This window comes from Cololabis saira, chromosome 6 (genome assembly GCF_033807715.1).
Source record: "Cololabis saira isolate AMF1-May2022 chromosome 6, fColSai1.1, whole genome shotgun sequence".
NCBI classification, from domain to species: domain Eukaryota; kingdom Metazoa; phylum Chordata; class Actinopteri; order Beloniformes; family Belonidae; genus Cololabis; species Cololabis saira.
The window spans coordinates 40,230,943-40,374,625 of record NC_084592.1 but is presented as its reverse complement, the minus strand read 5'-3'; the positions used below and the strand labels follow the sequence as shown (position 1 = coordinate 40,374,625).

Genomic DNA, 143,683 nt, shown 5'->3' with positions numbered 1-143,683 from the left:
ACTCCCGGTGTTTTAAACGTGACTACTGGCGAAACGGCACCACCAAATGAACAAATAACCGTAATATGCACACAGTAATTTCATTAAACATAAATTCAGGTCTACACCAGTGACTGATCGCCCAGACCGCAGCTCACGCGTCCTCGGGAGTCCGGACCTGAAGCTGCAGGCTCCGTCGCCTGCGGGCGGAGTCCTGCCGGGGGGTTCCTGGCGGGGGTCCTCAGTTTCTGCGGCCGCTCGGTCTCTCTCCTCTCCTAACTCCACAGAAAAAGTGAACAGTGTCTGGAGAAACCTCACACCGGCTCTCTGGTCCTGACCGCGTCCTCAGAACACCGCCTCGCTGCGCACGGGGGGCCGGTTCCTCCCTTCAGAACGTCGGCTCGTCCCGTGTTGTGTCGCCGGGCTGCGCGAGGGCCTCGCGGTCCAAAGGCTGGAGCTCCGGGCGGGTTTTGGCTCCCGGAGCGGTCGTCCTGAATGGAAGACAGGGCTTGGAGAAAAAGAAAGGAGTTAAGGCAGGGAGACAGAGTCCAGAGCGCAGCGCTCTGGGATCGGACCTTGCGCCCGGTCAGTGCGGGCCTCGACGGCTCCTTGAAACCCCTCCCCCCACATCTCTTAAAAGCTGCTGGACAGCAACGCGCGTCCAGGATCGTTGGCTGAAGAGAAGAGAAGAGAGAAGTCTCGTGCAGCACGGAGTTTTGTATTTCCGCGCGCTGCGATGACGTCATCAGTGCCTCGCTCGGGATTGGGTGCGCGTCGCTCTCAGGCGCCGCCCCATCCCGCAAGGCATGCTGGGATTGTAGTTCATGGCACGGCGGCCATTTTTGGAGGCACATTACAGCCGATTTTCAGCTGAGCAGTTTCAAAGTTGAATACACACATTCACAAAATGTTCATATATATTTATAAGTTCAGAGTTCACATGGGCATATGGGCGACCCCAACACAGTCAAAGTGTGTAAACTTTCTTTTTTACCAGCCAAACTGAATTTAACCAGCATTTGGCCGTGTTAATTGGTTGGCTAGTGTTCATTTAGAGCCCTGGTAGTACTGTTCGTGGCCATCTGGTTTTGCCTTATCTGCTACATCGTTTTTACTCTGACCTGGTGAGGAATGACTTGCACTAGTAGACTGGTACTGGAGTTGTTATTGACCGTCGTCCTGTGGCGCTGGTGCCTGCCAACTTGTGCTGCTACAGTATCTCCCTGACTTTCAGGCTTTCTTTTGATAAGAAACTGAGCAATTCCCTGCGTCTTTCTTTTCATCCTCTCTGTCTCAATACCCGACAAACACGACAGTTTACGATTAACACAGAATATGAATCTCTTAATCTTTGAACAATCAGGTCAAAGTGCTACCCTAACAACCAAATTGCGTAATTGTTATGGATTTCTTTCTTTGAACCCGAGCGCACGACACCAGACAGAGTTAAAGGGGACCTATTATGAAAAACATGTTTTTTATTGCTTTAACATATATGAAGTGGTCTCCCCTCACCCTGCCAACACAGAATCGGAGGAAATCAACTAAATTCTGTAGGGTCTGTTCACCCCGCCCGGCTGAGCCTGTAGAATATAAAAATAATTGATAATCCAATAAACCTACGTCCAAGTTTTTCTAAGTGTTTTAATCCCTTGGTCCAAGGTTCAAAGAAAAAACACAAGTCCAAGTTTTGGCTGGTATCCGTCCACAAAAATACTGTGAAGGTTCTTTATTGTAAAAAAGTACAATCCAAAAACAATTTTCACAGGAGAGTGGTCTGCTCACGGTCCCAAAACACTCTGAAATTTTATCTCCGAAACTACGGCTTTTATAGGGAGATAAGAGACATATGACAATAAATGCATTATTTTCACCATACCCATCTGTTCCTACTACTTTGAAGTTCTTGTTTATGTTCCCTTTATCATCGCTTAGATAACTGCCACATATGAACCTGAAGCTTTGGTGCTCATTTACAATCATCTTCATTATTTCGCCTCTTACTTGCTTCGCTTGCAGTTCACTCAAGGTCATACCCTCCTTTGTCTCTCCTTTGAGGCACAGAGCATTTTCCCAGCACCCTTTTCCTCCTTATTTTTTACTAGTCTAAATGATTAAATGAATATATATAAAAATGATTATATATATAAAAATGGTTATATAAAAATGGTTATATAAAAATGATTATATAAAAATATCCACTACAATCCCCCCTATGAACCTAAAAGGATCATAACTATCCCACCTATTTGACCTTACACAGTCCTCCCACTAGGGGTCCCCTAACACAACACAACAACATTATAAGGTAAAAGTGTTTTCAACATTAATATACCAATAAGTACATCTCACAGTGATGGTCACCATACAAAACACTTCCCTGGCTGCCAAAGTGGCGGCGAGACCATAACTCTGAACCATCCCAGGACTAAACCATCCCAATGGTACGATGACCAGTCACTGTGGGCCTCTTCATCAGCCGACCCTTGCAGACATGGCCAGGGAAACTTGCCCTCAACACCACAGTGTTGAGTGGTAAACCCTTGCCAGGTGGCAACGTCAGCATAACTTATTACAACAGTTTATGAGTAACACACAATTCATAACAACATAGTGAGCATGCAATTCAAACCTTTAGTGAATAATTGATTATATCGGCACACACCAAACCATGTCTATTCTGTGTTCACAGCTAGTTACTATTGGTTTGTTCTAGGGAAAAGTCCCTGGTATTCTAACGAAGAGTATTCTTCCCACTTCATTATTTTCGCCCTTCTCCTTTTTTTTTTGTGTGTGTTTTTTCTTTGTTATTCCAGCTGCCTTGCCCGTCAGGCAAGGCCAGCCTCTAAAAAAATTAATAATCTGCCCTTACAGGCATCCTTATCACGCCCATATTTCTAATAGGCCATCTACCGCACTCTGGGGTTAACTCCCCTATTACTCCAACAGTCATATTGTTATATAACAATACACTAATTCACAGTTCTTATGAACGAGTGAATACATCATATGACCAGACACCTAGTCTGGTTTTTTTCATAACCTTTTAATCATTATTTATAGGTAATTATCAGTTAGGTCTTTTTCATAAACTTTTAATCATTATTTATAGGTAATTATCAGTTATTCTTTAATCACTTATCCCACTCTCCACCTGACATCAATCATCACCATCCATGTTCCATTATACATTTCATTAGTTCATATCCAAATCCCGCCCCCCTTTGTCCTTATCTTTGTCCAACTGGGGTGGGTCGGTATCCCCCTCCTTCTCCGTATCATTCTCCTTACTTGTCCCAGCCGGAGGCAGCTGTTGCCCCCTGACCTGACAGGTCGCGAGATGGGAGTTGTGGAACATCCGCAGTTGAGCCAAGTCCTGTCGATAGAGTTGGAGGTCGATTCGCAGTTGATCAGTCTCTCTCTGCTTGACCTGTCGTTCCAGCTCATGTACAGCATTCAGCCTGTCGAATTCTCTCTGCGTATTATGCCGCTCCATATCTTGAGCCGCCAACATCTCTATCTTCTCGTTTTGCATAAACCGTTTTTCTTGTCTGCACTCCTCATGTACCCCTCTCAGTATGTCTTCATGTTCCCGATCGACCCGACGGTGCTCAGCCTGTACCTGATAATGAAGAGTCTGTAGTTTATCATGAGCAGCCTGCAACTTGTCTTTGTCTTCTTTCATCACGTTGGCCCTATATCGATTCTGATCTAACTCCCGAGCCATCTTTTCACGTTCTTTTTGGTTGACAGTGGCACGTTGCTTGCGTTTCAGGCCGTAAGCATGGGTCCTGATCTTCTGGACCTGCATACGGGTCGCAGGCGTCAAACCCGCTATCAGAATCGAATAAGATTCTGTGCTCAGTTTGCATATATCATCGCGGAAGTCTATAGGGTCCACATAATGTTCAAGACGATAGGGCAGATACTTTCCAAGACGATCCCTGTCCCCCAAGTTGGTAGGGAGGTGAGCTGGAAGGATCTCTGACTGGTCTGCTGCAGCTGGCATGGCGTGGATTTCCGGTAGTAGTCCTCGATCCGCTGGGTCCTCTGGACTCACTGGGCTGGGCCTCGGGATGGAAGCTGGTCTCGGGACAGCGGGTGGGTCAGCCAACAGCCCCAGCAGCTCCCTCGTCGGTGATGGTGGTACACCGTACCACTCCGGTCCCCATGCCGATCTCCACTCCGATCCCCACTCCTGCTGCTCCAAGCTTCTCCCGTCCAACAGCTGCATGCTCGTACCCACGTCTGGCTCCGACTCGCCTTGGTACCTATATGGGACGAGAGGGCTTGCATCCACAGACAGGTGTGTTCCTACGGGTGCATGCTTGTTGTCCCTTCTGCTAGACTGTTGTCTCCTCCTATCCTCCTCGGAGGTAAAGTACTCTTCAGCCATTCCCAAAGTCTGTGATGGAGACATGGTGGTTTTAGTGTGATTATTACTTCTTATTTTTACACATGCATATATATATACATCTATATACTTATTACTTATCTTAATTTGGTGTTATCTATTACTCCCTACTTATTTACAACCCTAACTTCGTGAGGAGCAGACAGCAATCTTTCTACTTAGCCCATCTTCCCCCCCCAGCCTGTGTGGCTAAAATACTTCTGACCCGGACTGAAATTGTACCTGTAGTACCGGGAATTGCCCTGTCATACTTATAAAAACACGGGATATCAGGAAGCGGAGCAGAGGTATTACGCAGCAAATTACCAGCAACACCACCAGTACAATTCCTCCTATTATCATTCCTGCCATTTTCAGATATCTCAGCCATCCTAACTTTCCGAACCAGTCCCAAATGCCTGTAATTTGTGTGTTCCAATTGGAATTTTTTACATGTTCATCTCTTAACCGTTTCATTTCTTTTAGGACTCCTGTCAGGCTACCATTGGAGTCGGTGTGCATCGGGATTAGGGTGCAACATTCTTCCCCAATTATATCACAGACCCCCTGATCCCCTGCCATACGTGTTTCTATCACGAACCGGTTTTGCAGAGTCATCATTGATGTTGCTTGTAACTGTTCCTGTACTAACGACATCGCTTTTATAGTGAAATTCATAAACCTTTGCTGATTATACCAGAGGAGATTAATCCATCGACTATTTCGAGCTATATATTGGGCATTTGTGATTGTTCCTATTATTAGAACCGATCCCATTACCCTTCCAGTCGATATCCAAGAGGATGCTATTGCTGTTTGGTCCTCTGGTACTCCTAACGGGACCTGGTCCCATGAGATATAGACCTCCCCTGACTTTTTCCAATCCCATCCTCCTCCTTGATCGGAGTTCTGAGTGTCCCGTTTAGTTATGCGGCGATTTGGACTGGCAACTGATTGTGGTGTAATTAGGGATAACTGTCCTGTTAACATTACTGGAGCACATATACCTGTCCAGTTTGCCGGTAATTGTGCCATCACTGTGTCATTATTCTCGCAAGTCCAAAAAATATCCCCTAAGGGTGTTGTTCCGTTATCATAACTTGACAGTGTATATCGACCTACTGTTGTTTCATCTAATCGATGTATTACTTCCCCGTTGTGTGGTACTACTTGTTTACATTGAAGTCGGGCTTTAGGGCTAGTGGAGCAGACTTTGAATGCGTACGCCCCCCACCCTATTGTTGCTAGACTGCAATTTATCAACCCTTCTGCATCCGTCATTATTGGCGACTCTCGAACAACGTTTTCCAATTCTTTTCCCCGTACTATGCAGAAGGGAAACACTAGAGCCTTAGGTTTATGTACTACTGGAGGAAGCATCTGAATCATTTCATGATCCTCTTGGGAGAGTTTTCTAGGACAAATTTCCCTATCTTCTGACCATTTTCTCCGTCCTGCTGCCATGGACATCACACATTTAGTAAAACATTTATTTACGTCACCACACTCCCCTATCCTACTTCCTGGTAATATCTGGAGTTGGGGTAATTTCTTTGCATTATAGCAGGCAATGCAATCTCGTTTCTTCTGTTTTTTAGCCGTATACATAGTTTTTATCGAATAGTTTACCCATTGATGAAACAAATTGGTGTTCCATTGTGAAGTTTTTAATGTATTCAAATCCCTCTTCTGTCTTTTGTTCATTAAATCTATTTTACTTCTAGCTTCCCCATTGGTCATTTTTTGTCCTGTTTGGATGTTTTTGCATATTGTTTTAGTACATTTCACGCGTATGATTGCTGACCCCTCCTCACGACACTCCATGCTTTGGGGATACCCCAGCCAATGCTTTCCTACTGATTCGGCCTTTGTTACTATTTCTTCTGCTAATACATAGTCATAAATATCTGCTTTAACGTACATTACATGCTTAATTTCCCCATTGTCTTTTTCTATTATTCCTTCATGCATAGCTAACGTAGTCATTGCTAGTGCACATGTGTCCAGAGTGTATTGTGAGTTACGTGTGTTATGGTTAGTATTGTCCATTATCATAATTTCCCCCCTTGTTAATCCACACAGGGTTAACATCAACATGCAATTAGTCCAAAACTGGGGGAAACCAATCCCGCCTTGGACAGGGCGGACAAAGAGACGCTTGCGGCCCCAACGAGCCCGGGGCCGCTTCCCAAGGCGCACAAGATGAGGGTTATGCACGGGGCAGGCCCTCTGCTGGACCTGCCACAGTGTTAATGCGTAGCGGACCGTGTTCTTCAGCTGCCAATAGGCCCTCTTCAGGTGACCCCCGAGTCGCAGGATCCCCTGCATCACTATCAGGGTCGCCCAACCCAACAGGCGTAACGGCAGCAGCAGAACCCGCCAACCCCCCGGTCTGCAGGTCCTGCTGTCGGCGGGCCGACAGCCGGGCGGACTTTCTCCGTTCATGCGAAGATTTGGTGCTCGAGGCGGCGGAAGAGGCGCTGGAGCCGGTGGCCAAAGGGCGGTTCTGCGCCGCCCTTTCAACATGCTCAGACTCCGACGGTCCTGGGAGGCGTCCAGGTGTGTCAGGAGGTCTATGTCGGGTGCAGTGGTTTTTATGGAACCAGAAGGGCCTACCTTCTACTTTCAACGCTGTGGGGGTAGTAAGCACAACTTTAAAGGGTCCTTCCCTGCGTGGTTCGTTCCACTGTCGTCTAAACACGCGTATAAACACGTGGTCACCAACGTCGACGTCCCGAATGTCAACCGGAATCTGCGTCTCGTCCGTGCCGAGGGCCTCTTTCACCTGTTGAAACACAAGTCTGTGGATTTGAGTCAAAGCACGTAAATAGTCACCCATTTCCCGTTCCAGTTGTGCAATCGCAGGCCCTTCCATGGGTCCCCGGGTCTGTGGGAGGGGCATGGGACGACCTGTGAGCATCTCATGAGGCGTGAGGTGGGTTAGTCGGTTGGTCTGAGACCGCATTGCCATCAAAGCCAAGGGTAGAGCATCTACCCAAGTCAATCTCTCTTGACAACCAGCCATTATTTTGGCGATTTTGTTCTTCAATACACCATTGGCCCTTTCCACAGACCCCTGCGACTGCGGGTGATAAACACACCCAAACTTCTGCTTGATGCCCAAAACCTTGAACATCTCCCGTATCACCTTCGACACAAAATGAGGGCCGTTATCTGATGATATTGTATCAGGCATACCAAACCTAGGAAATACCTCCCTACACAAAAACCCAGCCGCCTCCCGATGGCCGGCATTGGAAGTGGGACAAGCCTCAATCCACCTGCTAAATCTGCAGACAACAACGAGCATATACCTTTTTCGTTGCACCCGGTCAATCATGTCCACATAATCTATAACAAGGTGTCGAAACGGACCCTCCGGCACAGGAATGTGAGCTAGCGGTCGAGTGAAGCTCTTACGGACATTGTACTTTGAACAGTGAGGGCACCTAGCGAGTTCCCTGTCAACCATAGCTGTCATATATGGTGACCACCACACATCACGCAGTTTCCTGATAACCTGACTCTTTGAACAGTGATCGGGCTCATGCATGATTTTAATGGCTACAGGCAGTAACGACTGTGGAAGCACAAAACGACCTTGACAATCCCGCCACAATCCCGGATACTGGTGTGTGGTCTGGACCGCCCCCCTCTGCACCCATAAGCGCTTCTCCGCCTCTGAGACCTTGTCTTGTGCCTCCATTAATGATGTCAGGTTAGTTATTGGCGCACAATCTTCCTCAACCACCATCAGTCCCTGTACTACCTGGCCCGTTGCTTCCTTTGCGGCTTCATCAGCTAAGTTGTTACCTCTTGTAATCAATGATGTGTCACCCTGATGAGCTGCACACTTGACTATGGCTAACGCGGTCGGAAGCTGCATAGCCTCTATTAATTCAACCAATGCTCGTCCATGGACAACCGGGGTGCCATCTGTCCGTACAAACCCTCTCTGTTTCCAAATGCTTGCATTTACATGACAGACTCCATAGCCATAACTGCTATCCGTATAGATTGTGGCCTTTTTGTTAGCCGCCAACTTACACGCTGCTATCAGTGCCTTTAGTTCTGCTAGTTGGGCGGAACATGGTTGGTCCACACTTACCGATAGCACCTTTGTAAAAGTGCCATCAGGATTTAGTTGGACCACACCATATCCAGCCTGGTTCCCCGCCACACCCCTGATGCATGACCCATCAACGAATAGGGTCATATCTGACGGAATTGGGTGATTATACAAATCGTCTCTTACTTTCATGAAGGTGTCCGTCTCCCTGAGACAATCATGTGGCTCACCTTCCGTTGGCAACACCATTCTGGTAGCTGGATTAATTGTAGTACATCTTAGCACAGTCAGGTCTGGTCCTGAAAGCAGGATCTCATAACCTGTACGACGGGCTTGGGTTAGCACAAAGCGTGGGCTCGTGAGCATAGCATGCAGCTGATGAGACGTGTACAAAAACACAGGATGACCCATTGTAATCACAGAAGCCTTTTTATATGCAAAAGCGGCAGCAGCCAACCCTTGATAACAGGGAGGCAGCCCCTCCTCCACACCATCTAGCTTAGTGCTATAATAGGAAATTGGTTGTTTACCGATTGGAGTCTCCTGCATTAAAACTGCACATGCATACCCTTGTTTTTCTGCCACATACAAATGGAATGGTTTGCCATAGTCTGGATTGGCTAGAGCCGGGGCAGCTTGGAGATCTTGTTTTAGCATAAAAAATGCTCCCTCTGCCTCGTCAGTCCACTGCAACCGAGCCGACTGCTGTCCCTGACCCGCTGCTCGGATCAAAGCTCTTAATGGGGCAGCCTTAATCGCGTAATCACACACCCAAGGTCTACTGTATCCTGTCATCCCCAGGAAAGACAACATGTGACCAACAGTTTGAGGTTTTGGTATTTCACTTATGGCTTCTAGCTGGGACGGTGCAATTTGCCTCTTGTCCCCGGTTAGCTGTCTGCCTAAATATTCTACTGTTGTCTGACAAAATTGTAACTTTTTCTTGCTCACTTTGTGACCTCCCTCTGCCAAGGCTGTTAATACAATGAGAGAATCTTTCTCACATTGCTCTTTGGAGTCTGAACAAATCAGGATGTCGTCCACGTACATTAAAGTGGTCGACTGCACATCCAGATGGCTAAGATCAGCCGCAAGTACTCGATTGAAAATGGACGGAGAGTGCACAAACCCTTGTGGTAGGCGGGTATATGTGTATTGTTGGCCTTTATAAGTGAAAGCAAATAAGTGCTGAGACTCTGGATGAACCGGAACGCTGAAAAATGCTGAGCACAGATCTATTACCGTAAACCACTTTGTTCCTGGTGGTATATTAGATAACAACGTGTGTGGGTCCGGTACTATTGGCATTTCTTCAGCCACAACATTATTGATTAGCCTTAAATCATGCACTAGCCTATATTCGTTCCCACCCGGTTTCTTAATGGGGAAGATTGGGGTATTGCATGCACTTTTTGTTCTTACCAGAACTCCTGCATCCACTAATCCTGTTATAATGGGGTCTATGCCGTCTATTGCATCTGCTCTTAGGGGATACTGTTTTTGGTATGGTAATCTAACCCCGGGTTTTAAATGGAACTTTTGTGGTTCCGCTGATTTTACCAACCCCACATCTGTTTTATGCTGGGACCACACTTGCAATGGGACCTGTTCTAATAACGCCCCGTGGCCCTCGGCCTGTACCATATGGGTGCTGTCCTGTCTAGCCACCATAACCCTTTCCGCCAGTACTTCGTCTGCTAATGCAAATGTAATTTTGAAATATAGTCCATCTGGGGATATACTAATCTGGGGGCAATCAGTGGGTGTCCAATCCTTAATCTGTTTTGCGGCTGTAATCATGGTGCCTAAATCGTGTGATTCAAATGAGTCAGCGATCAGCAAAGTCACATGGGGCGTGGAGTTGGGGACTTGGAACCATTCCGTAAGGTTTGCTTGTTCAAAGTTCACAACAGCAGCTGCCCCCTGGGGTCCGATTATAATGTCTTCATATCGGATTATTGTTGCTTTATTGTTCACGCACTCATCCCAACTGTTCTCAAACTCCTCATGTACAAGGTACCGGTCGTAGAGCATGGTACAGTGAAGTGGTAGAGTTGGTTCTCTAGACGCGTCGTAGTGATTCATTACCAGTGGTCTCCACGCTTCCCATTGTTGATGAAGAAATGACGTTGGCGTTGTTAGTTTCATCCAGAACACCTGGGCCTTCTGGTCATCAGTTGTTTCCTGTGGACATTCTGCAGAAGCTATTAGTGGCATCATGGGAACAGACATATTTTCAGGTTGATCTTCTGCCACTTCGAAAAATATTCCATCTGGTGTACATTTGATTTTTGCGTTGAGATGGCACAGCACATCACGTCCCAACAGGTTAATGGGCGTATCTGCCGAGTATAATAGAGAAGTGTGAATTGTTTTTTCTCCTATTTTCAATGGAACCGGTTTAGTTATGGGTATTATTTGTGTTTTCCCAGAGAAACCTACGGTCCTAACTTTCGAGGCCGAGAGGGGAAGGTCGGCTCCATCACGCCCAATACACGTAAACGTCGCCCCTGTATCTATCATGAACAGGTGCTTTTGGTTATATATAGTCACATTTATGGTGGGTTCGTTTTGCGGACGTTGTGTTAACATGGGTAACATTTCCTCCCCTCTGGGTTTCTCTGGGCCTCCCTATTGCCAGTAAGTCGCCGGGCCCATCCATGGTCCAGTCATCTGGGGATTAGGGCCCGGCTCTGGAATGGGAGATCTGACTTCAACATTTTGGGTTCCCATCCATGGGTTGGTAGGGCAATTTCTCTGCATATGTCCCTGTTGTCCACATCCCCAACATTGGAGTCTTGGGTGGAATTGAGGTGCAGACGAGGCCGCTTGTGGTGGTGGTATTTGTCGCCCTGTTGGAGGTCCTCTAGGCTGTCCTGCAGGCAGGCTCCATCTGTTGTCCCGTCCTCTTCCGCCTGCAGGTGGTCGGTATCCGCCCCCTTGATTAAAGTACACTTGGAGTGGAGGTACCATCTGGGTCTGGACCTGACCAGTAGAGGATACTGCAGGTGTAGTGTTGGACCCTGCTGGTGTTTGTCGAGTGGGAGGCACCACCATAGTGGGCGTGATCATGGGTGCTTGCGTAATGCTTCCACCAGTAGGTCCTCCTCCTGCTTCCGGGGCCGCTATACTGACGGCCGCCTGAGGCTTAGGCTTCTCTCGTTCCTTCTTGTTTCTTGCCAACTCACCAATCTGTAGGTGTGTCAGCTTATTCGCCAGCATCCTTCCTTCTTCCTCAACAGCCTGTTTTTCAGCCCGGTACAAGTTTATGAAATGAATAACATGCTCTGCAAACATCTGCCATTCCATCTTCATTAACCCCACCACTCCATTTAATTTGTTCTGCACATCTTTTGGCATAGCATTCTTCACATACAGCATAAACAAAGCTTTTGATGATTTATTGTTATCCCATTCACTCCCAGTCTCATCTTTCCATTTCCTCTGGAAAGAGTGTAAGAACTGGGCCGGACTGTCATCATCTTTCAGCTGCATCTTCTCCAGGTTAGCTGGATCCATGGTTGAAGGGAACTTAATTCTAAGAGCACGCCATACATTGGTCCGTATTCGGTCGAACGACACTCTGTCATGAGCGTGGGTGTTCATCATGCCGTCATAACCAGCCATCCTGAATACGTCCGTTGTTGCAGCATGGCCTGCAGTCTTGACCAGCAGCGCTTTGATGTCTCCGCCTGCCAGTTTGATGCCTCCTGTCAGTTCTTCCAACCGTTCGATCCATTTGCCTGCACCATCTGTCAATGGGGTTAATTTACCTGCAAGCGTAATTAGATCCATAAAATTCCAAGGTTCGTAACGAAAGTCATTGTTGGGTCCTTTTGCCAACAGGGGAAAGGCTCCGCTAATTGATGATGTCGTCTGATGTGGATCTGATCTCGTTCGCAGAGTCATAGGGTGCTCCGTCTGCTCTCCATCCACATGTACTTCTACATCATATGTGCAGCTTGACGTCACCTTTGGATAAACTTCATCCTTGTTCCTGTTCTGGCGCCGAGTCTGACGTCTCTGGCTGTCACACCCGCTCTCATGCTCTGAGTCATCTGAGCCTCTTCCTCTCGTGATTGGACCCGTCTTCCGTCTGCCGCTCTCATGCTGTGAGTCATCTGAGCCTCTTCTTCTCGTGATTGGACCCGTCTTCCGTCTGTCTGGATGTTTGATTAACTTTTTTTCCTTTGAATCGCTGCACTCTTGGTCTGATTCATCAGTAGTACTGTCATTCGGTTGTTCTGACTCCTCCTCTTCATCTTTCTGTCTGCCTGTGGTTTCTGCCTGCAACAAGGGTTTGCCTTTCCTGCTGTCCTTCTTCAATCTTTCAACCTGCAGCAACTCTTCCTTGTCCAGAGCTGTCATTTCTCTCCACCTTTCTCCCTGGTTGGTGTGTGTTGGTTTATATGGCTCCGCTTTTACTTTATTAACACGCCTGGGCACCGCAGCCCGTACTTCTCCCAGCTCCTCATCCAACTCATCCACCCCGTTATTCGTTGTGATTTTTAATTTCCCAGTAATTAATCCTCCTGTTTTTTTCTATGCCGTCTAAATCACTTAGTACGAACTGTCCTGATTCATCTCGATTGTACGGTGGGGGTCGATAGTCTGTGTTATTGATGGGTTTCTTATTCGCTTCGATCTTGAAGTATTGTAACACGTCATATTGATCAGCGTCCTTCAGCTTTCGGTTAATATGAGTCAGTTCGTGTTTTTTCCTTTTATTACGCAACTCCACGTCCACCTCATCACAGCATTTTGCGCTGAAACTGCCTTCTAGTGGCCAGCGATTCTGCCCGGCGGTCATCTTATGCCATTTTTTCATGCATTGTGAAATCGTTCGTTTGTTAGATGGGTGCGTTATCATTACTATATCCTTTGGAGAGGGCTTGTCACCGTGTTTAGTCGCAGTTGTCCCCATGACTGCACAGTTCACAGTATCCTTTTTAGGTCTGTACCCACCCTGTCAAAAACCCAAACTTCCCTTCTTTTTATTTTATTTTTTTTCTATTATCCCCTTTATTTTCACCGACAATAATATATATGTATATTGTCCACTCTGCCTTGCTCTTAATCAATGCAGACCTTCTTATTTTATCAGCGATTCTATACTTAATGTTTGGCGTCAAGAATTTATTTCGCTTCTATCCTTTAATTAATTTATTTTGCTTTGTATTGCATCCCTAATTGTTCCATTAATATTCGTCTATGTTCTACCCTCTCAATTCATTCCATTATATATATATATAATTCCATGTATTCACACAGATCCTCTGTGCTAATATTTATATTTCTATTATTTAGTTATCTAATCACACTATCTATAGCAGGATTCCACAGTCTTTCCGTCCAATCCTAGTTATGTTCTTTCAAACGTATTATACATTATTATATGCCATCAGCGGTTTTCACAGATTTCTCCGGCCGGTGAGAAACATGTGAAACTATATATAAAAAAAAAAATCTTCAAACGCTCCTCAACTCTCCGCACCCCGGAGAGAGAAGGAAAAAATAAAACCACTTTTCAAACACTAAATAGCAACTCTTTTAAATCATAATCTTCTTCACAACTTTAAATACCAAAAGCTTTTCCCAACACTAAAACAAAAACTCATCTCTTCACAACTTCAAATACAAAAACTTTGTCCAACACTAAAACAAAAACTCTTTTAAATCATAATTTTATAACTTCCAATCCCAAAAACTTTGTATTCCGAATCCCAAAAACTTAAATCATAATTTTATAACTTCCAATCCCAAAAACTTTGTAGTCCGAATCCCAAAAACTTAAATCATAATTTTATAACTTCCAATCCCAAAAACTTTGTAGTCCGAATCCCAAAAACTTAAATCATAATTTTATAACTTCCAATCCCAAAAACTTTGTATTCCGAATCCCAAAAACTTAAATCATAATTTTATAGCTTCAAATGCCAAAAACTTTGTATTCCGAATCCCAAAAACTTTTTCAAACACTTAAACAGCAACTTCCGTATAAACACGTTAAATCAACCACTATTGTTTAAATCATAATCTGTTGTATACATTCCCAGTGGTACTTTTTTCCACAGACCCAAACCTCAGAGCAGGTACTCGGAACTGATTCTGGGCAGGTACTTCTTTCCCGTTCTGTTAGAATTATACACACAGCCGATAACTAAAATTAAAAATCCGTGCCACACCAAAAAAGAAAAAAAACAAATAAACTCGAAAACTTTTTTATAACTTCAAATCCCGAAAACTTTGAACATCAAATCCCAAAAACTTAAATCATAATTTTTATAACTTCCAATCCCAAAAACTTTGTATTCCGAATCCCAAAAACTTAAATCATAATTTTATAACTTCCAATCCCAAAAACTTTGTAGTCCGAATCCCAAAAACTTAAATCATAATTTTATAACTTCCAATCCCAAAAACTTTGTATTCCGAATCCCAAAAACTTAAATCATAATTTTATAACTTCCAATCCCAAAAACTTTGTAGTCCGAATCCCAAAAACTTAAATCATAATTTTATAACTTCCAATCCCAAAAACTTTGTAGTCCGAATCCCAAAAACTTAAATCATAATTTTATAACTTCCAATCCCAAAAACTTTGTAGTCCGAATCCCAAAAACTTAAATCATAATTTTATAACTTCCAATCCCAAAAACTTTGTAGTCCGAATCCCAAAAACTTAAATCATAATTTTATAACTTCCAATCCCAAAAACTTTGTAGTCCGAATCCCAAAAACTTAAATCATAATTTTATAACTTCCAATCCCAAAAACTTTGTAGTCCGAATCCCAAAAACTTAAATCATAATTTTATAACTTCCAATCCCAAAAACTTTGTAGTCCGAATCCCAAAAACTTAAATCATAATTTTATAACTTCCAATCCCAAAAACTTTGTAGTCCGAATCCCAAAAACTTAAATCATAATTTTATAACTTCCAATCCCAAAAACTTTGCATTCCGAATCCCAAAAACTTAAATCATAATTTTATAACTTCCAATCCCAAAAACTTTGTAGTCCGAATCCCAAAAACTTAAATCATAATTTTATAACTTCCAATCCCAAAAACTTTGTAGTCCGAATCCCAAAAACTTAAATCATAATTTTATAACTTCCAATCCCAAAAACTTTGTAGTCCGAATCCCAAAAACTTAAATCATAATTTTATAACTTCCAATCCCAAAAACTTTGTAGTCCGAATCCCAAAAACTTTTTCCAACATTAAAACAAAAACTCATCTCTTTAATATCCACAATTAAAATCTCCGTACCATGGAGAAAAGAGAAAAAATAAGACCGAAAACTTTTTTAAACACTCTAACAGCTGCTTCCGTAAATAACATTAAATCAACTACTAATATCTATTGGCCATATTCATTCATCCATATATTCTAATTTTGTGGAAAAACACCAGCCAACACTGTCTATTAAAATTTATTAATTTCTTATAGGTTCTTTGGGAGGGGAAAAAAGCCGACCGTTTCTGACCGTTCTCTCATCCCCCAGACTCACGGGGCGAGGAGACTTTCAGTGAGCGCACGCCGCGGCTTTACTGAATAATTCTTCAGCCCGGTTTCTTAGCCCGACCCGGCGCGGAACCCGCTCCCCCGCAGAGGCGCGCTTTCTCCGCGGAGGACAGCCCCCGCCTCGGGTCAACGCCACTATATATATATTTTTCCAAGGAAAAAGTTCCCTTTTTTTTTTTTTTTTTTTTTCCAAATTCCCTTTATTTGTTTTTTAACACCGCGGGGCGTGTGATCGCTTCGCCGCGGAGCGGGGCGGAAGATATCCTGCCCTTTTTTCTTTTTCTTTAATTATTATTTTTTCTAAACCCCGTCTCTGTGTCTAAAAAAGGCGGGGCGCTGCGCTCCCTCCTCCAGCTCGCCTCCCCGAGAGAATGAGAGAGAAAGAAAAAGAAAAAAGAAGGAAGAAAACTTGATATTAATATTTTTTTCCTACCTTTCTCTGCGTATCAGACCGTAAAACCGGCCGACAATTATCCTCCTCCTCCTGTATGTGGCTCGCCAAAATGTAGAATATAAAAATAATTGATAATCCAATAAACCTACGTCCAAGTTTTTCTAAGTGTTTTAATCCCTTGGTCCAAGGTTCAAAGAAAAAACACAAGTCCAAGTTTTGGCTGGTATCCGTCCACAAAAATACTGTGAAGGTTCTTTATTGTAAAAAAGTACAATCCAAAAACAATTTTCACAGGAGAGTGGTCTGCTCACGGTCCCAAAACACTCTGAAATTTTATCTCCGAAACTACGGCTTTTATAGGGAGATAAGAGACATATGACAATAAATGCATTATTTTCACCATACCCATCTGTTCCTACTACTTTGAAGTTCTTGTTTATGTTCCCTTTATCATCGCTTAGATAACTGCCACATATGAACCTGAAGCTTTGGTGCTCATTTACAATCATCTTCATTATTTCGCCTCTTACTTGCTTCGCTTGCAGTTCACTCAAGGTCATACCCTCCTTTGTCTCTCCTTTGAGGCACAGAGCATTTTCCCAGCACCCTTTTCCTCCTTATTTTTTACTAGTCTAAATGATTAAATGAATATATATAAAAATGATTATATATATAAAAATGGTTATATAAAAATGGTTATATAAAAATGATTATATAAAAATATCCACTACAAGCCGTCCAGATCTGTGCATTTTCGTTACGTAAGCAAAATGCAAACCACGCCTCGGTCTCCTCCGCTGTTGAAACCACGCCCACAACTAACTCCGCTGGCCGGAGCGTCCACCATTGTTCAGAAGCGGCGACTGTTTCTAGAGACAGTAGAAATTAGGTTTTGCATCGACATTTACCCTCATAAAAGGATCAGTACGGACCCGGCAACTGCACACGAGTCAGCGGTAAGTGGTGTTTATTTTTTATGTTATTTATTTTTGTTTACAAGTATGATCTTTGCATGGGCTAAGTATTTAGCTTAGCTCCGGTGTTACTCTGTGTTACGGAGCTTTATTAGTACTGTAATAATTTTTTTTTTCTGTTTATGGTTTCAGATCTTCCAAGCAATGCACCTGAAGTTGTTCACCGACACATTCAGAAGATGCACGTCCTTCCTTGAGCCAGCAATAGTGCGTACATGTTATTTATAGCCATACAACTTTTTTTTTTTTAGTTTTATTTTTCAACAATAAAGTTGCCATTTATTAACATTCAGTGTTGTGATTTATTTACAGTTAACATGATTCATTTGTCTTGTAACATAAATGAAATGATGAGGAATCGCAGTAAATAACTGGTGTACCTGTTTAGAATTCAATTAAAACTTCCTGTGTGAATTAGTGTGAAGACGAGGTGACCCGTTCCCTCTTCAGGGAACTAAAGTCTGATTTATGGTTCCGCGTTACACCAACGCAGAGCCTACGGCGTAGGGTACGCGTCGATTTAACGCAGAACCATAAATCAGGCTTTAAGATCCGTTCACACCCTGTCATAAATGCATTCGAGCGTCCGACTATCACGTCGAGCTGCGTGACATTGGACGCTCTCTGTCCGCACTGAAACCGTTACACTCGCGGCCAGTTAGGACAGTCCAATACAAAAAAAATAAATCAAATGGAATTGATTTTGTCACTGAAGTTCGATCGCATCGCATGGGACACGCTTTGTGTACGCAGCCGCTGCTCTTCAGCCCGGAGCGAGGCTTTGTTCCCTCCCCTGCTACACGTAATTCAGGCAGCCAATCAGCGCAGAGCCTCATTTTCATAACCTCCCCTCCCCTCAGGATCACTCACAGAAAAGGAGGCTAGAAGCGGTAAAACTAAAGACATGGCTCACAGGCTGAATTTCTGATTCATCTAGAAAAAACAAGCTTTCGATTGTTTTTAAGACATTCAAGGCCTGTTTAAAATATACATTAGATGCCATAATAGGTCTCCTTTAAGCCAAAAACACAGCGTAGTTTAATTGTAAACCAAAAAAACTCCCACAGGGAATCCACAGAGAGATGTACAAAAAAAAACTCTCTGTCAGTGCTTCCTCTTTGAGCAAGGTCGGTTGCATGAGCAGTCTGTGCATTGGCATACAGTCATACTGTGGCAAGGTGCGTGCCACGGGGGCCCGACCGAAGGACGGAGAGGACACAGAGTTTCGTTCAGACCCTTTTATTTCTCACCCAAAACGTGCAGAAACACACACAGCTCCTCAGCAGCAGCCTCCTCCTGAGTCTCTCAGTCCTCTTTATCAAGGCTGGCAGGTTGGAGAGGCTGATGGGACACACCTGTGTGATTGCTGAGTGGTTGCAGCCACTCCAACCTGCCACACACCCCCAACGCCAACCTCGAGCCGGGGTCTGTCCGGCCGAGCATACTCCCCCCCCCCGCCCCCTCGGAGCGGGAGAGGAAGCCCAGAACCCCCCGGGCCTTCCTGGTCGGGGGGTCGTCCTCGGCGTCGGCCTGACCTGCGGTCCCGTCGTGGGGGTCGTCCCCGGCGTCGGCTCTCCCGCCGTGGAAAATGCGCTCGGGGCCGGGCCCATGGTGGCCTCGGGCCACACGGCGCGCGCACGACCGCCTCCTTCCCCTCCGCGACGCAGCCCTGCGCGGGCTGCTGGTCCGGCCCCGTCTCCGCCGTCGCTTGCGGCTGCGCCTCCACAGCCGCCTTCCCAGCCAACGCCGCCTCCGCCTCCATCTCCGCCTCCGCCCCCGGAGCCGTCGCCTGGCGGCCCGCAGCTTCTGCCTCACGGCCTCCCAGCTGCGGCGCCACCAGCGCTGCCGCGGCAAACCTCAGACGGGGTGCAGGGATGGGCCGCTCCGCGGGTCCCGCCGCCTCGGGAGCCGTCGCTTGGCGGCCCGCAGCTTCTGCCTCCCGGCCTCTCAGCTGCGGCGCCGCCAGCTCCTCCCGCGTTGCTGCGGCGGCCCTCAGACGGGGTGCAGGGATGGGTCGCCCCGCGGCCACCAGGGCTTCTATCGCGGCCAGCTGCCGCTCGCCCTGGTCCCGGAAGGCGGCCGCCATGCCCGCCATGGCCCGGGCGAGCGCGTCCAGGGCCCGCTCCATGCCCCCCCCTCGTCCGTCCTTCGAAGCCCCACGTTGGGCGCCAGTGTGGCAAGGTGCGTGCCACGGGGGCCCGACCGAAGGACGGAGAGGACACAGAGTTTCGTTCAGACCCTTTTATTTCTCACCCAAAACGTGCAGAAACACACACAGCTCCTCAGCAGCAGCCTCCTCCTGAGTCTCTCAGTCCTCTTTATCAAGGCTGGCAGGTTGGAGAGGCTGATGGGACACACCTGTGTGATTGCTGAGTGGTTGCAGCCACTCCAACCTGCCACACATACAGTACAGTCTATGATTAGGGCTCAGGGGCCTCTCTGGCGTTATGAGCTGTAATAAAAACCAATGCACACAAACATACGTGTCATCTTAAATGTTATAAATGCTTTGGTGAGTTGGTTCGGTTGATTTCCATGTTGTTAAGAGTATGGAAGTGTAGACTACAATATCTTCAGATCCTACTTAAGAAATAGGGGCATCTTGTGTTCTGTCTGTGTTACTACAACGCCTGCAAATAACCCGGCAGGGTTTTGTATACAATAAATTAGTGTAAAATCCATCTTCCCAGGGTTTTTCTTCATACCAGAGAACATAATAGAAAGTTTAATCCGTAGTTCAGAATCATCAGAGTGGTGTGCACCCGTTTATGAAGATCCCACTCTTTTTTCCATCCATCCATCCATCCATCCATCCATCCATCCATCCATCCATCCATCCATCCATCCATCACCTGGGGGATGCAGGAGTGTGAGAAAAAAAAAAGCCTTTTTGGTAGGAAGTTTTCACCCTAATTTACTCCAACCCCTTGCCAGACAGGAGTATTTCAAGCAGTTTGTCATACCTGTAAAGGGACTTCAGGAATCTGTCTTGCCTTCCTCAAGGTCTTTGAGGAGTACAGGTCTTGGAGGGGAAAAAGGGACTGAGGCATTCACCCTCTCTGCAGAAATAATGATATTCTGCAGCCTGCATTTGTCTTTGCAGTTGCAGCACAGTAGTTCACCAAACAAGGATGTTGGTGGTGAGGATGGACTCAGCGGTGGCAGCGTAGAAATGAACCAACATTATCTTTGGCGGTTTAACTTTCCTCAATTTCCCCAGGTTGTAGGTTACACCCTCTTTTGTTCCTTCTTTATGAGGGAGCTGATGTTCAGCTGTCACCTCAAGTCCTGGGTGATGATGGAGTCCAGGAAGCAGAAGGTCTCTACATTGTCTATTTGAGAATCATACGGGGTGATTTGAAAGTGTGGGCACACTCTTCCTGCAGTCCTCACCAATCTCACCGCTGTCTTTAAAGCACTAAGCTTCAGGTTGTTCCCATGTGCCCTCAGATGGTTAGTCTCCCACTGGAAGCTCACTAATTTACTACATTAATAAATACATCTGTTAATCTAAATCAGATTCTGATAAAAAAAGGATGGGAGGAAGATGTGGTTTCTTTGAAAACAAGTACATTTCACTGTGGATATATTTACCATATCTTAATTTCCACAAGATTCCCTATTATTTTAAAAGCTTTCTGACATTTTTATAAAGGGAAAATAATCAGGGTTTCACATTTAATGCATTTAAAACTCATTGTAAATCTACAATTGACAGTTTACAGCATACAATCATAATGTCATTTTATACCAAATATTTAAGTTGTATGACACGTCAGTAAAATGAATTACAGTAGTTATGTGTTAATCCAACAGAAGTTTCAAGGTTCGTTTTGCTTCTGTATCCAGATTATCAAACATTGTATCTGTAGTAATGACTTTGTTCCAAGTGTAAACAAGCCTCACAGTCCAAATCTTCTATTAAAAAGATCTGCATTAAATTATACTGTATTTTAATATTAGTGGATGTGTTACTGTTCAGACTGTTTTATTGTAAATTTACTTTCACACTGTAAAAACATTGTATTATTATTGTATCGTTTACCTAAAGCAGACACAAGACGATACATTTTTGTAACTAAGAGTTGTTTTATTTTTTTAAATGTAGTTAATTCATCTCTAAAACAAACATGTATCAGACATTTTTATTTTTTATTTATTTTTATTTATTTATTTGCACATAAAAAAAATATACAACCGCCAAAAATTCAGACAAACAGTCTGAATTTTTGGAAACAACAAAAAAAAAAAAGGAAATACAATGTAACAGAAAAAATGTGCAGGAGGAACCAAAAAAACCCATAAGGGCATGTCGAGTGGTCCTCCTATAATGAAACAAACAATATCTACAGAGATATGTAAAACATCGGACAACTAAGGAGAATAAGCTAAATTACTAGAAAAACAGGAATCTGATGAGGATGTGCAGAGAAGTTCTGGAAATGAGTTGATATATCATTACTAAGCATTGTAGTTGTCGGAGTTTGTTGGTGGAAACAATGGGGTGACCTTAGGTGGTGGACCTGCAGTAACCTGATCAACTGAAAACAGCGGCACAGCTGGTTTACTTTGTACTGGCTTCAGCTTGGACTGTGAACGATAGTCTAACGTGAGAGGGTGGATAACCGCAGTCGTAGGATCCAATAGAGAAGCAGCCTTTTCCAACACCCTTGTGTCCGGTGTCAGAGGCCCACTTGACACATGTCGTTCTTTTCCATGTGTAGAAGGACAGACATTGCCATCCTTTCTTTTCTGAAGCTGTTTTGGCTGATCCTTGGAGCTGGTTAGTGGATTTGCTGAAACCACTGTGCACTCACTTCCCTGCTTATTTAATGTTGGATGAGGCCTCAGTGGTCCAGTGATTTTTTTTGGTTTATCTTTTAAGATGTCGTTATCCACAATCTCATATTCAGTTAAGATGAAATGTCGGGGTAAGGAAGAAGGATCCAGCTTTAGTATAGATTCCCAGTTCCTATGGGGATGTGTAGTCTTGTGTTTATTAGTAGAACATTTATTATTTTTACCCTCTACCTCCATGTTCTTTTTATCATTTGAGCAGAACAGGGATGGCATTGATTGGCCTTGGACTTTCTTGGGAGCTGAATTCACATACTGATCTTTCTTTCTGGTAGCTTTTAGTTGGGCTTTGATAGGACTAAGAACATTGCAGAGTGTCTCACCCACATTTCTCTTGGGAATCTGGGGACTTCTGGGATCTTCTTTGTCAGAAGACTTCAGCGTAGACTTTTTTAGGGAAACAACATTGTGTTTCTTTTTAACACTTGCATCTGTTTGCACTGGAACCTGGCCAGGATTCACCTCCTGAGAGAAATGTATATAGAGATATTGATAAATTGCACCTATTAATAGAAATAAGAAAATAACATTTGGAGAGGAGAATACCTGCAGGGAAATTTGTTCAGGTTGATGCGGTGCATAAACCACAGGCACACATCCTTGAGCCCAGGAATCTGGAGTTGCTGGCATAGGCTCTGAGTCTTCTGTTTTAGCTAATTCTCCCTCTTCATCTCCTCTATCCAGAAACAACATCTGCTGCTCTACCGTCTGTGTGAGGTAGCTCTTGATCCGGAACAGTGTGAAGGGAATAATCTTAATAGAGAAAATGGAAAGTGGAACTAACAATATTAGTATAGAATTATGTAAGGATAAAATGCGGGAAGAAATATTTTATTATTATACATTCGTTCATGAGTTTCAGTCAATAATATATACAAAATTAGCTTAAATTTAAAAGAAAAACCTTATACAACATTTCAGTTTTACCTGTCTTTCAATGTCCACTTCATAACAGCGGTCCATGACTGTAGTTAGCAGTTCATCCATTATCTCTGCCGCTGTTTCATCTGCATCCTCCTGGATCAACATATTAGTCCACTGGAAAATGGAAAGAATGGAATAACATGTTCCTCTTTCTGTTTTTTTTTTTTTATAATTTTTTTTATATTTTTCTCCCCCATTTTTCTCCCCATTTCATCACCCGGTGCTCTACCTAAGTAAACGTCCTGGGCATTGCTCCCTCTACCAACCCCGGGAGGGCCCTGCACTGAGCTCAGGTCTCCTCCTTAGCCTGAGGAGTGAGCAAGCCGCTTCTTTTCACCAGACAGGGTGGGGTTTCTCTGGCCGGATGTAGCTCGTGGAAGGATCACGTTATTCCGGCCGGATCCTCCCCACCCCGTCTGGCAACCCGGCTGGCCAGAGGGGGCATGTGTAGCCCAGGACTTTTTGTGAATGTTTTGTTTGCCAAGGGAACACAGGGAGAACATGCAAACTCCACACAGAAAGGCCAACCCCACCCATGGTGTGGTCACTGAAGTCATGGGGAAACTTAACACCACTCAGCAGCACCCACTGAATCGAACCCAGGACCTTCTTGCTGTGAGACGGCTGCACTACCAGCTGCACCGCCGTACCCCCATTATATTAAAAAGTAAAACCTTATACAACATTTCAGTTTTACCTGTCCTTCAAAGTCCATTTCATTACAGCGGTCCATCACTGGAGTTAGCGGTTCATCCATTATCTCTGCCACTGTTTCATCTGCTTCCTCCTGGATGTGGTTACTGGATGGAGTAACATTTTTTTTCTTTTTCTTTTTTTTCTGGTCATGCTCTAGACGTTTGGACTTGTGTGAAGACATCTCGGCTCAAGAGGCTTCTTAAAAACAAAAACAGAGACATTCTAAGACCAATGTTTGTGATGAAAAGCTTCATGTAATAAATGTTTAATCAATTCCAATGCAGTGAACAAGGAACATTATGGTGTATTGACCAGGTTTCATGCAGCTGTGGACTTATCTTATATTAAACATCAGAGACAACGGTTGACATTTGAAACTGTGGAACGAATATTATACTATAATCACAAAACCCAATAGTACAACGAGACATAGGCCTACAACAAAACATATGACTCACCTATCGTGTATTTGTTTCAATGGTTGATCATATATGTAGCTTAATAAAACGATTTAGGAAACTATCCGTGGACTTTGATTCTTTGAAACAAATACTGTTTGTTACTGATCTCCCGTTGCTAAAGGCAGATTTATGGTTCCGCTTACATCGACGCAGAACCTACGCCGTAGGCTCTGCGTCGATTGAACGTTTAGCTTTGGATTTAGCGTCGATTTAACGCAGAACGATAATTCAAGGTTAGTTGTATCTCAGTTAGTCGTATCTATTTACTGGAGAATCAACACTGTGTCCATTGCATAAGGACTTATGGGACGGTAGTGATTGTTCCAGGTATTAGTCAAACCCTCAGGTGTTACCATGGAAACTGAGTTATGGCTTGTTAAAAAACTTTGTAACTTACCAGGTTCCAACGGCTGCAAACGAGAGATTAAATAGTCCGCTCAGCCACGGCTTGTTATAAAACTAATGATTTCAACTGAAAACATTAAAGCATGAATAACTGATTTAATATTTATGTTTTTTGGCAAGTGACCGTGGTATAAGCGGGATAATGCCCTTGTTCTGTCAAATTATCCTACCCGGCGAATGTCCTACTTTGCGTCACTGCGTATGCGCACGAGTCAACAGCGTCGACTTGACTAAAACAACACGGAATCATCCTACCGATCATCAGCTGTTTAAGAAGAAAACTGTGAAAACGGTAAGAATTTAGTGTTTCCTGCAACCAAATTGTAGTTTTTTTTGTAGTTTTTCATGTTTGCGTGCGTGTCGGCTAGCCTTTGCATGACTTTTGTTAATTGAATATAAACTACCGTGTTGCAACGCCCTATAAGAGATGTAAATATGAGTAAATAGTAGGGTGGGGTGTAGTGCAAAAATAATAATAGTAATAACAATGGTAATACTACTACTACTACTACTACTAATAATAATAATAATAATAATAATAATGCATGTATTGCTGTCATATGTTATATATAATATGTGCATGATATATAATATGCTATAATATAATAAATAATATAATAAGTCTGTCTGTCTGTCTGTCTTTGTCAGAAACCTCTTCTCTTCTAGCTCCTGAACCATCGTCAACCAGGTAGTTCCTCGACCTATTATTATTTATTAATCTTATTTTTGCATATCCTAAATATTATAGGTTTACTGTTATTTTTTGGGATGATTTCTTATTTTGGTTTATATATTCTATGAAGCGCTCTATTTACCAGTGCTGAGAAGAGTGCTTTACAAATGATTAGTTACGTTACCTGAATATCTGACTATATATATGACTAGATAGATTATTACCAAATGAATGTCCTCTTCTTCCAACTTGGTGACTATGTGAATGTGGATAATAACACTGCGTTTCAGTTTGCAGAAAACTTCATCACTGAGGAATCCACAGAGGTCGTCACCACAGCTGAGGCTGATTACAGGAAGCAGATTGCCTGTAGCTGCTACAAAATCCGGGTCAGTGTAAAAATGCTTGGATAATCAGTTGCCACAATGTGGTAATTACAATGACTAATACAATGACATAATAAAGTGTACTTTTGAATACACATTTCATAATAGATGCTTGGTAGGTGCTTGGTAGGTGCGCATGCTACAAAATGTAGAAATGTAAGAACAACAGAGATGCCTACACTGCTGATTGACGGCTGAATGATTGGAATGGTAAACATTTTTATAAAAGAATTATAAATGTTTTATGTGAAATGACTTTATGAATGTTACATTTTTTAAATTGTATTGTTTCTGTTATGTTGTTTCACTAGGTGCAGTGTGGGACATGTCATCGGTGGGCCCATTTGGAATGCGCCAAGTACACCGACGAAGAAAATTACACCTGTCCAAAATGCTTGTGATTGAATAAATGCAGAATAAAAAAGGAATGTTTAATGGCCAGCAGTGTCTTTGTGGGTCTGCCCCAATCACAATTCCAGCTTCCTTTACCAAGGTTGCTGGTTTTCTACTGCATCTTCATTTTACCCCCAACTACTACCCCACCCCTCATATCCACTGATATCCAGTTTTTATGCACAGGTTGATTTGTCACATGGAGACTGCTGCATTCAGATGAATCTGAAAATCTGATGAATATGAAACTTTGTATAAACCTTTTCTTTATGATACTTCCTGGGAATGTGCATTTACTTCTTTTCAAAAAGAAATTAGTGATAAAAAATAGATATATGTAGTTTGAAAATGTATTGAAACACAACAAGGTGAGATACAGGCAGTTCTATTCGCATGCGTGTATGTGACAGCATGATCTGACGGGGTATTTTCATCTGCCATATCGTGCTACATGATATCTATGTGCTGCTACATAGATAAATGCAGGTAGGATGATTTGACAGATGAAAATACCCTGTGAGATCACGCTTCTACATAGATAAATACAGGTAGGATGATTTGACAGATGAAAATACCCTGTGAGATCAGGCTTCTACATAGATAAATGTTGATGTCTATGTAGAAGCGTGATCTGACGGGGTATTTTCATCTGTCAAATCATCCTACCTGCCAATATCTATGTGGAAGCGTGATTTGACGGGTTTTTTAAAATAAATAATTTTTTTAAAAATCGTCTATTTGCATGAAAAAGGTTTAAAAAAAAGAAGAAACCGAGATAAAAGAAACGGGGATCGTATGGTAGTATTTTCTGCCGAGGTAGGACACCTCGGCAGAGAAGTCTGTCATTTCATCCTACGGGTAGGACGATTCGGCAGAACACCCTTCGAGGTGAACATTAACATAAATATATGGATTATCCCTTATTCCAAAGAAGAAAAAAAAAATGTTTGAACAGCCTCTTCCAGAAATTGAGAATCTGCTTGTGGAAATTTGAAGCCCACTACTAATAACTGAAAAAGTAATATTATGTATTATTGTTATTACACAGGTGGCTCTCTCCACTAACGACCCAATATAATGACTGTTCACATTTGTAAGTGCTACTCATGCCACGATTGGAAAAGAAAATAACGTAGCTCGTATTATTATATACTGCCTATAATAATCACTGCCATGTTCCCTGGAGTTATTTAGTATTTTAGTTAGTTAGTTAAAGAAGTCAAATGTTTAAGACTTACTTTGTGCGTTTCCTCTCCCTCGTAACGTCTCCGGTTGCCTAGCAACCAGGTACGCGAGGATGACGTAACACGTAGAGGTGCGTCGTCTCTCTGGCAGCGGAGGACGCTGCTTTACTAAAGCCTAAATTATGGTTCCGCGTTAAATCGACGCAGAGCCTACGACGTAAGCTACGCGGCGACGCGCAACGTATGGTGTGCGCCGCCGCGTACCCTACACCATAGGCTCAGTTATGGTTCTGCGTCACACCAACGCAGAGCACACGCCGCAGCCGTGACGCCGTGCGGAACCATAAATCATCTTTAAGGAACAAAAGGAACAAATCACTCTTTTTACAAAATTGGATCGACAAAAATATAATTTATATAAAAGACTTATTTAACTACTTAGTTACGAAGATTTTCTCTCGCAAAAAGCATTCCCTATCAAATTTAGAGAATTTAACTTAGTAATAAACTCCATTCCCAGCGGAATAGTAGAATTAAGGAAAAGCTATAAAAAAATAGAAACAACATACAACTATTAACACTCTTTATATCCATGGTATTGATATTTTGTGTAAAAAAAGTGTACTAATAAACATATTGTGGCGGACACAATAACGGACCTCGCACCCATCAGGACTGTATGGAAGGGGGCGTGGTCACAAGCATTTATTTGGTTGCTTAGCAACGTGTGTTAGTTTACAGTTGTCAACTGACAGTTCTTTTGGTCAGTTGGATTCCGCTGTCACGGAATAAAGACGTGTTTTACCAACCTCTGGAGTCGAGCCTCATCCTGCCACAATATCAGAGAATGTTTTTACACCACGAGGGAAATTCTTTTTGAATGCTATTTTCGTGGATATTAATTGGCACAAGGCGTGGCTTGTTCCTTTCAAATTCTGTTACAAACAAAATCAGAGAACTACATTTAAAAATACTACATAACATATACTGTACCCATCTAACACATATATCTCAAAATTCCTTGACATGGATAACAAATGTAGTCTACCTTCTGCAAAACTGAACCTGAAACTGTAACTCACTTGTTTTATGGTTGCTCATATAGCAGCATATTTTGGAAATAACTTGAAAGCTATATACTATGTAAAACAACACATAATATTGAAGGGAAGAAAATTATCACTTATTTTGATTTCAAAGAAAAGAAGTTATGCACTATTGTCAATCTTTATATTAGGAAAATAAATTTCACATCCACAAATGTAAATTCCAAAACTCTTCTCCATTATTTAAATAGTTTTTGATTGAAGTCGATTATTATCTCAAGTCTCTTAAATTAATTACAAATGAGAAATGTATATCAATGATGGATATCCATTCTGAGATTTTCAATCATTAAGCTGTCACAAATATAATTTTCATTTTATGCAAAATATTATAGTCTGTCACACCAAGATTTTGTTTCTTTTATGCATGTATTTATTTTTTCTTTTTATTTATTTTTTTTCTAATTTTCTTATTGTTGTTGATGATGCATGACTGTGCTCTGTGCTGCTGATGTTGCATGTTGATGGTGAACGTTTGTAACAGGAACTCTCGTTTCAGATGTCGTTATGGTGGCGAAGTGAGAAACATCCTCTGCGTTTAGTTCTTACTTGGACTCTGACGGACCACTGTTGGTCTTTATGCACAGCTTTGAATTAAAAACTGGGCTAATTAGCAAAAGTGAGGCTTGCTGCCAATCAAAAGGCCATGTATCACCCCCGCACAGTTGCCACGGAGACTGCTCTTTGAACCAGGACGTTTATGTCTATTGCTGCTTCACAGATGGACATTTGAACAAGAAAGTCAGTGGAGACCAACTTGCTTTAAAGCCCCTAGTGGTCAGTCAAAGTACTGCCACTTTTCCAACTTCTGTGGTGGCGTTTGGAGACGACTCATCTTTATGATCAAACTCAGATAAAACTATCAAAGAGTTACAGGAGCTAATCTCTTTAGCCCCCTTGAATAGATTATTTGAATTAGCATTTCAGGTTTTATCGAAGTATTTTCGGAGAAGTTTGTAAATAGGTTTGTTACCTTTGGATATGTCGTCTCGCGGGTCCAGTATATACTAATACCCATTTACGTGTGTAAACACTGTTTCAGATGTGCGGCGACCAAGATCCCCCCACGACATCCAGAGGTTTGAGGAAGTCGGGGCCACTTCATTCACCCCTGGAGCTTCAACTTCCCCTATGACCTCAGCTCCAGTAATTAGTCAGGCCCGTCCTAGAGTCCACAGACACAACCTGCTGGCGGAGTTGAGAATAGGGTGGCCACCTTTCAGAAATAGAAATAAGGGACGCCCCGATTTCAGCAGCGCAGGAGCCAAAAAAAAAAGCCCCAAAAACTTCTAAACTGCATAAAAATGTGTTTATTTTATATGAAAAAACAAAATGCTTTGATTTAAAGTTTAAAGTGCTTTAATAGCATTGAACTTGCATGACTGTACAGGCAGACAACCATACTAGTAACTGAAATAGCCTCCTATGCTATGTATGTCCACATCAGCCCAGATGTAGAATATAGCCTACAGGTGAAGAATATGGTGTAAAAGTTAATTTATTTCAATAATTCAACTAGAATATGGTGTAAAAGTTAATTTATTTCAATAATTCAACTAGAATATGGTGTAAAAGTTAACTTATTTCAATAATTCAACTAGAATATGGTGTAAAAGTTAACTTATTTCAATAATTCAACTAGAATATGGTGTAAAAGTTAATTTATTTCAATAATTCAACTAGAATATGGTGTAAAAGTTAATTTATTTCAATAATTCAACTAGAATATGGTGTAAAAGTTAACTTATTTCAATAATTCAACTAGAATATGGTGTAAAAGTTAACTTATTTCAATAAATCAACTAGAATATGGTGTAAAAGTTAATTTATTTCAATAATTCAACTAGAATATGGTGTAAAAGTTAATTTATTTCAATAATTCAACTAGAATATGGTGTAAAAGTTAACTTATTTCAATAATTCAACTAGAATATGGTGTAAAAGTTAACTTATTTCAATAATTCAACTAGAATATGGTGTAAAGGTTAATTTATTTCAATAATTCAACTAGAATATGGTGTAAAAGTTAACTTATTTCAATAATTCAACTAGAATATGGTGTAAAAGTTAATTTATTTCAATAATTCAACTAGAATATGGTGTAAAAGTTAATTTATTTCAATAATTCAACTAGAATATGGTGTAAAAGTTAACTTATTTCAATAATTCAACTAGAATATGGTGTAAAAGTTAACTTATTTCAATAATTCAACTAGAATATGGTGTAAAAGTTAACTTATTTCAATAATTCAACTAGAATATGGTGTAAAAGTTAATTTATTTCAATAATTCAACTAGAATATGGTGTAAAAGTTAATGAAAATACGGTACAAATCGTGTCCCGTATTAGTTCAATACGGGACGCAACATTTTTTTCTCAAATAAAGGACAATTCCGTATTTTACGGGACGGGTGGCAACCCTAGTTGAGAAGCTCCTCCGAGTCTTCCCTCCACCACCTGAAGACGCCCTGGCCGACTCCAGCACGCCACCATCAGTGCCTGCCGGGAAGCGTTGCCTTGTCCACCTGAACCAGCTGACCCTTCAGGTGGGGGTTTTTGTGTCAGTGACCACAGAGGTTACAGTTAAGAAAGACAACAACTTTACACCATTTCATCAATTTTTTTTTTTACTCATTTATTTTAAATGCAACAGCAGTTTTGAAACCGGTAACAGCCATTCGTGCTGCCGCATGTGTCCCGGAGCAAGACGCTGATCAGTTTCAGACCGTACGACGTTCTTGAGTGTCTCTGAGACACACCATGACGTGGGCAGTGGGCATCTCTCGGGTGAATCCTCCCCCTCGAAACATCATCACAGAACAGAGTTCGTGTAAGAGACCATATCCTAAACACCGAAAAATAAACGTTGCTACTTCATAAACAAACAGTTGCACATTGAAAAAATCAGAAGTGGGGCAGTAGATTTACATGTCTGGTGTCTGTGCTGCACGGGTGGTGACGTGGGGATGAAACGGGGGGGTGGGAAGAGCTGCACGAGTGATGGACCGATGTCTGACCCAGACACGGGGGTTCATGTTTGTGTAGGTCTGGGAGGATGTTGGGATGGAGCAGCCGGCTGATCTCATGTGGATTACAGGTCTGCTGGACTCGGCTCAGCGTCTTCTTCTTGGGGTTTTAACTGTTCGTTGACACCAGGTTGTGGTTTTAAAGCGCCTCTGTTAGCTCCAGCCGTCAACAAAAGGCCCAGATGGTTATAAACGTCCATCAGGGGTCCTCAGATGCTGCAGAGAAGCGTGTTAAACAGGACTGATGGTGCTTTCACCCACATTTGGGTGGAGTGAGGCTTGAATTTTTGTTTTTCCCCACAACCGTGAAGTCCCAACGGACTTGTTGGATACTGTGACCTGTAAACATCTGGTCTCCAGTCCCTCAGGGAAATAAAGCAGAGAAGACTAAAGCTCCATCAGTTGTCATAAATGATTACGGCACGTCGGCGGTGCGTTAAATGTTAACTAATGGCCAGCAGGGGGCGCCGCTGCCATCACATCTGTGGAGACGATAAAAGAACTTCTGATTTAAGCTGAACTCGTCTGTCATGACGCTCATTCTGTAGATTGTGTTTATATTCAGAGTAGGGCTGTTCGATTAATCGATTTTAAATCGTAATCGCGATTATGTAATTAGAACGATGTTAAAACGTGAAACTCGTAAAATCTATTTTTCACTTTTTTTAATTTTTTTTTTTACCTTGTCTGCACACATATTAATGATTGATGGAAATACCTCTCAATACCTGCGACAAGTGCCCCATGGGAGAGGCTCTTTAGTGTAGGAGGGGCCGTTGTAACATGCCACCGGTAGACCGGCTCGTGTTCCTTGCAAAAAACTTGCAAATGTGAATATCAAATGTAATGACTGACATTACACACCTCTACCTCCTTCATGGGTTGCATTATTATTTAGCATGCAAACACCCAGTTTAGTTTAATTAGAAAATGTCTTGTTTTATTTAATTGGAAATATAACTTACTGTATGTTTGCAAGTGCTGATTTGCTGATTTTTTTTTTTCAGAGATAAAACTTTATATTTTATTATATTTTTTAAAACTTTTTTTCAACTTATTTTACAGAGCTTTGCACTTTATTCATTCATTTTTGGTTTAATAAGAGCAAAGTTTGCACTTAAAGCCCAATGGGGCAAATGTTCAATAAAAAAACAGCATATTTGAAATAATTTCTTTGCCTTTTGTCAATTCACAAAATAATCGTAATCGAAAATCGAATTTTGAGAGAAAAAAATCGAGATTTTATTTTTGGGCAAAATCGAACAGCCCTAATTCAGAGTAAAATAAACTTTAATGCAATGTTTGAGCCACGGCTGGGTTGGTACTTCATATTAGTTGGATCCGCTCGGAACCTCCTGTTAAAACAACCAGGACTCTTTATCATCTTTGGGTCTGCGTACTGAACGAGTCCGTACCGACTGCTGCTGCGTACGCCAGCGTTTTCAGACCATGTGACTTTCAGAGCTGGACAGTCTTTGGGCTGTTCAGACAACAAGACTCGCCCTGGTGACGACGCGCGATCCGTCGCTGACAGAATGGGGCGTGACTTAAGTAAATGCGAAGGTAAATGAGACGTGAACACCTCCAGAACAGGCCCGAGGGAGGACGAAGGGTGCAAGTTGTCTGAGCGATGCACAAATGACAAAAGGTGAAGAACACGTGTAAAGGACTGGATGAGCACAGACTTTAAAAACGATTGTGGTCTGGCTGTGGCGGGCGTCGGTCCTGGTTCGGCGTCCTGACCTCACCTGCCATATTCCAGCCACGCCCTCTTGACATTTGGCTTATTCAACATCCGTCTGCAGTCTGCAGCGGCCCAGCCACATTTTCAGGCGTCTCTGACCCCAACTGCCTGCTGATTAGCCGCTGGGCCCGTATCCCACAATGCAACGCAGAACTGCAGCGGTTGCAGACAACAGTAAAAGTCCAGACTTTTCTCCCAGCGGGAGGGATCTGGAGCCGGCGTACCGGGCCAGGAGCCCCAACCCAGCTGCTCCGTCGCCACATCCAGACCCAGAGCTCACGTCGTCCGCCGCTTCCGCGTTTCTTTGAGCTGTCCGAGCTCGGTATGTGACACGGATGGAGATGGATCCTGAGCTCAGGCTTTGAGTAATGGGCGTGGGAAGTTTCCGCTCATCTCTGAGCAGCCTGGGATGCTGGCGTGTTGGGTGGAGCGGAGCGGTCTCGTGTTTCAGGCACTTATTCCCAGAGCAACCCCTCGGGCTCCTCTGATCACCACAGATACTAAGTTCACAAACACCTTTAATAACTGAGGAGTAAAGTCTTTGACGGCTGACGCAACGACAAACACGTGATGGGTTTATCAACAAGCAAACCGACAGCGGAGCTCCCGTCCACCGCCCGCCGGACCGACCCAGAGCACCGGTGCGGATTCAACAGACCTCCGCCTCCGTAATCCACGGAAACGTGAGCGGCCTGCTCACCAGTAAGGCTGACGTCCGGTTAAAGGAGGCTCCAGTCAAGTCTGCGTCAGGTCCACGTCTGGGACGCAGCGGGGAAGGAAATGCACGGTGGCACGTTGGCAGAGCGACTAACACTGGTTCAAGAACTCGGTTCTTCTCTACGTGGAACATGCGCGACCCCGGCTGTACCTGCAGAGGTGGACAGAGTACTCGACCCCAGTTGTAACCCAGGTCATATAAATATTTACCTTTGAGATACAAATGTTCTTGAGCATGTGGAAAAAAATTCATGTAATGTGAGTTTTATTAAAAAGGAAACATGCATCTTATTTTGAAATTCCCGGAAGTGGAAGAAAAAAACTCCGCCGTCTCCGAAAAAGACGATTTGGAAAGAAAGACGTGAGAAACACGGAGGTGATATTTTTCTTTGTTCAGAAACTTCCAAATCGTCTTTTTCGGAGACGGCGGAGTTTTTTTCTTCCACTTCCGGGAATTTCAAAATAAGATGCATGTTTCCTTTTTAATAAAACTCACATTACATGAATTTTTTCCACATGCTCAAGAACATTTGTATCTCAAAGGTAAATATTTATATGACCTGGGTTACACCGTACTTGAGTAAGAGTACAAATACTACTGGTCAAAATTTACTCCGTTACAAGTAAAAGTAGCTCAGTCAAAATATTACTCGAGTAAGAGTAGAAAAGTACTTCCTTTTAAAGGTACTTAAGTATCCAAAAGTAAATGCTTTTAAATTTACTTTAAGTAAGAGTAAGAGTAAAAGTAAATTTCTTATTTTCCACATCTGTAAATTACTATATTTTTTCTAAATTAATTTAAGGATCTTTTAACTCTTGTTTCTGAGAATTAACTCTTTGAAACCAGCTGCACTGATGTGCTGCTTTTAGAACCACAATGTTATATAAAACCTGCTGTCTTGACTTGTTGCGGCTCTGTCTTGACAAACGCAGGCTACTTTGGCGGTATCGTTTTGAGGAGGCTTGACGTATTTCCGCTTTACGTACATCCCAGTGGAGAGCGTGCACTGTGATAGGTCTCCTCCTTTGACAAAAACAGCTTGTGTCCAATAGGATTTTAGGGAAGTTGACAAAAACAGCTTGTGTCCAATAGGATTTTAGGGAAGAAGAAAAAAAGAGCAGACCTGAAAGTAACAAGTACATTTCAGCCTTCCTAGAAATTTACTCGAGTAAAAGTAAAATATTTGTCTTGGAAATGTATTCAAGTAAGAGTAATAAGTACCAAAGAAAACTAATACTCAAGTAAAGTACAAATCCTCTGGATATGTACTTAAGTACAGTACTCAAGTAAATTTACTCCGTTACTGTCCACCACTGTGTACCTGCTCAGGTTTCCTCTCAGATCTGAAAACATGCGCGTTTGGTTCATTGGTCATTTGTCTGCAGGTGCCGGTCCTGGCAGCCGGCTTTGAGCGGGCCAGAACTGACAGCTGGATGTCCACACGGAGAGGGAAGGGAAGACATGAAAACTGGCTCCCTCTCTGTCGATCCTACGTGCTGCAGTTGAGCCGTAAAAACTGGTTCAGAGCGGAGCGTGTACTCGATCCGAGCACAGCTTCACTGCATCTGCTCCATCGCTTAAAACGTTTATGCATCATCACCTGTTCAGTCATTAACCGATCAGCTGCGATGCCCTAAAGTCAAACAAAAGATGCTCAGGTGAGGCGATCCAAACATAAACTGCTAATTTGGCATACCAATATTCTTTACAAATAAAAAAAAAAAAAACAGACCCACGTCCAGTCAAACTCTCATCGGAAGCTTCTTAAAATTTAAAATAATTATAACAATTTCTTTCCAGTATTAAATAATCTTATAAAAAACACACAACCTCACACACACGCCACACACACACACACAGAGAAGACTGAAATAATGGCATTGCTCCCTCTAGGATTGCCCCGCCCCCCTCCAACCGTCAGTTCATAATATACACGTCTGTACACGTCTCCTCCTGCTCACTCCATCATCTCCATCACCGGTGATCAGCGGCGCTCCTTCATTGGCCGCAGCTCCATGCAGTACCTGTGATTTTTGCAGCAAAACGTCTCTGTTGCCATTCAAGTCTCTTGTTTCAATGCAAAGCTGCACAGACGTGAAAAAAAAGCTCACAAGGGCTTTTTCCTGCTTGCTTGCTATATACATATATATATTATTATATATATATATATATTTGATTCATGTTGGATTAAACATGTACTGATAACGATGGTCATAATGAATATTATTAACAATCATACTCTGTGATAAAGAATAGGAAACACAGCTCGCTACTTGCTTGGAATCCGAGGTTGGAAGTTCGAAAGTGAGAAGAGACGGACAAAATCGAGACAGACGTCGCTTTTCTGCTTCGTCTGCAGGAAGACGGGGACCTGAATCGGTCAGTTCTGTTCTCTTGAGCGGCGGCCTAGCGTCCGCGCTCTCTCTACCAGTCACTGGTCAGTTTGGTGCTTTGGTCCCGTTTGGGGGGCGCGGGAGGCGGCCTCGCCGCAACGTTGCATAGCCTGAGATGTTGGCGTGTTTGGTGGAGTGGATGTGCGTGTGGTGGCGGGACAGAGTCTGGGAGTGTCCCCTGGTGGCCCTGCTGCTGCTGCTGCTGCAGCAGGAGCTCGGGGGGCGGCGGCGGCAGCAGCGCCATGTCGTCCATGGTGCCCACGTGGGGCTCCATCTTGGTGGAGATCAGGTGGGAGGAGGAGGTGAGCGAGCTGTGCCGCGACACCGACTTCCTCTTGAGCGTGCGGTTCAGTCCTCCAGGAAGTGAGGCTTGAACGCCAGGGAGCCCGGGGCCGCGGCAGATTTGGGGGAGGTGGGGGGGACGGGGGGAGGAGGAGGAGAGGAGTAGGAGGACAGGGGAGGGAGGCGGGTCTGGGAGAGAGGCGGGGGGGAGAGGGGCAGAGACATGGTGGTGTCGTACTGGGCCGTGTTGCTGCCCGCCGGTTCAGTGTCGGCAGAGGCCCCGCCCCCTTTTTGAGCGAGCCTTGTTTCCATGACGACGAGGACGAGGAGGAGGAGGAGGTGGCCGACGCGGAGACGGCTGCATCTGGGCTGGGGTTCACCACCGCCACCTTCGGGGGCTGGTGGAAGTCCGACGGCGGAGGGGGAGGGGGAACAGCTCCGAGTCGCTGGGGGGAGGCGGGAAGTAGTCGGGGGACGAGTCAGGTGGGCAGTGGGCTGAGTGCGGGGAGGCGGCGGCGGGGGGCGAGGGAAGTCCGGGGGCTGGGGGTGCGGGCCGCTCTGCAGCCCCTGCAGCGCCAGCGGCAGGTTGGACAGGTTGAGCTTCCCCGGCTTGGGGAGGGGGGCGGGGAGCGCCGACTCTTTCGCCGGAGAGCCCGTCGCCGACGAGGAGCTCGACGACGTCCCCGTCTGAGCGCCCTGCTGGCCGAACTTGCTCACCAGGCTCTCCACCTTCTTGGGCTTCTCCTCCTGGCCGTCCCGGATGGAGGACGCCCGCTGGGGGGCGGGCGGCCGCGCTTGCCGGATCCGTGGAGGAGGTGGAAGGCGACTTCTTGATGGGGGAGCCCGTCTTGGAGGAGGAGGATCGACGAAGAGGGCGGAGGTGGGAAGTCTCCCAGGGAGCCGTGTCGGGGGGCGGCGGGGGGAACTCGGGGGACTGCGGGGCCACGACCCCCCCCGGCTGCCACCTGGGTTTGGCCTTCACCCGCGGAGGAGACTGAGGAGCGGAGGAGCCGGAGGCCGAGGAGAGGCGGGCGTTTCCCGGGAACTGATTGACAATCTGTTTGACCAAAGAGGAGGTAGCAGCTGCGATGGAGACAGAAGAGGAGGATGCAGACGAGAGAGATGGCCAGGTTCTTGGAGGAGAGGCTGTGCTGCTTCGGCAGAGTGGGGGGGGGCTGGTTCGGGGAGTGTTCCGTGGAGAATGCTCTGCTGCTTTTTTGAACGGGCCGTGTCCGGTCTGGGGCAGCGTCGGAGACACGGGCGAGAGGGCGATGGGGGGAGGAGGGACCCGAGCGCTTGGGAGCGGTCTGTGGAGGAATACCCGCCGCTGTCTTGGGAGGTGGCGGGGGGCGCGCGCGGGGGACAGGGGCCGGAAGAACCTGCAGCGAGCCCGGGGGAGAGAGAGCTCAGCAGGGGGGGGGAGGAGGCGGAGAGGTGCCGTCGGCGGACTGGCTGAAGTCGTACACCATGTTGGGAAACTTCTGCGACAGGAACTGCTGCAGGCCCGAGTTGGAGAGCTGAGGGTCCGGAGGCAGGGGGCGGCGGCATCCCGTTGGCTTCCAGACTCTCCGGTAGAGGAGGGGGAGGTAGGGCGGCTCCGGGGCTTCCTCCTCCAGCGGGGGGCGGCGGGGAGGAGGATGCAGGCTCGGCAGCTGAACTTCAACGCGGCCATGGCCGAGCCGGGAGCCGGCGCGCTGCGGTGGGAGGGAGGCGGGTGGGGACGGAGGGGAGGAGCTGCTAGGCGCGGGGAGGGTGTTGTAGTTGGGCTTGCTGGACTGGGGGGGGATGGTAGCGGAGCTGGCTCCGGGCCTGGAGTCTGGTTCTGGTTCTGTGAGGCGGTCCAGCGTTCTTGACGTAGGAGCGGAGGTCGGGCCGCTGTGGCAGGAGGCCTGGGCGTGCGGGGCGGGTGGGAGGCAGCCGACGGGGACGAGTCGTCCGACGGGCGCCAGGGCCGTCCGTGTATCTGCTCCGGGAGGGGGGAGTCTGGGGCTGGGAGAGCGGAGAGACTGGGGGGACAGGTCGGGATCTCATGTGATTGGTTTTACTGATCGTAGTCGATCTTCATCACTGCAGATAGAGGATAGTGAGGGAGAATGACAGACGCTTATGTTAAACGTGACGAGAAACAAAAAACGGGAGCGAGACACTACAACAGCAATCGAGTCAGTCAGAGAACGGTCAAGCAGCTTCAGTGTAGGGCTGGGCGATATGGACCAAAAGTCATATCTAAATTTTCTAGCTGAATGCGATACTCGATATATATCGATATTTTTTTCTGTGCCATAAATTGGGGTTCCCCCAAAGCATTATAGCATAGCATCTCTGTTAGCTTCATTTTTTCTGATGGCATAACCCTTAATTAAAACAGTCATTAGTTAATACAAAGCCTCGTGCCAAATGTCACACAGGAACCTTTATTAACAGAGGTCTGCACAATATCAACATGTATAAAAACAATTAAAATAAAAATAAACTACCTGCATATATAGAATAAAAATGCTTCTTGAATAAAATAACAAACAAATAACCCTATTCCTGCATAACAATTAAATTAAATACACTGTGCAATTAATACAATGTGAGACAGTAACAGGCAAACTTTCCACTGAGGTTGACAGTTGTGCAAATAACAAAACATTTGTGCAAATCTCAAATAAAACATTTAAGTAAATTTGTCACAAAATAAGCTATATCAAAAATCATAAAAAAAAAAAAATATTTAAAATAAACAAATATATATTTTTTAAAAATGATATAAACGATATTGTCCCGTACCATATCGCGTTTGAAAATATATCGATATATATTAAAATCACGATATATCGCCCAGCCCTACTTCAATGACAAACAGGTTTTATCTTCGAGGTCACTTCACCAAACTTCAGGCAAAAAACAAAAAAAAGGATTTACGGTCTGAACAAAGTTTTAGTCTGCTGGTCACAGCAGTGTAGGAACCAGGGAGGCTCAAATGGATCAAATCTGTGTTTAATTCAGATTATTTCAATGGTTTATTTGTTTCTATTTGCGCCTCAATGAGGCAGATTCAATTATTTCTCGCCCCTCTCTCTTGCCAGCAGCAGAAACGTGAGGAAAAGTACTTCTGGGGGGGAATTTACTCCTCCAGGAACTCCAGAACCGTGTATTTGGACCACTCTGCTGCGTCCGAATGGACCGTTGTTCTGCAGCATCTCATCAGACTCAGACCTCCTGGCGTGCAGCAGGGAGCTAGCAGCAGGTGCTCCCATCACGCGGCCCTAACACAGTCCCACCGGGTTCTAAACCCATCCGGAGCATTTCCACCAGTGTCAACGAGAACTGGTCGGGACCGGTCCGACCCGCCAGCGTTGCGTGGTCGTCTGTGCAAACGTTTGCCGGTGAGAACATTCCATCACACCACGGAGTTAGGGAGAAACTCAGCGGTACGGCTGCAGCCATTTAAAACCGGGACGGATCAGATCAGTCCTGCCGGTCGGGAATCAATGAAAACAGGGTTTTCTATGGAGTAAGATAACTTCCAAAAAGATGTGTCCATGTTATAACTATTCGTATTCGTAATGATAAACATTTGTATGTAAATAAAAAAGTTGTACCCAAAATTCTGCTGTCACACACGAGTCTGACAAATTATTAGGGTTAGGATTGTTTTTATGCGTTTGTTTTTATTATTTATGCTGAGCCAACTGCCACATCCAATATGGCGTCAACGTCGCCGCCATATTGGATGTGGCAAGACTGCGCTGTAAACTAATACAAGTAAATGGACTTATTTTCATAAAGCGCCTTTCTACAAAGAAATTTACGTTTTACGTCTCATTTATTCATTCACACATGCAGTAATATATTTGGGAAACAGTTAGGCACCAAATATAATATATTTAATTTCTCAAGATGGCAAAAATAAGAACTTTATTGATCCCACATAGGAGTAATTCATGTTATATCAGCTATAGAGAACAAGGTAGTGCCGAAAAACAATAAATAACCCCCCTCAAAAAAAAATAAGAAAAATAGAGAAACATATTTTCTCATCAACAAAACATGTTATTTATTGTCTGAAAAATGGCAAAAATAAGAACTTCACAAGACTTTGCACTCACAGCTTTTAGATTCATACTCACATAAAAACAATCCTAACCCTAATAATTTATCAGACTCATGTGCGTGACAGCAGAATTTTGGGTAAAACTTTTTTATTTACATACAAATGTTTATCATTACGAATACGAATAGTTATAACATGGACACATCTTTTTGGAAGTTATCTTACTCCATAGTTTTCATTCATTTAAAGTTAAAGTTCTGGTTCTTAATCCACTCAGATTCATGTATTTCAGGGAAAAAAACATGAAGCAGAAGTTAGAAAATGAAACTCAAATAATAAATGTTTTCGATCAACAGATTTAAAAATGTATATAATTGGTCCTAAAACACGAGTAATAGCGTTTGCTCAGTAACGTGATGACAGGTTTAAACGGCTGCAGCCAAACCCTCAACGTGCTTGTTACATCACTTCCTGTCTAACCTCCACTCCCCCCTCCTCCTGCACACAGAGGAACCGCCATACGTCCCTTCACCCTGACCGCTGTAGGGAAGCAGAGGGGAATCATGGGAAATGCAGTCTACAGGTGAACAAAGCAGTCACTCTGGATGTGTGTGTGTGTGTGTTGTGTGTGTGTGTGTGTGTGTGTGTGTGTGTCCGCACCGTCTCCTTGCGTTCCTCTCCTCCAGGCATCAGAGAAGATGGAGCTGACCACGCTCTGGGAGCGGGTGTGGCCTGACGACGTCATCTCCGATACGCCGCTGTCCTCTGGCTGGAGTGGTTGGACTGGGACTCTGAGAGCATCAGCGTACAGGTTACAAGCGCTCGTGTCTACAGAGACGCTACAGACAACGTGCTTACTGATGGTTTTTAATAACCGGGCCTTAAATCTGGGACCGACCTGGAAGGCTGGACGAGCTGGATCCAGACTTGATGGAGGACGAGGGAGAGAGAGGACCAATCGTAAGCCGCCTCCGATCTCCTCATCGCTTCCTGGAAGTTGACGTACAGCTGCTTCCCATACTGACAGACGGACGGACAGGGAGGTTATTTTCATCAAAAGGCCGGACATTGTTTTGCATCTGTGAGCTGATTTTTTTTTATTTTGCAGACTTGGGTTTTGTATATTTGTGTATTCAGTCAGTTTTATAAACACATCCGTGCACTCTAGGCCTGTGTTAAAAAGATCGATTCTCATATTGATTCCTAAAAATCGTCTAAAGAGCGATAAAAAAAAAAAAAAAAATGTTTTCATCATTACAACTTTTGGTACTTTTTTGTTTATCCCCAAAAAAGGAATATTTTGTTGCACACAAGAATTACTGCTGCAATGTTTTTGCCTTTAAATAGTTTAAAGGTATGAAAACATTAAAGTTTTCAGTTATAATTGCATGAATTGTCTATATTTCTTTGCTTTATATACTGTCTTGGGGTTACATTTGTCTTGGTTTTTACATTTACAATGTTAAAAACCAAATTCTCATAAATGGGGAAAAAATAAAAGCAAATTCTTTCGCACGATGTTTCTGAAAGCAGTTCTATCAGCATTCTGGGAGCTGATTGGTCCTTACAGCATCATTAGCTGCCAATACTTGCTATTGAATCTCAATATAATACTTAATATGTTGCATAACTAGACAGTCATATAATTCATGCAACAGCTGAAAAAATAGTTTTATTAACAGTAACCCAAATCAATATCGGATCGAATTGGATCGAATCAAAACATGATAATCGATTCTGAATCTTAAGAATCGGAATCGAATCGATTCTTGATATTTGAATCGATCCCCAGCCCTGGTGCACCTCTGACAGATGTCTTGATGCGTAATGTTTCGCAGACATGCGGGGGGGTGTGCAGATCTATTCAGCTGCTTTGCAGGCGACGACTAAAGCTGCTCTGATCTCCAAACACACCCATCAATGAGTGCAGCAGCAGATTATCGCAGCGTCACAAACGATCAGAGCAGATAATTATCAGGACTCCATGATTCACTAACAAACCAGGCTCATGACACGATTACCTGGATTACGTGGGCCCTCCTGCTCAGTTACAATGATTAATCGGGTCTCACGCCAGGTAATCTGCACCCAACGATGGCTGACACCTAAAGTCTGGTTGGGTCTGTTCTGTGTTTTCAAGCAGAGGACGATTCCTGGTTGGAAGGAAGAGGGAATGTGCTCAACGTCTGCCGACCAGAAAACCTTAAAGAAAGCTCCAGGTCAGGGGTGTTTCCCCACCGATGCTAAACGCAACAGCGAGATGACATATGTACAAGCAGCAGGTGTCGCACTGCAGCTGTTTGACTAAACGAAGGTTTGTGAATTTGATGACACCGCACAGCAGCTTATTTTACGTTTCTGTGCAGTCAGGAACAACAAAACAAATGAAGAAGAAAACAGTCCTTCGGTCACTTTTAACGTGGCATTAATACTTTCTGATAGCGGCGCTGAATAAATTCACAAGTGGAGGATCATCTTCCTTCAGAAACAACTGCCCCATCCTCAGCAACTATCACAGCCTCGGCAAGAGCAACATTTAAGAGTTTGTGCAGCAAATTATGCAATAAGCAGGCAAGTGTGAGTCAAACTTAAGTAAAATCTGTCTACGCGACTCATTTAAGTCATTTCTGTAAGTAAATGTTGTACTTTGAAAGGAATCTCCCATAAACCCTGCAACAGAGCCAGGTGTACATGTCACGTGTGCATATCTGTGAGGCACGAATCACTGCATCTGATTTGTGACACTTAACTTCAGATGATGTTCATGTGCATGAGACAGCATAATCACCATGTTTCAGAAACATTGAAATCTTGCAGTCAGTACTCGAGTTGTAAAAAAGAATCAGGGGGGATGGTGGATTTTATCATATGGGGACAGATAATTTGTGCTGATTACAAATAATATAATATATTACAAATAATAGCAGTGACCAAAACACCTGCAGAAATACTGCAGGAATGACATAGCAGCAGTTAAATGCAGCCTTCTGTAAGCTTTAAATATCCACTGGGCTTACATCAAATACATCAAAACACAACAATAAAAAACACTTTTCTGAACTTATCAATATGACTCTGTCCTTCACAAGATAAGTAAAATGGATCACTGCAAAAACTCAAAATCTTAAGAATATTTGTCTTATTTCTAGTTAAAATGTCTCATTTTAATAAAAAAATCTCATTACACTTAAAACAAGACTCATCACTGGAAAAAACAACAATTTTCACCTGTTTCAAGTAGATTTCACTTGAAATAAGTAGAAAAATCTGCCAGTGGAACAAGATTTTTTTTGCTTGTAATGAGAAGATAAAAAAGATTTTTCTACTTATTTAAAGTGAAAAGGTACTTGAAACAGGTGAAAATTGTCAAATAAGTTATTTTTCTGGTGATGACTCTAAATGTTGAAATAGCAGTAAAACCACATTCATTGATGAAATGACATAAGGGATGGAAAGGGGGGGTGGCAGTTTTACAGGGGGGATGATTTGGACCGTTTTTATTTCAGGCGGGATGCCATCCCCCTCATCCCCCCTCAACTCCAGTATTGATTGCAAGCATGTGTATGAGCTCTCTAAACTACACCAGCTACTGGGTAAGTTCAAACGTGAGCCGACGTCTAGACATTCAGTTTGTGCAGACAGTTCTTACCTTTGCGATGCGAATGCTGTTGATCCATTGTTGGAGGGTTCTGATGTCATCACAGCACAAGTACTTGATGTACTGGGACTTCTTCTGGATCTGAGGGTGCTACACACACACAGAGGAGCCATTATTTAACCCACAGGTGTCGTTACCACCCGCGACCACTAGATGGCGGCAGCAGCCCCTCACCTTCAGCACCATGCAGTAGTCTGTCGGGGCCTTGTACTTGCTCTTGTAGTCCTGCCCGAGGTAGACGTTAACGTGATCCAGCTGCAGGAAACACACCAGGTCTCTGGACGCCTGTGAGCACACACACAAGCTTCACGTTAGTCTTCTAGACTGCAACCGTCTCTGCGGCCGTCGGCTCTCTCGTGTCACACCTTGGGTTTGCCCTTCGGGACGTAGTAGATGCCGGATGCCCTCAGCAGGAAGTAGCGCTTCTTCCACGACTTCTTGCCGTCCTCTTTCAGCCACAAGACTCCCTCCATCTCAGGGACAGAAACCGAGGTGCCCCCAAAACACTCCTGACACACAAACACATTGTTTCACTTCCAGGACGACTGATAAAAAAACCCTCAGATTGATCTAATGCTTGTTTCTCGTTCATGTTCATCAGCTCTGGTTTTAGTGTAAAGACTGAGATGAAATGATGCACGTGAGGGGGTGTCGCACAAACTCACCTCCAACAGAGCTTCCTTGTTCCTCTCGGCCATCTCACACGTCTCCTTACGCCCCAACAAATAGTTCTGCAGCAGACAGGGGGAGGAGGACGCAGGTCAGTCATGTCCGTGGATTTTAACTCCAGCACCTGTGTGTGTGTGTGTGTGTGTGTGTGTGTGTGTGTGTGTGTGTGTGTGTGTGTGTGTGTGTGTGTGTGTGTGTGTGTGTGTGTGTGTGTGTGTGTGTGTGTGTGTGTGTGTGTGTGTGTGTGTGTACGCTAGGAATGAATGATATTTTACCGTTCATGATATACCGTCAAAAAAATTCCCCACTAGGTAAGAATTTGTCATCTCGCGGTAAAAACGATAAATTCCCGTTGATGATGTTTTTGTTTAAAACTGATTTATGGTTCTGTGTTAAATCCACGCACAACGTACGTGATGGATGGATGGATGGAAGGAAGGAAGGAAGGAAGGAAGGAAGGAAGGAAGGAAGGAAGGAAGGAAGGAAGGAAGGAAGGAAGGAAGGAAGGAAGGAAGGAAGGAAGGAAGGAAGGAAGGAAGGAAGGAAGGAAGGAAGGAAGGAGGAAATGAGCCAGAAATAAAGAAAGAAAGATAGATAGATAGATAGATAGATATGAGCCACAAGGAAAGAAAGAAAGAAAGAAAGAAATGAGCCTGAAAGAAAGAAAGAAAGAAAGAATGAAAGAAAAAAGAAATGAGCCAGAAAGAAAGAAAGAAAGAAAGAAAGAAAAAAGAAATGAGCCTGAAAGAAAGAAAGAAAGAAAGAAGGAAAAAAGAAATGAGCCAGAAAGAAAGAAAGAAAGAAAGAAAGAAAGAAAGAAAAAAGAAATGAGCCAGAAAGAAAGAAAGAAAGAAAGAAAGAATGAAAGAAAGAAATGAGCCAGAAAGAAAGAAAGAAAGAAAGAAATGAGCCAGAAAGAAAGAAAGAAAGAAAGAAAGAAAGAAAGAAAGAAAGAAAGAAAGAAAGAAAGAAAGAAAGAAAGAAAGAAAGAAAGAAAGAAAGAAAGCAGTGTTTGTGTAACAAACATGGCGGATCTGAGAGTGAGATAGATTTATAGTTACAAAGATGGAGTTGAATTGGTATTTTTTTATCGTCATTTTTATCGTTATCGGGATAAATGCCAGAAATTATCGTGATAAATTGTTTAGTCCATACCGCCCATCCCTAGCGCACGCACGTGCGCATCTCACCTGGGGGTTTTTGAACAGGGCGTACTTCTCGATGCGCTCGGTGAACATGAGCTGGTTCTGGCTGTCTCTGGTCCAGTTGAGCAGGTTCTCCACCAGGTTCTCGTGATCCTCGAAGATCCGCTCTGCAGAACGAGACGTTTGACTTCAGTCAGATCAGAACACAGAAATAAAACAATGCCTCTCTCTCAAGACGCTCTTAAAAGGTGAATCCTGTGAGGGATAACCTGAATGACCTCCAGCCTTTCAACAGTTTGCCTTTAAACAATGTAAAGGATGCTTCTGCTGCTGGAACAACTTACTCGGAAATCATAAACGGGTGATTTTTGGCGGGGGAGTGATTGTTAAATAATGACCAAAAGTTCTGATGAGCATCCTACACAGTCTGTACATCAGTCGAGATAGTTTCAGTTTTATTTTCAACTGTACGTCGTCAAACATATGAGAGACAGAAACAGAGTCACGGAAAGTTACCATGGTAACAGTCATTAAACTAATTTCAAGACTAAAGGAAGTATGTGAGAGTGGTGTAGGTGTGACAGAGGAGTTAAAGGTGGAGGTGGGACTGCAACAGGGGCCGGCTCCTTGTTTGCTACGGTGATGGACAGACTGACAGACGAGGTTACACACAAGTCTCCATAGACCAGGGGTCGGCAACCTGCGGCTCTAGAGCCGCATGCGGCTCTTTAGCGCCGCCCTAGTGGCTCCTGGAGCTTTTTCAAAAATGTTTGACCTTTTTTTTCCCTTTTTTTCCTCTTTTTTTCCTTTTTTTCTCTTTTTCTTCTTATTTTTCTTTTCTTTTTTTTCTTTTTTTTTCTTTTTTTCTTCCCTTTTCCTTTCCTTTTTAATCTCGACATTTCAACTTTTTTCTCGACATTTTGACTTTTTCATGAAATTTTGACTATTTCCTCGACATTTCGACTTTTTTCACGAAATTTTTACTATTTCCTCGACATTTCGACTTTTTTCACGAAATTTTTACTATTTCCTCGACATTTTGACTTTTTTCTAGACATTTTGACTTTTTTCTCGAAATTGTACTTCAACATTATTCTCGAAATTTCGACTTTTTTCTCGACATTTCGACTTTTTCATGAAATTTTGACTATTTCCTCGACATTTTGACTTTTTTCACGAAATTTTGACTATTTCCTCAACATTTTGACTTTTTTCTAGACATTTTGACTTTTTTCTCGAAATTGTACTTCAACATTATTCTCGAAATTTCGACTTTTTTCTCAACATTTCGACTTTTGTGCATAATGCAGTGCATAATGAAAACAAAATCTGCCCCCAGTTATAACTAATATAGAAACATGCAGCATGTGTTGCCTTCATTCTAAGGCTTATACAAGACTTTGAATTTTTTGCGGCTCCAGATATATTTGTTTTTTGTGTTTTTGGTCCAATATGGCTCTTACAACATTATGGGTTGCCGACCCCTGCCATAGACTGATGTTTGCAAGCGACGTTGTGACCTGTGGTGAGGGCAGGTGGAGGAAAATCTACAGGTGGAGGTCTGCACTGGAAAAAAGAGGGATGAAGGTGAGCTGAAGCAAGACGTGTGTAGATGAGAGAACCCAAGAGGAACCCAAGTGGAACGGTGAGGCTGCAGGAGGCAGAGATGAAGAAGGATGCAGATTTTAATGACTTTGGGTGGAGAGTCCAGAGCAACGGAGAGGGTGCAAAAGAGGTGAAGAAGCATGAGTGATCAGGTTGGGGCAGATGAAGTGAAGCGTCAGGGGTGATGAGTGGTAAAGTATCAGCAAAGCCTGAGAGGGAAGGATTCAACCTTTTCATGATAACTCATCAAAGAAAAACAGTAAAACTCTCTGAAATGTTAAAAAGAGAAAGAAGTGTTTCCATGGAAACAGCATGAACAGAATTTGAGGTATTGGGGCTAAAAGATCTTAAAATAGCTCTTCAGTGAATAGTAGGGGGAAAGGCTTCAGTTTGCTAGTGAGCATGGGGACTGGACTGTGGAGCAGCAGAACCAGGTCATGGTCCAGGTTCACCCTGGTCCAGAGCGGTGGGTGCACGGTGGTGAGGAAGCAGCAGGGGTGTCATTGGTCCATCACGCCCAGTACTCGAGTTGAGGGGGGATGAGGGGGGATGGCATCCCCCCCTGAAATAAAGACGGTCAAAATCATCCCCCCTGTAAAACTGCCATCCCCCCTTTCCATCCCTTATGTCATTTCATCAATGAATGTGGTTTTACTGCTATTTCAACATTTAGAGTCAGCACCAGAAAAATAACACCAGAAAAATAACTTATTTGACAATTTTCACCTGTTTCAAGTAAATTTTCACTTGAAATAATTAGAAAAATCTGCCAGTGGGACAAGATTTATCTTCTTATTACAAGTAAAAAATCTTGTTCCACTGGCAGATTTTTCTACTTATTTCAAGTGAAAATCTACTTGAAACAGGTGAAAACATTTTTGTTTTTTCCAGTGATGAGTCTTGTTTTAAGTGTAATGAGATTTTTTTTTTTACTAAAATGAGACATTTTAACTAGAAATAAGACAAATATTCTTGTTAAGATTTTGAGTTTTTACAGTGATCCATGTTACTTATCCTGTGAAGGACAGAGTCATATTGATAAGTTCAGAAAACAGTTTTTTATTGTTGTGTTTTGATGTATTTGATGTAAGCCCAGTGGATATTTAAAGCTTACAGAAGGCTGCATTTAACTGCTGCTATGTCATTCCTGCAGGTGTTTTGGTCAGTGCTATTATTTGTAATATATTATATTATTTGTAATCAGCACAAAATATCTGTCCCCATATGATAAAATCCACCATCCCCCCTGATTTTTTTTTAAAACTCTCATTTGGTCCAAAAGCGTGACCTTAAGATCCTGAGCCAGTAGGTTTGTCCATCAACAGATCTATTCTCCCCGATGTCATGGACCTGTTCCAAGATGACAGTGCCAGGATCGATCGGCTGACCTCCATCCCATCATGTTCCAAACAGCCGGAGCTGTTCAACACGTGTTGTGACTGAAGAGACCAGAAGTAGCATGTAATGTGTGCAATGATTCTTCAGACGTTAACTGTGACGTCTGAAGTCTCCTCCGATGAGCGGCAGTGACGTGTTGAAGGTTACGGTGCAACAGGAAGTCCGAGGACTGGTGCTGCTGGCGTGTGTGTGTGACAATCCAGGGCAGACTGAAATCCTGCTGACCTGCAGCTCTGCCTGCAGAAATGTGAGGAAGATTGAGCGAGCTTCTCTCTCTCTTTCAGAAAGCTGCTGTTCGCCAGAAGCCCTGAAGATGTAGGTTAGATCACATGCATGACTGCACTGGACCCACACACACACTATGTGTGTGTGAGCGTGTAGTACAGTGTGTGCTGCACACATCTTACCCCCGGAGGAAAGAGTTTGTGTTCATGTTTGGCCTCGTATCTGCGTCCTGAGTCACTGCTGGACATGATTTCACCGAACACGAGGAGGAATTCAGCCGGCAGCGTCCTCGCCAACACGGAGGCACCAACACACCTGGATGCCTCAAACACGCTGCGTCACCGGGTTTTAGTCATAATGGACTCATCAAGTTAGGTTGTGAAGGAGATTCTGTTGCTATGTCACATCTGGATCAGCATTACAACAGCGATAAATACTCCCTGCACCTATGAGTTATTGATGCAGCGCCCTGACCCACTGATCATCTGACAGGCATCAATAATTGATTTAATCTGCAGAATCATGTAATGCCCTCCAGCTCAGACTGAAGACAGCAGACGCACGACATCGGCAGCGACAGTTTTCAAGGGAATTAAGGGGCAGCACCACTGATGGCCACTAGATCAACCTCCAAAACCTCTCTGGCTCAAGGGCTCTGTTCAGACCTGGCATTGACCTGCACCCTGAGGAGCCCCATCTCAAGCACATGGTGCATTTCCACCCGCGGGAGTGATGGGCTCCGACCTTCCCTCTATACATGTAAACAAACTTATTATTTTTTTACTTTTATTGTGGTCGTTTACAGGACTGTCTCAGCAAATTAGAATATTGTGATAAAGTCCTTTATTTTCTGTAATGCAAAAATGTCATACATTCTGGATTGATTACAAATCAACTGAAATATTGCAAGCCTTTTATTATTTTAATATTGCTGATCATGGCTTACAGCTTAAGAAAACTCAAATATCCTATCTCAAAAAATTTGAATATTCTGGGAATCTTAATCTTAAACTGTAAGCCATAATCAGCAATATTAAAATAATAAAAGGCTTGCAATATTTCAGTTGATTTGTAATGAATCCAGAATGTATAACATTTTTGTTTTTTTAATTGCATTACAGAAAATAAAGAACTTTATCACAATATTCTAATTTTCTGAGACAGTCCTGTATGCACAAAACCAACCGAGTTGACATTCGACTTAATGATGCTGATTTATTGGGTGGCCCCTGAATCCGTCCCAGGAAGCTTTTTTGTCCAGAGTACGAAGAAAATATTAATTTCAATCTCTTAATCGCATTTCAAAGGACGCATTTTAATGCCAAGTCTGAACCGGATCAAGGAGACCCCCATTCCCAAATTCTACATAAATCTGTTCTCCCAGTGAATCACACAGGACGGGGACAGGCTCATCAGTATTTCAGGCTTTTGGTCCTGTTTTGGTTTAAAACTCTTTCTGAGGGTCTCGGTCTTACTAGATTCACACCGACTAGAGCAGGGGTCGGCAACCCAAAATGTTTAAACAGCTATATTGCACCAAAAACACAAAAAACAAATATGTCTGGAGCCGCAAAAAATGAAAAGTCTTGTATCAGCCTTAAAATGAAGGCAACACATGCTGCATGTATTAGTTATGATTGGGGGAAGATTTTTTTTTCATAATGCGCTTCGAGAAAAAAGTCGAAATGTTGAGGAAAAAAGTCTAAATGTCGAGGAAATAGTCAAAATTTCATGAAAAAAGTCGAAATGTCGAGAAAAAAGTCGAAATGTCGAGAAAAAAGTCAAAATTTCAAGAAAAAAGTTGAAATGTTGAGAAAAAAGTCAAAATGTTGAGAAAAAAAGTCAAAATTTTGAGAAAAAAGTCGAAATGTCAAGATTAATGTTGAAGTACAATCTTGAGAAAGAAGTCGAAATGTTGAGAAAAAAGTCAAAATTTTGAGAAAAAGTCGAAATGTCAAGATTAATGTTGAACTACAATCTTGAGAAAAAAGTCGAAATGTCGAGAAAAAAGTCAAAATTTCGAGAAAAAAGTCGAAATGTCGAGATTAAAAAGGAAAGGAAAAAGGAAGAAAAAAAGAGAATAAAAGGAAAAAGAGAAGAAAAAAGAAAAAAGAAAGAAAAGAAGAAAAGAAGAAATAAAAAGAGAAAAAAAGAAAAAAGAAAAAAAAGAAGGGAAAAAAGGAAAAAAAGAAAAAAAAAAAAGAAAAAAAGTAAAACATTTTTGAAAAAGCTCCAGGAGCCACTAGGGCGGCGCTAAGGAGCCGCATGCAGCTCTGGAGCCGCGGGTTGCCGACCCCTGGACTAGAGTGACACAAAGCAAGCAGGAAGACTGGTCCAGTTTGTTTTAAACCAACAAAAGGTTGTAGGCGTCAAAGATGGTCCATTAACCTGTTTTGTACAAGTTGATAACTTGTTTAATCCGACTCTGCTTGAATACATTTGCTCTTGAGGAACTTTACTCACCCATCTGCAGCTCAGAGATGGTTTCCACCAGCGACCAGTCTGGACTATAACCACAGTGAGACTTGTCCAGCAAGCTGTCCAGAACCTGAGGACAGGAGACGCCAACATGACTACTGCAGCTACCAGTTATAGTTTAACGAGGGCCGTCCTTGATTATATTAGCTGGTGGGGGCCCCCACCAAACAAGGCATGTGTTGAACATCCCAGTCGTAGATCAACTGTTTTGACTGTGTCCTCCTATGGAGCCAAATCAAGGCCAAAAGTTTTGCTAATTTGAAAATAAAATTTGAACCTGAAAATTGTTTTTTACAGTTTCAGTTTTTTGAAACTGTAAAAAACAATTTTCAGGTTCAAATTTTATTTTCAAATTAGCAAAACTTTTGGCCTTGATTTGGCTCCATAGCCTCCCAGCCTGTGCGGTTTGTCACCAACACAGGCTGGGAGGTTCAATGCTGGCGAAGAGCGCTGAAGTCGGCGATGCTCACGGCTCAACATCTACAAAACTGTTTCTGACCAAACACAACTGTTCTTCCAACTTACAGGACTGTCTCAGAAAATTAGAATATTGTGATTTTCTGTAATGCAATTACAAAAACAAAAATGTCATACATTCTGGATTCATTACTAATCAACTGAAATATTCTAAGCATTTTATTATTTTAATATTGCTGATCATGGCTTACAGCTTAAGAAAACTCAAATATCCTATCTCAAAAAATTTGAATATTCTGGGAATCTTAATCTTAAACTGTAAACCATAATCAGCAATATTAAAATAATAAAAGGCTTGCAATATTTCAGTTGATTTGTAATGAATCCAGAATGTATGACATTTTTGTTTTTTTAATTGCATTACAGAAAATAAAGAACTTCATCACAATATTCTAATTTTCTGAGACAGTCCTGTAAACATGCAGCTCAGGATGGTTATCAATGATAAAGCAACACCAACGGCAGGGATGCAGAGGTCGTACCTGTCTGACCGTCTGTCTCTCGTCCACCATCATGGTCTTTGAGCTCTCGTCTGACAGATGGACACGAATCACCAGCTGAAGACGAGGAGAGCGACAGTTTAGAGTCACATCACTGCAGAGAGACAACTGTTGGGTTTGTTTTGGATCACAGAGACCAGGAAACACCAAACATCCTTACGGAGAGAAACTAAATCTCTACATTGGCGGTACTCCACCACGGGATCCAGAGTAAAGGAACCAGATTCGCTCCACTTGATTTTCTGGACGCAGCAATCCTGCGCTGCAATAACAGAGGTTTTATTTGGTCCAGATTTACACTCTGGCGTAGTTTATTCCTCAATTCTGAAGCTCCATATTGGATGAAACTAAATCAAGTTTGGTCATTCAAAAACTATACTGTTGAGAAATGGAGCCGCATTAAAAAGTTTTCTCTCTAGAGTTGATGCTTTCTTGTTGGTGGGGGTGGTTTATTTTTTTATTTTAGCTTATTTGCTGGACATTGATACAGCTTCTCCTGTCACCTTCTGTTGTTCTGCTTAAGACCCCCCCCGCCCAAAAAAAAGGCCAGGTCCGCTTTGATTAGCTCTTTTTTCACTCATTTAGATGCTTTTGTGTTCCATTTCGTGCTATGAACAAAGTTTGGTTGAAGCAGAACGAAAAAAATTATGTTTAAGGTTATATGTTTATCATTTAGAGATCACAATAAACTGTTATTGCATGAAAACATCTTAAAACTAAAATCCGTTGCATGACAAAAGATTTATAACTATATTTTTTCCTCCTCTCCCATCTCTAGTCCCCACAACTCTCCAGTGGACGTATCAACAACTTGATGAAGTCTCGATGCAGACTTTGAAAAAGAAAGTGTGGAAGATGTTCGGCTGCTTCCCAACTACAACCCCAGGAGTTGGACGCTGTGTTGGACGCTGTGTAAAGAAAAACAGAACCCAACGACCTGCAACGCTCTTCAACTTTTCATTTTTATTGCTAACAGAACATAAAACGACATCAAATGTTGAAACTGAGACATTTTACCATATGATTAAAGCAATATTAGCTCATTAACGATGTGATGCAGCAACACAGCTCAACGTTTACTGGTGTGTTCCCGTCTGATGCAGGACTCTCACCGTGTTCTTCACTTCATGATGCACCAAACTTTCTCTGTTGGTGAAAGTTCTGGACTGGTTTCAGGCCGGCGCGGCACCCGGGCTCGCTGCTGTGATGGATGCAGAGCGTGGTTGAAGTTTGCAAGGATTGGAGCTGGTAAACCTCGATGCACTTTTCAGCAGTGATGGAGCCGGTCCAGATGTGTAAGCCGTCCACGCCGTGGACGCTAATGCCCCGTACCATCAGACACGCCGGCTTATGAACTAAGCCCTGATAACAAGCTGGATGTTTGCTGTGCCCTGCGGTGTCCGTGCTTTCCAAAAGGATTTCAAACTGATTCATCAGACCACCGAACAGTTTTGCATTTTAAGTGAGCTTTGATGCTGAGAAGACGGTGGCGTTCCTGGCTCGCGTTGACGTTTTGACCCGTGTTCACAGACAGGAACCTCTGCCAGTGTTCCTCAGGCCGTGCAGTGATTTCCAGCATCCTGCTTTGGCCCTTGAGCACAAGCACTCCTCATGATTCTCTGAATCTTTGGATGCTCGTAGACGCTGTAGATGCTGGGATCTTCAAAGTTGTCGCAATTTCACATTGAGGCGTCTTTTTCTTGGAATTCTTCCACAAGTTTTTGACTCTGCTGCCTCTAATAAATGCCCCAGTTATGTTACTGACCTGTTTACAGTTGACCTCACTGTTTGGGAAATGCTCCTCCGGTTGTCGTCGACTGCTCCAGCTACTTTTTCAGCCTCTTGTTGTTCCTGTTCCAACAGTTCTTAAATGTGTTTCTTCCATCAAATTCCAAAAGGAGCTAATATTTTCCATGAAAATGGCAAAATGTCTCAGTCTCAACATCTGATACGTGTTATTTTCTACTTTGTTTGGTTTGCAAATCGTTGCATTCTGTTTTTATTGATATTTTACAGACTTTTTTCCAGCTTTTTTGGGGGGAATCGGAGTCGAACGCAAGAACACATGCTGACAAACGGCGAGTCTTTTCATGTGGTGAAGATGTTTTTAAAGTTCTCAGATCACTGAGGAGGAGGGAACAGCTAACAGCACAGTCAAATGTGATGTGAGGCAGCTTATTGGCTTGTGATCATTTGTTTTGATGAGCTTTTCTTAAAAACCTGCTGAGGGTTCTTTGAAAAAAAACAACTGTCCATTGAAATCTTTTATTTTTCTGAAGAATTTAGAAATATTTGAACAAGATAAACTTTTCATTTGTTTATTTATGAAAAATGATTGTCTTTGCGCTTAACTTTATCAATATCTAAGAAAAGGAATGACAGTGTTGCATCAGGTTTGGAGACAATGGCACACAATGCCATCTTTTCTGTGTTTGAGGGACGGCCGACTCCAACTCTGACAGATACAAGCAAACATGTTATATTTGTTTGGGCTTTTTTGATCTGAAAACATCTTTATTCTGTCATATCATGCTGCATTTAGCTGTAGCCTCAAAGTGGGTAGCGCAAAGCTGCATGACTGATTTCTAAAGAGGCACACCCCAAAAAGGGGGTGGAGCTTCGGGCCTCTCTAACCAGAGCTGTGAAGTCATGGTTGAAAACGGCTGCTGTACTGTATCTGGTATTGCTGCTGAAACACGTCACGGATATTTAATTAAAGCATAAGGAAATTATTTATTTGTGAATGTGTCAGTCTTAAAGGAGCTGTATGTAAGAGCAATAATAAAACGAATCATAAAATGACCCCGATATGTCAACAGACATTTAAAAATCATGTTCATTTCAAATACTTATGTCACTGACAACAGCACTCAAGCCAGGATATTTCAGTTTAAAAAGAGGAGTTGCAGCCCTCAACTGATGTTTATGTTGTTATTTTTTGTTTTGGCCTGAAGCTCCACCCTCCACCTATCTCCCAATCACCAAGTCAGTATTGTTTCTGAAGCTCCACCTATCTCCCAATCACCAAGTCAGTATTGTTTCTGAAGCTCCACCCTCCACCTATCTCCCAATCACCAAGTCAGTATTGTTTCTGAAGCTCCACCCTCCACCTATCTCCCAATCACCAAGTCAGTATTGTTTCTGAAGCTCCACCCTCCACCTATCTCCCAATCACCAAGTCAGTATTGTTTCGGCATCCGTGTTGCCAGCTCGGCTCTAATTATGGCAGCCATGGCAGCCTACGTTCCTGCTGCATTCTGCAGCCTACCTGGCAACCTCTGGTCGGTGGGAGGAGGGGGAGGGTACACGCCGCTCAACAATATTTTGAAAGTGACTGCAGTACCAGTTTTGGCCATTTCTTACAGACGGCTCCTTTAAATAGTTCTTACTTGTGGGGCCTAAAAATGAATGAACTGATACAGTGGGCGGCTCTTAATATGGTTAATTTTACATAATGTTTGAAGATTAAAGAGTTGTTGGAAGCTTTGAGAATCAGAATCATCTTTATTGGCCAGGTTCCAACATTGTGCAACAAGGAATTTGACTCCGGTTATTTCACTCTTTAGGCAGTAAATAAACAAATGTGGTACTTGTTGACATGAGCAGGATCATTATCATCACGCACGCACGCACGCACGCACGCACGCACGCACGCACGGTAGGCAGGTAGTCCCATGTGTTCAGTAAATCCAGGTTGTTAATCTCATCTCTGGGATTGAGACTTAACTTGCAGTGGTCATTATGCTGAGTGCTGTGTGCGGTTGGTTGTGTGTTGTTTGTGTGTGTGTTGTTTGTGTGTGTGTGTTTAGACCCCAGCTGTTATTGACCAGAGCTTTCAGTGTGGCGTAACACTGACCTGACCCAGAAAACCGAGTCCTCCGGACACGTGGCCCCATGCACCGCCAGCGGTCCGCCACCACACACACTCACACACACACACACACACACACACACACACACACACACACACACACACACACACGTCTCCTGAGTGCGTGCAGCAGACTCACCTTCTTCACCTGGGCCTCCTTGATCTTCTCCAGGGCCACTCGGATGTTGTCTGCCTTCAGCTTGGCAGCCTGCTCCTCCTGCACACAGAGCCAGAAGAAAACACCCATGATGCAGCAGCAAGTTTAGCCTCTCAGAGCTGCAGCCCGGCCGCCTACCTGACTCCTCCAGCAGGAACTCATGGCGTATTTCCAGTTGATTTGTCTCAAACAACACTTGTGTGTCTGCTTCACATCAAATTTAAACTGAAGTGACGAAAAACAAATCCCCGAACTCGCCGCTTCAGAACAGCAACCAGTGCATTTTGGGTCGGATTTTTAATCAGGCTTTGTCCTGCTGGGTTCTGGTCATGCTTACAGTTCCCTGACTACAGGAGCCGCTGGAGTGCGGCCGGCGGTGCGAAACGTGCATCTCCTCCCGCTCCTCTTCTCGAGCATCGTCATCCTCTCCGAATTATTACGACTGCAGGAGAACGAGATTAAAGCTCGGACGTCACACGTTGGCTGTTGTCTCGCTGAAGGAGGATTATCCCAAGTGACGACGCTTCAGCTGGACGCCCGAGTTTCTGCCAGCGCAGCAGCCGCAGCTTCTCCCGGCGTCACCCTGCACAAGTGAGCGGTGTGCCCACCCCCAACGGAAAGAGGTAATAAAGTGTGACGAGGCAGCGGGGGGGGGCTGGATGGATGGATGGATGGAGGCAAAAACATCAAGTCTTCCAGCGGATAGAAGAGCGCGGATGGGAACAGTCCTCGTCTGAGCGGTGACGGAGCTCACAGCGAAGGATGCTTCCACATCCCGTCACGTCCTCCCGGCCCGGCGAGACGGAGGGAGTGAGAGGAAGAGGAGGGGAGGGGAGGGGAGGAAGGATGGACAGTGCGGGGGAGGGGTGTTGTTGCAGTGCCAACTTGCACCCACTGATCTCTTTATCTCAAGCTGCCGTGCCCCTTCCTCACAGCTGTCTCCTCCTTTCTTCCCAGTTTCATTCTCGCCTCTTCGCCGTCAACCTGTCTGCATTCGGATTAAAGAAGTCTTAACGCGACCGCCGGTGTGGCTGAGTGCACGCACACACACACACACGCACACACACACACACACACACACACACAGAGGGATCTGTGTAACAAACGAGCGAAAGGGCAGAATGAAATGAATATGACCAAGAGATTAGCAGCCAATCTCCTTATCAACGTCCCCCCCAAATAAACCCACAGAAGTACACACACACGCACGCACGCACGCACGCACGCACGCACGCACGCACGCACGCACGCACGCACACACGCACACACACACACACACACACACACACTATTAAGCCCATAAACAGCTCAGTGAGATTGTTTTTTTTAAATATCTTAACCAGTGAAAGAATTTGATCGGCCTAAACTAATATTTGAGAACAAAATTAGTTCATGATTATTTTTTTTTAATGAAAAGGGAAACGGACGAGGGGATTTGCTAAACGATGCTGTGAATCCTGTCCGCACGTCTGATGCTACAGGTGGCTTCAAGCACAAACCTGGAGCACCAGCGAGTCGCTTTTGAACCTTCAAAACCGTTAACGCAAAATATTCCCTGGGAAAAAACTGCGTTCTTTTTTTTAATATTCTGCATAATAATCTTTAACTAATCATATAAAGTCCTACCTGGTTATTAACTCCAGGTAGCGAAGGTTACCCGTGCGTCAGCCCCGGTTCCCTCTCGCTAACCCAGCAATAGCTGAAGTGGCCCGTTACAGAACCAGAAACCAGATTATTTCTAAGTACGAAGGATTTTGATTCTGCTTTGGCAGACAAAGGTAATGAATTTAATATAATTTATAATTATTTATTTATTTATTTATTATAATTTAATAAATAATTAATTAATTTATAATTTATAATATATTTATAATTTAATTAAATATTAAATATTAAATATTTATATATTTTATAATTTATAATTATAATTTATTATTATTTATAATTATAATTTATTATAATTTAATTTTCACAATGAGTTTAATATCATTTTGACTGATAAGAGACAGAAACCAACCTGAAAGTGTGTTTATTTCTCCTGTAAAGTTTGACATTCAGCATTGAGGGTTTCAGTGGAAAAGACTCACTTTTTTAGCCTGCCTCTAGTGGTCCTTTGAGGAACTGCATGTTAGGACGCCGACGGCGTCAGTTTATGAGCCCTTCGTGTACTCTGCTATGTGTTTCTTCACCCCCGCTTCGTTGCCATGGCTCCTGGAGCTCCTCCTCCTCTTTGATGTTTCAAGAAGCACCGTCGTATCGTTGAGGACGAGGAACCATTGACTGCGTTTCCATGCATCAATAACCCTTTTAAAACCCGAATATTGGCAATAACCCGAATTTGCACGGCCATGTAAACACCAATAACCCCTTTGAATAACCCGAATTTGCTCATATTCCGGTTTTTAAAAACCTGGGTTACTCCTTTTAAAACCCGAATATTGGGTCATGTAAACGCCAAACGGAATATCCCCATCAAACGGAACATGAATTTGTTTTCTGCATGTTCTGTTCGCAAGTAATCCTGGTCTTTTGAGTCCAGGAAGTTCTTATTAACACGGAGAAACAAGACCAGGAGGAGACTAATCACTTCATAAATGTAATGAAGGATATGAACATTTCTGCATTTGTAGACGGTAGAAAGTACCGGGATAGAGAGATTTACAAGAAGGTGAGCGAAAAGTTGCGCGAAGCAGAATTTGTTTTGAATTTGGATACAGGAAGAGGAAGCGGAAATGACGCTAATTGCGTCATGACGTTCTCCGCGCGTCGCTGGTTTGATCCAGATATCCCGAATGATTAAGTACATGTATACAGGGATAACCCTGTTTGCTCACGCATGGAAACGGAATATTCCAAATGTTTCAGTAACCGGAATATTTGTAATAACCCGAATTTTGACTGCATGTAAACGTAGTCACTGAGGCCATCTTCAAAACTGCATATCACACCATTGATACATACTGATTTTGCAAAACTTTCTTGTAAAATGTGGAAAAATGCAAAAAATTTGAAAAAGTATGCAGCTGACCAGTCTACTTCAGATACCGTATCCCATAATGGACTGTGAAGCCACAACCGCCAGGATAATTCAGCTCAGAATAATTTATTAGTCCCCGAAGGGAAATTAATGGTTACAGTTGTCATGATACAAGGCTCTTCAAAGAGGCTTAAATCATGAGGCTGTAACTGTTAAAAGCATCACTCCGCGCTGCCGTCTGCGTCACCAGCTGGTTTAACTTTTACATAAACTCTGATGCTTTGTTGTAATGATTCAAACACTCACAGAAACATTTATCGCCACACGGCTCCATGACTGAGCAGCAGCAGAGTTAGAACCAGACTGGGGACTTGGAGGGATCCACGCCAACACCCCCCCAAAGAGCAGCCGCTTTACACCATCAGAGACTCAAAAGGCTCGTTTCCACTAGCGGGAGTTCCGGGTAAACCCTCCAGACAGGAACCCTAACAGGGCCCAACGTCTCCTTGGCTCCTTCAGCTGCTGCGTTTCCACTACACCAGGGGTCGGCAACTCGCGGCTCCAGAGCTGCATGCGGCTCTTTAGCGCCGCTCTAGTGGCTCCCTGGAGCTTTTTTAAAATTGTTTGACCTTTTTTTTGCTTTTTTTTTTTGCTTTTTTTCTCTCTTTTTCTTCTTTTTCTTTTTTCTTCTTCTTTTTTTCCTTTTTTCTCTTTTTTTCTTCCTTATTCCTTTCCTTTTTAATCTCGACATTTCGACTTTTTTTTTTCGACATTTCGACTTTTTTCTCGAAATTGTACATTGATCTCAACATTTTGACTTTTTTCTCAACATTTTGACTTTTTTCTCGACATTTCGACTTTTTTCTCAACATTTCGACTTTTTTCTCGAGATTGTACTTCAACATTAATCTCGACATTTCAACTTTTTTCTCGACATTTCGACTTTTTTCTCAACATTTCGACTTTTTTCTCAACATTTCGCCATTTGCCTTCATTCTAAGGCTTATACAAGACTTTTCATTTTTTGCGGGCTCCAGACATATTTGTTTTTTGTGTTTTTGGTCCAATATGGCTCTTTCAACATTTTGGGTTGCCGACCCCTGCACTACACTGTAGCGCCACACAACAACCTTTGACTGAAAAAATAGCGGCGACCACCAGGTGGCGGTAATGCTCATTTGTTGCAGTTTTCAAAACGGCCAGCAGAAAAATGAATAGAAGAAGAAACAGATAAACAACGGATGCTACTTGCTTTTCTTTTAAAACGTACACCGCAGTCGTAGTGATTCAGATTAAAAGAATCCCCCCCGTTGGACCTCTATATTGCTGTAATATGACATCAAGACCTGAACTGACTCATCGGTCCATCCATCGTTTTTTCATGTAATCTCCAACTTCATCATGCTGTAAATGTTTTTCAGATTTGTCTTTTTGTCTATCAATCAATACACAAGCTACTTCCAACCTGTTTTCATTCTTTATTTCAATTCAATTCCCAAATTCATCACTTTAATACTAGGTCTGCAAACAATCTCCATCCCACCTTTTTCAGGACTACTTTTTCCCAATTTTCAGTTAGATTCAGAGGTTCCTCTTTATTGGAACATCTTACCACTCAATATTAGAGAATGCTCAAGCACAAATAATTTCAAAAAACAAATCACAACTTTTTTGCTAACCCAGCTTAGCAAAGTTTAACAACTAATTTCCAGAACTTCTCTGCACATCCTCATCAGATTCCTGTTTTTCTAGTAATTTAGCTTGTTCTCCTTAGTTGTCCTATGTTTTACATATCTCTGTAGATATTGTTTGTTTCATTATAGGAGTACCACTCGACAAGCCCTTATGGGTTTTTTTTGTTCCTCCTGCACATTTCTTTCTGTTACATTGTATTTCTTTTTAGTTGTTTCCGTTTTTTCTACATACTATTTGTCTGAATCAAATTACTCGTAGCAAAATGTCTCTGGTCAAAATGCTTAAATGATTTGTGTTCACATGACTGAGGGCTGAGTTCCCACTTTTAGACTACCCAATCAGCAGAGACCCCCCACCAGGTAGCCCCTCTTCGCCGAAAAACATCCCTCTCCTACGACAGGGCTGTTTTTTGGCCCCGTAAAAGGTCCCTGAAGGCCCCGTTACAGCGCTACTGTTGCTGGTGATGGAAACGTGTGCACACACGGCCCCCGGCCCCGAAAAATCTACCCGGAACTCCCGCTAGTGGAAACGCGGCTAAACACTCACATCTTCCCCTGGTTATATCCACGTTCTTAGAAAGGTAAAATCTGTGTTTAATTAAAATGGGGTACGGATGATATTATCATCATCCACAAATATAAAACTACAAACAGAAAACGCTGCGTTTCATATCAACCATCACGATTGCCTCATCTGCCCCCCCAACCAGGAGCCCCAGCTTCCATTTCCATCTCAAACATATTCAAGCTGACCTACATTATTAAGAAGCTAAAATTAGACCCCCCCCCCCAAAAAAAGGGAAAAATCTGGATGTCTTTGAAGTCAGGAGCAGTGTGTCCCCACTGAGCTGCCGTAGGCTCAAAACAACTGATGTGAATTACTGTACACAGCAGGAGCAGCAGAACTGGGCCAGCAGCGTGTGTGTGTGTGTGTGTGTGTGTGTTGTAACACTGACACATATAGAGTTTTCTGTGTGCAGCAGAACCCCCCCCCAACACACACACACACACACACACAGCTCCAACTTGAAGTCTCTACGGAGAGCAGATAATTACACCCTCAACCTAATCACTGCTGCAGGAATTAGACCGGACCCAAAGCTTGTAAGCTCCTTGAATTCTCGGAGCCATCACGCCCCCCCCACCCCAATTTAATCTGGAGCCGTGAATTAAGACTAAATCATGTTTTTCTGGTTTTCATTCCTAACAGCAGAGTGGTTCAGATCCTGAATCAGGGAAGCCAGCGCTGCTGCAGGACGAGACCTGATCAGGCGTGATCCGGGCCTGAGCCGCGGAGGTAAAAGCTGGATTTTACAGCCGACGGCGGCAGCAGCAACGGCAGCGGCAGCAGCTGCCTGGACACAAATGGATCTTAATCTGCATCCATTCATTTAATTTTGATCCACTGGGCTCAGACTGATGTCCAGAGCTGGGGATCTGCCGTCACTAAGAGGACAGGGAAGTCCAAAGACACAGTGCCAAAGGGAAAAGTCCCCCGAGTCCTGGCGATATGGGGCGCACTGATCAGATTTAATCAAGCTGCAGATTACTTGATCTTAAACTTTCACAGCCCAAACGACTTTAATGGGGCTTGCCGTTAAAGTTGAATGCTCTCTTTTAAAAAGACATCCAAAGCTGAAATCTCCGGGAGAGACGGCCCGCTGCCTGCCAGCTGTTGCATCTGTGTGTGTGTGTGCGCGTGCACAAGTGCTTATGTTTGATGCCACTGGGAATCACCCTCTTCTCTCCAAGAGGATTATTCCTCCAGCATCCCTGACATCCAATCAAAGTGCCTTTACTGCTTTATCATCCAATCAAGTGATGACAGTGTCGATCCAATCAGAACACAAATAAAAACAATTTAGCCCTCTGTCATTAAGAACCCTGCAGATTTAGCCGAGGAGTAACTTTACAGTCGCCGAGGTAAACTGTGGTCCAGCTTAGGGTTGCCACCCGTCCCGTAAAATACGGAATTGTCCTTTATTTGAGAAAAAAATGTTGCGTCCCGTATTGAACTAATACGGGACGCGATTTGTACCGTATTTTCATTAACTTTTACACCATATTCTAGTTGAATTATTGAAATAAATGAACTTTTACACCATATTCTAGTTGAATTATTGAAATAAATGAACTTTTACACCATATTCTAGTTGAATTATTGAAATAAGTTAACTTTTACACCATATTCTAGTTGAATTATTGAAATAAGTTAACTTTTACACCATATTCTAGTTGAATTATTGAAATAAATTAACTTTTACACCATATTCTAGTTGAATTATTGAAATAAATTAACTTTTACACCATATTCTAGTTGAATTATTGAAATAAATTAACTTTTACACCATATTCTAGTTGAATTATTGAAATAAGTTAACTTTTACACCATATTCTAGTTGAATTATTGAAATAAATTAACTTTTGCACCATATTCTAGTTGAATTATTGAAATAAATTAACTTTTACACCATATTCTAGTTGAATTATTGAAATAAGTTAACTTTTACACCATATTCTAGTTGAATTATTGAAATAAATTAACTTTTACACCATATTCTTCACCTGTAGGCTATATTACATCTTGGCTGATGTGGACATACGTAGCATAGGAGGATATTTCAGTTGCTAGTATGGTTGTCTGTCTGTACAGTCATGCAAGTTCAATGCTATTAAAGCACTTTAAACTTTAAATCAAAGCATTTTGTTTTTCATATAAAATAAACACATTTTTATTCAGTTTAGAAGTTTTGGGGCTTTTTTTTTGGCTCCTGCGCTGCTGAAATCAGGACGTCCCTTATTTCTATTTCTGAAAGGTGGCAACCCTAGTCCAGCTACGTTCATGCTCCGAGCAGCAGCTGAGCTTAATCTGTGCAGCCCGTTTGGACTCGGACATGCGGTCAGAAGTGTACATTTTAAATAAAGCGGCGGGTCCCAGGACAGGCCGGCGTCCACCTGCATGTCAATCAGAGAGCCACAACAACCATCAGCAGCTTGTCCCATTATCTGCATCGATCGGTGTTGGTCCGCTCCAGGCTCGCCGGCTAAGCCTCATTACTGCTGCTGGCTCGGCTCCAAGCGCTCGTTAACAAGCACGCTGAGGCCGAGGCCACGTCGAGCCGGGTAACTCCTGCTCAGCTGAGCCCCATGATACCCGGCCGCAGCTCTAATGTTCAAGTATTGCTAGGGCTGGGCGATATATCGAGATTTTAATATATATCGATATATTTTCAAACGCAATATGGTACGAGACAATATCGTTTATATCGATTTAAATTTTTTTTAAATTTTTTTTTATGATTTTGATATAGCTTATTTTGTGACAAATTGACTTGAATGTTTTATTTGAGATTTGCATAAATGTTTTGTTATTTGCACAACTGTCAACCTCAGTGGAAAAGTCTGCCTGTTACTGTCTACATTGTATTAATTCCACAGTGTATTTTAATTTAATTGTTATGCAGGAAAGGGATATTTGTTTTATTTTATTCAAGAAGCATTTTTATTCTATATATGCAGGCAGTTTATTTTTATTTCATTTGTTTCATACATTTTGATATTGTGCAGACCTCTGTTAATAAAGGAACCTGTGTGACATTTGGCACGAGGCTTTGTATTAAAACTGACTGTTTTTTTAAGGGTTTGCCTCAGAAAAGATGAAGCTAACAGAGATGCTATGCTATAATGCTTTGGGGGAAACCCCAATTAAGGCACAGAAAAAATATCGAGATATATATCGAGTATCGCCATTCAGCTAGAAAATATCGAGATATGACTTTTGGTCCATATCACCCAGCCCTAAGTATTGCCATGAAGTACTGACAAACAGCAAATTCTTGCTCTGAAAACTAGATATTTTCCAGATCTGAAAAACAGACACTTTTATCTAAAGCGACTAGCAACAGAAGAATACAATCAAGCCACAGTGACACAGATCACAAAGTTAGTGCAGCCAAGACAACGTCCAAGTGCAGGTCAGGGAGCTGAAGAGACTACGGCGGGCGGGAGGCTTCTGGAGCGTCTGACCACAGGTGACTTGCTCCACCAGAGGAACCACAGGAGAACGGCCTGGATTGGTAGCCCCGTGTGGAGAGAGGGCCAGGCCAGCTGGAGGTCTTGTGATGAACACAAGCTCCCGAAAGCCCTAGGTGAACGAGTTCCCAGGAAGAGGTGGGGACCCTGAGAGCACCTTGTAGGCAGGTGTCGGAGTTCTGGAGCTTTTATGGTGATCTGATCTCGCACAAGCTGTTAGGCCGGCTAGGAGGGCGTTGCAGGGACTGTGGTGGGATATAACCATTAGGGATGGGCGGTATGGACTAAAAAATTTATCACAATAATTTCTGGCATTTATCCCAATAACGATAAAAATGATGATAAAAAAATACCAATTCAACTCCACCTTTGTAACTATAAATCTATCACCACATTCAGTCTTTGGAGCCCCCAAAACACTGCTCTAAAAGAATACTAAATGCTATTAAACTACACCAATTACATTTAATTGATAAAAACCAATTAAATGAGTTACACCTGTACTGCAAAACTGGAATGACTCAAGCTCCTCGCTCTCAGATCCGCCTTCCGCCATGTTTCTTACACAAACACGTCATCAACGGGAATTTATCCTTTCCTTCCTTCCTTCCTTCCTTCCTTCCTTCCTTCCTTCCTTCCTTCCTTCCTTCCTTCCTTCCTTCCTTCCTTCCTTCCTTCCTTCCTTCCTTCCTTCCTTCCTTCCTTCCTTCCTTCCTTCCTTCCTTCCTTCCTTCCTTCCTTCCTTCCGTACGTTGTGCGTCGATTTAACACAGAACCATAAATCCGGATTTACACAAAAACGTCATCAACGGGAATTTATCGTTTTTATCACGAGATGACAATTTCTTACCGTGGGGAATTTTTTTGACGGTTTATCGTGAACGGTAAAATATCGCCCATTCCTAATAACCATGGCCTGGAGTTGAGTCAGATAAGATCTTTTTATTTGTTTGCAACAGAGAGCAAAGCGCCACGGAAAACGTGGTCAGAGAAGGATAACTGTTTTTTTCCGGTTGAAATATCACTTTCAATTTCTTTTGGAGGAATATCTGGTTGATTTTAGGAGTTACTGTCTGTCTCTCATGGTCTAAAAACACCCAAAGTAACTGGATGGCGTCTTTCGGGAACTTCTGTCCACTTTATGACACTGTGTCGATGGATTATAGGAAGAGGAAAGCTCACGGCGCTCCGGTGGACATCACGTCAGAGAGGACTAAGAGACCCAAGAAAGTAACGACGGAAGATGCGGCAGAAAAAAGCGAGCGTGGGACAGTTACAAAAGCGATTTAACCTCATTTCAAAGTTGACGTCAGCATCATAGAACTGCAAAACCCCAGTCAACTGCATGCTGTTGTACGATGTTGCGAGACCGAGGCGACTGACGCAGTGAGCTAATGTTTCAATCAAATTATCTGATGCGTGACCCTTTAACCACAAGCGTATACTCTCACTGCCCAACTCTGATGCATGGAACCACGTACAGGTCCAGCCCCGGGCTGTTGGACTCCACCAACCCCCAACTGAGGGACAGATTTTCCAGGTGTGGGATCCAGTTTGGTGGATCCTCCTTCGACGAACGGAGCAAGACCCCGGCAGGCCGAGCAGCAACAGCATCTGCAGTAATCCAGATTACACCGCTGATTTAGGAAGGGGACCCCTGGTGGTCGGGACATGGATCCGGTGGATCAGTGGATGGACAGACTACGTGCAAATAGTAATTCCTCAAATTCTCGCCCTGAGAACCATGAACAGGTCAACGGTCAGAGAATAAAGAGGTTCTGTGTGTTGACGGGGAACAATTAAGGGCATTATTATATTAGCTTTTCATGTCACGGGCATCATTCCCAGTTCTATATTGAGTATTTGACAGTGAGCCAATGAAAGATGTTAACTCATCGCAGTTGGACCTCTGGATGTGGCGATTTCATCCCCATGGAGACATTTGGGAGTAATCTGAGCATCCAGCAAACTCAATACCTGCGGCACTCTGGCCCAGACGTGACAAATGCATAAACCAGTCTTTTAACGGATGCTCCGGATGTTGGGAATACTCTGCAGGTCAAAGAAGGCGGCTTTAGGGAGGTGATCAATAGGAGAATTAAAACATAAATCCTGGTCAGAAATAACTCCAAGGTGGGCCGCTCGGTGGTGCAGTGGGTTAAGCAGCGGCTCATATACTGAGGCTACAGTCCTCCTGCAGCGGCCGCAGGTTCCAATCCCGGCCTGTGCACCTTTGCTGCATGTCGTCCCCATTCTCTCTCTACCCTTTTCCAGTCTGCATCTTCAATAAAGGGCCACAAGAGCCAAAAAAAAAAAAAAAAAGAAATAACTCCAAGGTTCCTTGCACTAGTGCTGGAAGCAGAACAGGGCGGTTAAAACTCAACTTCCAGCACTTCTGTCTCAGAAGTAAAATAAAACTAGAACCCGGGCTCATCTCGCCCCCAGCGACTCTGGGCCTTGGATTGTTGCAGTTGCTCTTACTATTGATTAGGGCTGGGCGATTTTGGAAAAAAATAAAATCCCGATTTTTTTCTCTGAAAACACGATTTTCGATTTCGATTTTTTTGGTAAAACTACAAAAGACAATGGAAAAAATTGTTTCAAATATTTTATCTTTATTTTTAAAGAAAAATAGCAAACAAATGTCCCTATTGGGAATGAAGTGCAACTGAAAGATACTGTAAATCCCCCTTGAGTTTAGTAAAGTGACAACATTTACAATTTTCTTGACCAAACTAGACGAGCCAGCTGCAAAAAATCGATTTTCCGATTTCCTTTTTTTAACATCGATTTTGATAAAAAAATCCGATTTAGATTTAAAATCGATTAATCGCACAGCCCTACTATTGATCAGTAGTTCATTCTTTGGTTCCTCCAGAACACAGTGGGATCGTTCTGGACTGATTTGGGTTCACAGAAGCAGACACACAAGTTTTGAGCGTTACACTTACCTTACGCACATTATTCCACCAGCGTCGACGTTGTTGCATGTAATGTTGCAACATTAAACCATAAGTGAACGCCGTTGAAGCAGCACGATCACACAGGATGGGAAGTGTTTAGTTTCAGGTCCGCTCAGCCCGCTTGGGGCCACAGTCGGGCTTTTCTGAGTTAATTTGGTCGTATTTGTGAAACCAGCGGCAACAGAAAACCGTTCAAAAATTCAGAGGTATGAATGGAGGGGGCGGAGTGAACTAAACGAGTCCTGTGTGATCGTCTCCTGTCGGCCGGTGCAACATCACGTCCGAGGCGCTTTTATCACACATGCAGTTTGCTTTCACCCAGGCCACTTCGTCTCTGAGGCAAAGCCGTCGTGCTTTTGTGGTGAAAAGGCCTCACTTGGGTGAAAGCAAGACAAGTCTGGCATCACTGCACACACAGGTCGTGTTAAGGACTCCGCAGACACACCGACAGAAAACTAGTTCAACTGATGCATCACACAGATGGAGCTTCGGCGGGGACGAGTCGGAGCAGGACACAGAGGGGGAGGTGGAGGGGTGGAGGGGTGCATCGTGCACGGCTCGGGGTTCATGCATAAAACAGTGACGGAGAGGAGGGGGGGGGGGGCGCCGGCATGCGGGAGGAGAGGTGGATGAAGGGCGTCACCTTGGTCAGCAGGTGGGAGGGTTTTCCTGCTATGTTTCTCAGAATCAGAGAGGTCTCTTTGTCCAGATACGAGTGCTTTAAAGAGAGACAGACACAGAGTCAGAGACAGAGAAAGAGAGAGAGTTCCTGTGAATTTATGTGCTGCTGCAGGGATCGATTGGAGGTGGCAGTTTAGCAGAAAGCTGTGCGGTGAAGCAGAAACAGCAGCGCCGATGAAGCGATCAGAGACTGAAACCTGTGAAGAGGAGCTGACGTCATGAAGCGATTACAGAGCTGGCACCCTGAAGGACGGGAAGGAAGGGAAGTAGCACACTGAGAAGAACCCTTTCACTTTAAAAGACTTAGTAACGGTCTGTAATTTGTTTTCATGTGCAAGTTATTGATGTCTCCTCTCCTGCTGACAGCACGCACTTCTTTCACAATTTAACCAGAATCTTTTACCGTCCTAATCTCATCAGCTGCATGGGAATGAGACAGAAAGCTGGAACCTGCTACGGAGCATCTTTACTCTGAGTGTCATGTACATTATCCTTGACAGATAAATGAAATAAGTACAATAAATTAAACAGTAATAAAACATCACTTTCTCCTAGGGCTGGGCGATTTTGGACAAAAATAAAATCCCGATTTTTTTTCTCTGAAAACCAGATTTTTGATTTCGATTTCGATTTTTTTGGTAAAACTACAAAAGACAATGGAATAAATTGTTTTAAATATTTTATCTTTATTTTTAACAAATTTCCCTATTGGGAATGAAGTGCAATTCAAATATACTGTAAATCCTCCTTGAGTTTAGTAAAGTGACAACATTTACAATTTTCTTGACCAAACAAAGATGACTGGACGAGCTCTGTCTGTAATGCAGCCAGCTGCAAAAAAGGAAAATCGATTTTCCGATTTTCCTTTTTTTAACACTGATTGTGTTTAATAAATCCGATTTAGATTTAAAATCGATTAATCGCACAGCCCTACTTTCTCCATATTTTCATCCAGACTGTATAAGAAGAACTGGACAACCCCGTGACATCCTCGAGAGATATTCTGAAGAGCGGATTTATGATGCTAATCAATGTTCCTTTACTTTTCATTCCGATCAAATCTGTGCAATAATTCTCAGTTCAGGTGTCGCCACCAAAGTGATGTCCAGTGCGAGCGCTGCCTGAGCTGAAATGAGGACCAGCAGGTCTCCACCCGGATCTGCCGCAGCTGCCTTCGGGTGGGGAAAGCTGCGAGTCGCGGGTGAGTGAGCGTGGGTTTGTGGGCGGCGGAGACCGCCCTCTTGATTACACACACATCGCTTCAAATCAAAAGACCCTACAAACGAATCGCACCACCGCGGTGACGAAGGTGAGGCGGCTGGATGAAAGCGGCAGCGACGGTCTGATTATCACAGACTAGGGCTGTTCGATTAATCGATTTTAAATCGTAATCGCGATTATGTAATTAGAACGATGTTAAAACGTGAAAATCGAAAAATCGATTTTTAAACTTTTTTTTTTTTTTTTACCTTGTCTGCACACATATTAATGATTGATACCATATTAATGATTGATGGAAATACCTCTCAATACCTGCGACAAGTGCCCCATGGGAGAGGCTCTTTAGTGTAGGAGGGGGCGTTCATGCCACCGGGCATCCCTCAAGCCAGATGCGCTAGACCGGCTCGTGTTCCTTGCAAAAAACTTGCAAATGTGAATAGCAAATGTAATGACTGACATTACACACCTCTACCTCCTTCATGGGTTGCATTATTATTTAGCATGCAAAGACCCAGTTTAGTTTAATTAGAAAATGTCTTGTTTTATTTAATTGGAAATATAACTTACTGTATGTTTACAAGTGCTGATTTGCTGATTTTTTTTTTCAGAGATAAAACTTTATATTTTATTATATTTTTTAAAACTTTTTTTCAACTTATTTTACAGAGTTTTGCACTTTATTCATTCATTTTTGGTTTAATAAGAGCAAAGTTTGCACTTAAAGCCCAATGGGGCAAATGTTCAATAAAAAAACAGCATATTTGAAATCATTTCTTTGCCTTTTGTCAATTCACAAAATAATCGTAATCGAAAATCGGATTTTGAGAGAAAAAAATCGAGATTTTATTTTTGGGCAAAATCGAACAGCCCTATCACAGACCGGTGTTAAAAACAGTCTCAGGTTTTCCTCCGTGGCCTCGCTGACTCGCGCTCATGTGACGTGCAACAGTGGACGTTTTAGTGGAGATAACAGGTTCAATAATTCAGGCGCTGGTGTGAAGTCACCTCAGCTTCAAGGTTCAGTCTTCCTACTCGAGGCCATCGGGACGCCAGACAGACCTTCATTCATGATTCATGTGCTCAGTCGTTTACTAGTTTCTCTCTGTCTCGCACGACGTCCACATGGCGAGCAACATCTGCAGCACGCCGGATTTCTGCAATCCCACACTTCATCCCGACCACTCCGGGACCACGAGTTTATCGTCTTTTCTTGAAAGCTCCCAAGATCTGCTCTCCGTTCTCAAACACCATCCCCTCTCATCGTTAATAATCTCAGACGTTTGTGTGCGTGCGTGTGCATGTTCAGTCACTGGAAATCACTTGATCGAAAGCATTAGTTTTCTCTTGCTGGCCGCAGATTAAAAATGATATTTAGGTCAAACACTGATGCACGGAAACGATTATACTCAGATTTTCTGTTCCGCCACGATCCGGCCGTGAAACGTTGCTGGAACGCTTCCCTTCTGTGGCGAGTGGCGACGAGGAAAAGTGGCTGGTTTTCTGCAGAAAGCTGGCGTAAAATATGATGGGGATGTTCGTCTGAGTCTCAACAACAGACACGCAAAAGGCGGTGAAGCTGAAAACACACCGCAGTCGAGGAAAGACTGAACCCCTGGATTTAGCAGCTGCTTCCAAGTCTGTCCTCCGCCGGTGGACAGACACCCTTGAGATTTCCTCGCCATGACGGCGAATGGTCTAGACCAGGGGTCGGCAACCCGCGGCTCTAGAGCCGCATGCGGCTCTTTAGCGCCGCCCTAGTGGCTCCTTTTTCAATAATTTTTCACCTTTTTTTCCCTTTTTCTTCTTTTTTGCTTCTTTTTTTTTCTTCCTTTTTTTCTCTTTCTTTCTCTTTCTTTTCTCTTTTTTTTCTCTTTTTTCCTTTCTTTTCTTGTTTTTTTTTGCTTTTTTCTTCTTTCTTCCCTTTTTTCTTCTTTTTTTCTTCCTTTTTTTTTCTCTTTCTTTGTCTTTCTTTTCTCTTTTTTCCTTTTTTTTCTTTCTTGTTTTTTTTTTCTTTTTTCTTCTTTCTTTCCTTTTTTCCACTTTTTTTTCTTCCTTTTTCCTTTCCTTTTTAATCTCGACATTTCAACTTTTTTTTCAACATTTCGACTTTTTTCTCAACATTTGTACTTTTTTCTCGAGATTGTGACTTTTTTCTCCACATTTTGACTTTTTTTCGACATTTCTCCTTTCACCATTTGTCTTCATTCTAAAGCTGATACAAGACCTTTCATTTTTTGCGGCTCCAGACATATTAGTTTTTTGTGTTTTTGGTCCAATATGGCTCTTTCAACATTTTGGGTTGCCGACCCCTGGTCTAGACCGTGAAGAAATGAGGCAAGGCCCATATCATGATGCTCCCGCCGCTGCCGAGACGATGAATTTGTATGAAATATGGAATGAAACGGTACTTTAAGGGCCGTGACGATGAGCGAGTCAGCATCGTGGACAAGCCGGTAACCGCAGGGATGTAAATCATATATTTATATTTAAAATATCAGGCAGCCTCCTGTCTGTTCAGCTGTTCTTCAGTAGAAACGTGGAGCTAAAGAGTGCAGGAGCCCCTCTCCATCCAGAGATGCTGCGGCCTCCTCCGCCCTCAGCTCCTGTTTCAGTCGGCAACGCAGATGGTCGTCTCTGGACGCTAAAGATCCAAACCGCAGCACTACTCAGACTCGAGGGATCACATCCTGGGGGAGTGCATTTCTCCGGGAGAGGCTGATCCCACATCTACAGGACACTTTAGGATTATGTCCCAAATTGTGGTTATTTTTACAACCTTTATTAGCCACCGAAGTGAGCGCGCAGAGGTTAAAACGATTCTCAGAGTCCCAGTTTCTAATGAAGCGGACTCGTGGGAGCGGCGCCCGGGGCCTCAGCACTCCTCTTCCTTCTCCTCCTCTCTTCTTCTCTGGATTTGCCTTTTTAGCTCTCGGTGCTCTGACCTTTTCTTTTCATCACTGCCTTCTCCTTTTATCATCATGTTATTCTGTTGACTCACTCGTCTCATTATCCCAACTCCCATCATTCCTCCCCTCTTCATCAGTTCATCTCTCAGGTTCGCAGCGCTAACCCACTTTCCCCCTCACTGAGCAGGGCTAGCGTTCGTGCTGCAGCTCATTCGCTTAAATTCCCTCAACAGGAATAAAACAGATGCCGAATTTCAGCTTAAACGCTCTTCACTTCTTTAAAAAGAAGAAAACAGTTCTCCTAGATTTTTATGGCCAAATGTTACGTATTTTGCCTTCTAGGACAGAGAAACAAATCTTTCATCAGAAGAAAAGAAAAATAGCTAGTTAGTAGGAATGGGCGATATTTTACCGTTCACGATAAACCGTCAAAAAAATTCCCCACGGTAAGAATTTGTCATCTCACGGTAAAAATGATAAATGGTAAAAATGGTTCTGCGTTAAATCCACGCACAACGTACGTGAAGGAAGGAAGGAAGGAAGGAAGGAAGGAAGGAAGGAAGGAAGGAAGGAAGGGAGAAAACAAGGAAAGGACGAAGGAAAGGAAGGAAGGAAGGAAGGAAGGAAGGAAGGAAGGAAGGAAGGAAGGAAGGAAGGAAGGAAGGAAGGAAGGAAGGAAGGAAGGAAGGAAGGAAGGGAGAAAACAAGGAAAGGAGGAAGGAAGGGAGAAAAGAGGAAGGGAAGAAAGAAGGAGAGAGCAGGAGGAAAGAAGGAAGGAAGGGAAAAAGGAAGGAAGGAAATGAGAAAGAAAGAAAGAAAGAAAGAAAGAAAGAAAGAAAGAAAGAAAGAAAGAAAGAAAGAAAGAAAGAAAGAAAGAAAGAAAGAAAGAAAGAAAGAAAGAAAGAAGGATAAATTCCCGTTGATGACGTTTTTGTGTAACAAACATGGCGGATCTGAGAGCGAGATAGATTTATAGTTAAAGAGGTGGAGTGAATTGGTATTTTTTTTTTTATCGTCATTTTTATCATTATGGGGATAAATGCCAGAAATTATCGTGATACATTTTTTTGTCCATACCGCCCATCCCTACTAGTTAGTAAGCAATTTGTTGGTCTTGAGATGTTTTAACAGTTTTATCAGTCTGTGAAGGGTCACGAGAACATTTACTGACTATCTGGAGTTCGTCGGTCTGCAGAAAGATTATTAAAGAGTGGAGCAAATTTGTGAGAGTTGTCGGTCTTTCCTGAAGTTCTGATGGTGCAGTCTCCACAGAAGTCCAAAAACAGTTAAGTTTGCACATTAAATGTCAACGTTCACAGCACAATTTAGAAAAGATGGATGCTTTAGGTTTCAAAGCTGCTTTTCTGGAACAAAGATAGAAAAGTTTGTGAGAAACCAAACACATCGTATCACCTGTCAATCACAGCGGTGGAGCGGCGATGGTTTGGATTTCTTTAGTTTTTTTTTAGTCACGGTACCGTGGGAACTGTAACCAGTGAGCTGACCGTGCCTGGAGAGGAAGAGGTTCTGAGGTGCAAAGGTCCAGTCAAAGTCCAGAAATGCTGCGGCGGTTCCTAAAGAGAACTGTGTGCACGCAAACGTCTGACGTCATCTCAAGTCCCTGCTGGGAAAAGTGCTTCTACAAACTACTGCTTCTGCATTTTGTCTTAGTTCAGGATCAGATCAGCCGTGACCCAGTGAAGCTTGTCATGTCTGTGTTTATCCGACCTTGGTCAGGCCGGGTGGGTCCAGCCGGGTCCGGAGAAGCCAGCAGAGTTTCTGGATCACGCCTTTTCTACCTGCATGTTGGAGTTTTATCCTCAGATGTCAAAGTTGTGATGAGTAGGGGTGGGCAAAAATATCGATATGGCAATATATCGCGATACTTTTCCAGCCGATTCAATATCGATATTCAAAATTTGAATATCGATTTTTTTTATTTTTTTTTTATTTTTTATTTTTTATATTTTTTATCCCCGATTTTTTTTCCATTATATCACCCAGTGCTCCTACCTTAGTGACAGTCCTGGGCATTGCCACTCTCTACCAACCCTGGGAGGGCCCTGCACTGAGCTCAGGTTTTATTTCACATTTTATTTCATTTTATAATTTATTTTTTATATAACACAATCGCCTGTCCTTAAAAAATGAAAAATAATGGACAGAGGTTTATTTATTTATGGATTTATATCTATACTGACTGATCACTGTGCCTGTCCTTGGTTTTAGTACCATCTTTCTTGTGTTCATTATCATTTGCCACATAATTAAAGCAACCTCATACTAAATGTAATGTTAATTTCATATGATGTAAATAATATGAAAAACATATACAAATAAGTTGTAACTTTAGCTTGTATAGTTATAATAAAACATTGTTTTGACTCAGTTTGTCCCATGAATTGTCACTATAATCTGATGAACGTGCAACTCGGATTTTAAGATCCATCACTATCATCTGATGTACATATATACAACTTGGATTTTAAGATGTGTGATGCATTTTTATATTTTCGGTGAACTATGTAGAATATAATAATCGGGATATCGCATAATCGGGATATCGCAATGTGTATCGTATCGTGGCTCAAGTATCGTGATGCGTATCGTATCGTGAGGTCCTTCCCAATACCCACCCCTAGTGATGAGTGACGGTTTCCAGAGGTGTTCTCGAGTCAACAGGGATGGATGTGACGACACAATCTGCCTAAACGTCACCAGTGTTTTGTTGTTTATGTTTCATGTTTTAATGCCTTTTAACTTCCAAACAGGTTGTTAAATCTTCATCCTGAAACTGTTAAAGTTAAATCACTTCCGTGAAATGCATGTAATCAGTTTTAAATCTGCCTGAAACCAGTGGAAGCGCGCCGGGAATCATGGGAACAGAAGCTCTGGTGGGTGTTTCCAGCCTCCGTCTGTTCTTAGCATGGGTTAACGTGGGTTGTGTGTTCGTACCTCTGTGCTGGGATGACTCTGAGCGGCTCCTTCGCCCGAGGCCTGCGGGCCGTCCGACTCGGAGCGGAGGACGCTGTCCAGCGAGTCCATGGAGGAGGCCGAGTTCACCGAGACGCCGGACGCCGACGTGACGGATGAGCGCGAGGAGTGGACGATCGACCGCGCCTGGAGAGGAAGGATAAGACGGAGAGCAGCTTCAGCATCTTCACGTCAGCCGCCTGAATCCCACGAGATAAAAACAGCCTCAAACCCGCCTGACGGAAGGCGTTTCAAACACACGAGAAAAGCATAAACGGGTTGAGTTGATGAACTGCAGGTTGTAATTTCAGAAAGCAGGAATTAAAAGAGACAGAGGGAAATTAAATCAAATGTAAAATGAAGTTAAATGGAAAAAAGGCTCAGAAGCAGTCCAGAGTGAAATAAGATGTCAGAAAGATGTTGGAGAATAAAAACCAGAGGCTCAGAGAGTCTGTCCGGAAATAAAATACACTTTTACTCTTTTTTAACTCTGTTTTTATTGGCTGCAGATGATGAAAAATGCAGATTTTTGTAACTGGAAGTCATTTATTCAAAAGATTTTCCATTTCAATAAATGATTTCTACGACGGAGTATTAGGGCCAAACTAAGGCAAAAAAAATTGGAAATTACGAGAATAAAGTCATAATATAATGAGAATAAAGTCGTAATGAATAAAGTCGTAATATTATGAGAATAAAGTCGTAATATTATGAGAATAAAGTCGTAAAATTACGAGAATAAAGTCGTAATGTTGTGAGAATAAAGTCGTAATAGAATAAAGTCATAATATTATGAGAATAAAGTCGTAAAATTACGAGAATAAAGTTGTAACATTACGAGAATAAAGTCGTAATGTTGCGAGAATAAAGTCGTAATATTCTGAGAATAAAGTCGTAAAATTCTGAGAATAAAGTCGTAATGAATAAAGTCGTAATATTATGAGAATAAAGTCGTAATATTATGAGAATAAAGTCGTAAAATTCCGAGAATAAAGTGGAAAAAATTCCGAGAATAAAGTCGTAAAATTCAGAGAATAAAGTCGTAATGAATAAAGTGGTAATTTATGAGAATAAAGTCATAATATTATGAAAATAAAGTGGTAATTTATGAGAACTCTAACACGAAAAGCAGTCTTCTCCCTGTGTTAAAATGAAGAATATTGATCATCTTGTGAAGTTATATTTATATATTTATAATAAATTACAACTTTATTCTCGTAATATTACGACTTTATTCTCATAATTTTACGACTTTATTCTCATTACATTATGACTTTATTCTCGTAATTTCCTTTTTTTGTTTTTTTGTTTGGCCCTAATACTCCGTCGTAGATTTCCAATTGATGTGTTTGATTTTTGTTCTTTTTAATTAAAATAAATCATTTGGATCAAGTTTAAATTGTTGACACATTTCTCTTCATGAAGTGCGACACTTGGAGGAGCCGGCGTCTACCTCGTGCTCGCTGACCGTGCCCACCGATCCCGTGCGCCGGTGCTGGCGCGGGCACGAACCGGGCCGTCGCATCGTGGCTGACGTGTAGGAGGAGGCGGAGCTGAGAGAGTGGGAGGAGCTCTGACGCGCCGCTTCGTCCATGCTGAGAGACGCCTGAGGAGGATGGAAAGACGGATGAAAATGACAGACTTACCGAAATAGCACATTTCTCAGAAATACGAGGAGTCTGAGAGCATCTGCTTTTACTCTGGACCACTTCCTCTGATCTGATAAAAGTAATCGGTGCTCACGCCGACGACATGCACGCGCATAAACCTTCAAATCTGACCTAAAATGAGACAAATGTCGCATAAAAGTATAAAAACGTTGCTCGTGGTCGTCTGTACGGTCATGTTTGTCTTAAGTGCTCATTTTCCAGAGTTTATACAGCAATCCTTATGTTAAATTTAATACCAATTTAATACCTTTTTCACTACCTTCAGATTTTTTTTAAAAACTGTCACAACATTAAGTGTTAATCACAAACCTTTTAACATTAATACAGATTTTGACCTATAGAACACTATACAGAACAGATTTATAGACTCATTGATGTTGACCAGATGTTTCACATTTATTTCACTTTGTGAATGACAATAAAATAGACTGCTTAAAATGTAAAAGGTAAAAAATAATACCAATTTTAAAAAAAATAATACCTCTGACAGTGAATTTAACACTTTTAATGGCCTTAAATTTGGCAATTTTCATTTATCACTTTTTAATACTTTTTAAAACCCCGCGGAAACCCTGTTTTCCCTTTTCGGCGTTACTTTTGTGCAGCAGGAACAAAATAAACAGCAGCTGACTGCAGTGGGGAGGAAACGACATCCCTGGATCTGGTTTCTGCCGCTGACACGCTGCAGAAACAACGCTAGGCCTCCAGCTCAGACAGATGACTATTTGCAGACGTTGATGCTCTAACCCCTGACCACTTGGGCAGAACTGAGCCTAAACAGTTACAGGACCTCATCGGGCTGCTCCGCATGAGGCTGGTGCTTGATCTTTGGCTCATCTGAAAAGTGATAACATTTTCTTTTTAAACCCAGCCGTCAGGATTCACATGTAACCAGAGGTGGACAGAGTACTCGACCCCAGTACTTGAGTAAGAGTACAAATACTACTGGTCAAAATTTACTCCGTTACAAGTAAAAGTAGCTCAGTCAAAATATTACTCGAGTAAGAGTAGAAAAGTACTTGCTTTTAAAGGTACTTAAGTATCCAAAAGTAAATGCTTTTAAATTTACTTTAAGTAAAAGTAAGAGTAAGAGTAAGAGTACACATCTTATTTTCCACATCAGTAAATTACTATATTTTTTCTAAATTAATTTAAGGATCTTTTAACTCTTGTTTCTGAGAATTAACTCTTTGAAACCTGATGTGCTGCTTTTAGAACCACAATGTTAAATAAAACCTGCAGAAACACCAAAAACAAATCAAATGAATGGGATCATAAGAGGACAGCAGATGATGCAGAGTTTATTAACAATCATGAACTGAAACCAAATGAACCTGCACCATCCAACTAAGTCTGGATCCCCCTCAAACACCACTGCTTTACAAAAAACTACATCTCTGCTTCCAATAACAATAATGTCTTGACTTGTTGCGGCTCTGTCTTGACAAACGCAGGCTACTTTGGCGGTATCGTTTTGAGGAGGCTTGACGTATTTCCGCTTTACGTACATCCCAGTGGAGAGCGTGCACTGTGATAGGTCTCCTCCTTTGACAAAAACAGCTTGTGTCCAATAGGATTTTAGGGAAGAAGAAAAAAGAGCAGACTTGAAAGTAACAAGTACTTTTCAGCCTTCCTAGAAATTTACTTGAGTAAAAGTAAAAATATTTGTCTTGGAAATGTATTCAAGTAAGAGTAATAAGTACCAAAGAAATCTAATACTCAAGTAAAGTACAAATCCTCTGGATATGTACTTAAGTACAGTACTCAAGTAAATTTACTCCGTTACTGTCCACCACTGCGTGTAACCGAGTAGAAGATGCGAGAACACGTCAGAAACAAGATCCCCCTGGAGGTTTATTCTCTAACACCGGCTCCTGCAGACGACTGCAGCTGGCCCATTTCCGCCTGAAAACATATGCAGACCACAAACTGGTGGTTTAACAAGTCCTGGTCCAAATATGACAGAAATGCCTCAAACTGTTGTCGAGACTCCAGAAAAGCTCCTGCCAACATGGTCCCGCTCCTCACATAAAGTTAACCTCTTCAAGTCAGACAAGTAGTCAGCTGCTGCTAATGTTTCACTGTTGACGTCTGAGGAAGGGAAGAAGGATCCAACACACGTCCGAGCGCACGGGACGGGAATGGAAAGTCTTATGTTTTTACTAGGGCTGGGCGATTTTGGACAAAAATAAAATCCCGATTTTTCTCTCTGAAAACCCGATTTTCGATTTCGATTTCGATTTTTTTGGTAAAACTACAAAAGACAATGGAATACATTGTTTAAAATATTTTATCTTTATTTTTAAAGAAAAATAGCAAACAAATTTCCCTATTGGGAATGAAGTGCAATTGAAAGATCCTGTAAATCCTCCTTGAGTTTAGTAAAGTGACAACATTTACAATTTTCTTGACCAAAGATGACTAGACGAGCTCCGTCTGTAATGCAGCCAGCTGCAAAAAAGGAAAATCGATTTTCCGATTTTCCTTTTTTAACATCGATTTTGATTAATAAATCCGATTTAGATTTAAAATCGATTAATCGCACAGCCCTAGTTTTTACGTAAAATAACATTACAATGAAACTACACAGCATTGACAGGTGATGAGAAGACTAATGTAAAGACGCACCACAGCCCCACAACACAGCTGATGCCCAAGGCTAATGGTCTTAAGGGAAGTAATCCTGTAACACAATTACATTTAAAAGATAATAGCAAGCAGCATTAACTATTTTGATATCTTCCAGTAAGGTTTCCACCCACATCACGGCATTGAAAAAGCTCTTCTTCAAGTAAATCAATTTAATATCCATTTAAAGACAGACGGTTTAAGTTTAGCTGGATGTCATTGCTTTGTGTGACAGAGTTGACATCAACATATTAATGGACAGACTGGAAAACAGGGTGGGTCTTTCTGCCACAGCACTAAACTGCTTTAAATCCTATTTAAAAGACAGGGATCATCTTGTATTTATAGGCCGTTCTCAGCAAACAAAAGTAAGGCGGAGTTCCTCAGGGCTTTATTCTGGGGCTTCTGTTGTTACACGCTTCCACTGGGTCAGGCTACGCAAAGCAGCAAGATATGTTGCAACAGTTATGGAGATGACATTCATTTGGAAAATTATAAGAATTTCTTCAGTGGCTTGAACAAATAACTAAACAATAACAAAAATAAAAGTAACCGTCAGTTGAGTTGAATGTTTGCATCCAGCTTCAGTTTGCATTATTGAAAAGCCCACAGTAAGCTAGCTCTGGGTGTCATTATTAACTCAAATTTGAATTTCAGCAGCCACATCAAGTCAGTGATGAAGTCAGCCCACCACCATCTTAACATGTCAAAGCTCAAGGGACAAATGCACTCGAGTGATTTAGAGAAACTGGTCCATGCATTCATTTTTAGTAAATTACATTATTGTAACAGCTTTTTCACAAAAAAGAAACTAAATAAAATGACCTGACAGCTGACTCTGAATGCTGCTGCTCCGGTCCTCGCCGAGACCAGTAAAGTGGATCATGTCATCCCATTTTTGAGCTCCTTACTCTGGCTTCCTGTCTGCCTAACAGTTGACTTTTAAATAATCTCAGAGGTTTATGAAGCCTTAAATGGCTTAGCGTTTGGATTCGTTTTAATCCCGTGAACCTCCCAGGCACTCATATCATTTGAAACAGGTCTGCTTTTCATCCATCGAGTTAGGACTCGTGAAGGAGGGGCTGCTTTCAGTTGTTATGCTCCACATTAGGGATGGGCGGTATGGACTAAAAAATGTATCACGATAATTTCTGGCATTAATCCCGATAACGATAAAAATGACGATAAAAAAAATACCAATACAAAAAGTGTAATTAACGGGAATATTTCTTTCTTTCTTTCTTTCTTTCTTTCTTTCTTTCTTTCTTTCTTTCTTTCTTTCTTTCTTTCTTTCTTTCTCATATCCTTCCTTCCTTCCTTCCTTCCTTCCTTCCTTCCTTCCTTCCTTCCTTCCTTCCTTCCTTCCTTCCTTCCTTCCTTCCTTCCTTCCAGGCTCATTTCTTTCTTTCTTTCTTTCTTTCTTTCTTTCTTTCTTTCTTTCTTTCTTTCTTTCTTTCTTTCTTTCTTTCTTTCTTTCTTTCTTTCTTTCTTTCTTTCTTTCTTTCTTTCATTTCTTTCTTTCTTTCTTTCTTTCTTTCTTTCTTTCTTTCAGGCTCATTTCTTTCTTTCTTTCTTTCTTTCTTTCTTTCTTTCTTTCTTTCTTTCTTTCTTTCTTTCTTTCTTTCAGGCTCATTTCTTTCCTTCTTTCTTTCTTTCCTTCTTTCCTTCTTTCTTTCTTTCTTTCTTGCTTATTTCCTCAATTTATCGTTTTTTACCACGAGATGACAAATTCTTACCGTGGGGAATTTTTTTGACGGTTTATCGTGGAAGGTAAAATATCACCCATTCCTAGTCCACATATAAGGACCTTGTTTTGTTGTCTCGTCATCGTTGTTTATTTACCTCTAATGTACTTTCAGTTCTCTTTGTTTGCACTGGCCTCTTATTTGCTGGAACACTTGGAATAACTTTGTTTTGTTATACAAATAAAGCTTTGATTAATTGATTACACAACACTGACTGCAACTATGACCTGCGTCAGAAACTGCATCGGCACTTGTGTATGAAATGCTGGTCGAGGGGTCAGAGGGGTGAAGAGTTGAAGGATCCATCAAGACAAACTGAACACAAGCGCAGCAGAATGTTTAGCTTACTTTATTACAAAACCAAAAGTCCCAACCTTCTCTAGCTGGGCGGTGATGTCGTCCAGACTGAAGTTGGAGGCCAGCGGAGGCCGTCCCTGATGGCCGCTGGGAGCTCTGATGGTGCCGGCGGGCGACGCCCTGGTGCTGCTGCTGCTGCTGCTGGCTCCACTGCTGCCCCCCCCACCGCTGCCCCCGCTGCTGCCCCCCGCTGGCTGCTGCCTGCCGCTGCGCCCAGCGGGAGGCTTCTGTCGGACCTGGAGACGCAAGCAACGACAGAGAAAAAATGTGATTAGGGCTGGGGATGGATTCAAATGTCAAGATTCGATCCGATTCGATTCGATTCCGATATTGATTTGGGTTATTAAAACTGTTTTTTGAGCTGTTGCATGAATTATATGACTGTAGTTATGCAACACATTACTACTAGTATTATATTGATATTAAACGGCAAGTATTAGCAGCTAATGATGCTGTAAGGACCAATCAGCTCCCAGAATGCTGATAGAACTGCTTTCAGAAACATCATGTGGGTCAGAATTATTAAACAGATCCAGGGCAGCAAACAGAGACGGATGAAATCGGTTTTATTTTTTACCACATTCCGTTTTTATTTGTTCTATTTTGGTTTTTAATTTTTGAGCATTTGGTTTTTATCATTTTTTGCAAATGTAATCCCAAGACAGTATATAAAGTAATGAAATATAGAACACCAGTTATTCTCGTGTCCAACAAAACATTCCTTTTTTGGGGATAAACAAAAAAATAAGCAAAAGTTGTAATGTAATGATGAAAAAAAAAAAAACATAAAAAAAAAAAAAAAAAGAACCCCCCTCGATTTTTAGGAATTAATATGAGAATCGATTTAGAATTGGGAAATTGATTTTTTTCAACACAGGCCTAAATGTGATTGTTGTCTTATAAATTATAACACTAAGCTTCCAGAGGCAAATTCGGTACTCTTTATTCAAAGCACCAAATCAGCATTTTTAAGGGTCATTGATGAGTGTCTTCTTGACTCTGGGGGCCACGTTGTGTTGGTTCTGCCTTTGACACAGTGGAGGACACAATCACTGGAGTCCCACAGGGCTCAGGTCTTGGGCCACTGCTTTTTCATCTGTATTTATTGTGGTTGGTTCTGCCCTAAGAAGGTCATTACACTGCTACGCTGATTGCTGTCAGATTTACATACTCGTAAAGCAGAAAGATGGGTAGTCGGTTAAACCAGTCTTGGGTTGTTTGGAGGACATTAAAGCTCGGTTGGCCCAAAACTGTTTAAATTTAAATTAAAAAAAGAAAACAGAGCTGATCATTACCAATCTGCGTTTTAAGTTTAAGGCCCAATCCCAATTCAACTTCACTCGCCCTTCTTTTTTCCACTCGCACTTTTTTTCTTCCCTAACCCCTAAAAAAGAAGGGGGAGATTTTAGGGCACTTGAAATCTAGGGCACTTGGCCCAGGTGCCTGTCCCAATACTCCTACTCCCCCTCGTTTTCATCCCTAATCCCTAATTTCAGCTGTAGCGCTGTTATGGCACTTTATTAAGTTGTAATATTTTTTCAGGTATAAAGGTAACCTTTAAGATCCGCAACCGGGGCTCAGTTTATCCAAATAACGCCTGTTGAGAAATTTGCTCCGAAATTTCGAGATTTCTGTCTGCCGGCTCCGGAGCTTGGGTCCGCGTTAATTCGACGCAGAGCCTACGGCGTAGGGTACGGCGTAGGGTACGGCGTAGGGTACGGCGTAGGGTACGGCGTAGGGTACGGCGTAGGGTACGGCGTAGGGTACGGCGTAGGGTACGGCGTACGGCGCGCGTCGCCGCGTACATCGACACAGAGCTTACGCCGTAGGCTCTGTGTTGGTGTAACGCGGAACCATAAATCCCTTTATTCTGGCGTGATCTTCGGCAACTTTATCTGAAAGTGTGTAAATTACCCAGATAACAGCTGGATTACTTTGTGGTTTCTGAAAACTATTATATCAGAAACATCCAAAACAAATCTGACGGGTCAGGGGATTATTTCTCTCTATTTCTCTGGGACGAGTCTGCCTGTTTGCCTTCGGTCGGCGAGTCAAATCAACGCAGAGCCTACGGCGTAGCTTACGTAGCCTACAGCGTAACCTAACAGCCTTTACTCCGGCGCGATCTTAGCGAACAACGGACAAAAAAGGGATTATGTACATTCACTGAGTGAATATTATGAAAGTAAAATATTGGTTTGCAACTAGAAATGTAATCAAAACGCATTTTTATGCAGAAACTAACTCAAAATATTGATTTTATTCCCAAAAAAATAAGAAATGTCCGCCATGTTTTTTTTTTTATTCAGTCCGCAAATGACGACGAAAAGCATTCTGGGAAATTTTCATACCCCCTCGCTCGCCAAGTGAGCATCTGAAATCCCTCGATTTGAAGGGGCTATTCTCAGCCCCTAGCCCTCGTTATGCCCCCTCCCCCTTGGTGAAAAGAGGAATTGGGACACCACTACCTTCACGGGAACGCGCAAAAGTTAGGGTTAGTGAAGAAAACGAGGGCGAGGGGTTCAATTGGGACGCAGCCTAATTCCGACGATCAAATTAGGGCTGTTTTTAAGTCCTGCTCTTATCATTTAAGGCGATTGGCAAAAGTGAAGTAGTTTCCTGTGAAATAGTGATCCACACAGTCATTTTGTCCCGTTCGGATTACTTTAACGGACTCTATGTTGGCGTGAGAGTCGGTCCTTGCTCTCACATCTGCAGCTGGTTCAGAACCGCGCAGCACGACTTTTAACTAGTACTCATTAACATTCTGTTGCTGCTCCCCAACTGTGGGACAACCAGGTGATTTAGTGTCGTGTTTTTATAAATGTCTGATGTTTTTATCTGCTTTATTATTTCCTATAGTCTCTTATAGTTTTTAATATTCAGTTTTGGCAGCGCATTTTCAGCTGTGCTTGTTTCAAAGCGCTGTATAATTAAAGTTGGTTTATCAAACAGTTAATAGTTAATCTACAAATATAATGTACTTTTTTTTTATTAGTACTTAAGTTGCACATCTCCAAAAGGTTTTGTTGTCTGCATTCCACCGTTACATGGATCTACCGGTCCCACTCGGTTTTTCCTGCCCTGCGGTTCCTGCACAGCATCTGTTAAGTGCATCTGGAACGGATTTTGTTTCTTTGGTGTGACACAAACTCATCTATCAGTAATATTGCAGGAGCTCCTTAAAAATGGATTAATCTCTTTTAAATTGTCCTGGAATGACTTTTACATTCTTGTGGTTTTACGTTTCAAGCCATTGAATCCTCCTGCTTTAAAGTTATTCACTTTGATTTAAAGTTCCTCCAGTGAGGATGAAACGGGACGACTGGAGAATTTCCCCCACTTGTTCACATAAAAACACACAAGCTGCAAATACCGAAGAAACGATGACATGGGATGCTGCGACTGAAATGGAGTTCTCGGGATGCTTTACGGTTGTGTCAGACTTTTTTGGATGCGGGTAGGGCTGGGCGATATATCGAGATTTTAATATATATCGATATATTTTCAAACACGATATGGTACGAGACAATATCGTTTATATCGATTAAAAAAAATAAAAATAAAAAATTTTTTACATTTTTTTTTTTATGATTTTGATATAGCTTATTTTGTGACAAATTGACTTGAATGTTTTATTTGAGATTTGCACAAATGTTTTGTTATTTGCACAACTGTCAACCTCAGTGGAAAAGTCTGCCTGTTACTGTCTACATTGCATTAATTGCACAGTGTATTTTAATTTAATTGTTATGCAGGAAAGGGATATTTGCTTTATTTTATTCAAGAAGCATTTTTATTCTATATATGCAGGCAGTTTATTTTTATTTCATTTGTTTTATACATTTTGATATTGTGCAGACCTCTGTTAATAAAGGAACCTGTGTGACATTTGGCACGAGGCTTTGTATTAAAACTGACTGTTTTTTTAAGGGTTTGCCTCAGAAAAAAATGAAGCTAACACAGATGCTATGCTATAATGCTTTGGGGGAAACCCCAATTAAGGCACAGAAAAAATATCGAGATATATATATCGAGTATCGCCATTTAGCTAGAAAATATCGAGATATGACTTTTGGTCCATATCGCCCAACCCTAGACGGGGGCGTGTCATTGTGCTCAGATGTGCGGACGTGAGCACCTTGGTGTCGGTCAGCCCCAGTCGCGCCATGCCGCTGCCGCCGCCAGGTTTGCTGTTGATGGTGCTGAGTTCCTGCTCGATGGAGGAGAGATCGGCCATGAGAGCGTCCAGGTCCACGTTCTCACCCTGATTCAGCGCCTCTGCAGACAGACAGACAGACAGACAGACAGACAGGATGTGAGAAAACAACAGGCGACACAGAGGAGATGTGTGCGCCCGCATGAACGCGCTCGTCTGACCGTTGATGTTGTAGATGGAGAATCTGTAGGAGAAGTTGGCCATGTTGGTCTCTTGTCTCAGAAGGGGAGCCTTCTGCTGCGGGACGGGCTCCGGGCGACCGTCATCCAAGCTCTGGACACGCAGAGAGGGCAGTTAGGAAATGACTCGTCATACAAATCCACTCAACTGTAATTTGACGTGGTCCAGAAAACGTGCTGCACCTGTGTGAGTTTATCCAGCTCTCCCAACCAGGCCCCGAACATCTTATCCAGGTCCTGGTCCTCCTTATCACTGTCCTCCTCTTCCTCATCCTCCTCCCCCCTGACCTCCACCTCCTCGTCTGACAGCTGATCCATCTGGAGAGGAGAAGGAGGCAGTTAGTTTGATCTCAGAGCTCCCCCTGGTGGCCGAAGCCCTGCACTGCGACACATTCTCAGCCTAAAAGGGTTTTACTGAGACTGAAAAAAAGCAGTTTGTCTTTTAATTTGTTGATTATGTCGGAATTATTTGACAACAAGTATTGAAACCACCTTGGAGAAGAGGTGCTCACTTTCATTCATGAGCCTTTACGTGTATCCGATTCTTTGTTTTCTTGATTTCTTGGGAAAGTCTCCCCACATTGTCCAATCTAACGCCTCTAAATTATTTTTGACACCACATTTTTTTGGCCTCGCAGAAAATATAACCTGAGAAATTCACATGGCCCCAGGAAAACCACCTTCAGCTAAACCCCCCTCTGACTGAAGAAAAACCTTCTCCGTTAATCAGTCCATCAACACCCCTCCGAGAAACCTGGATGTCCTGGTCGGTGACCACGTCTCTGAACGTGTCGGCCATCATCTCTTAAAAGGAACCCTGGCTATTAAGACATGAAGTCCCTAATTAGCCACAATTGTTCTCTTATACTAAAATATGTTGTTAGAAACACATAAAATAATCTAATTGCTTTAAAAATCTACAATGTTTATCACATATTTTGACCTGCGGGAGGCGCCATGTTTTACCTGCGCAATGCATTCTGGGGGCGATGACGTAGAGCGGTGGCTCTGGGAAGGTAAGCCGCGTTAGTTTAACTGGGACAGGTATCTAAAACATAGATGAGCAGCTCTCTCCCGGCCGTGGAGGCTGACGAGGGAGCCCATAAGACGTCTCAGTTCAGGCAAACTGGATCAAAGTTCTGTGATGCACGGGAGATCTGCAAAAATGATCAATGTCGTGCGCATCTTACCAGTGCATTAGGCTCCTGCGTAGACGGCGTAGGCTACGGCGTAGACGGCTTAGCCTACGCCGTAAACGGCGTAGCCGGGGCTTTAGAGCCGGCAGCGCACCGCCATCCGCTCTCCGCTCTCGCCGCCGCCGCCGGGATGGAGACGCCGGTGGGCAATATGCACGTTTGCCCCCCCCTCTCCCCCCTAAAACCGGCCTCGGTGCTGGGTGATGACAGACCAGAGGCTAAGGGGACTGGCCCGGGACTTTGACGAAACGGGAGGCGCAGACTTCGCGTCAAATAGGCAAGAACATCTTTATTTGATTTAATGACGCCAGATCTGGCTGGGGTTTTTATTGTAGCATCGGTTATCTGCTAGTTGAAACGTGTGGTCTGTTAGTCTATCTGAGTTTTATGGTGTTTTTGTAGTTCATGCTGTATGGGGCTGCACTTTTTTTTTTTTTTTTTACTTTTTTGTAGGTGCGCCGTCACCTTAATGTTTAGCTGTGTTTTCATCTGTGTTTCTGGTGCGCCGTCACCTGTTTAGCTGTGTTTTCATCTGTTTCTGGGTGTCAAAACAGTGTACGGGGGCTAGCAGGTGCCACCGTCTGACGTCACTACCCAGAATGTAAACAACAATGGCGACCTACTAGTTAAATTATATTTTCAAATTTTATAAAAACGAAGACATCAAAAAGGTTTTTTATATCACATTGTTATAATTGATACCAACATTTATCTTTTAAGACCTACATGTCTTAATAGCCAGGGTTCCTTTTAAAGACCATACAGACCAGTCAACACCTGGACAAACCCTGTACGAGGTAGGATCCACTAGTGAACTAGACCGCTGGTGAAGAGGAAGGAGGGCCTTTGGTGGAGTCCCCTCACTGCTGATCCCATCCCAACCCTGTCTCAGTCCTCTTCTAGCAGACCTCCCCCCCTAATCAGTGAGACCTCCACAGACGGACCTGAGCACCAGGTGGTCCCGAGCATCCGGTGTTACATCATCCTGAAAGGTCACATCCTCACCCACTTCCATTCATCCATGACTGCCTGAATCCAATAGAGCAACTAATGCGGCCTCCTAACTTCTGGGTCTCATGACATCTTTGTAAGTGAATCATACATCAGCATAGGGGGTTACAGCTGCTGCATCACGGCAGGAAGGTTCCTCGTTTGATTCCTGAACCAGGAGCCTGGTTCGATCCCTGATAGGAGTATTTTTGGGTGTCACTGGCGTGCTCTCACTGCATTTGCGTTGGTCCAAAATAGGGATGGGCGGTATGGACTAAAAAATGTATCACGATAATTTCTGGCATTTATCCCGATTACGATAAAAATGACGATAAAAAAATACCAATTCAACTCCACCTTTGTAACTATAAATCTATCAGATCCGCCATGTTTGTTACACAAAAACGTCATCAACGGGAATTTATCCTTCTTTCTTTCTTTCTTTCTTTCTTTCTTTCTTTCTTTCTTTCTTTCTTTCTTTCTTTTTAGCTCATTTCTTTCTTTCTTTCTTTCTGGCTCCTTTCTTTCTTTCTTTCTTTCTTTCTTTCTTTCTTTCTTTCTTTCTTTCTTTCTTTCTTTTTTTTGACGGTTTATCATGAACGGTAAAATATCGCCCATTCCTGGTCCAAAAGCATGCGTATTAATTGTAAATAGCTTGAGATTAGAGCGTCTGACTTCTGCTGCGTACGGTTGGTCTCAATCCAAACCGTTCTCATTACGGTCCGATGAGCTACCGAATCCCATCAAGTCAGCAGAGCCATTTGGGCCAAACCTGGGTTGTGAAGTCTTGTCTTGAAGAGCCTGATGTGGCCTGAACTTCATACGCTTGTTTTGACACGCGACATGGCAGGTACACACATGAAAACGAAGAACTGAGCCATGTTTCGTGGATGTTTTGCTGAGTTTGGGCAGACACACTGCCATCAAAGAAAGGTGCAGATATTTTAGCTATTTAGCTTATCTGCTCAGCTTCCTCCATCTCTACCTTCAAGAGTCTCTTTTCTTCAGAAAACACTTCTAAAACAACTAAAGTCTCTCCGCGTACAACTGTACCTTTAAGCTGATTGATTACTCGAGTGTTTCTTACTTTTCTGAAGCCTCAATGCCATTACTTTGGACAAGGACATCAGCAGATTGAGTTAAGATAAACGTTGCCTCCCCCAATAAACAAACAACAGATGTATACTATTACCAGAACAGTTCCAAGAGCAACGAGCATCTTTATCTCTCCCAGGAATAAATCATTCATCTCTAAATGCCTGAAAGTACTTGTCATGTTTACAGGACTTCCGCAGAAATATGACAAAATCCAAGAGCACTTCACTTCTGAAGCGTTAACAGGGTCAGAAATCTTAGTCGTTTCTCAACGGCTTGCCGTCTGTTTACAAACGGAGTCGGAGGCCTTTGTTCGGTCTAAAAATAATCTGCATTCCTTTTTTTTTTGTGACTAAAGAATCCAACAAGAGCGATTCAGGGGAAAGGTCATGCGAGATGGATGCAGTAAGACTGTTTAGATACCCACAAGAACAAGTCAACACGTTTGCAGGGAGTGCTGCTGTGATTGATGATGGTAATAGCCACCTCCCTCCCTCCCTCCCTTCCTCCCTCCCTCCCTCCCTCCCCCTCCATCCATCCCTCTCAAACAGTAATACAGTAATGTAAATACAGACACGCTGCAGCTGTTGAATTCTTCACAACGAGAAACAAACTTCATCATCCAGAAGCGTGCCCGGCTTCATCTCTTGACCTTCTCGCTCTTCTTCTGTGTATCTGTCAGCCAAGAGTCTTGGAATATAGTTTGATAAAGTTTTTAAATTTGGTAAACAGATTTTATCTGTTGTCATTTCAGCTGAGGATGATGTCTAATGCTAAAGTCCTGGAGAGAGACGTGGACCTGGACCATTCATCCATCCAGCATCTGCAGCTGGTGCAACATTTTAACAGGAAAGAGGAACCAAGTGACAGCTAGGGATGGGCGGTATGGACAACAAAATGTATCACGATAATTTCTGGCATTTAACCCAATAACGATAAAAAAAATACCAATACAAAAAGTGTCATCAACGGGAATATTTCTTTCTTTCAGGCTCATTTCTTTCTTTCTTTCTTTCAGGCTCATTTCTTTCTTTCTTTTCTTTCTTTCATGCTCATTTCTTTCTTTCTTTCTTTCTTTCTTTCTTTCATGCTCATTTCTTTCTTTCTTTCTTTCATGCTCATTTCTTTCTTTCTTTCTTTCTTTCAGGCTCATTTCTTTCTTTCTTTCTTTCTTTCTTTCTTTCTTTCTTTCAGGCTCATTTCTTTCTTTCTTTCTTTCAGGCTCATTTCTTTCTTTCTTTCAGGCTCATTTCTTTCTTTCTTTCTTTCTTTCTTTCTTTCTTTCTTTCTTTCTTTCTTTCTTTCTTTCTTTCTTTCTTTCTTTCTTTCTTTCTTTCTTCCAGGCTCATTTCTTTCTTCTTTCTTTCAGGCTCATTTCTTTCTTTCTTTCTTTCATGCTCATTTCTTTCTTTCTTTCTTTCTTTCTTTCTTTCTTTCTTTCTTTCTTTCTTTCTTTCTTTCTTTCTTTCTTTCTTTCTTTCTTTCTTTCTTTCTTTCAGGCTCATTTCTTTCTTTCTTTCTTTCATGCTCATTTCTTTCTTTCTTTCTTTCTTTCTTTCTTTCTTTCTTTCTTTCTTTCTTTCTTTCTTTCTTTCAGGCTCATTTCCTCAATTTATCATTTTTACCGTGAGATGACAAATTCTTACCGTGGGGAATTTTTTTGACGGTTTATCGTGAACGGTAAAATATCACCCATTCCTAGTGACAGCGGCTGGATTCCTTGACGAATCGTAAGGGAATTGGGTTGATTTTAAAATGTCTTCATCCTGCTAGTGCTCCAACCGGAGAACCAGGGTTTCCATTAGAGGTCCCCAAAACAAGACTTAAATCTGGAGGGGGTCAAACCTAAACTACTCAACAAACTTCCACTCCACTTAAGATCTGCTCAAACTTTAGGACTTTTTAAATCATCACTGAAGAAATATGTTTTTTACTTGGATTTCATTTCAAGTAGCCCAATGAGGTTTGTGTTTTGCTCTGTCCAGCCGGGTCAAGTACATCAGTCAGCCCAGCTTCATTTGTACGGCACGTTTCAACAACCCCAAGCTGACCAAAGAACTTCTCAGCAATAAAAACAAATACGGTCAAGTACTTAGATTTTAATGTGCTCTATGGTTAGAGCAAAATAATAATAAATAGAAACAATTCAAATGCACAAAACATAGTTAAAAAGATATTACATATAAGTAAACAAGTTAGCACTGAATAGGGCTTTAAAGCCGGTCTACGCAACAATAGCATTTCCAACCACATGGGGGCGTATAGCTGTGCTGCGTTGATGAAAGAGACGCCGATACCGTGGGCATTTTTCCATTACCTGTAGATTTGAAACCCAAATAATCAGAAAAAAAAAAAAATCCTGTATTGGAAAAGGCTCTAAATAAAAATTAAAAAAACTCCCACATATCAAATAAACCTTTTTATGCTTCCAGGACATAGTTTTCCAGGCGATTCCATCATCTGTTTTATTGCAAAAGTGTAATGGAAACGCTTTCTGCGTCTCTGGCAGAGCTGGATGTGACGTAGCCGGTCTAAAGTCTAAAGTCGTCAAAATCTAGTTTCCAACTGTTTTCGGCCTCATTAATACGATGTTGTGCTGTAACTATATTTAATCAATGTACATTACATAATGGCTTTACCTCTGAATGATCATTACATTGGTTTTTTTCCACAGGGGGGAAAAAGAGGAAAAAGAATAATCATTTGATTGATCATCCGCTCCCTTCACCATCTGACTTTTTGTTGAGTTTTTCTTTTTTAGTTTTTTTTTTTAAGAGAAGTCTTGCAGGACGAGATACGGAGTTACGAGAATTGCGCTCATTCAAAAAACACCCCTCAATGGAAACACCGACCCCCACGCGCCGTCAGCTTTATCACTAATTCAGAGATTTAATTTTCTTTTGTGAAAAAGTGTCATGGAAACGCGGGGTGTGATAATGGACGTCTTTGGAGAATAATTCAAATGTGCTGCTACAAGAGTCCGAAGTTGGTCAAAGAAAGAAAACAACTAAAAAATAAAGTAATGGGAACATCATTGAGAGTTTTAAAAACAATTAAAATTAGTTTTAAATCCACTCTGCAGGTACCTGAAGGAGACACTAAATCAGCATTGGTGCTTGAATTGTGGAGAACTTTGACTTGGAGCAGAGACGTCACTATACTCAGTCAAACATGAGGGAAACTAAACCTGCAATGAGACATATGTAAAAACTCCTCCTATCATCAGTGGATCTAATGAAGCCTCCAGCCAAACACTGGGATGAACATGCCATTCCTTTGTCCTTTAAAACCGTCAACTTCAAAATTTGTTCTCGATCGCAGTCGACGACGACGGGCGGAGGAACATCGCAGTCAGCGCTCAACGCCATCGGACTGCAGCTCGTGAAGACGACGTCAAAGACAAGACGGACATATGCACCAAGAGTTGGAGTCGTTCCAGGAACACGATCGATTCCAGCCCGACGCGTCGGCCTTCTGTGACGTCAGAACCGCAGCCTCACAGCTTAGATCCTGAACAGCAGGTGTTTCCAAGGAGAAGTTTTAAAAAAAAAAGACAGTTTCTGCAGGTTCAACAGTTTTACAGTTGATTCCGAAGTTGGACCTGCTCACACAGTTTTCCGGTTTCCTAAATGAGACCCAGAGCTGGTAAACACACCAAAAAGGACGGCGATTAGTTTGTCCTTTTAGGGCTTCTGTAGTGACCCGGCAGCCGGTACTTCTGTGTATGTGTAACATAAACCTTTCAAACGAGAAGTTTACATTTAAATGTAAAATGTTTCTGTGTCACATGCAGGACGACAGAGGAATTGAAAACAGAGGAAACAAAGAAAAGGGACAGGAGGAGGCACAAATCCGGGAAATTAGACATTGTCTGTGCTCCGGAAATCAGAGCATCAAATAAACCTGATCAATTATCTAATCGATCGCGTCTGTGTTCCTTTCCCTCCCGTCCCTCCTCTTCCTCTCCTGCAGATGAACCTACAGTCTCCCCCAGAGCACGGTGTGCTATTGCTGGGTAGACGTTGCCCTACTGGACCCCTCAGGGGATGTACACACACACACACACACGCAAACACACACACACACACACTCACAAGATTAGAGAGCAGATATTCACACGCCCTCATGCAAACACACTGAAATCCCCCTCCACACACACAAACAGCGAGGAGCGGCGCTACAATTAGATCCCTGTGGTTAGCGGGGCCTGTCATTTAGACTGGAGGACCGGCTGCATGTGCACGTGCGCATGCGTGCTCTTTGATTGCAGCTGCGTTGTGCAACGATCTGCCGTTTCCACGCGGCTGCAGGTTCGATACGGACCAACAAACGAGGCTTTTCTCCTGCAGGTCAGATTGGAGATTCGCCTCACGTGGCGTCTTGAGCTCAGCTCGCTCCTGATCTTCAGACAGAAGTGTCTTCTCAAAAGGTCCGTCACACGAGAGGTGGAGTTCAGGCTGAGGCCGGTGGATAGGAATGGGCGATATTTTACCGTTCACAATATACCGTCAAAAAAATTCCCCACGATAAGAATTTGTCATCTCGCGGTAAAAACGATAAAAGGAAGGAAGGAAGGAAGGAAAGGGGAGAAGGAAGGAAGGAAACAAGGAAAGGAGGAAGGAAGGGAGAAAAGAGGAAGGGAAGAAGGAAGGAGAGAGCAGGAGGAAGGAAGGAAGGAAGGAAGGGAAAAGAAGGAAGGAAGGAAGGAAAGGGGAGAAGGAAGGAAGGAAACAAGGAAAGGAGGAAGGAAGGGAGAAAAGAGGAAGGGAAGAAGGAAGGAAGGAAGGAAGGGAGGAAGTAAGGAGAGAGCGGAAGGAAGGAAGGAAGGGAAAAAAGGAAGCAAGGAAGGAAAGGGGAGAAGGGAGGAAGGAAACAAGGAAAGGAGGAAGGAAGGAAGGAGAGAGCGGAAGGAAGGAAGGAGAGAGCAGGAGGAAGGAAGGAAGGGAAAAAAGGAAGCAAGGAAGGAAAGGGGAGAAGGGAGGAAGGAAACAAGGAAAGGAGGAAGGAAGGAAGGAGAGAGCGGAAGGAAGGAAGGAGAGAGCAGGAGGAAGGAAGGAAGGGAAAAAAAGGAAGGAAAGGGGAGAAGGAAGGAAACAAGGAAAGGAGGAAGGAAGGGAGAAAAGAGGAAGGGAAGAACGAAGGAAAGAGCAGGAGGAAAGAAGGAAGGAAGGAAGGAGAGAGCGGAAGGAAGGGAAAAAAAGGAAGGAAGGAAGGAAAGGGGAGAAGGAAGGAAGGAAACAAGGAAAGGAGGAAGGAAGGGAGAAAAGAGGAAGGGAAGGAGGAAGGAGAGAGCAGGAGGAAGGAAGGAAGGAAGGAGAGAGCGGAAGGAAGGAAGGAGAGAGCAGAAGGAAGGAAGGAAGGAAGGGAAAAAAGGAAGGAAGGAAAGGGGAGAAGGAAGGGAGAAAAGAGGAAGGGACGAATGAAGGAGAGAGCAGGAGGAAAGAAGGAAGGAAGGGAAGAAAGGAAGGAAGGAAGATAAATTCCCGTTGATGACGTTTTTGTGTAACAAACATGGCGGATCTTAGAGCGAGATAGATTTATATTTGAAAAGATGGAGTTGAATTGGTATTTTTTTTATCGTTATCGGGATAAATGCCGGAAATTATCGTGATACATTTTTTAGTCCATACCGCCCATCCCTACCGGTGGACATGAAGGAGCGACAAGAAAGGACTCCTGAACGACGCTAACACAATCCTTCTACTGTTTGGTCCACTGAAGCAGACAGCTGCTGACACTGAGCAGCAGAACAACCTGTGAGGGAGGATTGGAGCTGCAGATTTTGCAAGTCGGTTTAATGTTTTTAACGACCGATCGGGAGCCGCGTTTCGGGCCTCATGCATTCATCAACGCTCACGTCTCTCTGCGTGCACATGGATGTGAAAACACCCAGCAGGAGCAGGTCTGCAGGAGGACGCGCCCCGACAGCCTGGTCCCTGCTGGAGCTGAGGCAGCAGGTCGCAGTGATGGACCGTCAGAGCTGCAGAGCTGCAGGTCCAAAGTAAACAGTAATTACTCTGCTGCAGCCTCACTCCTCCTGTCTGTCAGACGGAAACCAGGCAATCATCCTCCCTCCTTCATTTCACTCCCTTCTTCTTCTTCTGTCACTATTTTCCCTTCCTCCAATCCCCGCTGTATTAACTTCTACTCCCTCTTTCTGCATGCTTCACTTTAATCTGCACACAGACCGTACTAGTTGTCTTGAGCTCCTAAAGAACACATATTATGGAAAAAAAAAACAACTATTTTTGACATTTGAAGTGACAGTAAAGTCAGAAACTGTGAAAGAACATATTGTTGGATGTTCTTATTTCATTTGCAATGTTACGTAACAAAGAAATTGCTATCACGGTATATCGCAAAGTGAGAATACTCAGAACCGTTTAATTAAAAATGTGAAGAAAAAACAAACCCTCCTCCTGTAAATTCCCATCTCCGGCTAAAATAAAAGAGAGATCAGTGCCGAGGGTCAGGGGTTGTGCGCTCCGAACCGTGGTACTGAATGTCTTCATACGGTAATAAAATACGTTTAGTTTAATGAACATAATTTGTGTCCAAACACACGTTTACAGGGAAGCATGAGCATGTAGGAAAAATGCTATTTATATATTCATTACAGTATTTAAAATCATTTTTGATGATCATTTGTATAAAATAAAAAATAATAATTTGAAAACTTTGCAGTATTTTCTACCACTCCTGCTGTTTGTGCGACTCAAGCAGATCTCTGCTGGTAGTTCGACGACGACGACTTCCTGTCATAATCAACGGCTGCCAAGTACCTCAGACAGGAAGTGACCTTAACCTCCACACTCTGACCGCTCACACGGCGTAGGGAGGAAACGGGGCCGAGCGGGGCTCGTACGGCGTTCCTCTGTGGGAACTCTGCCGGAGACACGGCGGTCCGGGGTGAAGGAGGTGACAAGGAAGAGGAGAGGACATGAGGTAAGGGGACGTCAAAGAGAGGAGCCAAGCAGACGAGATGAGAAAATCCAGGGAAGGAGAAAAAGCAAGTAAGGAGAAAAGGTAAGATAAAGATAAAAGGGGGAAATGGCAAATAGGAGAATAAATGCCATGAGGAGGAGATGAAAAGGGGATAGGAATGGGTGATATTTTACCGTTCACGATAAACCGTCAAAAAAATTCCTCACGATAAGAATTTGTCATCTCGTGGTAAAAACGATAAATTCCCGTTGATGATGTTTTTGTGTAAAGCTGATTTATGGTTCTGTGTTAAATCCACGCACAACGTACGTGAAGGAAGGAAGGAAGGAAGGAAGGAAGGAAGGAAGGAAGGAAGGAAGGAAGGAAGGAAGGAAGGAAGGAAGGAAGGAAGGAAGGAAGGAAGGAAAGGGAAGAAGGAAGGAATGAAGGAAGGAAGGAAGGAAGGAAGGAAGGAAGGAAGGAAGGAAGGAAAGAAGGGAGAAAAGAAGGAAGGAAGGAAGGAAGGAAGGAAGGAAGGAAGGAAGGAAGGAAGGAAGGAAGGAAGGAAGGAAGGAAGGAAGGAAGGAAGGAAGGGAAGAAGGAAGGAGAGAGCAGGAGGAAAGAAGGAAGGGAAAAAAGAAGGAAGGAAGGAAAGACGGGAGAAAAGAAGGAAGGAATCAAGGAAGGAAAGGGAAGAAGGAAGGAAGGAAGGAAGGAAGGAAGGAAGGAAGGAAGGGAAGAAGGAAGGAGAGAGCAGGAGGAAAGAAGGAAGGGAAAAAAGAAGGAAGGAAGGGAAGAAGGGAGAAAAGAAGGAAGGAATGAAGGAAGGAAAGGGAAGAAGGAAGGAATGAAGGAAGGAAGGAAGGAAGGAAGGGAAGAAGGAAGGGAAAAAAGAAGGAAGGAAATGAGCCTGAAAGAAAGAAAGAAAGAAAGAAAGAAAGAAAGAAAGAAAGAAAGAAAGAAAGAAAGAAAGAAAGAAAGAAAGAAAGAAAGAAAGAAAGAAAGAAAGAAAGAAAGGATAAATTCCCGTTGATACGTTTTTGTGTAACAAACATGGCGGATCTGAGAGCGTGATAGATTTATAGTTACAAAGGTGGAGTTGAATTGGTATTTTTATCGTCATTTTTATCGTTATCGGGATAAATGCCAGAAATTATCGTGATACATTTTTTAGTCCATACCGCCCATCCCTAAAAGGGGATGAGCAGAGTCAAAAAGGAGAAACAAGGAAAGGTGGCAGGTGGATAAAAAGGAAAGGACACAACGTTAGAGGAAACAAAGCGGAAAACAATAGAGAAAAACAGAAAGCTGCGTCTCATCTCTCTCTCTCTCTCTCTCTCTCTCTCTCTCTCTCTCTCTCGAATCCACCAACATCTGCTGCTGGAGTGCCTCTGAGCAAACTCCTGGTCTGAACTGGGCAGCTCCCAGTTTCCCACAGAGCCTCGACTGGTCTGCAGCCACAACACAGAGGAGGCTTTAAAGTCCCCTCAAGCGCACTGAATGCGGCCCATTCCCACGGCTCTATATCAGGACATCGCACACACACATGCACGCACGCACTGCACACACACAGCACACACACACACATTGTATTTTTAGGTCTGGTTGTTGGGTTTTTGTTAAGTGAAGCTATAAATCAGATGCAGAGAAAAAAGAAACACTGAGTGATTCCAGTTGTAAGTTGTTTCTATCACTCACTCACTCACACACACACACACACACACACACACACACACACACACACACACACACACACACACACACACACACACACACACACACACACACACACACACACACACACACACACACACACACTAAAGGTCTGACTTCACCACTCTTTCTTCCAGCTGTTGGGACGATTTGGAAAATGCTAAAATTAAAACACAGTCCATCTTACTTTTTTTGTTTTTTGCAAACAGTATGAACCAAATGTTTCCTGTTTTTCTAATAAAAACTTTCTCTGTCTCTTTAAAAAAAAATTAAAATAAAAAAAATCTATTCATGCATTTAGGTCTGCAACATTTTCCCAAGTAACTGAGGACAGGTAACCTGGTCTCCTGCGCTGGGGCTGCAGGGTGTGACGGGTCAGGTGCTACTAGGGAGCTGACAGAAAATGGAAAAGATTTTTATTTCCAAGCTTCAACTGGTGATTTGTCTTAGGAGACGCAGAGATTGGCTGACGACTTCTCCTTCATCAACAAATGTGATGTGGAAAGGATTTGGATATTTCTGCTTCTACTGTACATATCGTAAAACCGGCCAAGGAGTCTGGAGGAAGGTCAGCACTTGAAAGGTCAAGGGTTCAAGCCTACGCTGGGTACCTGTGACCTGCAGTCCCTCAGACAGATGTCCTCAGGCCATAGACCATCTCAAAGGTAAGGGCCGTTGTCAAGCACTATAACACGAAGCTACAGTCACAAATACCATTTAAAGGTTTACTGTGAATGAAGTAGGCATGGGACGATATGAAAATTTCATATCACGATATTAGTGGACAAAAATATCACGATTACGATATTATCACGATATTAGCGTGTCGCTTATAAAATTCTTAAAATGCAAGGAAAAACACTAACCGTGGATCCACTGGTTCCTTCAGAACATTTATTCTCAAATCATTCTCAACACAGTGACACTTGAGGTAGAGAACAAATAGTGTACTGTAAATGTTATGCATTACAAAGTGTAAACTATAGTACCGGTACCGGTACCTATTTGAACTTTCTTTTTTTGTAAGAAAATACTTCCCTGAGAGTCGAAAGAAATAAGTGACAAATAGAAATAAAGTGACAAAGTAGAGCCAAATGCACACTGATTGTATTACTCTCTGAAACTTTAACAGTGGCTGGCTGCCTGCTACTTAGTACGGCTCTCTGGAAAAATAATAAAATAAAGGCACTGCTCTTTAGTATACAAAACAAAAGCTGCATGGCCAACACAAAGATTGAGTGAAAATAAAGTGCCACAGTAGTCAAATGCACACGGATTGTACTACTCTCTGAAAAAATATTAAATAAATAATAATAATAAATAATATTAATAAAATACATGAAAAAAATAACACTGGCTTCTACCTGGCTGGTAGCCTTGTGTGACCAAAAAAAAAAAAAAAAAAATAAAAAAATAAAAATAAAAATAAAAAAAAATTGGCGATAATTACAGTACCCCACGATAACGTTATCGCGGCCGTTTTTTATCGCGATATACGATAATATCGTATATCGCCCCATGCCTAGAATGAAGACGTCTTGGTCAAAGGGGAGGCCGACATCTCTGGACTCGACGGCTTCTGGGATCAACCATCACAGGCTGGAAACGTCTGTTGTGGTTGGAGATAGAATGTTTGGAGCTGCATCGATGTCCTTGGCTAAGATCATGTACTCTTTTGTGATGACAGAATGCATCCAGAACCATTTGGGGAGATGTTAGAGCAGGGCAGAAGTGAGGCTAGTCTGACCTACCTAGAATCTGAGTTGTAGCTCATCAGGAGCCTTTGAAAACTGAGGTCAGCTGCCTGCGGCTACTTCCCAGAATGCAACTAGCCTGACCTAGACGGATGCTACTGCAGGTGCCGAGCCTTCGGGAGGGAGGGGAGGTGTGTACGTCGGCCTACCGGGGAACACACTGGTCTTAGAGCAGATGGCTGTGGAGAGGAAGATCGGGACGGAAAAGTCACCGGGTCCGTGTACTTCGCGGCCATCCGTTTTTTGTTTTGAAATGACAAAATAAAAATAGAGAAATAATCCAAAATAATCCGTTCCCCATCTTTTGTTTTGATAATAAAAAACGGAAAACGGATCGTTATCCATTATCCGTTATCCGATTTCATTGATGTGTTTGAAAATCGAAATTGGGAATTAAAACAGCGAGTGGAAAACTCTTTTCTCTATTTCCTATTCGTTTCCAAGGATACTGAAAACAAGGATTGGACAAATGGGGGGATTGCACATGCGCAGTAATAAATGAAGAAAGTTGTTTCTGGTTCTTTTGTTGATCAGATTGAAAATTAACAGTTTTAGATTTTTTTTATGTTTTAATGATTTTTTAAAACGGATGGCCGCGAAGTGCACGGACCGTCACCGCCTCACATGCCGAAGCGCGGAACGGGAGGAAGAACAGCTGATGTTACAGAAACGAGCCGAGCACACGGCGTGGACCGTTGTTGGCGATATCCTGCAGAACCAGATGATGTGAACACACCACACACCCACAGCACTTATGCACGTGCACAAGTGTGTCTCAACAGGGTGATTAGCGGAGAGATTCACACTGTGACATCCATTACAGGAGCTACATGCTGTGTGTGGCCTGAAGGCGCTGCCAGGTCCGACGGTGAGTCTGCTGAGAGACCGTCTCATGCCGGTCTGTCACGTCTGGGCTTGGCTCATGGAGGCTGATGGGACGCCCGGAGCAGCGACAACTCCTGAAAACCGTCCATCATGCATCCAAATTTGGGCAAAGTGAAAGCGCCGCTCAGCTCGGGGAGAAAGGTCAACATAAACGTGGCACACATTGTTTTTCTGTTTTAGTAACAACAGCGGAGATGTTTCGCTTCTCTCACACAGGAAGGAGAGGCGGAGGAAGCGCCAGAGCGGCCAGGAGCTGCCTGCTGATCCAGCAACAATGATATCACTTCCCCCGGGACCTGCAGCAGCGGTTACATCACTTCCTGCCAGCGCCCTGCTCCGTATCGACATCTGCCTCCATCTCTCAATGCAAGGAAGGGAGCTTCACACAAGAGAGCGAGTGGGAGCCGAGCAGAGACTCCCGCTTTCATTCCACACCGCGTCGACCCCGGCAGCCCGGAGGGTTTTCATGGATCAGAACAACGACGTATCGGCTCCTCTCTAAACCCGTCTGCAGCAAAGCCGCCCGGGATCAACTTCCTGTTCCTGTCTGTTTGTTTCTCTGAGAGCAAAAATAGACATTATTTGTTCTGTATACAAATGTGTGCGTGTGTGTGTGGGGGTCAGTTTCACGTTACATGGCAGCAGCTGAGAACTCCTGGGATCTGCTGGGTTTTTACATTCCAGACGCACAAAAACACACAATAGTGACTCGTCCCATGAACGCACGACTCCCTTTGGACCGGGAACTTTAACCGATCGAGTGAGGAGATTGTCATTCCTTCAGTTCAGACGTCAGAGGCCGTGGAGTCAACTGAAAACAGGAACCGTCCACTCAGACTTGAAACCGGGAAGAAAACTGGGGAACATTCACCTTCAGTTTTCTTCCTTTCTACCCCTTCTACCTGTAGGGGTGGCATTATGACCCGGGGCTGCTTCAGTGCGTCAGGTGGAGGCTTGGCCACGCCCTTTCCCGTGATAGTCACGTTCCAAGGTGACGATGGCAAATTTCACCAGGCTCCAATGCTGACACAATAGTTCAAGGAGCATGAGATGACAACTCCCAGACGGACCCACAACCACAGAGTTCAGGCCAGGTAGTGCTGTTTAGTGAAATTCACCATACCTGCCGTCAAGTCAAGATAACCACGAAGATCAACGCACATGGAGGGAAATAAATGTTAAGACTAGGGCTGTTCGATTTTGCCCAAAAATAAAATCTCGATTTTTTTTCTCTCAAAATCCGATTTTCGATTACGATTACGATTATTTTGTGAATTGACAAAAGGCAAAGAAATGATTTCAAATATGCAGTTTTTTTATTGAACATTTGCTCCATTGGGCTTTAAGTGCAAACTTTGCTCTTATCAAACCAAAATTGAACGAATAAAGTGCAAAACTCTGTAAAATAAGTTGAAAAAAAGTTTTAAAAAATATAATAAAATATAAAGTTTTATCTCTGGAAAAAAAAAATCAGCAAATCAGCACTTGCAAACATACAGTAAGTTATATTTCCAATTAAATAAAACAAGACATTTTCTAATTAAACTAAACTGGGTCTTTGCATGCTAAATAATAATGCAACCCATGAAGGAGGTGGAGGTGTGTAATGTCAGTCATTACATTTGCTATTCACATTTGCAAGTTTTTTGCAAGGAACACGAGCCGGTCTACCGCATCTGGCTTGAGGGATGCCCGGTGGCTTTTACAACGCCCCCTCCTACACTAAAGAGCCTCTCCGATGGGGCACTTGTCGCAGGTATTGAGAGGTATTTCCATCAATCATTAATATGGTATCAATCATTAATATGTGTGCAGACAAGGTAAAAAAAAAAAAAAAAAAAAAAAAAAAAAAAGTGAAATCGATGTTACGAGTTTCACGTTTTAACATCGTTCTAATTACATAATCGCGATTACGATTTAAAATCGATTAATCGAACAGTCCTAGTTAAGACGTTGTATAAAACTATCACGGTGGAGTCTATGCCTGACCTGAGCTACGTTCAGGGTCCCCTTAGTGAGTGCAAGGTGCCAAAAGGCCCCGAACCATTGGCCCTTCACCAGCGCCCCCCCCAGGGACGGACGGGGACTAAAAAGTGGCCCTGATTGATTAAGGCCTGTAAAGATGCCATTGCAATAATCCAACCTACTGAAAATGAATGCATGAATAAGTTTTTCCATGTCTTGTTTAGACAGAATCCCCTTAATTCTAGCAATATTTTTCAGGTGTTAATAGGCAGATTTAGTGATAAACTTTAGATGGCTGTTGAGGTTCAGGTCAGTCAATAATTACGCCAAGATTTCTGGCTTGATTTGTAGCCGTCAATGACACTCAAGAACACTAATATAAAAGAGCAACTAAACATCACTTGCATTTACTAAACAAAAATGAACATAGACATTGTCTTTTATATTGCTATTTTACAGTCACTTCTATGCTCGCATTTTAAAAACAGAAAATCTATTTCACTGATATTTGTAGCTGACTTTGCCAACAATAACTCCACTGCTCAGCGGCCCTCATCAGCGTGTGGTTGGTCAGGTGTCCACCTTGTTCTCAGTCTCGCTCCGTAATAACATTATAGTGCTCTGGCCGACATAAACGTTACTGCTGCCAAAAAGCTCTGTCAGCTTTCTACATCCTCTTCAAGTGTCTTGGCTTTTGTTTCAACTTTTCCCATCCACCTTTCTCCTCACGTCTTCTACTTGCCATCTTTCTGTTGACAGACACCAACGTTAGTCTGCTTTGTTGGTTTTTAGGCCTATGCCTGATAAAGTATCGTCTTAGCGCCACCTGTTAGTTGATAGTAGGGCTGGGCGATATGGACCAAAAGTCATATCTCGATATTTTCTAGCTGAATGGCGATACTCGATATATATCAATATTTTTTCTGTGCCATAATTGGGGTTTCCCCCAAAGCATTATAGCATAGCATCTCTGTTAGCTTCATTTTTTTCTGAGGCAAACCCTTAAAAAAAACTGTCAGTTTTAATACAAAGCCTCGTGCCAAATGTCACACAGGTTCCTTTGTTAACAGAGGTCTGCACAATATCAAAATGTATAAAACAAATGAAATAAAAATAAACTGCCTGGATATATAGAATAAAAATGCTTCTTGAATAAAATAAAACAAATATCCCTTTCCTGCATAACAATTAAATTAAAATACACTGTGCAATTAATACAATGTAGACAGTAACAGGCAGACTTTTCCACTGAGGTTGACAGTTGTGCAAATAACAAAACATTGGTGCAAATCTCAAATAAAACATTCAAGTCAATTTGTCACAAAATAAGCTATATCAAAATCAAAAAAAAAAAAATGTAAAAAAAAAAAAATTTTTTTTTTTTTTTTTTTTTAAATCGATATAAACGATATTGTCTCGTACCATATCGTGTTTGAAAATATATCGATATATATTAAAATCTCGATATATCGCCCAGCCCTATTTTCACGTAATGTGGAACTGCACATTATGGCAAAACGTGGCTTTTTTTGGTCCCGTTTGTCCGAAGGAACCCGCTCCACGAGCTTTTTCATTGGTCCGTTTGGGAGGAACATTTGAATCATCCAGCCTGAAGCCGTCATCGCGCCTCCTTTCATACTGACAGCGGTTCTCTGAGATCTCACATGCCCTCTCCAGTTAACCACGCTTTGAATATTTACAGCTTTCTATTCACTACCAAACAGAAATAACTTGGTTTGACATCTAAGCTCGGGCCACTCCTTCACAACAGCCCAAACCACACACACCGTGTGTGTATTTACATTTTTGTACGCACTACTTTGATTTAATCGCCAGCACGGCAGCTGTGTTTGTGCAAAATTCACTGCAGAGCTAAATGATAACAGGATAACGTCCCACACACATACACACACACACACACACACACACACACACACACACACACACACACACACACACACACACACACACACACACACACACGAGGTCACAGCTAAGGTTTATTTCTCCACACAACCTCAAACAAGGAACACCAGAGTAGAAGTTGTGACTAACTCGCATCAGACGCGAACGAGCAGCCGACATGTTGCGCCCGTGCGCTCCGAGACCTGCGTTGTAAATACAGGTTTGCTTTTCTTTTTCCTTTTAGATTCACTGACAAACTAACAACAACTACTCATTATGATTTGGTGTTTCTGTCAGACATCTACCGTCCGACCTCGCCCAGCCACACCAGGACCGGCTGGATGAATGCGCCCCGGCACACAGATCTAATCACGCTGGTCACACGCGAGCTGGCATGCAGAAGTATGAACACCCCGGTTTCGTGACTTGATGAATTCAATCCATGCGTTGGTATTTTATCAGTTCACAAGGTTAAACAAATTCAACCAGATATGAACCAGTTTAATAAGGTACAAACAAGCAGAACAGCATTCTTTTGACAGTACCGGTAAAACGGTTCTCTCATCAAGGAAATGTCCATCTTTAAAACATTTCTAAATAAAAAAGGAGTCAAAGCAAAAGTTTGAACTCCTGACATTGGTGCACGGCCGGCTGCACACCGGGATCACGCACGACTCCTGCAGAGTTCGACCTATCTGGAGGCAGAACCGGATCTGGAACCGAACCTTCCAAGTTCACGCTGAAAGATGTTTCTTTCTTCAATTATTTTGAATGATGTAATCTATTGACCATATGAGGGAGGGAAGGGGAGAGGGGTGTGTTGTTGTTTTTTATTTTTACTTACATTTTTTATTTTATTTAATTTTTTTATTTATTTATTTTTTTTAATTATATATATATATATATATTTTTATTATTATTATTATTATTTATTTATTTTGGTTTAATTAATTAATGTTATGAAAAGTAAAAAAAAAAAAAAAAAAAGGGGGAGAGATATTGATAATTATATTGTTATTGTAAATATTATTTCTTTTTTTTTCTATGCCCTCAATAAACATATCTATACAAAAAAAAAGAAAGATGTTTCTTAACGTAGTCACAAACGGAGAAGAAGAAAGTTCTCATTGCGTTAAGTTCAGGACGAGGCATCAGTGGAAACGCCGTCGTCAGGACGATGTTTGGAGGTTACATTAACGTTAAATCAGAGCATACGGTCTAAGCAAACCCACACAATCCTGTAAAATGTGCACAAATCAACCATAAAAGATTAATTTGGTGTTAAATATCGAGGAGAACGCGGCTCGGTTTATTTTACAACAAGCTGAATAGCCGACGGCGACAGAAACGTGCACTGATCGCATTAAAGTCGCAGAGAAACTGGGATCCCGGCATCCACATTTTCCAGTGTTTATTTTCAAACTCTGCCGACTGTTGGCAGCGCGGTTCCTGAGGCTCGTAGTTTCAGTGTCCAAGAATTAACTCGCGCTCGCCACAGACTTATAACAAGCGCGCTCAGAGCCGGCTGTGGCTGAACGCTGGAGCTACTTTTCCGCAGAGCTTAAAAACAATAAAACCCAAGTTGAAACACAAACACAGCAGTAGATGAGGAGTGTGAGGGACTAACCAGCGGCGGTACCTGATGAGCGCGGGTGAATACGCCCCACTGTCACCAAAAGAACCTTCAGTTTGGTAACCCGCTACATCATTTTCCAGCCATCATCTTGTTTTATGACTGGTTTGATATTTTCAGACCGTAAGTGAATTAGTGATGTTCAAGATGTTAACGAGGAACACAGAGAGCTTTATTTCAGTTAGCCTCAACTATGACTATAATGACATTATAGCCAATAGAAGGTCAACAGTATATGGACCACATGTGACTGTCATTCCACCCGCTACAGAAATGTGGAGTCAGGCTGGGGGACTGGATCTGGGTGTCCATCCTGGGAATGAAGATCTGGCTCTAACGACGGAGAACAGCGTTTTCCCCTCAACAAATTGGGAAAACTATTCCCAGTTTGGCGAGGTTGTCCTGGATTCTGCAGGGTTCCTTGTTCGGACCTGGGCTGCAACTATGAACTATTGTTTTTCCTTTACATGTTACGGCTCGAACATTCAACTTCAACAGAAATTATGATATAACGGATATTAAGGCTGGGCGATATATTGAGATTTTAATATATATCGATATATTTTCAAACACGATATGGTACGAGACAATATCGTTTATATCGATTTAAAAAAAAAAAAAAAAATTTTTTTTTTTTTTACATTTTTTTTTATGATTTTGATATAGCTTATTTTGTGACAAATTGACTTGAATGTTTTATTTGAGATTTGCACAAATGTTTTGTTATTTGCACAACTGTCAACCTCAGTGGAAAAGTATGCCTGTTACTGTCTACGTTGTATTAATTACACAGTGTATTTTAATTTAATTGTTAAGCAGGAAAGGGATATTTGTTTTATTTTATTCAAGAAGCATTTTTATTCTATATATGCAGCAGTTTATTTTTATTTCATTTGTTTTATACATGTTGATATTGTGCAGACCTCTGTTAATAAAGGTACCTGTGTGACATTTGGCACGAGGCTTTGTATTAAAACTGACTTTTTTTAAGGGTTTGATCAGAAAAAATGAAGCTAACAGAGATGCTAACAGAGATGCTAACAGAGATGCTAACGGAGATGCTAACAGAGATGCTAACAGAGATGCTATGCTATAAGGCTTTGGGGGAAACCCCAATTAAGGCACAGAAAAAATATCGAGATATATATCGAGTATCGCCATTCAGCTAGAAAATATCGAGATATGACTTTTGGTCCATATCGCCCAGCCCTAACGGATATATATGAAAGGAACTACATTTTAGTGAAGCTCCGCCTCCTGGAAGCAGCGGTTGTCTGCTCTTAGTGAAGACCAACTATCAGAGAGCAGTTTACCTTCGTTTGCCGACAGCTCAGCGCAGCTCAGAGTGGACGGATTCAGTCGCCCTGCAAACACAAACAGAAAAAAAAAAGAATCATTATTAATCTGGAAACGATCGTATTTCCTCTGGACGTACGGAGACGGACGTTCGTCCTTCCTGTTGATGGAGCTGTGAAAACACAACTGGCCCTTTTACAGCCGGTTCCTCCGCCTTTCTGGTGAACGAAAGACTGATGAAAACACGTTCAGCACACAAACAAAAGCCCCGTCAGCCGAAACATTTCCCTCGCTTTCACTTGACCCAAAAATGAATGGGAACCAGTTCACATCAGCCTCCTGGCGGGACGTCAGACTCGGCTCTTCCCGCCCGATCTGGGTGGTGTTAAAACCAGAAAATAAAAATAAGTACACACACACACCAACTCACAGCTGTCTACACACCAAATTTACTGTGAGCAGGTGGCAACGGTGTGTGTGTGTGTGTTCCCGAATCTCTTGATGTGTTTGACCTAAAAATAATTGAGGAGCCATAATATTTAGTCCATCTCTGCAGCCTCCATTTGCCTGGCGTCCTCTTCCCCCCGTCTGCTCCAGTTTTCATCCATCACGCCATGCATTTTTATTTAGGCGCAATGTGGTAAATTATGTTCGTGAGGCTGAACAATAAGAGAGCCAGCTCTTACATGATGAAGCAGAGTGAAACAGCGCCGCGCACACAGACTCCGACCCTCGCCTCCGTAACATCCTTAGTGGCTCTCATGTGATCCGTAGCTGAGGCACCAAACAACAACAACACTGCTGTTGGGACGAACACACATCTGCTCTCTTCACGTGTACTACTGGGAGCTAGGAATGGGCGATATTTTACCGTTCACGATAAACCGTCAAAAAAATTCCTCACGGTAAGAATTTGTCATCTCGAGATAAAAACGCTAAATTCCTGCGTTAAATCCAAGCACAACGTACGTGAAGGAAGGAAGGAAGGAAGGAAGGAAGGAAGGAAGGAAGGAAGGAAGGAAGGAAGGAAGGAAGGAAGGAAGGAAGGAAGGAAGGAAGGAAGGAAGGAAGGAAGTGAGCCAGAAAGAAAGAAAGAAAGAAAGAAAGAAAGGAAGTGAGCCAGAAAGAAAGAAAGAAAGAAAGAAAGAAAGAAAGAAAGCAAGAAAGGAAGTGAGCCAGAAAGAAAGAAAGAAAGGAAGAAAGAAAGAAAGAAAGAAAGAAAGTGAGCCAGAAAGAAAGAAAGAAAGAAAGAAAGGAAGTGAGCCAGAAAGAAAGAAAGAAAGAAAGGAAGTGAGCCAGAAAGAAAGAAAGAAAGAAAGAAAGAAAGAAAGAAAGAAAGAAAGTGAGCCAGAAAGAAAGAAAGGAAGTGAGCCATAAAGAAAGAAAGGAAGTGAGCCATAAAGAAAGAAAGAAAGAAAGAAAGAAAGAAAGAAAGAAAGAAAGAAAGTGAGCCATAAAGAAAGAAAGAAAGAAAGAAAGAAAGGAAGAAAGAAAGAAAGTGAGCCAGAAAGAAAGAAAGGAAGTGAGCCAGAAAGAAAGAAAGAAAGAAAGAAAGAAAGAAAGAAAGTGAGCCAGAAAGAAAGAAAGAAAGAAAGGAAGTGAGCCATAAAGAAAGAAAGAAAGAAAGAAAGAAAGAAAGAAAGAAAGAAAGAAAGAAAGAAAGAAAGAAAGAAAGAAAGAAAGAAAGAAAGAAAGAAAGAAAGAAAGAAAGAAAGAAAGAAAGAAAGAAAGAAAGAAAGAAAGAAAGATTCCCATTGATTACGTTTAGTAGCATTTAGTATATTTTAGAGCAGTGTTTTGGCTCCAAAGACTGAATGTGGTGATAGATTTATAGTTACAAAGGTGGAGTTGAATTGGTATTTTTGTTATCATAATTGTTACCGTTATCGGGATAAATGCCAGAAATTATCGTGATAAATTTTTTAGTCCATATCGCACATCCCTACTGGGAGCGTACGCAACCAAAGCAACGGGGAAAGATGCTGCGCTCTGGGCCCCTCCTGGACCTGCGCTTATTTCGGCCTCATGCATTTGCGGCCTCATTCTTTTTGGGCCCGGCCAACAGCTCGTGACCAAAGGTCAGGCTCGGACCAGAGATCAACTGGTAATACAGCAGCTTTGCCTCTTGGCTCAGCGTGGTCCTGGTCCATACGAGCGACTGGGGCTGGCCCAATCTGCCGGTTAATCCCCTGCTCCATTCCTCCCAAAAACACATGAATATCTAAACGCCTCCGGCCTGGTCAGCCAGAGCCGTTACATCCCTCCCATTCAAGCCCTTAACACCAGGATAGGACGTGCCGCAGCGATCACAACGGACCAGGGGCGCGCTTCACGCAACGCTCATACAGGGGCATCCAAGAACCGCTCTTCAACACGACCCGGGTGGCTTCAGAACCGCGGTTTTACTGCCAATCCACAACCGTCTTTCAGCAGCGTTGTGATTCCGTTACACCCCTTTTAGGACACCTTGATACCAGTCATGTTGTCGTTCTGCCTTCATCACAGGCGTCATCTCTGGAGATTAAACTTAAATCCAGTGGAAACAGACTAAGTCTTTGCACGGAGGCAGACGCTCCACCCTTTTCTCCACTAAGCACTGTGGCCTCTGACTCGAAGGTGTTGATTCTCATCCTGCATGCTTCACACTCAGCTGCAACACGCCCTGGTGGCTGCAATGAAACCCCCCACAACATCCGTACAAGTCCAAATATACAGTCCTGAAATGACCACACCAGGAACCGTCCACCTCTGATCGGTTCTGTTCATGAAGCTGGTGGACATAAACGACGAGGCAGGTCCAAACCCACTAAAGACCAAGTGAACCAAGGTCTTGAGGGTCCTGTCCTCAGCTACCTTTGACTAAAGTGATACAAGTAGTGGATATATTTACATATAAGACAGGATATAGACATTTACAGGCGTTATATAATAACCGGAGGTCAAATCTGTTAAAACCGTTGAACTCCAGATGATTGACGCGAGCATTTATTACAACTACTTATGGTGCACAACATTTCCGCTCACGTTGGCGACACCATTTTTCCATCTTCTTTCAGGGATGAAGAAAAAACACAAGTTGACAAAAACACTTCCTCATCCGGCTGTGTTGCAACCAACAACTTCCCAAGAACGCATCTGGAAGGATTGGCCAATGAGGCCATTATGAAACAGCCACGCGTCTATAAAAAGACTGGGGTTACTGGTGAACACTGATTCTTTGTTATTTGCTGTCGTTACTCATAACGAACAGCAATGATTGAGTTTGAAATATTGCTGATTTAATATTGCAAATTTAGTTTTGATTGGATCACTTCAGCACTCCTCCAACTCTGCACAGGCTGTCTCATAGAGCCGATCTGTGCACCGTTTTGGTTTTAGGAGCTTCCAACTTTCTCACTGTTGGGTTGAAATTAGGGGTGGGCAAAAATATTGATATGGCAATATATCGCGATACCCAGTCCCCCGATACAATATCGATATTCAATGTATGTATCGCGATATATTGCCGTATCAATATTTTTGCCCAACCCTGCACTTTATTTTGTGATTTCAGTGTGGGTGAGACACTGCATTTTATTTTTGTCATTTTAAGTCAGGGGCAAGTAGCTGTACGGTATTTTTGTGATTTAAATTTCAGTGTGGGTGAGACACTGCATTTTATTTTGAGTATTTTGTATCTAAGAATAATGCACACACTGCACTTTTCATTGTGTTTCAGTGTGTTTTTTCATGCAAATATGTTGTATAATTAAAATGGAAAGTTTGAATTACATTGTTTTGACTCAGTCTGTCCAATGCATTATCACTATCATCTGATGTACATATATACAACTTGGATTTTAAGATGTGTAATACATTTTAAAATTTTTCGGTGAACTATGTAGAATATCGCGATATATCGCATAATCGGGATATCGCAATTTGTATCGTATCGTGGCTCAAGTATCGTGATGCGTATCGTATCGTGAGGTCCTTCCCAATACCCACCCCTAGTTGAAATGGTTCAATTTCTCTAAGTCATTAAGTTTAGATGCCCGTCTTGAAATAAGAGACACTAAAATCACCATTGCTATTTATTTTCGGATTGTAAGTCAATACTTTTAAATACCAGTTTATTTTGAGATTGAGCCTATCCAGCTGCTCCTCTGGATACTAGGTTGGATCCTGGGCGGCGGTACCAACGAGTGTAAAAAGAAAATGCCTCTGGATACAATTAGATAGGAATAAAAGCACCCTGAGAAACAAAGCATTCCAGCGAGCATCTCCATGTGGGTCCCATCTGGCTCTGAAATGGCCATATGGTCCGGGTTCCACGATAAGGGAACCCAGTCGGAAACTAAAAGTGGGCCAAATATATGGAAGTCCTGCGGGGTACAAGCGTACAAGTAGGTCCCTCTTAGTCCAGATGGGCAACCAGAGGTGAGGAAACCTTGGACCTTGGGGAGAAACCCACATGGGAACCGTATCAGCTTGTGAAACCGAATATTCTGAATCAGTTTCTTATCCATCTGATCAGAATTTGACTTGTTTGATAATTGCACATAAAAAGGAAGCAGAACAACTCAAAACTTGTCTCAGTCATATGAAATGCCTACATTTACAAGCTTCATCGTTCTGTCTTACATCTGACTGGAGCCTGCTTGAGCTGTGGTTTTCTCCGTTTGCCTGGTTGTCTTGTGGACTCCTCTGATTTGTTTGCGTTGCTTGTTTTTTATGTTGCTGAACTTGTGCCTCGCCTTCCTGGGAGACCGGATGACTCGTCTGTTACCAAACAGGCCACTTTAAAGGGCGTTATAAAAGGCTGCAGCCTGCCAAAACAGAGGCTTTAAAGCCCGAGTCTGGAAACAATAGTTGTACTTCTCCGTTTCTCCGCTCGCAGCGAGACTCTGGTCTGATGTAAAGAGCGCTATGCTCTTAACACGCATAATGTCATGAGTTCAGCTGCAACAAGAAAAGATGAAAACAACTGGAAAACAGGGAAACATTTAATCATAACAGTAAGACGCTGTGTCACTTCTGGTGCAATGCTCAGATCATGTGCAAGACTTTAACTCCATCTAAGCTCCATACAGGCCTCCACCTGTTGAAGTCAACTATTTACACTGACCAAGTACCACGATAGAGCCGTTTCTCTCTGACTGCGATCATGGTGCCTAAAACTTCTATTTTCTGTGTGCTCTAGTGAGCAGCTCGTTTGGCCTCCCCTCTTCCCCCTGCTCACTCTGCTGTTATCGGTTACTCTCCTGAACCAATCAGACTTGGCACTGACGATTAGGGGTGCGTCCCAATACTCCCCCTCGCCCTCCTTTTCTTCCCTAACCCTAACTTTTGCGCGTTCCCGTGAAGGTAGTGGTGTCCCAATTCCTCTTTTCACCTAGGGGGAGGGGGCATAACGAGGGCTAGGGGCTGAGAATAGCCCCTTCAAATCGAGGGATTTCAGATGCTGACTTGGCGAGCGAGGGGGTATGAAAAAAAGAGGCTCTGCGTCGATTTGACTCGCCGACCGAAGGCAAACAGGCAGACTGGTCTCAGAGAAATAGAGAGAAATAATCCTGTGACTCGTCAGATTTGTTTTGGATGTTTCTGATATAATAGTCTTCAGAAACCACAAAGTAATCCAGCTGTTATCTGGGTAATTTACACACTTTCAGATAAAGTTGCGGAAGATCACGCCAGAATAAAGGGATTTATGGTTCCGCGTTACACCAACGCAGATCCTACGGCGGAGGTTACGCAACCTACGCCGTAGGCTCTGCGTCGATTTAACGCGGACCCAAGCTCCGGACCCGGCAGACAGAAATCTCTAAATTTCGGAGCAAATTTCTTAACAGGCGTAGCTACAACTGTTAGATTTAATCTATTAAACCAACATATTCCTAAATGATTTATTTCAGCCGGCGTGATTCTCAACAGAGCTGCGTCCCGGGAGAGAGTGTCTCTCCCGGGGCTGACGGAGCAGCCTGACCCAGCGATCACGTCTCTTCTCGGGCTGTGAGCTGAGGCTGCTCCCCGGGGCCGGCGGCTCTTCTCATCTCCGAAAACATCGGGTCAAATTTCTTAACAGGCGTTATTTGGATAAACTGAGCCCCGGTTGGGGATCTTAAGGTTACCATTATACCTGAAAAAATATTAAAACTTAATAAAGTGCCATATTAACAGCGCTACAGCTGAAATTAAAACAGCTTTTGGCTCTCAGCTTCCTGATCAGGTTAGGGATGAAAACGAGGGGTAGGGGGAGAATTGGGACAGGCACCTGGGCCAAGTGCCCTAGATCTCAAGTGCCCTAAAATCTCCCCCTTCTTTTTTAGGGCTTAGGGAAGAAAAGAAGTGCGAGTGGAGAAAAGAAGGGCGAGTGAAGGAGAATTGGGATTGGGCCTAGGCATGGGGTGATATACGATATTATCGTATATCGCGATAAAAAACGGCCGCGATAACGTTATCGTGGGGTACTGTAATTATCGCCAAATTTTTTATTTTTTTTTGGTCACACAAGGCTACCAGCCAGGTAGAAGCAAGTGTTATTTTTTTCATGTATTTTATTAATATTATTTATTATTATTATTTATTTAATATTTTTTCAGAGAGTAGTACAATCCGTGTGCATTTGACTACTGTGGCACTTTATTTTCACTCAATCTTTGTGTTGGCCATGCAGCTTTTGTTTTGTATACTACAGAGCAGTGCCTTTATTTTATTATTTTTCCAGAGAGCAGTACTAAGTAGCAGGCAGCCAGCCACTGTTAAAGTTTCAGACAGTAATACAATCAGTGTGCATTTGGCTCTACTTTGTCACTTTATTTCTATTTGTCACTTATTTCTTTCGACTCTCAGGGAAGTATTTTCTTACAAAAAAAGAAAGTTCAAATAAGTACCGGTACTATAGTTTACACTTTGTAATGCATAACATTTACAGCACACTATTTGTTCTCTACCTCAAGTGTCACTGTGTTGAGAATGATTTGAGAATAAATGTTCTGAAGGAACCAGTGGATCCACGGTTAGTGTTTTTCCTTGCATTTTAAGAATTTTATAAGCGACACGCTAATATCGTGATAATATCGTAATCGTGATATTTTTGTCCACTAATATCGTGATATGAAATTTTCATATCGTCCCATGCCTACTGACGATCGGGCGCCGCGGCGGCAGAGATGACTGGAGGATGCTTCTTTCTGATCCATATTGCTTCTAAGGGGTGCAGGAGTGACCCCGGGTAGAGAGTCCAAGTCCTGACAGGACCGCTCCAGCAAAACCTTAATTTATTCCTTAATCGATCGTCCACCTCTTAAAACCACAGCTCCACGGCCTGAAAACTGGGCAAATGGCAGTTTAAGAAGACTGTCAACCTTTGGACACCAGGAAAAGCATAATATGCACCCTTTAAATAACTGACTCCAGAAATGGTACCGGACAAGAGCATCGGTTTTGGTTTCCTCACCGTCCGCGCCACTTAAAGCCTGTTTTTGTTTCCGCGGCCCGTTTCTGCTGTCGCAGCGTGCACATCTACGCAGCATTTGTTTTCTCAAGCACTTTTAGCTCTCTGGTGTTTGAGGGTTGAGACTTTGACGGACTGCCACAGTTGAAGCTGGGTTTATATTAGCAGCAGAGTAAGGGGTGAGGGTTAAAGGGCCGTGGAATGTGTGTCCTCTCAGCTACAGAGACGACAACGCGTGGGACGCCGAGCAGATTAACACCAAGGCTGCAAACCCACACCCCTTCACACCGGCCCTTTAGATGCTCCGTCTCCTGTCAGCAGTTCACTTTGCCGCAGACGGACAGAGGACAGTCAGAGACTGAACCTTATTTTACCTCAAGAATGGGCCGGAGGTAAAATAAGGTTCACGGTTGACGTCTAATCAATTTTCTTTCGAATGCTGCCACCTAAACCTTGGTGAGACTGGTCCACTCCCAAAGGAAACATTGCGTCATGACTGAACTATAACGGCAAAAGGGACGAACTCTTCAGCAACTAACATGAGCAGAAGTCCAACTTCATTGATCTGCAACGCACAACTGACGCAATACATCCGTCCGACCCTGTTCTGACCTTTTCCACCTTTCATCCGCTGCGTCTTCTGCTCCATCAGATGTCATTACTGTAAACAGCAAACAAACCAGGACTTCAAGTCAAACGAAGTGGTGAGACCGTGCTCGTAATTGACTGGCTTGCCCGTTTACTACAGAAATATCCTGCGTGGCTGTATTTTTAGATCAAAAACGTCTGAAGCTGCAGGAGGAGATGAAAAGCCTAACAATCGGCGGTTTTTGATTATTTGCAGAAAGCTCGCATTATGGTTTATATGAATGAGTCAACGAGTGCAGAGTACAGAGAGCAGCAGCGTCGATGGAGATCTTGGCATCAGGCACTGAAGAGACAGCGACGCTTCAGCGAGTAAATGGACCGTATGATCTTCAGTAATGCTGCTCAACGACTTAACACCAACACACCGTTCTGTCAGTATCTGACGACACAATCCTGGAAGTGCTGCAATGTGCAGTTCCTCAAACGACCGCTACACACGCCAAAATGAGCCCCACGGTTAAAACGTCCAACTTTATAACAGAAATAAAACTTCCTTCTTCCCAGCTGGATTCATCGGATCTGCGGAGAAGTGAATTTTCATGGATCTCATCATGCGACATTGGGTTGGCCTCGACGAGGCTGGGGGCGACCGCCATCTGACCACCAGGGTTCTTTGTTTTGCCCTTTTTCCCATCTTTGGGATCATCACAAATTGGTTTTATATAGTCAACACTACTGATGAGCTGTATCAGGATTTCTATCAAAATCCATCCATCTCAAACCTCTCTGAATGAAAGGGTCAGAAAACGCAGTATGTTGATGTAGGGCTGTTCGATTAATCGATTTTAAATCGTAATCGCGATTATGTAATTAGAACGATGTTAAAACGTGAAAATCGTAAAATCGATTTTTCACTTTTTTTTTTTTTTAAATTTAATTTTTTTTTTACCTTGTCTGCACACATATTAATGATTGATACCATATTAATGATTGATGGAAATACCTGCGACAAGTGCCCCATCGGAGAGGCTCTTTAGTGTAGGAGGGGGCGTTGTAACACGCCACCGGGCATCCCTCAAGCCAGATGCGGTAGACCGGCTCGTGTTCCTTGCAAAAAACTTGCAAATGTGAATAGCAAATGTAATGACTGACACTACACACCTCTACCTCCTTCATGGGTTGCATTATTATTTAGCATGAAAAGACCCAGTTTAGTTTAATTAGAAAATGTCTTGTTTTATTTAATTGGAAATATAACTTACTGTATGTTTGCAAGTGCTGATTTGCTGATTTTTTTTTTCAGAGATAAAACTTTATATTTTATTATATTTTTTAAAACTTTTTTTCAACTTATTTTACAGAGTTTTGCACTTTATTCATTCATTTTTGGTTTAATAAGAGCAAAGTTTGCACTTAAAGCCCAATGGGGCAAATGTTCAATAAAAAAACAGCATATTTGAAATCATTTCTTTGCCTTTTGTCAATTCACAAAATAATCGTAATCGTAATCGAAAATCGGATTTTGAGAGAAAAAAATCGAGATTTTATTTTTGGGCAAAATCGAACAGCCCTATGTTGATGTTCGGTTGCACGTAAACCGCTCTAGTTGCTCTGCACATGCTCCTCAGGTCCCCTCACAAGCTTGGATACAGAAATAAAATGAAGTTACCTGGATCCGGGAGGAAAAGCTGGTTGATTGGTGCAGAGATGTGAAGAAGTCCACTCCACACAGAACCAACCCGCCGCCAGCTAAACTGTTTTGATCCGTGTCACATACCAGGTCAACCAGGAAAAAAAGCCCAACACTAATAAGCTGAAAAAGGGGACTGTAGTCTCTGAGCTGGGATGGGGATGGGGACAGCGGTCCAGTTAAATGCCGAAGCAGAGCTCGACATAACCGCACATGGACCCTGCAGGAGACGGAGGCGTGCTGCTGAGCTGCAGACTGGTCTGCCTGGAAACCAGTGAACACGCAACCGTCCCAACGCAGGCCTGATTCAACGAGCAGTCAGGTCAGATTACTGACTGCTGAATGGACACACACACACACGTACATCCACACACACACCCTGGGGTTAAATTTGCACAGTGATTTTTTTTGGGTGGGTTTTTAATTCAAATAGGACACAAGCCGCAGCGCTGCAGGGCAGACACAATCAGATTAAAACAAGACTATGATTGAGTAAAACTGACCTTTACTTATAAATGAATGAAAAATGAGAGATAAACCTCTCAGGAAGTAGGTGAACACCCACTCTGAGGGACGCTTCCTCCACATCCAACATGACTGCTGATGCATCACAAACATGAGCACAAGTACGTACTACTGCACGTTTCTCTGATCGTCTTCCTGCTTTGGCTTTATAACGGGTGTTACTGGCGTAATCTGTTTTGATTTATCATCCCCTGTTTTTGTTTAGTTTTCCCCAAGTTTAAACCGAATACATTTGGATTGGGGCTGGGCGATATGGACCAAAAGTCATATCTCGATATTTTCTAGCTAAATGGCGATACTCGATATATATCTCGATATTTTTTCTGTGCCTTGATTGGGGTTTCCCCCAAAGCATTATAGCATAGCATCTCTGTTAGCTTCATTTTTTTCTGAGGCAAACCCTTAAAAAAACAGTCAGTTTTAATACAAAGCCTCGTGCCAAATGTCACACAGGTTCCTTTGTTAACAGAGGTCTGCACAATATCAAAATGTATAAAACAAATGAAATAAAAATAAACTGCCTGCATATATAGAATAAAAATGCTTCTTGAATAAAATAAAACAAATATCCCTTTCCTGCATAACAATTAAATTAAAATACACTGTGCAATTAATACAATGTAGACAGTAACAGGCAGACTTTTCCACTGAGGTTGACAGTTGTGCAAATAACAAAACATTTGTGCAAATCTCAAATAAAACATTCAAGTCAATTTGTCACAAAATAAGCTATATCAAAATCATAAAAAAAAAAAAATGTAAAAAAAAAAAAAAAAAAAATCTTTTTTTTAAATCGATATAAACGATATTGTCTCGTACCATATCGTGTTTGAAAATATATCGATATATATTAAAATCTCGATATATCGCCCAGCCCTAATTTGGATTGTTGGTCAAGTAATGTAAGACATTATGAAGCATTCATGGAGTTTCTGGATCTTTCCTCCACAGACCAGGACTTGTGTTCAGATCACTGTAAGCATGCGATGATCCACACACACACAGACACACACACACACACACACACACACACACACACACACACACACACACACACACACACACACACACACACACACACACACACACACACACACACACACACACACACACACACACACACACACACGTATTGCATTGCTGCAGTGGAGTCGGCTGCACTGCAGAGCTGTCAGGAAGAGTTGCGGCGCTCTGCCATGCTGCTCCGACAGAGCGAACAAACTCGACACAAGGTCACCGAGTTAGTGGGTTACGCTGCTACAACCGGGGCAAAGAGGAGGAAGACGAGCAGTATGACTAAGGCAGCCCGCGGACTCCACTCATCACTGTGAATCAACCAACCACAAAGCTTTTATTTTGAAAAGAAATGCAATCTTCTCCTTTAGTGACTCCCAGAAAAACGTGTCTGGTGGTTCTACACAGGTTCTGCGCTCATCCGTCTGAGACTGGTGAGGTGAAAAAAAGTCCTTAGCAACACATGGACAACACGTCTCGGTACTTTTTCCTTGGTCTCTGCCCCTTTTTGGCTGAAAACAAGCCACCAAATTTTAATGGTTTTAAGGTGTTTCCTCATTTAATGGCGTTAAATAAAAACACAGTGTGGATTTATAGTTATTTGGATCCTAAATGATGTGGCAAGTCAGACAAATAATTATGTAATGTCATTTCTGAGCAACAATCGCCAAAGCTGCATAGAAAAATCTGAATTTATTGTGATGGTCAAAGAAGATGAACGATGCCACCGAATGCCCCAAGATGCCATATTCTATTATCTATAATTACTATATTTAACATCCAGATACATTTCAGAGAGTTTGATTCTAATAAAGCATCAACAGTAAAAGTGAAGATTTAAAATGGTAAAATCAAAAACAAAAGAAAAAAAATCAATTTTTTTTCCCATTTGTCCAGCTTTTGTTAAAAAGACCAATAAATGCACACTTCACAGATGAAGTTATTCAAGTAAGTCTTAAAGTCTATTAACTAGGGGTGTAACGATACACTAATCTCACGATACGGTACAATACACGATATTGAGGTCATGATAACGATACGATATTATAGCAGTATTTTTTAACAATCTTGATAGAGGAATATATGACTGGAAAAAATTGTCTTTTATTTGAAAGACACATAATACAAAACAATGCTTTGCGTTTGCCCTATTGTTTCAGTTTGTAATGCTTTATAACTGTTTAAGTTTTAAAGAGAAAGCCAGGCCAACCATTTTCCACAAACTGAATTAAAAGTAAATGTCAGGTTTGCATTATCCATCTTCAGTTTCATACAAGTACAAATATTTTGCCAAAAACTGAATAGTTTCTCTCATGTATGATTTGACTAAAATTGAATAAATAAATACAAGTAAATAAATACATACAATTTTACATCATAAAAAAGATTGGTTCATGCTCAATTTATAAGTGTAAGAGGAGATTTATTTTTGTTAAGAAGGTTATTTTGGTAATTCAGGGTTCATTATTTTATAAATATATTCTTTATATTCTGTAAATCAGGGACTATAATTACACTAGTCAGTATATCAGTTGTTAGTCTGTTTTAGATTGGGCGGAGTGATACGCCACAGTACGGCACTAGGTGCTGTGTTGATGTTCTGAAATCCTACGCTGTTGAGCGGACATTGAAGTACACGCAAACTCACGCAGAAGTTGTCCCGTGTTTATCCTACTCACGACCCCAAAAAGGTTTAATTTAATAAGGTAAGGCTTAACTCTACACCAGACTTAAATAAGTAAAGGTTCAGAGCTCAAAACAGGACTAGTTTCTTCTGAGCGGAGTAAGATTTTGGTCCCTGCGGTCGCGGTCGGATGCGCGTTTCTAGTCAACACAATAGATTAATATTAATAACCCAATATCGCGATACAGGTTGTCACCTCCACGACACGTATCGTGACGTTTTTGTATCGCGAAATTTCGTGGCACGATATATTGTTACACCCCTACTATTAACTAACTTATACATACATTTGCTCTTAAACTGCAGCAGGTTGGACTCTTCTCTCTCTGCGATATGATACGTTAACTCACCCTCACTAATTGGATTTAACTGAAAAATGATGCCTTCATTGACCTGCAACTGAGCATCTCCAGTTCCTCAGCAGGACCAGAAAATAAGATTAATGTTACATTTCAGAGTTAGGTCATCTCATTTTAGATGGTTAGGAGGATACACTTCTGTTCGGGAGCAAAACGACGCGATTCAAAGCGATTTTGCAGGGCGAGTAGTACCATAGAAATGGACTGGTGCTTATATTTGTGACAAAATAGGCAAGTGGGGTTTTTTTAAACTAAGTAATGTTCCTTTAAGACATCATGTAATCAACTTTTCAAGAGTATTCATCAAACATCCGCAAATAAATCAGAGAGCTGTTTTTCTGTTAGTTTCAACCTCCGAGTCGCTTGTGCAGCCAGCAGATTTGTACAAAGGGGGCGGTTTCCAATCACAAGAATGTTTTTTTCACTCCACGAGTATCCCATCTTTGTTTCAAACATTCACCAAGCTGCTGACATTAAACCGCATTCGAAAAAAAAATAAAAAAGCTCCAAAAACAAACCATTTTTGTTCTTAATACCCTACAGGACTGTCTTTAAAGCAGAAATCTTTTCCTGCCACGCACACACAGACACACAAACTTCTTGCATAACAACCAGAAAAAAAGCAAAAGAAAAACTTTCCACTTTTCTCTGTCCCCAGTTGAAATGTCTCCTGCCAGAAACAACATCTGCAGCAGGAACCAAGAGCAACACTTTTGACAAGTCTGAGGCACAGGAAGGAAAAAAATAAAATAATTAATGACAGTCTGCGACAGTTGTGTTCTTTATGACACCCACAAAATCACAAGTGAGCCCTGCTCGTAGAATAAGAAAAAAACTGTTGATAATCTCACACAGAACTCACTCAGTCAAAGAGCTTATCATGTAATAACAGAGGAGACAGCAAACAAGTGAGTCTGACTCAGCTGAAAGCCCTGAAACCAGCTCCAGTTCTGACAAGAAAGACAAAACCTAGTTTGTTCACAGCTGCTACATCAGTTATTCTCCTATCGCATGAGATTACAGTCCTGCTCGAGGACAATCAACTTGAATGTCTGAAACAGTTTCAGGGTTTTCTCAGTAACCTCAACTATGTACAAGAGGATACCGAGTAGACCACTTCAATCCACTGCAATTTAGCCAAGGGGCAACAGCTGGCTTTCAAAGTAGAAGCATTTGTAGAAGCAGAGTTGCATTTTGTTGAAAGACCACCAGAAGCTGCCTCCAAAATCAAGTCAAGATCTTTTTATGTCCATGTTAAAATGTCCAACTTTGCATAAGATAAACACATTTGCAGCCAAAAGACAGTGTTGGTGTCCGTAGCTAGATTCCACATCCATGACATGTACAGAGGGTTGGCCAGGAACCATCCAGGTAGTTGGCCAGGAACCATCCAGGTAGTTGGCCAGGAACGATCCGGGTAGTTGGCCAGGAACGATCCGGGTAGTTGGCCAGGAACGGTCCGGGTAGTTGGCCAGGAACGGTCCGGGTAGTTGGCCAGGAACGGTCCGGGCGTTCTCCAGGAACGATCCGGCAATGGCCGGGAACGATCCGGGCGTTGGCCAGGAACGATCCGGAACGATCCGGGCGGTTGTCCGAGAACGATCCGGGCGTTGGCCAGGAACGATCCGGGCGTTGGCCAGGAACGATCCGGGCGTTGGCCAGGAACGATCCGGGCGTTGGCCAGGAACGATCCGGGCGTTGGCCAGGAACGATCCGAGCGTTGGCCAGGAATGATCCGGGCGTTGGCCAGGAATGATCCGGGCGTAGCAGGCTGCGAGGCTTAATTCAGGGGTGAGGGTCCTGGCGAAAACGAGATCTGAAACGATACTGACCAGAGCTCCAAATGAGCTCCACTGGGAATCTTGAGAGCTGTCCTCATTGCAGCTCCGGCAGACCTTATTTCACATGTCATTTTGGTAGTGATCGCTGAGATGAGGACGGATCCATTCAGATTCAACATAGGTTAGCATGAGCTAGGCCAGGCTAAAACACTTTATACAGTCTTTGAAATTTACTTCTTGCTCCATGAGGCATCTGATCATTCTGGACACATCTGTGATGGCTGTGGACACTCACAAGACAAGAGCAACCACGAGAGGTGTAAATCATGGCCACTTGCAGGTCCAAAAAAGCCTCAGGAAAAGTCCCAAAAACAAAAACAACTCCTGGTGTTCCTCTGCTAAATATATCTGCCACACATTTGAAGGAAATCCCATCAGGCCTCAGTTACAAGATGAGCCCAACAGGAAGTTACACTTGGTAACAGTGTTGAAGCTGTTTATTTTAAAATAAAACAGCCAGATCAAACTCCAGGTAGTACTTAATTGACACACCCAGTGGAATGACGAAAAATCATTGGGTCAGAGATTTCAACCGCAGATAATGACAGGTTGAACCGCTGAAAAACAAAAGGTGCTCCGATGACAACACTGATCAGCCAAAACACTACAGCAGGATGGTAACTGGACCCTGCGAAAACAGCTCAAGGAACATAAGAATTTGAGGTCTTCAACTATGGTTCCTAGCTCCCAGTATTCTTCTGCGATGGGCTCTGCTGGATTCTGTAAGATCAAAGCACAATCCATAAAGACCCCTCCCCACAGCCCACAGGGCCCAACGGATCAATTGCAAACACCGTGGAACCTGACACCCAAGGACACCCCTCAGGTGTTCTTTGTTCATGACCTGCCTGGTCAGAGCTGTGGAAGCTCAACTCAGTATCAGACAGATGGTCATTACGTTATGGCTTATTGGTGTAGACACGTCTTCACAGGTTTAATGTGGAAGGTAAAAACAGGAGTTTTAGGAGCAGAGGGTCAATAATCTAAATATGGGATACCACACAAATGACTAAATGCAACCTGTAAATCCAGGCAGCCAAAATGCTTCTGGTGTGATGTGACGCCCTGAGCAGGACGGAACCAAGCTGAGGCGCTGACAGGATGCTGCAGAGGACACAAAAAGAAAGCAACTAAGTCAACTATATCGTAGTTTCTTGGTTTATTTTTCTTGCTTGCCACGCGACAGAATAGAGGGACGAACTAAGGCACACTGACGTCTAATCGCTCTTGAAAGAGGATGCTGGGAGTCCCCTTGTCAGGTGGATAGTCAGACCTTAGGAGGGTGGTTTGACCATGGAGTGTCTGTCTCGTAATGCCAGGTTGCAATCAAAAGGTTTTACTTTGCTCGTTCAGAGGGCATACAGACCACAACTTTTCTTTCGTTTACGATGCAACATTTGCAAGAAAACCATTTACTCTTCCAAGTGCATCAGTTTCTCTGTCCTCTCTCACACAGAAAAGGGAAACCGTAAAGCAAATATTCGACCAACGAGTTTCACGTGTTTATATGTGGCCCTGTGATGGACTGGTGACCTGTCCAGGGTGTAACCCCTGCCTCTCACCTGAAATTAGCTGGGATAGGCTCCAGCAGACCCCCGTGACCCCGCAAGGGATAAAGCGGGTATAGATAATGGATGGATGGATGGAGTTTCACGTGATTTCACAAAAGATCCTTCCGAAACTCCACACCCACTAGCGTTGTGGCAGGGAATTGCTTCACGGTACATCCTGATGCATGCACGTTAATGCAAAAAAACGTTCGTTTTTTGCATCAATTGAACGGAGAAGCACCAAGCAGGCGTAAGTTTGACTGAAATCAAACTAGACTGAACCCTTCATAGTTGGACTAAAAAAATCCGATGACACAGTTGAAGTAGAAATAATCCCTGCTTGTAAAAGTTCAAGATTAATCAATATTTTTTCTTTTTCTTACAAAGCAAGTGCTATCGCTGCTGCCCCCCAGTGCATATATGCACATTTGAACGAAGAAAGGAATCAATATAAAACATCCTTGAGCTAAAGTCGTAGATCTGTTGAGCTGACAGATGTCCAACAAGCATTGGCTCTGATCTGTTGAGGCTACTGGGAAATTGTGGAAATAATGTCTCACCGCTATTCCTTAAGTCGAGCCAGTCAACACAGGAAGGACGACTGTTCGTTTTAACTTCTGAACAGGATGTCTTTTCTAAGCAGAGGTGAGGAGTTGCGGACAGACTGTTCCCTGCTGAAAGACACCCACACAGAAGTCGCTGAAGTAAGAGAGAATATTACTTTTTTTTATTCTTTCCATCACCACAATTTTCCAAATTAGAGGAGTTGTACTGGCTACTTCCCAGACTCTTACACAGTTTACTGTGTAGTAAACTCTCATAATTAAGTCTCTTCTGCTCATTTATCACCATCTCTCGGCTGGTTGAAGATAACCCTGCGAGTGCCATTGGTCTGACCTACGACCCCAGACGAGCCCCTCCGCTTAAGTCTTCATCAGCAGCATTTTTCACTGAGAGAGAGAGAGAGACAAACGTCTGCAGGCAGACAGAGAACTTGCATACTTTCCGTCTCCACTGGAGAGCTGTTTGGACGTGGATGGTAGCTGCGGTTTGGTCTGGACCCGGTTCACGTGTGCGTGTGTTTTCACATGTGGAAGGACCAGCACAGAAAAACAGTCACTGTTCCAGGCGTTCTCAAAAGCCATAATAACACGACAGACGCACACAGGTTCAGTTCCCGCTCTTTCCAATGGTGTATGACCGACGGAAAACACACGACTCCTTGTGTCAACTGTTACTTCAAAACCGAGCCGACAGGCCAACCGTCGAAACCCCAAACACACTCTTTACTTTGTTCGGCCCTCGCACACCCTTTACAGCATCGTCATCGCCTTCATACGTCGGTGGCACAGACGTTAACGCCTGCAAGGCAGAGCTGAGGGTATAATTAGCAATGCCAGTGACCTGTGACTCAGTGAGGAGACTTCAGGACCAACTTTCACTTCATATCACCTTGGAAAATTCACAGGTCACATCTGAGATGATAGATAAAATCATACAAAAGATGGTACATGTGGAAGAACACATGTTATATAAGAAGAGTTTCCAAATATCACCAGATATTGATAACAACATGACTCAGTCTGTATATTTGAAGAGAAACACCAATTTCTTTCAGTTAAAGTTGACAAAAGCATTACTCTTATTGGTTGTTGGGTGATTTTAGTTGAACTTGAACCACAAGTTAAAAGACCTGAATAGTGTTTTGAAGAAACCTTCCTGATTCCCAGCTGCACAGCCTTCTCCTGGATGTCCACGATGGACGAGGGACACAGACACAAGGAGACAAAACAGACAGAGCGATAGGGAGACGGGGGGGGGGGGGGTTCGTATAGGGGATGGAGCTCCGAGGACAAACACAGCAAGGAAAAACAAAAAAAAGAGAGGGAGAAAAATAAGTTGAGAAGAAATAGATTCAATTTTCCAAGGAGGAGGCCTTTTGCAGTAACACGGCACCGGCAACCAGAACGAGTCCACATCTGTCAGGAATTAGAGACAGACACACGGTCCCACTGCTGTGGAAAATTAACCTCTGGTTCGGTCTGGAGATGAAGGTGGACAACGAAGCGGCACGTAGACACGACATGAACGTTGCTCCTCTTACAACAAACAACGGCAGAGAAAACACGAAGCTGCGGTGTTGGTGAATGGACGCTGAACAATTCAGCTCTCAATAAACCCCTTTTCATGGATTTCGCTCTGTCCTGGTTAAATGGGGTGAAAGCTTTACCTGGAAAATCAGAGGCGGGGCATCGGCACAGCAGCAGTTAGTCGACTCAATCATGAAAATTCGTTGACACTGAATTTTCATTGGCGACACTTGAAGCAGTTTATAACATGTCTTTATTCAGCAACCTGGTCATCATTTTCCTAGAAAAAGTCCAAAACGTGTTCATTAGATGTAATATTAGCCCATCAGTCCACGGCGTGGAGGCGGGACATAGTCAAGATCTAGTAGCTCATTGGCTACTGAATGACTCCTTCAACATAAAAAAACTCACTTGTTGTAGTCATAGAGACCCGACAAGCAGAGGTACTGTAAGTTGCCCCCCCCCCAGTCCACCGTAGAGCGACGCATGATTCAACATAGTTGTAACTTTGTCGTTTGGGACTGTGCAGCACTACGTTTTCATGTACGACTTTTCTAAATACTGCGTGATAGCGCAGACACGGGCGTTCTGCTGCTGGCTAGCTGACCAGAAAATAAGGGGAGGAAACTGAAACACAGTTACATCATCTGGATACTTCATCAATGCAACGTGTTTGTCCGTGTGTGGGAAGGAAACACACACACACACACACTCACACACACGCAGAGGCTGAGTCACTGCGTTCAGCTTCCAGTTCCCTGTTTCAACAACAAACAGCAGAAAAACCAGAGAGTGCACACACACTTCAGAAGGAACTGACTCCCGTTAGTTTCCTGGAGACCCACTCAAACCCCAACCACAGCATTCTCAGCCCCGAGATTCATCCCAAAGTGTCACGACTTGCAAGGAAAACCTGCCATGTGACTTCACAAACAAATGACTGCATTCAGTCTGTGTGAAAAGTCCCTTTCTGCTGGAGACGGATACACCTGAAGTTCCACTCCAGCAGTTAGTAGTATAGTAGTCCACCAGAAACGCGTCCGTGCTCGTCAAAACTGGACATTTGGAAATTCTGCACTCCAAACACGCAGTAGATGACACGAACAGTAATAATTTGGGGGTACTTCAGCCCGACACGTGTGAGCCGAAGAGCAATTATCCTGAAGAGGACGAGATAATGACAGACAGTCAGTCTTGTTCAAGCACAAATATCATCATCATCACAAAATCACTTTGCACATTCACATGCGTGCTTGTGCCCGTGGTATCATCTGTATAAAAATCTGCAACAACATCAAGAGTTTGTGATTCATTAGTGGTAAAACTGTCTGGATATATTCAAACAATTTCACAAAACATCCAGATGGTGAACTACTCTGCTTCGGAAGTGTTTCCATCACGCAACGGATCAGTCTGCTTTATTTTCTGTATCCCAACTGGAAAAACTGGGAACTGGTTATAAACCCCCTCGACCCCCCTCGCTGCATAGTACGCGTTGTTTCAAAACCTTCAAGACACTGCAGGCCCATGTCCTCCCTGGTGTTTCTGATGGAAAACCGCCCCTTCTACTAATCTGATCGTGCGTCTTTCTTTCCAACAACTTGAGATTCTCTACCCAGCTTTTTCCCCCTCTTATGAACACTTATCCCCCTTTTTTTTTTTTTTTTAATATGCTCTACATATTTCTCCAACCGTGTAGAAGCTGCGCTGATAACTGCCGTTCGTCACCATCTGTTATGATGAGTAACCACGACAACAGAGAAAGTTGTTTACATCTGGGAGCAACTGCCCGGAGCTTTCCAAAGCCCAAGTAACGCCCAGAATGAGACCCCAGATGACCCCTGAGTAGGGGTGGGCGGTACACCGGTGTCATAGTCATCACCGGTGTGGCACTGTCCCACGACATGGATTTTGCAATACCGTCAATACCGTAATAAATCAATTATAAAATAATAAGCCTAAATAAGGCATTAAAAACGTCAGTGATATGCAAGGTTTGCTGCCGTGTTGTGACAGCAAGAGGTGGAAACACAAGCAACCTGTTTCATCACTTAAAAAACACGCACGCCCGTGAATATGAAGAGGCAACCCGGGCCAAAACGAGCGCAAGTGGGACCAGCAGCTGGTCCCGGTGGTCCCGCTGCTCCCAAGACAGCGGTCCCAAGACTACACAGCTTTCACTGCAGGCATCGTTTATGCTGCTACACCTTACGACAAGAGTAGTAAGAAATGACAGGGCTTAAAGTATTCCGGCACCGTGCCGGATCTCCGGCGTACGGAGTTTTTTTTCTCGGCGTGCGAGTTTGAGTGCTTAAAAAAAAAAAAAAAAAAAAAAAGGTTTGAGAGAAAAAAAAAGGTTGCGTCAACCGAGTTCGTCTACCAATGGAATGAGAGGAAAGCAGCTCTGGCGCTCAACCAAACTAACACTAGCCAATCAGAAGTAGAGCTGGGCGGGTCTTTGACGGCAGCGGAGCGCAGAGCGCTGTTTCAACCTGCTGGAAGAATCACCGACTTCAAGATGGAGAAAAAATTAATGAATGTCGGTTTAAAAGAATCTTTTTGCCCAGAAGAAAAAAAGAGTGACAAAAAAATACCCATAACCATGTTCTTCTCTCGAAAAAACACACCTGTACCGCGGGCTTTAGAAGAAAAAGACGCTGCAGCGCGAGTCGGGATGGAGCGGCTCAGAAGAGCAGAGAAATACGTGCGAGGCGGTGCTGAACTCCGCAATCTGAAGCTTTGTATAATAATTATAAAAAAAAAACGGTTGCTACTATGTGAATATCACTTATCATCACGGGTTCTTTTTGGAACGTAACCCTCTCGAAAAACAAGGGATTACTGTATATGAATACTCATGGCATAAACCTGTCAAGTTTTGGATTTAAAATTAAGGGAAATTTTCCACCACCCGCTGTCCAACCAGCCCAACCGAGGTCCAGTATTACATTTTAAGACAGGTTTACAAAATATTTAAAATATAATAAAAATAAATATTATATATATATATATATATATATATATATATATATATATATAGAGAGAGAGAGAGAGAGAGAGAGAGAGAGAGAGAGAGAGAGAGAGAGAGAGAGAGAGAGAGAGAGAGAGAGAGAGAGAGAGAGAGAGAGAGAGAGAGAGAGAGAGAGAGAGAGAGAGAGAGAGAGAGAGAGAGAGATGTAAGATCTTTAGGTTTTTTGCCAAATAAATATGTTGAGAATGCATAATACTCTCCCATGTCTCAAGGATACTACCATTTACTTATTATATTATAAAAATATTAACCTTATTCACATAAAGGGACAGGACAGGCTACTCCTCCCAAAACGTACCAAAAAATACCGTGATATTATACCGTCACCGTTCAAAAGATGAAAAATACCGTGATATTAATTTTAGGTCATATCGCCCACCCCTACCCCTGAGGAGAAGAAGGGGAGTCACGGAGGAAGTGGGGCTGGAGCAGGACAGAGATCAAGAAGACGAAGGAGCTTTAGTCCGTTTCCTCTCTCGCTGGACACCAACAAGTCAGAGCTACTGGTATATGCCATGAAACAAGTGTAGAAGTCACAGGAGGACAGTTAGGAACCAAGAACTGTGTGTTTCAGGAAAACATGGATGCAGAAACCGGAGACATGAAGAAGCAACGGGACTGAAATGAAAGGAAGGACTGCAGAGCCTGCGGTTCGCTCTGTGAAGGATCGTCTCTGCACCACACTGAACCTGGCTGGGAGTCTTTGCAACTCTTTCGTACTTTAACACGGCTGTAAAATGCAACATTTCATTTATCATTTAAGTAAATAAGACAAGTATGTGAACTTTGAATTAACTGCATCATCCTGCCATAAAAAAATTTTTTTCATCTAAAACAAACAACGTTCCTAAGGTGAAAACCCAAAATTCAATGGCTTCAATAAAGACATAAGGAATTATAACCGTTTGTGCTTCAGCTTAAAAACAGTGTTTTTGCATGTAATTGTGACTTAGTTAGTTAGTTAATTAATATTTAATTATTTCGGTCAATCACAAACAAAAATCAACAAACAAGATAACACAGGTTTTTCCCTGGTGAACATTGTGATTATTTGACCGAAAAGGTCTGGGCTTGAAGCATAAAGCTTATCTTGCCCACCTTTTAACTGAATACAAAGTATACAAAGTGTATACAAAAAAAAACAAAAAAAACAAATGAAGTATCATAAGTCTACACAAAATAATAATAATAGTAATAGTAATAATAATAATAATAATAATAATAACAATAATAATAATAATAATAATAATAACAATGATGATGATGATGATGATGATAATAATAATAGTAATAATAATAATAATAGCAATAATATGATAATAATAATATTAATGATAGCTCTGAAAACAGAAAGTGAAAAGATGGTAAAAAAACCGGCAAAACCAATGTAAGTTGTCATTTTATCTCATGCATGTGTGCATTCTTCTTTGTTTGCTTCTTTGACTTATGTACTATTTGGACTAAAATAACGTATAATTCCATGTTTTCCTATAATTTACAGACGCTGACAACAGAAGTGGCGTCGAGGCCTGGCGTTTTATTAATACTTTAACATAAACTGGGATTTGTGGGTTAAAAGCATTTAATTAGACACTCAGTTACATCTACACTTCATATTTTGACAAGTGACAAAAATCAGAAAACGGCCTGTGTATCTAAGTTGCCATGGTAACAGAGAACTTATCAGTAAACTTTAACCGCAGCTTTGTTGAAGCCTAATTATTCCAAATTACCGCAGGTCACTTTAATCCAGTGTGAATGAGGCCGAAGATGAAGAGCTGAACACATTTTAAGTGCTGATGCAGGAAATCGGTTCGTGCTGCAGGGTCCACGTGCTTTTCCTGCCACTGCAGCTGTGCACACAGCAGCAAACATCACGCACACACAAGATCCGTTACCCATCATGCAACACCTGATTCAGCTACCTTATTTTATATATATATATATATATATATATATATATATATATATATATATATATATATATATATTATATATATATACATCATATACACACACACACACACACACACACACGGTACACCCGCAACATCGTTGCAAGGAGTTTGTATTTTTTTCCTCCAATTTATTCTCAAAGTTTTTGCAACAACCTAATTTACATTTGAAGATCAATAAAATTACCTCCAATCCCATGTAACCACAGGTAAAGAGTAAAATGACCTCCGGTGGTTTTTATTGAGCATGTCGTCTCAATGTTGGACTAAAATGTCCAGTTCATGGAGAAACCGCAAGTAAGAAGCTCCTGGCGTTACTGCAGCGAGAATCCGACTCGCTTCGTCTAAACTGTGATGAAAGTACTAAAGTTCAGGTATATTAGCCTATACATCATATTAGATTGTTATTTTAATTTTATTCCTCATGTCATTTGTTTCAGCTGTGGTTGTGTGAAAGTGCTTCAATAATAAGTTGGTAAAGTATCACAACAGCATAATGACATCATCAGGATTGGAAAAAAAAATAAAAATAAAGAGGCCAAGAAACACGTGTGAGACAACATCTCAGGTGTGAGCACTTCTGTCAGTTGGTCTTAATTTGATTTCTCTTCATTCTTCTATACTGCAACTCTGCATATTTAATATGAGGCAAAAATGTAAAAAAAAAAAAAAAAAAAAAAAGCTGGTCATCCAACAAAGTGAATTGTGGGATTTTTCCGTCATTGCTGTGGCTGCCGTGGCTCCTCCATCCTCGGCTTGTTAGTGAGAAAAGCCCTTGTTCCCTTTCACCTCCTTAACTTCTCAATAAGCTTGCTCGTGTTACATTTAGCAACATAATACTTAATACGTAAATACTTTCTTTTTTGGGGGCGTCTGATGTCGGTATTTAGTTTGAAACTCGACTTAAAGCATCCAAGGAACGCGGCTGAACTCGTTAACGCTCACGTTCGCGGGCTGACGCGTGCGTTCCGTCAACTCCGTGACGTTGTCATCAAACAAAGGGGCCCGACTGCATCCCACCTGCCTCCTCAGCTGTTCCCACCTCTCCTCTCCTACAGGCTCGCGTTTCAGGTCGTCGTTAACGACACTGAACTCCCTGGTCCTGGACGGGATTTAGACTTTACTCCTAAGAAATCAAACACTGCTCCTCCTTTGAAATTCAATCCAGACTCTAATCTTCGTTTTTCATTAGCGCACGTGCAAATGCGGGCGCCCGCCGGCTGAACTTCCCCAGAAGCAGCAGACTCCATCAGAACTCCGTGGTTATCTACGGTTACCAGGCAACCAGCCGAATCGCAGCTTTGGCTGCAAAAAAAAAAGCCTCTTAGACACAAAATCTTTTAAGGTGCTAGAAATTTACGGCCAATACGCTCCATTTTCAAGAGTAATTTCTGTATTTGGGGCAGAGCAAGGTCAAGCAAGGAAAGCTGGCAGACTAAAGCAGCACTGAAGGGGTCTTTGAGGCAGCAAAAAGAGTGTATATCAACTACTAGATGTACTGGGCTGAATAAAGCCTAACAGTCTCAGTAAACATAAGAACCACAATGGCTGTTGAGAGACAGAGAACTTGATAAAAAAAAAAAAAGAGGAGGCCAGGCTCTCTGCAGCAAACAGACTGGATGAGTAGCTTGTAGCATCTGCAGCATCCTCCTACGATCCTGATGCTGTCTGATGTGCAATCGTCGCTGCCGGCGGAGCTCTGACACAGCGAAAACACTGCACTAGAGTGTACTCGGAGGTGGTGCTGCATTACACGCTGCACCGTACCATCTACCTCCGACACAGACGCTTCTCAGGCCAAATTAAAGCAGCTGATGTGCAATTTTGTGAAAACATGGATTTCAGAGGTGTTAAATTAATGAAGGCTCGAGTGCTGCTTCTCGGCGGTCGTGAAAGAACGAACCTGGAAAAACAGTCGAGTGCACCGGCATCTGCTCAAACAGTTTAGCTGCAACAACAAAATGAAAGCCAGAGGCCTCTGCAGCCGACCTGCTCTGCAGCTCCTTCACATCCTCCGCCTGTCTCACCCCCGGGATGAGGAGGAATTTCCTGAGAGAAGGAGAGATGATTTTTCCATCCACTTGGCGGAAGACGGAGACTGACGGCGAGCGACAGGAACGCGACGGCGTCAGATCCTGGCCTCCTCTGACCCCTCGCAGCCATCACTGACAACAGTGACAAACTGCTGCAGAGCAGCTGGTACACATGTAACGCATGCATCGACTCTGGTGTTTACAGGATGAACTGCACAGCTGCCAGAGGAAGCGCGCAAGTCCAATTTGGTCCTCCTGGGGCTTGAAAATGAAGATGCACTAATTCCCACCACAGAAGCGTATCCACGCCAGCAGCTCTGCACAAAACTGCAAAGTCTCCAACAATAGCTGGAAACAGATATCCATTATCCAAACTAATTGTCCACATCAAATAAACGTCTAATTCAATCCAACACTTCAGAGAGATAGAAACATCTTGTTCCAACGTATTGTGCTTGTTCAACTTCACTGAACCCATTACACCCTGGTTTAACGGAGTGTTGGAGTGTACGTTTAGGCGTGGATGCAGGAAAAACACAAGTAATCACACAGCAGCACCTGGAACTGGGAAGTCTGGGTTGTTTCTTTAGAGGATCTAAAAGCTTAGTTCATTCCTGGGTGTTTTGCATCTGCTGAGGTCTGAAGTACAGACGTTCAGGTGAACTGAGTCTGTTAAAGCGTGTTGCCCCTCCTCGGCGCTGAAGCATCGGAGCTGCAGCGCTGGAGTATCGGAGCATCAGAGCTGGCACTGGTCACAGCAGTCTGCAAAGCAGTCAAGCCAGGAAGTGCACTTCGGCTGCATTAACGCAAAACCTACTAATGAGATGTGTCAACTGTTTGCAGGGTTTTATTGATCCCTTAGAATCTTAAAACTATGAGACAACACGAGGTTCAATTTTTTATTTTATTTATTGAGGTGAATGTTTTACTGTCCAAATTGGATCCTTATTTGGAGTTCTCTCCTCTCGTCTTTCAAATCTATGTTTTCTGAACTGATTTGAGCCTTAGAACATAAAACACGAGGAACGCCTGAACAATCAGACCTGTTGAGCCCCATCCCAAAGGATAACCCTGATCTCCAGAGCAGGACAAATCTGGAGGGTGGGGGTTCCCTCACCCGTACTCTGTTAAGCTCTTGGTTTCTGGGGTCAAAAGGGACACGGACCAAAGAGAACCCTGTTTATCCACAAAAGGGTACAGCTCAGTTTGGTACAGTAGTACGGTACAGGTTGGGGTGCTAAGCTCAGATCAGGCTTACGTTTCCATAGCGAGGAGTGATGGATGCAAGGCTGTATCCATCCATGCTACGTACCAGCGCCACAAGAAGAAGCTGAGCTTTGTTCGATAAAACACATAAAAACAGGTGCATGTTGCGTTCTTCTCCACAACAGCTGCTGATTTTGGTACCTAAACAGAACGGTGCCAAAAACTGGTAGAATATGCAACACCTTTACCGGAATAGTTTCAACGACAAACACATAAATAACTGTGCAGCAAACTGTTCGTGTTGTGTTGCAAAGTTCAGTAGAAATGTGTCTTAAAAGCTGGAGATAGATTTCTCAGTCCTGCCTACAAACGTACGCTTGCAGGTCTCGGCAGGGGCTTATCTATGAAAAGGGAAACGTTTTGAGTGAACACAGTGAACCTGACAGCAAATATGAGTAAAAACCTTCATAAAAACACTGTTTGTGATACATAATAACCGATTAATGACAGTTTGATTGATTTCAGTTGGCTCTCCAACACCTTTTACGTCAAAAAGTTGTTCTACTCCTGCAGACATCACCGTGTGCAGGAAAGAGGGTGAAACCAAGGTGGAGTTAAATATCTGCTGATGATGACGTCAGCAACAAACACACCAATTTTACAGCTAAACAACGTTGTCCAAAGCCATCCCTCCGCACGTCTCTTCGTATACGGGTTCACGGACGCGTCTGCACCCCACATCTCAGCTCATCCACTCCCTTCTCCTGGGACCAAACATCTGCTGGAGGAGTTGACTCAGGCTGAAATAATCCGGGCTTTATTCCCTCTTTTTCTGGGTCAATCACTCCATTTCAAGAGAAATTTGGTTCGGTTCCTGGAGCTGGCTGATCTGAGGACACCGTGGCAGAGCCGGCCCGCTGGGCTTAATCCAGTCCCACCCGAACTTTCCAACGCTGCTGAGTTTCTCCCCCTTCAGCAATCACAAAGGGGGAAACATATGCCAAAGGAAACAAAGACGTGGCAAAGGTTTCCTTGATTACACCCCGCACTGCTATAAATCAATTCATATTCAACTAGAAATAAACTTGTGTGCATGAAAAAAGAAATAGTTTTAAACCAAAGTCTTGGCCGGGGAGAATGTGACTGCGAGGTTGGAGGTTTTCGCGATAGCCTCCTCTGAAGCAGAAGGAAGAGACCAGGTCTACCACCTGCATGACCAAGTGCAACAAAAGACCAATATTAAACTCTGATATCCAAATCTTGAATCCATAAATGCATCCAGATGTTGCTGGTGATGAGCAGCTGCTAAAATGCCCTCAAACAACACCGCCAGTGAAAACAGGCAGAGCAGAAGCAAGAATGTTGTTGGACTGTTGGAGACTCCTTAGCAGAACAGAGGAAGGTGCAATGCAGATGCAGACAGCTCACCGGCCCGTCAGATACAGTCTGATCAGCTTTTTGCTGGAGGTGGAGAGCAGAGACTTTCATACTCTAGTTAACCCTCAGCAGAGCGACCCGGGGCAGATCAGTTCAGCCCCACTTCACTGCATGCGAACGCGCTGCGGAGGCTGAGGGCCTCAAGACCGTCGTGGCAATTACACTCGAGTCCCGGCAGGCTCATGGGACACAATCTCCAAGCACCAGTGATGATTAAACAAGATAAACGTTGGTCTTTTGTTGGAAGTCCTGAGCTCAACATCTGCACATCTTCATTCATTACAACCACTGAGCAAGCTGCAGCTGTTCAAACAGCACTTTCTTGGAAACCTCTACTCAACACCCTCTTAAAAGACCGATGTTTATAAACCTTAATGTGCTGGTGTGGATGCTGCACGGCTGGAGAGACGTGTGATGGCGACTCCCACACCTTTTAACACCTGTTGTGATTGGTGACCATGACAACGGGAAAGATGCTTACATGTCCGATCCCTTGATGGACTTTTCCAAAGCCTGAAGACCAGGATGGGTGAAAGAGAAAAGGAGGAGGCGGCTTAAACCGTTCCTTCCATCCAATGCCCCACGGAGATCAATGAAACTGGAGTAAAGATAGAAATGCTGATGAGGAAGTAGCTGGAATATTGATAACAGGAAGCCATCCTGGACCCCAGCAGCTCTTTATAAAGAGCTCAGACACTTGGACCAAATACTCCTCGGTATACAATATAGAAGTGCCATCTTCATTGACTGAAAAGGAATTGATTGGGCGGGTTTTGTGGTCCATTCCCTCATTACATCAAGACAGACAAAGCAGATAAAAGGTTTTCAGCCATATCGGGTATTGAGTTGTTATTAGGTATTTTATCGTTTGACTCGAACTACCCATGTGACGTCCAAGGAGATCTCAATGAAAGTGACGGAAGCCGTTGTAAATATACAAAAGACAGATGGGTAAAACCTTCAGGCGTGATCAAACCAACACGTCGGTAAAATCTTCAAGAAGGAAAGCACCGAAACGACTTCTAAAGGCCTCGAGGACCACAGGAGACAAGAACAGTGGATGATGGCAGAAACTTTGACTTGATGGAGTGTCTGGAAAAAGTAGTACTCCATTGTCAACATCTCTAACCGAGAGACGCCTTTGTGAATGTAAATAACAAGTGTTCACAACAGCTTCAACAGTCCCATTTCTTGGAATCAGATTCTTTAGACAGATGAAACCAAGAGAGACCCGTATTAACTATGGGTTGAGAAGAGCGTGTGGAGGGAAACGGATCGCTGGCGACCTGCAGTGGACCACAACACGTGTCAAACACAGTGGAGGCAGTGTTATGGTATGGGCACAATTTAAATTCTTTTTTAACTTATCTTGCACTTTATATAAGGACCAGCACCTGCGATGAAGCACCTGTAATTACGTTGTTATGAAATATGAACAATGACAATAACGAATCTTGTATGTTGATGGGCCGATTTCCTTGGCAATAATTGATGACACTGCGAATCAGACAGAGCATCGCAGTGCAGATGGACAGTGGCCCTAAACATACTGCGAAGGCTACCCAAGACTTTCTAAAGCACGTGTAACAGTATGCTGGAGGGAGCATCGCTCCATCAAAAGCTGTCAACACCGGCCGATCAGACTGCACCCCCACAGCTAGTCCAGTACAATCAGTTTCAGAGTAAGCACCTTATTCTGTAGCCAGCAGGAAGGAGTTTGCCTGGCTGTTGATGGAGGGATGAGGGCGCGTCGGAAGCTCCACCCTTGAAGCGTTCACGGGATGCTGCTCTGGAGATTTGATTCAGTAACTAATGATTCAGGGAAATCAGATTATTTCGTAGTTTTTTTTTTTAACGTAATGCATAATTCCAAAGGGGGGGGGGGGTACAGGTTCACCTGACAACACACACCGCCTGGGCCTGTGTGACAGGAGGAGAAGGTGGAGAGACCGAGGGACAGACAGATGGTGAGGCCTGCATGTCTAATGTGGTTGCATTTTAAATTAAAATGGGAACGGTGGTGGTGGTGTTGGGATGGGGGGGCAAATCCCTGATCAGTCAAAACAGCATCGCAAATGAAAGCGGCGGTGACGTCACCACCTGAGCGGGAGGCCGGCTCTGATTGGCCCGTTAGGAGTCGGTGCTGCCGCAGCTGCGGGGGGGCGCGCCCTGTGCCTGCGTGTGTGTAATGCTGCGTGGACGCCACGCCTTGCTGGTGTCAGCCGGCTGCAGGCTGGAGCCCCCGGCCGACCTGCGCATCCAAAAATCACACACAGGCATGGTGCGTGTGTGTGTGTGTGTGTGTCTGCAGCCGCCAGTGAAAGGCGTTAAACCTCAAAAACCTTAAATCGACGCAGAACCTACGGCGTATGGTACGCGGCGACGCACACCGCGTACGCCGTAGCCTCTGCGTCGGTGTAACGCGGAACCATAAATCAGCCTTTAAACCAGCTGAGGTGAACAGGAGCCTTTTCTCCGGGAGGCTTTCCTGTCACCCTCCCCTCCCTCCTCCTCCCTCCGGCCTCTGCATACAGGGACTAACGGGATTAATTAGCCCTCACTGATGCTAATTAACTGCATCCCCTCTCTCCGTCAACGGCGTGATAAAATAAGAGCAGGCTCGTAAGGAAAAGGGTCTGTCTTACTGTTGTGGGGAGAAAACCGCGGTGGAGTCCACGGTGCTGACGCTCGCAGTCCCGCCGGGGCTTCGGCCGGTTTCGACCCGGTTTTTTCTACCGAGGGCGCTTTTCCCAGATAAATCCCAGATCGTGCCGATTCCCCCAGCCGCCTGCTCCACTCTGAATCCCGAGCAGGCTCCGGGAGTCAGGCTGGAGGCAGGAGGGGGGAGACTTCCGGGGAGGACCTTCACAATGAAGCCCCTCCAAACACACATGAACACACATCTCCCATCAGTGGGGAACCTTCAGGGCCTTCTACGCCTTCAGAGAAGGCTTAAAAAATAAGAAATAATAATAAATGTAATAATAATATAATAATATTATTATTAATAATTTCAGGAAGTTTCACTACTGCTCTTCTGAGGTTAAGGTCAATCTGTTTAGTAGGAGCCACTCTGGTGACATTTGAAAAAAATAAAATAATGCGTGGCCACGCATTAATAACTCGTGGCCACGCATTAATAACTCGTGGCCACGCATTAATAACTCGTGGCCACGCATTAATATCTCGTGGCCACACATTAATAACTCGTGGCCACGCATTAATATCTCGTGGCCACGCATTATTTTACTCGTGGATGGCATTATAACCTACTGTCTGGACTTCGTGGATGCAACTTCCTTGGTGGGATGGTTATTCATCATTAATAACGGTAATTATAGTCTATTTATATAAAAGAGCAAGAGTATTGTCATGGCGAGTGTAGTAATAACATGTGACATTTGAAAAAAATAAAATAATGCGTGGCCACGCATTAATTATCTCGTGGCCACGCATTGATTATCTCGTGGCCACGAGTTATTAATGCGTGGCCACGCGTTATTTTATTTTTTTCAAATGTCACCAGAGGGGTTCCGTAGAGTATACTGCACCCCTGTATATACAGCCCCCTTATGGGTGAAATGCAATTTGTTAGCTTGATGTGTATTTATATTATCATGTATTTTTTGTGTTTGTTGTATTGTATTTTTTCCTTTACCCTCTTTCCCTGCTGACTACGGTCGATAATAAAGATGATTGAATAATAATAAAGTATTCAATTAAAAAAAAAAATGTTTTATTTCTATATCATTTAATTTAATACAATATATTTAACAGATTTTCTCTCATCTATGTTCTAAAATTAAGTTTACTGTCAAGTTCATGTCCTTTTTTTTTTTTTTTTTAACCTTGTCTGCACACATATTAATGATTGATACCATGTAGGTAAAAACCAACGGCATATATATGTGCATTATTGCTATATTTAATATATATACATATATACGCCTACATACGCATACACATACATAAAAAACACAAACAAAACACAAAACCAACAAAACCAACACGGAGCCGACCAAAACACAGGCAGCAATCAACCCAAATCACAGTCTGAGCTAAGCTACCACTAACTAACCCCGCCACCCGCAAGACCAGGGGCCGACCAGGAAGGACCCGGAACCCAGGCCACCAGCAACCCCACAGAGGGGAGAGGTAGGAAGGAGGCAACCCACCGCCATGTATTTAATAAGTGTTGAATGTGCAGTGTCTACAGTGCTGTTAAAACCGTGAGGCGGGGAGTGCCGGGCCACGCGGGACAATGCCCCCCACGACCCGGACCCCCCGCCCCTTCTCCTATGTGAGTATGCATCGTGTAAGGGGGGGAAGGAAGGAGAGGGACGCCAGGAGGCAGGACCAGCAGAGCCGGGCCTGAAAGGACGCCCACGCTACCCCACCGACCATCCAGTTGATGGGGTTCAAGTTCATGTCCTGAAAACCTGTTATCCAATCAGAATCGTCTACCTCCATTAAAGCCTGGATTATGGTTCTGCGCTACACCAACGCAGAGCACACGCCATTGCCGTGACGCCGTCGTGAACTCTTCGGACTTCTCCGTCACTTCATTTCGCCGCGGTGCAATATCCCCCACAAGCGCTAGGGGGGGTGCGTTCTTTTCCTGAATGGTTTATCAGACTTTTCCGGTCACAGTGAATCAAAGAGATAAGGACAACTATTGTGCAAAAAAACAAAACAAAAAAAAAATTATTTCCTCAGATCATGCCGAGCACAGAAACTTCTGACGCTCATTTCTGAGCATTGCAGGAGACCCATCTGCTGCAACGTGCGGGAAATGTCTTTGTGCGTCAAACCGCTGTGGAACAAGTCCAATTAAATATTAAAATCAAATTCAGTCCTGTGGCCTGTTTTTCTATTTCGTATTTTTGATCTGTGCCTAAAATTGAAATATGAAAAACCAGACGTTTTTCAGTTTTTTGTGTTATAATAAAAAACAAATAACAAAATAACCGGTCACTTTTTCATGTTTTGGTTTTTGATTCGCAATTGAAAATGGAAAGAACGAATGATACACGGATTTCTCCCCTCAGCCTGCCAACTCAGAGAAGGAGGGAAGCAACCAAATTCTGCAGTGTCTGTACAGCCGCCCGGATGAGCCGTCCAGTGTGATGTGACTTCTACGAGCCGTTCAGATTCTGCTCCCGTCGTTACGTAACGACGGAAGTGATTTACATAGGTTGGCCTCCGATGTGTGAAACCACGCCCACAACTAACTCCGCCGGCCGGAGCTTCCGACATTTTTTGCTTTGTGCCCTCCCCTGCTACGCGTCATTCAGGCAGCCAATCAGCACAGAGCCTCATTATCATAGCCTCCCCGCCCACTCAGAATTTCGCATAGATAATGAGGTTAGAGAATGGGATGCTGCAGACATGGCTCAGAGGCTGAATTTCTAATTTATTTAGCAAAAACAATCAAAAGCTTGTTTTTAAGACATTCAAGGCCTGTTTAAAATAGGTATTAGATGCCATAATAGGTCCCCTTTAAGTTTACTGTCAAGTTCATGTCCTGAAAACCTGTTATCCAATCAGAATCATCTGTCTTTATTAAGGCCCGGTTAGCTGGCTTATTCATTGGTTAGGACTTCACGAAGCTATATGTTTTGGTGTGGAGAGTGGCGGGCAAATTGACCAATCATGGTTTGATTTCAAGTGGGCGGGAATAAAACCAAAGATCGTAGGCCTTCATGAAGTCCAAACATCACTTGTGCACTTGTTAAACCCTTTCAATTCATGGTACTGTTGCTTTTTTCCGCGATGATTTCCTTTCTCTGTGATTAGGTGAAAGCCAGGGTTAGTGCACATGGGTCGCCACTGTTTCCCATGGACCAGGGGTTACCAACCCTGGTCCTCGGGGCCCCCTGTCCTGCATGTTATAGATGCTACCCTGCTTTCAGCACACCGTGATACAAGGAGCTGTGTTGACAACAGAGCTGTACAGACCTTGATGTGAAGCTGATGACGACTGTTAATTAGAATCAGGTGTGTTGAAGCAGGGAAACATCTGAGGCCACGTTTACACATAGCTGTGTATTTATAAAAACTGATATTTCCCCTTCTACGGTTTGAAAATTACCATCATTTACACAAACCTGCATAAATACGCTGTTAAGGGGTGCTATGAGCCAAACCTACAGGCGGCAGTGTAACGAGAAGCATAAAGTCATGTTAGCCAATCGGAATCCTGGAAAAAACATCAACAAATGACACAAGTGACTACAGTGGCCAAACAAATTGTAAACACAGGTCGCACACATGACACTATTGACATTTCTGTCGCATAATGTGACGTTCTGAAGCCTAAATGTCCGTTTCCCTCTGTTTAGAAGTTAACGTGAAGACAGAATTTTGTGCAAATCTCCACACGCATCATGTCACATGACCAATTGGTTGCTGAATTGACCCATTTTTCTTCTTGAGGGAAGAGATTCAAGCACGGGAGCATGATGATTATGGATGAGGAAAAGATAGCGGCTAGCCATTGGCTCAGCCGACTGTCAATCAATCATATTAGAAATCAATGTAATGCTTCATATAAACTCTCCTGGCATAGTACAAAAAAAATCCACAAATCACCACCCTCAGAGTTGTCATGGATGTCAAATCAAACAATTGAGACCAAAATGTTTATTTGAACCAGACTTTAAATATGTTTATTTCTGCTCTTAATTTGGACATTTTAACATGCAAGTCAATGGAGATTGATTAACTTTTGCAGTCAGCCTCTAGCGGCCAGTCGACGAACTGCAACGGATCTTAGTTCAGTTTGGGCCTCTTCCGGAAGTTAGATGGCTGGCGTTTGCTTTTTCCTTGTTCTG

The 143,683-nt window shown here is 43.0% G+C and overlaps 2 protein-coding genes across 2 annotated transcripts; both read right to left on the bottom strand.

The window, feature by feature from the left end:
• Positions 1–21,798: 21,798 nt before the first annotated feature.
• LOC133445634 (uncharacterized) lies at positions 21,799–23,229 on the bottom strand. The gene is made up of 3 exons (XM_061722956.1): positions 23,122–23,229; positions 22,741–22,947; positions 21,799–22,287 (listed from the first exon to the last, which is right to left on the bottom strand). Exons 1-3 carry the CDS (start codon positions 23,221–23,223, stop codon positions 21,799–21,801), a joined length of 798 nt encoding a protein of 265 aa, XP_061578940.1. The 5' UTR covers positions 23,224–23,229.
• A 13,106-nt stretch (positions 23,230–36,335) lies between these two features.
• On the bottom strand, positions 36,336–139,633 carry raph1a (Ras association (RalGDS/AF-6) and pleckstrin homology domains 1a). The gene is given in 34 exon segments (XM_061724111.1): positions 36,336–36,394; positions 36,397–36,488; positions 36,490–36,655; positions 36,658–36,840; positions 36,843–37,019; positions 37,022–37,069; positions 37,072–37,391; positions 37,393–37,703; positions 37,705–37,797; positions 37,800–37,863; positions 37,865–38,118; positions 38,120–38,237; positions 38,239–38,653; positions 41,289–41,393; positions 41,396–41,419; positions 41,527–41,569; positions 41,571–41,648; positions 44,278–44,376; positions 44,461–44,571; positions 44,652–44,795; positions 44,952–45,017; positions 46,146–46,267; positions 51,792–51,876; positions 52,766–52,840; positions 56,794–56,871; positions 69,121–69,195; positions 76,241–76,405; positions 77,712–77,864; positions 82,676–82,894; positions 86,800–86,939; positions 87,039–87,150; positions 87,240–87,374; positions 108,430–108,480; positions 139,496–139,633. Coding segments are annotated over 32 exon segments (4,329 nt in total). The 5' UTR covers positions 108,430–108,480; positions 139,496–139,633.
• Positions 139,634–143,683: the final 4,050 nt, after the last annotated feature.

Excerpts from the sequence above, each read along its gene's own strand:
- LOC133445634 (XM_061722956.1), bottom strand. The coding sequence starts at position 23,223 with ATGTTGATCCAGGAGGATGCAGATGAAACAGCGGCAGAGATAATGGAT. Across the intron at positions 22,948-23,121 it reads AAGTGGACATTGAAAGACAG|ATTATTCCCTTCACACTGTT; the intron begins GTAAAACTGAAA and ends TTCTCTATTAAG. Across the intron at positions 22,288-22,740 it reads CTGAACAAATTTCCCTGCAG|CTGGATCCTTCTTCCTTACC; the intron begins GTATTCTCCTCT and ends TCTATACTAAAG.